Genomic DNA, 144179 nt, shown 5'->3' with positions numbered 1-144179 from the left:
CCATAGATGCAAAAAGTAATGGTGGAACTGGGGTTGTAAGCAGATTCAAACATTCTGTAGAGCACTTTGGAACTATGGCCAAAGGGCTATAAAACCATACATACTCTTTGACCTATCAATACCACTACTAGGTTGGTATCCTAAAAGAGATTAAAAAAAAAGTTGAATTCAAAATTGGGGTGATGCCCATAAATTGGGGAATGGCTGAATATATTGTGGGATGATATTAGGATGGAACACTATCCTGTAAGAAATGATGGGCAGGTGAGCTCTCGAATTCATGACGTGATTGCTCTAAAAAACATCCAAATAATGCTATAGAGGAAAATGCCCAGAGCAGCAAAACTCACAGAAGAATGTGCTGAAATCATCTTCTAACCAAGAACAGCTTGGAAGGTCAGAAGGAGGGAGCTGCTGTGCTGATACAGGAGTTGAGCCTAACCCCACAGTCACCCTGACACAGATCCAGTCCCAGGAAGGCCTCACCAGAAAAGGAGACCCCCCCCAGAGCCTCTGAATCAGCTGAAGCACCAGTGTTATCTGGAACTAAGCTCACAGTCTGGTGAGAGGGCTGATCCCTGGGAGACTACAGGGGTCTATGCTGGTGCTGAGGCAGGACTTAGATTTTTCACCCCTGCTGAGAACCAGGAGGCAGGCTTGAATAGCAGTAGCCCAGGTGGGGGAGGGGCACAGGCTCGTCGGAGCTAACAACCACAACACACAAAGATGGTTGATTAGCGAGTTGGTCTGGGGTCATCTAGGACCAGGAAACAGGCCAGGTGAGTGAAGAACCTGATCCTCCTTAAATCATACCATCTGGGACTTCTTAAGCTTGGGATACTGCAGCCTGGAAACAGTGCCCCACTTTAAGGAGCTAAAAGTCAAGTAAAAGAAAGGCAAGATGAGCCGACAGAGAAAGGTGAGAACCATAGGAAGTTTCTTCAGTAACAAGGAAGACCAAGGGGCACCCTCAGAGGAAGATGTCAACATCAGGGCCCCTATATCTAAAGCTTCCAAGAAAAATATGAATTGGTCTCAGGTCATAGAGGTGCTCAAAAAGGACTTTGAAGATAAAATTAGAGAGGTAGAGGAAAAAATGGAAAGAGAAATGAAGGTGATGCAGGAAAGACATGAGAAAAAAGTCAACAGCTTGAAAAGTCAAATTGACCAAATGGAAAAGGAGGTACAAAAGCTCTCTGATGAAAATAATTGCCTAAGAATGAGCATTGAACAAATGGAAGCCAGTGACTTTATGAGAAACCAAGACACAATAAAGCAAATCCAAATGAATAAAAAAAATAGAGGGCAACGTGAAATATCTTCTGGGAAAAACTGTTGACCTGGAAAATAGGTCCAGGAGAGAAAATTTGAAAATTATTGGTCTACCTGAAAACCATGATCAAGGAAAGAGCTTGGACATCATCTTCCAAGATATTCTCAGGGAAAATTGCCCTGAAATTCTAGAAGAAGAAGCTAAAATAGAAATTGAAAGAATCCACCGATCACTTCCAGAAAGAGATGCCAAAAGGAAAACTCCTAGGAATATTATAGCCAAATTCCAGAGCTCTCAGGTCAAGGAGAAAATATTGCAAGCTGCCAAAAAGAAAGAATTCAAAGTACTGTGGAGCACCAGACAGGATAGCACAAGATCTAGCAGCTTCTACATTAAAGGGCCGGAGGGCATGGAATATGATATTCCAAAGAGCAAAGGAAATGGGATTACAACCAAGAATCACCTACTCAGCAAAACTCAGCATAATCTTTCCGCTGAAAAAATGGGACTTTAATGAAAAAGAAGACTTTCAGATATTTGTGATGAAAAGATCTGAACTGAATGGCAAATTTAACTTTCAAATACAAGACCCTAGAGAACCATAAAAAATTGGAGCTGGAAAAAAAAAATTTGGAGCTGGGGGACATACCTGGGGTTGTACAGTGGGTGACTGTCTTGTGTCTGAGGCTGGGTTTTGGCTGGGATCCCACTGGATCCCAGGCGTGATGCTTTGTCTATTGTGTCACCTAGCTAGGTGATGACATCTTTAGGGTTAAATTGAGGGGTGAAGGGAATGCACTGGGGGAGGGGGAAAGGCAGAGATGAAATCCTACATCAAAGAAACAGGAAAAGGCTTATGGAGTGGGGGAAGAGATGGGAGAGGAGCAGGGCAGTAAATGAATTTTACACTCATCAGAAAAGGCTCAAAGACCTTAAACTCATCAGAGCTGCCTCAAAGAGGGACTAACAGACACACCCAACTGTGTGGAGTAATCTATTTAATCTGGGCAGTAAATGAGCCTAACACTCATCAGAATTGGCTCAAAGATCTCAATCTCATTAGAATTGGCTCAAGGAGGGAATAATGAACACACTCAATTGGGTGGAGTAAGTGGGTGGAGTAATCTCTCTAACCCTGCAGGAAAATAGGAGGGGAATAATATAGAGAGAAAATAGAGAGGAGGGGCAGGTAGGTGGCACAGTGGATAAAGCACCAGCCCTGAATTCAGGTGGACCTGAGTTCAAATCCAGCCTCAGACACTTGACACTTACTAGCTGTGTGACCTTGGGCAAGTCACTTAACCCCAATTGCCTCATCAAAAAAACAAAAAAAAAAAAAGAGAGAGGGGGGGAAAAAGAAGGAAGAGCAGAGTGGGGGAGGGGACAGACAGAAGCAAATCCCTTTTGAAGAGTGATAGGATGAAAGAAGATGGATAATAGAATAAATATCATGGAGAAAGGAGTAGGATGGAAGGGAAACAGTTAACAATAGTAATCATGAAAAAGAGAAAAAGGGGAAAAATTGTACAAAAAATATTTATAGCAACTCTTGGTGGAAGCTAAGAATTGAGTATCAAGGGAATGTCCATTCCCTTGTCTCTCCCTCCCTCCCTCCCTCAACCTCTCTGTGTCTCTCTTCCTTCCTTCTTCCCTCTCTCCTTCCCTCTACCTCTCTCTTTTTTTTTCTTCTCTCTCTCCCCTTCCTCCATCTCTTTGCAATGCCAGCCGAAGCTCTTGTCTGGAAAGACTAATGAACATCGATGTATAGTGAAGTGAACAGAGCTGGGAGAACATTGTGCATAGTGACAGCAGTATTATTCAATGAGCAATTGTGAAGGACTTGATGTAGGAGGCAAAAAAGGGCTAAAAGAAAATTTGTCCCCAGATTCACCTTATGATGTGTAAACCCCAAAAACACACCTCCACTGAAAAAGGTACCCACCTTGGGTGTTGGCTTAGGTCCCCCAGGAACTCCAAATTAGGATAAGCCCTCCCTTGTAACACCGCCTAGGTGGAGAATAGTATAATGAGTAGAACAGGCCCTCCCCTGTACCTCCCCAAGGTGGAGAATATTATAATGAGACTGATAATCAATTTATCCATACTATAAATATAACTGTCTTTCCTTTCCTTATTTGAGAGATACCTTTCCACACAGTTCTGGTTCTCTCCCTGTGGTCACCCACAGTATTGCCATAAAACTTGGGAAACTGAGGCACTGAGTGTTGTAATTCTTTTGGGACGACTCACAATCAATTTGACCCCAAATTCCAGCCCACATCAGACTTAACTATTCTCAGCAATGCAATGATCCAAGAAAATCCCAAGGAACTAATGAGGAACCTTACTATGCACCCCCATAGAAAGAACTGATAAAAAGAACACTTGTGGATTATACATTTATAACCTGGTTGCGATCTTGTGGAGGGGGGAGGAAAGGGACGGAGAAAAATTTGGAACTCTAAATCTTATGAAAATAAATGTTGAAAACTACCCTTACATGTAACTGAAAAAAATAAAATAAATGTTTGTTGCTAAAAAAAAAAGAAAGAAAGAAATGATGAGCAGGGGGCAGCTAGGTGGTGCAGTGGATAAAGCACTGGCCCTGGATTCAGGAGGACCTGAGTTCAAATCTGGCCTCAGACACTTAATACTAGCTTTGTGATCCTGGGCAAGTCACTTAGCCCCAATTGCCTCACCAAAAAAAAAAAAAAAGAAAAGAAAAGAAATGATGAGCAGGATGCTATCAGAAAAGCCTGGAGAAACATACATGAGTTCATGCAAAGTGAAATGTACTGTATACAAAATAACAGCAATATTGTGATATGATCTGCTGTGAATGACTTGGTTATTTTCAGCAACGCAATGATCCAAGACAGCTCTGAAGGACTTATGAAAAATGCAGTTCATCTACAGAGAAAGAACTGATAGTATCTGAATATGGATTGAAGTATAATTTTTTTGGTTAGTTCCTTTTTCTAAAGTTTTTTTTGTCTGTTTTCTTTCACAACCTGACTAATGTGAAAATGTTTTGTATGACTGAACAATGTATAACTTATATTGAATTGCTTGAGTTCTTTTTTTTTAAATTAATAAAGTATTTTATTTTTTTCCCGTTACATGTAAAGATAGTTCTCAACTTTTGTTTATATAAGCTCTCCAATTTCAGATTTTTCTCCCTCCCTCCCCTCCCCCCTCCCCTAGACAGCAGGCAATCTGATATAGGTTATATATATATATATATATATATATATTGTTAAGGGTTAAAATTCTAGCTAAACTGTCTAAAATATCTAATGAGTGGTCGCCAATAAATTATAAGCTTTAGCAAGAGTTAGACTTTTAAGCGTTTATTAAGGAGAATAAGAATTTGGTAAAGAGAGAGAGAAAGGCCTAGATTCCTATCTATTAAAGGGAGAGCACATTTCTAGCTCCCTTCTCCGCCAGCGTCCTCAGGAAAGAGACCGAGACTGAGCGCCAGTCTCTTCCTTCCTCCTCCCACTAGCCCGCGTCACTTCCTGACTCCTGGTCTTGCCCTCAAAGACCTTCCCTTCATGGGCAGAACTCCTCTACAGTAAGTATCCAGCAGGTGGCGTTATTCCAATCGTTACAGTCCCCCCTGTTGTTCCTCAAGAAACAAAATGTTTCCTTGACGGAACAGTAAAAACAATATAATAACTATTGCTAACTAATAATATGTGAACAACAATATAGAAAAGGAAGAGAGGAAAGTTTTGTCCAGAGGGGCGATTTTTTTTGTCCTCATGAACCGACGCTTTGACATTAGTCTTGCAAAGGGAGGGCCTCTGCAGAGAATACATGTTACAGATGGTGTATTTTATAACAGAAAGAGAAAAAAACAACAAAAACAACAAATCAAAACTGTTCATTTAAAGTCTCTGAAAGTCTTTTCTCAGATGTCCTCTAGGTGTAGTCGTGGAATGGAAGTCTTTTCAGGGGTTGATGTGTGGATACTGGTAATCAGCCAGGAAATTTCCTACAAAATTGAGCTTAACACAACTTTAAAATAGCTTTGTCAATAATCAAATCAAACAATGAAAGTTCTCAAAAACATGTCTAAGGGAATTCAGAATCTTAGTTGTTACACATGAAACATATAATAAAACAAAAATTGAACCATTCTTTAAAATTATAATATTACTATAGTCCCCCCTTATGGAGGGTATTTGAGAAAACAATTGCTGCGATATTAATTTTTATCTTTGTTTCATCACTTTTTGCATCATCTGCCTAATTATCCTCATGCCATTATGAGAATGGTAAATTAGGGAGTAGTGTTGCTGGATTAAGAACTGTGCAGCGTTTTAAAGTGATATTCTCATTACCTAACAGGGTTATTTCATACTTAGCCAGCCTTTGATCTGAAAAGGCTTGTGTCCTGTGACGTAGTAAGAGAGCCTCCACTTCGTGAGGGCATTGCACAGTTAGAGGGTTACCTAGGACCAAATCAGAGGCTTTTTCTACCAAAAGCGCTGTGGCCGCCACTGCTCTAAGGCAAGGTGGCACTCCAGCCGCTACAGGGTCCAGCTGAATTGAATAGTAGGCTATAGGACGCTGGTTAGGCCCCAGTGACTGAGTCAGGACTCCAGAAGCCACCCCCCTTTGTTCATGCACAAAGAGAGTAAAAGGCTTACTATAATCTGGCAGTCCTAGGGCAGGTGCTGATAACAAGGCCCGTTTTAATTCTTTTATGGCTGAGAGATGCTGGGGATCCAACTGTAAAATGTCTGGAACAGAACTTTTTGTAAGAGCTATGAGGGGTTTAGTAATTTCACCAAAAGAGGGTATCCATTGTCTACAGTACCCAGCTGCTCCCAGAATGGCTCTCAACTGCCTCTTAGTAGTGGGGGCAGAGAGTTGTTGAATGGCCTGGACTCGCTTAGAAGAGACAGAGCGAGTTCCAGCAGCCAAAATAAATCCTAAATATTCTACCTGGGGCAAACACCATTGTACCTTTGTCTTGGAAACCTAAAATTCTAGCTAAACTGTCTAAAATATCTAATGAGTGGTCGCCAATAAATTATAAGCTTTAGCAAGAGTTAGACTTTTAAGCGTTTATTAAGGAGAATAAGAATTTGGTAAAGAGAGAGAGAAAGGCCTAGATTCCTATCTATTAAAGGGAGAGCACATTTCTAGCTCCCTTCTCCGCCAGCGTCCTCAGGAAAGAGACCGAGACTGAGCGCCAGTCTCTTCCTTCCTCCTCCCACTAGCCCGCGTCACTTCCTGACTCCTGGTCTTGCCCTCAAAGACCTTCCCTTCATGGGCAGAACTCCTCTACAGTAAGTATCCAGCAGGTGGCGTTATTCCAATCGTTACAATATATATATACACACATAATAACATTAAACATATTTCTGCATTGACTAATGCATGTTAAAAGAGAAAAATCAGAGCAATAACGACAAACCTCAAAATAGATAAACATCAGCACCAAAACCAAAAGAAGTAGTATGGTTCATTCAGCATCTATACTCCACAGTTCTTTTTTTTTTCCTGGATTTGGAGATCTTCTTCCATCATGAGTCCCCTGGAACTCTTCTGTACCATTGCATTGGTGAGAGGAATCTAGTCCATCACAGTAGATCAACACACAATGTTGATGATACTGTGTACAATGTTCTTCTGGTTCTGCTCATCTCACTCATCATCAGCCCAAGCAAGACCCTCCAGGTTTCTCTGAACGGCCTCCTGCTCATCGTTTCTTACAGCACAATAGTATTCCATTGTATTCATATACCACAACTTGTCCAGCCATTCCCCAATTGATGGGCATCCCCTCAACTTCCAATTCCTTGCCACCACATAAAGAGCAGCTATAAATATTTTTGTACATGTGGGTCCCTTTCCCCTTTCCATGATTTCTTTGGGCAAAAGACCCAAAAGTGGTATTGCTGGGTCAAAGGGTATGCACAGCTTTATCGCCCTTTGGGCATAGAATTGCTTGAGTTCTTAAGGGGGGGATGGGGAGGGAGGGAAGAAGAGAATTTGGAACACAAAGTTTCAAAAATTGATGTTAAAATTTGTTTTTACATGTAACTTGGGGGAAAAAAAATCTAAATAAATGGTGGAACTGGGGTTTAAAACCAGGTCTCCTGACTCCCAGCCTAGGGTTCTTGACTCTACCCTGAGTTAAATTCTGTTATCATAAGTAGATGTTAATATATCCAAGATGAAATTTTCCTGTCTAGGCATAAGGGAAGAGGAGTCTGAGTCTGGCATCCTGAAGGAGGTCTTCAGGTTGGAGAAAAGGTTAACAATAGCATTTCTATAGTGCTCTAAGATTTGCAAAGTACTTTAGAAATATCTCATTTGAACCACATAACAACTCTGGGAGATAGGCGCTCTTATTATCCCCATTTTACACAGGAAGAAACTGAGGCAAACAGGGTTAAGTGACTGGCCCAGGGTCATACAGTTAGTAAATTTTTGAGGCTGATTTTGAACTCATGAACTTCTGACTCTGGGGCTGATGTTCTATCAGCTATTTCAGCCAGTTGGGAAGGGACCAAATCCTATTCCAAAACCAGTGCTCTGTCTATTAACAACACCCTGATTTCAGCAGGTTCAACTTCTTAATGCTCTAGTCACTTCTGACTACTTACATAGATCATGGGCAAAAATCCCCTTTGTTTCTTGCTGCGAAATGGATTTCCAAGAAACACTTGTTTACTGCTCACAGAGGGGCTGTCCTTTATTTATCTCAAATCATGGGATTGTTTTCCAAGGGGTGAATGAGTTCCTTGTCTGATTTGAAGGCAATGAGGAAGTTATCTAATGAAACTACACTCTCAACAAAGCTCGACTGTCAGTCACCGCAATGCCTGGGAAATGTATACTCAGGCTTGTAAAAAAGGCAGACACCTCAGCCTCCCACCTATCAGAGGACAGGTCTGTGGATATAGCTATCCATAAACATGATTCTATAATTAGATTCATATCTCAGGTCAGGAGCAATTTCTTATATAAGAAGATAGCCAGGCCACTTGATAGCAGCATTGAACCCTTTGGATCAGCTGGGCCTGAACCTAACCTGAGCACACAAAGTCCGAAGGAGAGAGCTGCACTGCTGAACACACCTCCACACACAGCACAAACACTCAACTGGCTCGGTAAGCTCAACTTGGGGACTGTGGGCTTGGGGGATTTGAAACCACAAGAAAGCATAGAAATTCATCTAGTCCAAGCTTCCCCCCACTCCACCCCCTCCCCAGAGCAGGAAACTGAAGCCCAGAGAGTTTAATCTGGCAGAAAAGGTTTACTCCACAGAGGAGAAGTGACTTGCTCAAAGTCACCAAATTACTAAATAGTAGTTTTGGGATTTGAACCCAGGTCTTCTGACTCAAAAAGTCTCTTTCTATTGTGCTGGCACACTGCTTCTAGTGTAGCCTGGGGTCTTCTGCGACTGGATTTTGTGGTGATGTTTGGGGTTTCCTGAAACATAGAGGCCATCCACCTCATTTTATGGATGAGAAAACTGAGGTTGAGGGTTGTTGTTCAGTTGTAACATTCATTTGTGACTTTTCGTGGTGGGTTGTACTTTCCTGTTACAGTGTTGGAGTTACTGTATACATTTGTGTGGGGTTTTTTTCCTTATTGTGCTTATATTTTGCTTCCAGTCAGTCAATTTAAGTCTTTCCATATTTTTTGGATTCATCCTATCAACCGTTTCTTACAGCCCAAGTAATATTCCATTACATTCACTGGCCATAATTTGTTTAGCCATTCCCCTCTGCTTGGTTATTTACTTTGTTTCCAGTTCCTTGTTAGCACAAAAAGAGAGGCGGTTTCTTTAGAATCTGGAAGAAGGTTCTTTATAGCCTGGCCTGGATGTATTAAAAGGCAGAGGGGGCGGCTAGCAGCCCCTGTGGCATGGTTTGTGTGGATGCCTCTCTCAAGTCCTCCCTACTCTTAGTGCTCAGTGATTATCTCCAATCATTCCTGTATAAAGCTTGTTTGTTGTTTGCATATCATCTTCTTTAGACTAAGAGGTCCTCAAGGATAGGAAATGTCTTTTGCCTATCATTGTAGCCTCAGTGCTTATTGAGCACAGTGCTTGGCTCAGAGTGGGCACTTCATAAATGCTTGCTGACTGACCCCAGAAAGTCTTCTTCACCTCTTTGTCTTTGGGCTTGAAGGGTCAACTATTAGAGCTACAATCTTTAGTCTTCAAAAATTGCCTACTAAAATGTGGCTGACTGTCTGAAAGACAGAGTCCCTGGTGGTATCGGGGTGGAGAGTGGGGGAGGAGAAGAAGCAGATGGAAAAATGGGATCTTAACCTGTATTCAGGGAGGTGTTATATCCAGGGATAGAAAGGTGACTGGCTTGACATTCTCTGCCCAGTTCAGAGTACCAGTGGAGTGGAGCCATGTTCAGGTATGACATTACATTTTAAGAGGGATGTTAACAAGATGGAGAGAGCATAGAATTATAGAGTTTGTACAGGAAATGGCAGCTAGGTGGAACAGGGCATAGAATGCCGGGCTTGGAGTCAGGAAGACTCATCTTCCTGAGCTCAATTCTGGCCTCTGACCCTTAGTAGCTGTGTGACTTTGGGCAAGTCAGTTAGCCCTGTTTGCCTCAGTTTCCTCATCAGTGAAATGAGTTGGAGAAAGTCTTTGCCAAGAAAACCCCAAATAAAGAGTCAGGGTCATAAAGGGTCATAGAGAGTCAGACACAACTGAAAAAAAAAAGACTGAACTGGAAGGGAGCTTAGAGGCTATTGAATCTGACCCCCTGATTTGATATAAGAGGAAACTGAGACTCAGGGAGACCCCAAGGTCACATAGGTAGTAGAAGGTAGTGCCATGATTCGAACTCTGGTATTTTGACTGTAAAAGGAGGGTTCTTTCTATCACAACTGCTGCCTTCCTAAGTCCAGAGGTGGGTAAACAGGAGAGTGAGTTGACTGGAAGGCTTAATGTATGAAGATGGGTGGAAGGAAATGAGGATGCTTAAGCCTGAATTCCAATTCAGTGATCCTGAATGTAGGATTTCTCTATGTGTATGGGGGTGGGGGTGATGCATAATAATGACAAGGAAGAGCTTGAAGATTTATAAAGCACTTGTTAAATGGAATGTGGAAACAGTGTTGAATATGGAGTCAGAGAACCTGGGTTTGTAGCTGACTTAAGGCACAGAAAGACATAATAGTTATACAACTTCAACAGATTTAAAGGGGCATAATGTGAAAAAAAGAATAAGACTTTTTATGTTGATGGAGAAGATAGAAATAAGGACTTTTTTATGTTGATGGAGAAGATAGAAATAAGGACAATGTGTGGGAGTCAACTTCAATATAAGGAAGAGTTTTCTGGCAATTGTCAATCAATCAACAAAGCATTTATTAAATACCTACTATGTACCAGGCACTGTGCTAAAAAAAAAAAAAAAGGGGGAAGGGGAGGAAAATCTGCTTCTGCCCTCAAGAAGTTTACATTCTAATGGGGGAGAAAATATGCATTTAAATTGGTATACACAAAAAAAACCTACCAGTATCTTTGACAAGAAAATCCCAAATAAGCTCATGAAGAGTCAGACACAACTGAAGACTTAACAACAAAACTTTTACATGAAATGTACATTTCCTAAAACATTTCCTAAGCAAGGGTTCTTAACTTGGGATCTATGAACTCGTTTTTAAAAATATGATTATTAATAATTTAATAACTGTATTTCAATAGAATTGGTTTCTTTTGCAATCTGATGCCTTTAAAAGCATTATTTTGAGAAAGAGTCCATAGGTTCCTCCTGTCTCCATTTCACATCAAGAGTTAAGAATCCTTGCTGCAAAGGCATCGGTTAAGTCAGCTGAGCATGCTCTGCAAGCATACGTGATTGTGAACCTCTGAAGCAATTTCTCCATCCCAATTTCTCCCCTCCTGCTAAGAAAATGATAGATAATAGCTTCCTAAAAATGCCCACTGACTGCTAGCATTATCTTGTTGGCTCTCTAACATCCACAAACATAGAAGTGCCTCAGGGCATTGCATTTTTAATATACATACAGTGCCAAGAGTGGATCTCCTGAGACTTTAGTAATCACCTACTTCCTCTCACTCAGTAATAGAACAGGAAGAAGCCTCCCCCAGTCCCCTATAATCTTAGTGTTTTATTCCTTATTGCTTGGTCACTTGGTCAGGTAGTGAACTCCCCATCATCTAAAGTTTCATAGGAACCATTGGGGTTTGGAATTAGAACTGGACTAATAAGTCACATGACTTCGGATGACCCCTAAAGTATACTTGTAAGGGGCTTAGCACAGAGAGTGCTACATAGTATGCACTTAATTAATATGTATTGTTGGGGCAGCTAGGTGGTACAGTGGATAAAGCACTAGCCCTGGATTCAGGAGAACCTGAGTTCAAATGAGGCCTCAGACACTTGACACTTATTAGCTGTGTGACCCCGAGCAAGTTGCTTAATCCTCCTTGCCCTTCAGGATAAAAAAATTTAATATGTATTGTCTTCCATTCCCCTTCCCTGTAAGGTAGGATTTGCACCTTTGAAGTACAGTATTTTGTTTTGATTTCTGTCGTGTACTTTATGTAGCGCCATTTATATAGCGCTCAGGTTTACAAAGCGTTTTCCTCACAATGTCTGTGTGAGTTAGGTTGTGTCTATTTTTATTTATTTGTTTGTTTTTAGTGTGCCTATTTTATGGAAGAGGAAGTTAAGGCCCAAGAAAGGTTAAGTGACTTGTCCAATGTCATACAGCTAGTAAGTATCTGAGACAAGACTTGAACCCAGATCTTCTCACTAAGTTTAGGATTGCAAAATCATTGACTTAGGAAGAGACTTTAGAGATCATGTGGTCTAACTACTTTCAGTAAACGAAGAAAATGAGGCCCAGAAAAATGTGCACAATGCCATGGTGAGGGGCAGTGGAGATTTGAACTCAGGGCTTGAAATTCTAAATCCATTGCTCTCTCTTTGTTGAAAGAAACCAAAGACTCATCTGTCAAAGATGCTAGAAAAGGGATTCTTTTGGATGGGATGGTCTCTAAGTTCTCATTCAACTCCATGACTAATTACATGAAGTACCTATGAGGAAAGTACTAGGCAAGTAAGCCCAGACACGCTTATTTTTGTCCCAATTCATGATGCAGTGTTGAAAGCTGTGGGAAGCAAACTCTACCTGTGCCTCTTTCCACTGGTACCATTCATTGCATTGGGCTTCATCTCACATCTGGTTTATAGGCTCATGGGGATGGAGAATCAGAGATCTAGAGTTAGACAGAAACTCAAAAGTCATCTAGTCCTTGTTTTAAAGGTGAGGAAACTGAGGCCCAGGGGGGTTGTGATTAAGAGTTGTAGGTGGGATTTGAACCTTGGTCCTCTTTCTCCAGGGTCAATCTTCTCTCTACAGTGGGAAGGGACTTTAGAAGTCTTCTACTTCAATTCCTTGAGCCCCAGAGAGATTGAGTGGTTTGTCCAATTTCACAAACATAGTAAGTAGCAAAGTAGAATCTTCAGATTCTAAATCCAGTCATTGTGCTCCAGGTGTTAGAGTGACAGAGACAGGAAATGTCATTTGCATGGTCATGAGCCCTACTGTGATGCTTAGGAATGATGTAGTGGACAAGGCACTGAAATTGGAGTAGAGGCCTTGGGCTCTGGTCCAGGCTCTTCAAGAACTTGAACAAGACATCATGAAGGGGTTGGACTGGCTGGTCTTTGAGGTTGTCTTCAAAGTTTGACATTCTAAGTAATGTTGACAATAATAATGATGAGCTCGAGTGGTTGGGTTTGACTATTTGAACTATAATCCTTTGGTCATTCTAGTGACCCCTCACTTCTTCATCTCTTTCTTCATCTCCTCACCTCCTTACCTCTTCATCTCCTCATCCTTTCACCTCCTTGTTGTTCAGTTGTTTCAAGCATATCTGACCTTTCATGTTCCCATTTGGTATTTTCTTGGCAGAGGTACTGGAGTGGTTTGCCATTTCCTTCTCCAGCTCATTTGACAGATGAGGAAACTGAGACAAACAGGGTTAAGTGACTTGTCCAGGGTCACACAATTAGTAAGTATCTGAGACCAGATTTAGACTCAGGAAGATGATAACTCCAGGTCTGGCACTCCATCCACTGCACTGCCTAGCTGCCCCTTCACCTCCTTACCTCCTCACTTGTTTCTAGAACCATAAAACATATAGAAGTAGAAGAGACCATCTAGACTGGAATCTTTACTTGACACATGAAGAAACTGAGGCTCAGAGAAAGGACATGATTTATACAAAGTCACAGAGAATGAGTGGCATAGCCAGATTTCTCGACTTGGTTAGTGATCCTGCACATTGATATCTCTATTTCAAGGGGAGGAGAGTGAAGCACATGAATAACAACAGAGTTTTATGGAGAACATGGGAGTTTTACAAAGAAATGTTTACTTTAAAAAGTATAATCACAAATATCCAAACATACTCCCAAAAGGTGGGAAGCATAATTGCACTCCCCCCTTTGTAGCCCTTCCATCTCTGGGGAGGGGAAAGGGATTAGGTTCACAGGGTAGCTGGGTTCTGACAGAGCACAGGCCCAGTTCCGAGTCCAGAAGCCCTCTCTGGCACCTGAAATCAGGGCTTCCCCGCCCAGCCAGCTGCACCATCCTGCCTGAGATTGTGACTCTGAGGTCATTCCTGTGGCTTGAGATCCCAGGTCCCATGGGAATTGGGACTCTCCAACCTGAAACTGAAGAGAACAAAGAACCCAGAACAGAACATGACATCTCCGGGGGTGTGTTTCTGGGATCCAGAGTAAAAGAGGGAAAGCAGGGGAAGGAAAGTCCTTCCCCTCTCACTAGTTCATGGATCCCATGTTGTGGATGAACTGTGGTCCTCACCCCCTACACAAAGAGGGTAAGAGTGACTAAAAAAAAAAAACAGAGTGGAGGAAATGAAAAAGAGAGAGGCCGGCTCGGTCTTGCCAGCTTTAAAGATACAGGAAGCCAAGCAAAGGAAGTTGCTCCTCCACAAGTGGTAAGGGATGCATAGGCCTACATGTTGGGTAATCTGGATCTGCTCCAGGATGCCTCCAGGGTAGGTGAACTGAACATGCCCAGACAAGCCCGGGCTACAAAGCATTTGTTATTTGGCCTGTGGAAACTGCTGAATTCGAAATCAGAGGACCTGGGTTTGAATCCCATCTCTCCTACTTACTATTTGTGTGGACTTGGGCAAGTCAGTTACCTTTTCTGGGCCTCAGTTTCCTAATTTGTAAAATGAAGACATTAGACTAGATGACTTCTGAGCTCCCTTCTAACCCTGAATCTGTGATCTTATGATCTGAGAAAGAGTCCAAAAATCTGCATTTGAGTCTCAGCTTTGATACTTCATTGCTGTGTGACCTTGGACGAGTCACTTTTCCTCTTTGGGTGTCAGATAGGTACACTTACATTACTGACCAGACAGAGCTATAGTATGAAAATAGGTCCATAAACTTGAAAGGGCTTTAAGGAGAGACAGTGTAGTCTAAGATGCAGAGACCAGGTCTCAGATTCAGGAAGACCTGGGTTCGAGTCTCACTTCTGCCACCTCAGTTTGTGACAACAAATAAATAAATCTCAATGCTTCTAGGCAATAATTTGTGACTGTATCTACAGAGAGATGAAATCACAGGTCCAGCTCCTTCCAAAAATTTTATTTATATCTATAGATCTATAGATACAGATATGTATATATATATATAATTGTATAAAACAAATTGTATACAAATATATACATTTATATATACATGTATACATATATACAGTACATATTTGTTATTGTTCAGTCATTTCAGTCATGTCCTATTCTTCATGACCCCATTTGTGGTTTTCTTGGCAAAGGTAGTAGAGTTGTTTGCCATTTCCTTCTCTAGCTCATCCGACAGATGAAGAAACTGAGGCAAACAGGATAAAGTGACTTGCCCAGGGTTACACAGCTATTAAGTGACTGAGGTCAGATTTGAACTTCAATCTTCTTTATTCCAGGCCCAGCATTCTAACTACCATACCACCTAGCTGCCTCTCTCTCTGTCTTTCTCTCTCTCTCCTTCCATCCTCCCTTCCTATATATATGCATGTGTGCATACATATATGTGCATATATATGCAAAAAATTATATATATATGTGCATATATATGACCATGAGCTGTTATTTAGGTTAGTGAAATAGTATAAGTGAAAAGAATAAAAATTTAAAATTATGTTATATTACTATATATTAATATTAATAATTATTTATTTATAAAGTTAATAAAAGATATATAGAGAGAACTGATGGCATTTGAATACAGATTGAAACATAATTATTTTTGTTAGTTACTTTATCAAAAACAACAACAAAAAAATGATGAGCCGGATGCTCTCAGAAAAACCTGGAAAGACCTACATGAACTGATGTAGAGTGAAATGTACTATATACAAAATAACAGCAATAGTGTAAGATGATCTGCTGTGAATGACTTGGTTATTTTCAGCAATGCAAAGATCCAAGATAACACTGAAAGACTTATGAAAATTGCAGTCTATCTACAGAGAAAGAATTGATGGCATCTGAAAACAGATTGAAGCATAATTTTTTTGTTAGGTCCTTAATCTGAAATTTTGTTTTTTTCTATTTTCTTTCACAACCCGGCAATGTTTTGCATGACTACTCATATATAACTTACATTGAATTGCTTGAGTTCTTGGGGGGTGGGGTGGGGAGGGAGTGAGGAAGAGAAGTTGGAACACAAAGTTTTTTTTTTAATTGATGTTAACATTTGTTTTTACATGTAATTTGGAAAAAATAAAATTCTAAAGAATGTGAAAAAAAAGTTAATAAAAGAAGTCAAAGAAATAGAGCAGGCTTGAAAGGAACAATCCTACCCCATAACAGATCATATCTTTGGGGGATATCCTGTTGTTGTTGGGTTTTTTGCCAATTCACTAGTGAATTTTAGGAGTCATCAGAAGTCTTGTGATCAGAGGCTCAGTTGTATTATTTATGAGTTAGTTTGAACCTTGTACCTGTTAGTCAAACCCAATAACTAGTTTACAATCAGCCACTCAGTTTCTGTGTTCAGTGGTTTCTGAGATCATCCCACACTTTGTTTGATTAGGTAAGATGGAGACTTCTTGTTGTTGTTTGTCCTTCATTTTCAAAGAGGAACAATGACTAGATAATAATGTAAAGTCCTGTATGCACAAAAATGATGTAATACATAGATGAGTTACAATTAGAAGGATGTGTGGGCTTTCGGGCATTTTTCTAATAAGGATATATTTGCATCCATCCACTTTCACTCTGTCCCCATCTGACCAAGAGTAGGATTTTCAAAACAGCTGAAAGAAATTGAGGCTGGGACATAGGACCATGGAACAACACTTTCTGTTTGATCTTGGGCCAGTTGCTTCTCCCTGGGCTTAGTTTATTCTTCCATAAAATGAAGAGGTTGAGGATAGACCAAATGATTTCTAAGGTCCCTCACAGTTCTAACATTCTAGGAATCTATGTCCTGGCTTCATCTTGGCCACCTTCCCCTCCTTAACAAATGGAAGATTTCCAAAGCTTTCCTTTACCTTTTCAACCCTGACATGGAGAAAGGATGGGCCCTGTGCTATACAGTTTTTTTCCAGCTTCATGTTCCTTGATCCAAATTTTGTCTTGCAGTGATGAGCAGGAAGGGAAAAAACCCAAAAAAACACTGCATGGGAATTCAGAATATTTGGGTTCTAAGCCTGTCTTTATCAGTAACTCACCATGGATCTTGGGCAACTCACTTAAGAGACAACCAAGGGTAGAAATAAGAATGCTGGATTTGGAAACAGAAAGCCCCACATTCAAATGCCAACTATTCCACCCAACTAGGGTGGAGAAATTTCTTCCCCTCAGTGATCTAGAATTTCCTTGCTTGTAAAATGGGGATACTAAGACCTGCCATGCCCATTGGGTTTTTTTCCCCAGTTAACAAAAATCTACCTTCTTTCTCATCAATATATTTTGTATCACAATTTTAATTAATGAGCAATTGAAAAACCAATGATGGCCCCAGAGATTAGGTAAGAAAACACACTCCCATCATGGCAGTGGAGGAGGGCTAACAGGGACAGAATATTGTAAATAGGAGGTCACTGGGTCTAATGTTTTAGCTTAATTGTTTTTCTTTGTCACAAGTCAGGGCTGGGGGGAGGGGAAGGACAGTTAAAATGACTTATGTAAATATATAAGTCATCACTAAAATGCATATTGAAAGAAAATAGCAAAAATCTTCTTCTCTGCCTTGAGAAGCAGACAGGAAATGGGAGACAGTTTCCAGCTAAGGGTGATCCTCCAGAGTTCACTTTGGCAAAATATACCATCATTTGTAGACAAACATGGTGTCTCTACTGATTCACCATCAGCAGGGAATTTGTTTTACTTGTTTCCCCAACAGGTGTGGGGATGAGGGGCAGGTAGGGTCTTGCTGGCTCTCTAGCACTTCTTTGTGGTCAGATGGATGGCTAAATAGCACAGTCTGTCATCATAGACACAATGGGGACTAAACCTATCTGAGGCAACAATTGTCATCATCATCAAAACAATAATGCAATTTACTTTTATTACAGCCCATTGGGGTTCTATTGCTATCTATAAACATTATCAAAGAAGGTACTGATACAGTGGAAAGAACTGGCTTGGAAGTCAGTGAACCAGGGGCAGCTAGGTGGTGCAGCGGATAAAGCACCAGCCCTGGATTCGGGAGGACCTAAGTTCAAATCCCACCTCAGACACTTGACACTTATTAGCTGTGTGATCCTGGGCAAGTCACTTCTACATATGAGGAAACCAAGGCTCAAAGAACTGCTTAAGATTACATAGCAGTATGGTAATAGGTTTTACACGAATGAACATACACAACCTATGTCAAATGCTTACCATCTCAAGGAGGGGAAGGAAGGGAAAAAATTTGGAACTCAACATTTAAAAAAATAAATGTTAAAAATTGCCTTTATGTGTAATCAGGAAAAAGAAAAACATTTTTTAAAAAGAAAAAAATTCTGAAACCAAAAGGATGAGACAATTCTGAAAAGAATAAATATTTAAAATTATGTTATATTACTATATATTAATATTTATGATTATTTATCTTATATTTAAATGTATTATGAATTATAAATAAATATAACCAATAAAATAATGATAAATAAAAATAATTTTAAATTCTCCTAACACAAAGTACAAAAGAAAGTGGGGGAAAAAATCATATAGCAGCTCAGGCACATTTGAAGCACTGAAATGGTGATGTGGTATACCTCATGGGACCAGGGACAGGAGATCTAGTCATAGGTTCTATTCTCAACTCTGTCACTAACTAAACATTGGGCACATCACATAGCCTTTCTGTGCCTCAGTTTCTTCTTCTGTAAAATGAGGGTAATAATATTAACATGTATTCTTTCTTCCTTAAAGGACTGAGGCAAGGATTCATTCACTTTGACTAAGCATATGGCATCTCAAGAAGTTTTTATTCACAATATTACCCTCTCATTATGGGTTTATTCATTCCTTTTTCTGACTACACTCACACCCAGGGTTCTGTTTTCCTAAAAGAGGTGTTTGTTTTTGTTGTAGCTAGAGCAGGAATGGAGAAACACCGGGCGTCATGGAAAGCAGAATCCTGCATGAGAAGAAAAGGCCATTCCCCAGACAGATTTCAGGTCGTGAAGAAAATGCCAGGAACTGGAGACTCTCAGGGTTCACATTCGCCTCGCCGGGCATTAAGTGATAAGGTCCGACCCTTGGATAGGCAAGCAAAATTGCTGGATAGTGATGCCTCTGTGACCCCAGAGCTTGAGAAAAGCAAAGGGACCCTCAGTGAGCAGGATGGCCAAAGAAGTCACCACAAGGACAAAACCCATAAGAAAGGGCAGCATGGGTTCCTAAAGGCCCTGGTGAACTTCCTGACCAAGACAGGGTCTGAGGAACAGAGGGAAAAGGGAGAAAAAAAGCCAAAGGAGAAATGTAATTCACCTCAAGACCCAAAACACCTAGAAGCATTTGTAGATCCACCAGAGCCAACCTTTGGGAAGAAAGATAAGGAAAAGGGAGACAAAACATGGAAGGAGAAATCTATCTTCCCTCAGGGTCTGGAACCCCCAGAAGTATTGGCAGAACCACTAGAGACAATCTCTAAGAAGAAAGACAAGGAAAGAGTACGCAAAAAGTCGAAAGAGAAATGTATTTCCCCTCAGAATCCAGAACCCCTAGAAACATTGGCAGAACCACCGGAGACAATCTCTAAGAAGAAAGACAAGGAAAGGGTACGCAAAAAGTCGAAGGAGAAATCTATCTTCCCTCAGGGTCCGGAACCCCCAGAGGCATTGGCAGAACCACTAGAGACAATCTCTAAGAAGAAAGACAAGGAAAGGGTACGCAAAAAGTCGAAGGAGAAATCTATCTTCCCTCAGGGTCTGGAACCCCCAGAGGCATTGGCAGAACCACTAGAAACAATCTCTAAGAAGAAAGACAAGGAAAGGGTACGCAAAAAGTCGAAGGAGAAATCTATCTTCCCTCAGGGTCCGGAACCCCCAGAAGCATTGGCAGAACCACCAAAGCCAACCTCTAAGAAGAAAGAGAAAAAGTCTAGCCTCAAGAAAGCCTTTTCTTTTAAGAAACATGGCCATGAAGAAGCCAAGAAATCATCTGGCTTGGATTCTAGAAGCCCTGAGGCACGGAGGCCGACAAAGCCTACTTTTCTTCCTTTGTGCTTCAGCCATAGACCAGCAAGTCTGACTATTCCTGGTAAGCTGGACCAATCCATGTTGCCATGGCAACTCTGCAGCTGCCTCCTCCTCCCTCCCCCAAGCGGCCAGCTTTAGGAGAGGGTTGGTAACTTTTGAAGGGCAGCAGGTCCTGTCTGTATTTATTTATTTATTCCCTCATTTGCTCTTTTGTGAGTAGGGAGAGAATTGAGGGGGCCTTGGGAAGATCATCTTGGCTGCCTTGAGGTCATTCCCCACCCCCTCTTAGAGTAGCTACTGCTGGAATGACATAGTTCATTGGCAGAATTGTCAGGTACTACCCCCTCCCCAAGGGAAGAAGAAAGGACAGTGGTGACAAGAGGACAGCAACTAAAATTTTCCTTATAATAGTCCTATGAGGAAGGTAGTATAATTATCATCATCCCCATTTTACAGATGAGGAAACTGAGACTCAGCTGGGTGAAGATCACATGGCCTGTTAGTAGCAGAGTCGGGACTAGAAGTCTCCTGACTTCTAGTTCTTATTATTCACTTCTCTTTAGGGTGCACCACAGCTGCTTGATGTGGTTTGTTTCTGCTTCCTGAGTCTCCCTTTATTGTTCTGTGGATTTAAAATACCTTTGCTGGGCAGCTAGGTGGTGCAGTGGATAAAGCACTGACCCTGGATTCAGGAGGACCTGAGTTCAAATCTGATCTCAGACACTTGACACTTAATAGCTGTGTGACCCTGGGCAAGTCACTTAACCCTCATTGCCCCAGGAGGAAAAAAAAAAGATAAAATACCTTTGTTTCTGTTTCCAGACCCAGATGAGAAGGAAGCACATGAGGCACTCTTCATGGAAGTTGGGACTCTTGATTCTACTGGACTTTCCAGCCAAGTTGGGTGGCCCCCACCAAAGGAACAGCCACCTTCTAATAGACTTTCTGAACCTGGTGAGCAGGATTTTAACCAAGGTCTTGGGTGGACTTTTGCTCTGAGATCCTGGGGTGAGGAGGAAGCATTCTCCCCCCCCCCCAACTCTTGGTCTCACAAAATATTAGAACTGGTCTTTAAGTCAATTCCCCTGGGCAGGATCTAGACAACATTGTAGGTTGTAATTATCAATAGGATTATAGAGATATAAGAGACTTTGGAAAGCAAATCCCTCATTCTAAAGATGAAGTCATTGGTATTGTTGCGAGGGAAATGAATGGTGGGGGTCCTTAGGTATTCCTCTTTGTTTTTATTTTGTGGGGCAATTGGGGTTAAGTGACTTGCTCAGGGTCACACAGCTAGTGAGTGTCAAGTACCTGCAGCCCAATTTGAACTCAAGTCCTCCTGAATCCAGGGCAGTGCTCTATCTACTGTGCCACCTAGCTGCCCCTGGTATTCCTCTTTAAAGAATTATACCCTCTCACACACAGATCCAGTTAGAATAAAATAATCTTTTATTTAAGCACTAGAGCAAGGAGACCTCAAGAGGAGTCTCGAGGGGAGATAGTTCCAAAGACAGGGTTCTCTGAGATACCTATCTCCTCAAACAGGAGAAAGGCCATAGCATTTTTCCCCCTCTTTTTTTTGTGGGGCAATGAGGGTTAAGTGACTTGCCCAGGGTCACACAGTTAGTAAGTATCAAGTGTCTGAGGCTGGCTTTGAATTCAGGTCCTCCTGAATCCAGGGCTGATGCTTTATTCACTGTGCCACCTAGATGCTCCCAGGCCATAGCTTTTACATTCTTTTTTTGGGGGGTGGGGTAGGACAGTGGGGGTTAAGTGACTTGCCCAGGGTCACACAGCTAGTAAGTTTCAAGTGTCTAAGGCCAGATTTGAACTCAGGTCCTCCTGAATCCAGGGCTGGTGCTTTATCCACTGCGCTATCTAGCTGCCCCAGGCCATAGCTTTTATAGATGGTCATGGGGTGACCAGATGGGGTCACCACCTGACAATGGAAAGTTCCCTTTGGGGGAAAGTTTGAGTAAAGTCTGGAATGAATGGACTTCTGGAGTTATCTCTGTCCCCTGGTTCAGATTAGGCAGCCTCCACACCTAATGGGTTTATGTCTCTTACTTCTCCAGGAGTGTTCACCCTTTAGCTAGTGGGCCAGTTTCCCAACCCCCATAATAGTATGGTCCAGGGAAAAGCACACTATCTCTGGAGTCAGAGGACCTGGGCTCAGATCTTGCCTCTGATGATCTCTACCTTGGTAACCTTGGGCAGATCATCTTTCCTCATCTGTAAAACGGAGGGGGTTGGACTCCACAGTCTCCAGGCTCCCTCCCAGCTTGGGATCTATGACCCTATGAAACTGAAACCCAGAGACAGAAAGCAGTTTGCCCAAGGCTGCAAGATTGGTTGGCTGGTGGCAGAGCTGGGACCAAAACCCAGTTCTGGCTCCCATTCCAGGGCCCTTTTGTTTCTGGTATGTTGTTCTTTGTCTTGTTCCTCTTACAGCCCTGGAAGCAGGAAGAGTTTTATTTGTTTCAGAAAATTATCTGGGGGAAACTGTGCTCACAAGCAGTTTTGCCAGGCTGTTTAAACATCATAACTACAACCCTGCCCTGTCCTAGTCCCATCCTCCCCTCCCCTTCCCCACCATGTCCCTCTCCCCCACCCATGTCCTGCCTGGTAGAAAGGGCTGAGTTTCCTCCTGAGATGGTTGAATTAGGTTGAAAGTCAAGAGGAGGGGTAGCTAGATGGTGCAGTGGATAGAGCACACTGGCTCTGGAGTCAGGAGGACCTGAGTTCAAAGACGGCCTCAGACACTTAACACTTACTGGCTGTGTGACCCTGGGCAAGTCACTTAACCCCAATTGCCTCACCAAAAAAAAAAAAAAAAGAAAGAAAGAAAAGAAAGTCAAGAGGAAAAGAATCTTGAGTGCTGAATCTGGTTTCTATAAAACAATATTGTCATTTAAGGAGCCTGGACATTAAAAAGTAATCCATCTCTCTCTTCTTTTCTTTTAGATGACATTATTATCCAGAAGATAGTTGCTCTTCTCAAAGAGCAAGGTGACAAGTACAATGAAAAGGTAAGAAGAATGCCCCCCCCCATACCTCGTTAGTTTCATGGACCTAAAAACTCTGCCTATTCAAAGCTTATCATTAAGTCAAAATCTCCTCATTTTAAACTGAGCTAACTGAAACAAAGATTAAATGACTTTCCCAAGGTCATACAGCTAGTAAGAATCAGTGGCAGGATTCAAACTCATGTCCTCCTGACTCCAAGTCCAGTGCACTACACATTACACCAGGATGCCTGGGTTAGTTCCCAGTCAATAGTGTTCTCTCCCATCATTAATCCTGCATGTATTCTACCATTCACCATATAAAAATAAAACCCTTCAAATTGCTATATACATGGGTGTTGTTGTTGTTGTTACATAATTAATGGTAACATGCTACTTGATTTTTCTTTTATCATTCTGTATGGAAGATAGTCCAATATGGCAGAAAGAGCAGTGGCCTGGGAATTGGAAGACTTGGGTTTTGGTCTTGGCTTTCCTCCTCATTGTATGACCATCATCACCTCCTTCGTCTGCGCCTTAGTTTCCTTTTCTGTAAAATGAGAGGACTGGACTAAATGGTCTCTAAGATCCCGTTCAGCTCTGACGGTCCAAATATCTCAGTCTTCCTTTAAGAGTAGGCTGTATCGGGGCAGCTAGGTGGCGCAGTGGATAGAGCACCGGCCCTGGAGTCAGGAGGACCTGAGTTCAAATACGGCCTCAGACACTTAACACTTACTAGCTGTGTGACCCTGGGCGAGTCACTTAATCCCAATTGCCTCACTTAAAAAAAAAAAAAAAAGAGTAGGCTGTATCTTCCCAGTTACATTTGTAAATTCCTTTGGGGCTAGCAATTAGTTTTTTCCCTTTTCTGGATTCCCCCCTCCTGCCCCCCACAGAGCAAATCAGAGCCTGCACAATCGATTGTGTGTCCCAGTTCTGGGAGGCTCGGCCCCCTCTGCGTTTACTCAATGATGGAGACTCTGAATCTTCATTGTAGTATATACAACTTGACTGAACATAGCTATGAGCCATGAAAAGCAACGCTTTGGGGGCACTAAAATGTATCCATGTAAAATATTAAATGCAAATATAATGTTCTTAATTGCACCTTGTGGGATTCACTCTCTAAGCAACTGTTTATCTTGCCTAGCTCTCATCCCAGGTCTAGGACTAGTCATAGAGTTGATCATCTGAGTATTTTGTTTGATTTGTTTTGGTTGGTTGATGGATCAAGAATGAGGAGTTTCATTTCTAAGGTCTCTTCATGCTCTATTATTTTGCCCTTTTGTGTTTATAGACATAGACATATATGTAGACATAGACATTGACATAGACACAGACATACATACACAGACATATATATACATACATATATATCACTTAACAAGTATTTATTGAATATTTACAACGTGCTAGACACTGTACTATGAGCTGGATTACAAAGAAAGGCAAAAAACAGTCTCTGCCCTCAAGGAGCTTACATTCTTTTTTTTTTTTTTAATGTATGAGGTATTTTATTTTTTCCATTACATGTAAAGATCTCAACTTTTGTTTATACAAGCTTTACAATTTCAGATTTTTCTCCCTCCCACCCCTCCCTCCCCCCTCCCCTAGACAGCAGGTAATCTGATATAGGTTATATCTATATATCTCTATACATATACATATATATATATATACACACACACACATATATACACATAATAACATTAATCCTATTTCTGCATTAATCCTGTTACAAGAGAAAGAATCAGAGCAGTGATGCAAAACCTCAAAATAGAAAGAAAAAAAAAACCCAACAGCACCCAAAACAAAAGAAATAATATGGTTCAATCAGCATCTATACTCCACAGTTCTTTCTTTCTTTTTTTTTTCTTGGATTTGGAGATCCTCTTCTATCATGAGTTCCCTGGAACTCTTCTGTACCATTGCATTGGTGAGAAGAATATAGTCCATCACAGTAGGTCAACACTCAATGTTGATGATACTGTGTACAATGTTCTTCTGGTTCTGCTCATCTCACTCATCATCAAAGGAGCTTACATTCTAATGGGGGAGACAACATGGGTACTAACAAGATGCATTCAGAGTAGATGGAAAGTAATCTTAGAAGGGAAGGCTCCAAGAGCTGAAGGGACTGGGAAAGACCTCCTGCTTTCTATGAGGGATAGAGGATGAAAGGCCTGGCCATTTGGTGAACAGAGGCAAATTCAGAGTGATCTGACTTCCTTTGGCATGCATGATTAACAAATTATTCTGCTTGCCAAATCATCCTACCTGCCCGCTTCCATGTCTTTCCTTCCGCTTCTTCTTTATATGTGCCTACCATGCATTAAAAAAACCCCAAACAAACAAAACCCTACGTTGATGATAATGACAATAACTTGGCCACCTTTTTTTGTTTGTTTGTTTTGGGTCTGGATCTATGATTTCGTTGATGTGTAGAGCTTCTGTTATGGGAACTCTTTCTACCAAAGTAGATTGACAACTTATCTGTAACATAGCCTAGAGAGAGAAAGTTGCCTGCAATTGCTGGAGAAGTTAAGTGATTCACCTATGGGAACACAGATATTATGTATTAGAGGCAAGACTTGAACTCAGGTCTTCCTAATTCCAAGGTCAGCCTTCTATCCACTATGCATAACTCTTTCTTTCTCTCTCTCTCTCTCTCTCTCTCTCTCTCTCTCTCTCTCTCTCTCTCTCTCTCTCTCTCTCTCTGTGTGTCTCTTTCCATCTGTCTCTCTGTCTCACTCACTCTCTATCTACCCATGACCTTTTCAGACAGAAACTCCTACCAGCCCAGGTTGACACACCTGCTGTACAACTTATAGTCTTAGAGCCCAGAGAAGTTAAATGACACACCTAAGTCCATAAATTTTATGTTAGAGGTGAGCTTTGAACCCAGGTCTTGCTGATTCAGAGGTCTATTCTCTCTGTCTTGCTTCCTCTCCTCTTTTTTATAGGCTTATGAATTTGCTGGTCTTGGCTTCTTTATGCAGTGCATCTCATAGCCTGTTTCTGCTTTCATTTTCTGGGTGTCACCCCTTTAAAACTCTATAAAAAAATAATGCCAGGAATATGTTGAGAAACCCAGACTCTCTCTTTAAACAGGAAAGACAGTCCAAGACAGTGAAATGGTAGGATCAAAGACAGAAATAGCCATGTGTGCTCAGGGCATGTTCAGTCAGCCAACTTGACTAGAACAGAGGGTTTGTATGAGACACTAGGATCATTGTATCTAAAAGTGAAAGAGACCTTAGAGACTAGGAGTTCTTCACCTTTTTGTGTGTCATGGACCCCCTTTGACAGTCTGGTGAAATCTATGAACTCCTCAGGGAAAAAAAGTTTTTAAATGGATAAAACAAAATACATAGAACTATAAAAGAGACCAATTATATTGAAATACAGTTATCAAAATATTTTTTAAAATAAGCTCACTGAATACGGCAGAAATAGCCCAACATCTCACACCATATACTAAAAGAAGGTCAAAATGGGGTACATGATTTATACATAAAGGGTGATACTATGAGCAAATTAAGAGAGCATGGAATAGTTTATCTGTCAGATTTATGGACAGGGGAAGAATTTAGAACCAAAGAAGATATAGAGAGCATTACAAAATATAAAATATATAATTTTATTACATAAAATTAAAAAGCTTTTGCATAAAGCAATGCAACCAAAATTGTAAAGAAAGCAGAAAACTGGGAAAGAATTTTTACAAGTATCCCTGATAAAGGCCTCATTTCTCAAATACATAGAGAACTGAATCAAGTTTATAAAAATACAAGTGGAAATCCCCCAATTGAGAAATGGTCAAAGGATATGAACAGGCAGTTTTCAGACAAAGAAATCAAAGCTATCTATAGTCATATGAAAAAAAATGTTCTAAATCACTATTAATTGGAGAAATGCAAATTAAAACAACTCTGAGGTACCACCTCTCTCCTATCAGAGTGACAAATATAACAAAAAAGGAAAATGTTGGATATTGGAGGGGATATAGGAAAACTGGGACACTAACTAGTCTACTGTTGGTGGAGTTGCGAACTGATCCAACCATTCTGGAGAGCAATTTGGAACTATGCCCAAAGGGCATAACCCTTGATCCAGCAATACCACTGTTAGGTCTATATCCCAAAGACATCCCCCAAAAGAGAAAAAGACCTATATATAAGGCAGCTCTTTTTGTAATGGCTAAGAATTGGAAATCAAAGGGATGTCCATCAATTGGGGAATGGCTAAACAATCTGTGGCGTATGATTGTAATGGGATATTATTGTGCTATAAGAAATGACAAGTGAGGCAGCTAGGTGGCACAGTGGATTAAGCACTGGCTCTGGATTCAGGAGGACCTGAGTCAGACACTTGACACTTACTAGCTGCGTGACCCTGAGTGAGTCACTTAATCATCATTGCTCTGCAAAAGAAAGAAAGAAAGAAAGAAAGAAAGAAAGAAAGAAAGAAAGAAAGAAAGAAAGAAAGAAAGAAAGAAAGAAAGAAAGAAAGAAAGATGACAGATAGGTTGATTTCAGAAAGGCCTGGAAAGACTTTTATGAACTGATGTATAGTGAAGTGAGTAGAACCAGGAAAATGTTGTGCACAGGGACAGCAATATTGTTTGATGAATAACTGTGAATGACAACTATTCTTAGCAATACAATGATCCAAGACAATCCCTAAGAACTAATCATGAAGCATACTATCCACCTCCAGAGAAAGAACTGATTTTGACGGAACACAGACTAAAGCATGCTATTTTTCCACTTTCTTTCATTTTTTTCTTTTATTTGAGTCTTTTTATACAAAATAGCCAGTATGGTAATGTTTACATAATTGCACATGTATAACCTTATCTGATTTTTTTACCACCTCAGGGAGATGGGAGGGGAGGCAGAGGAGAGATAGAATCTTGAACTCAAAACTTTAAATAAAAATGTTTATTAAAAAAATAAGTTTGGGGCAGCTAGGTGGCGCAGTGGATAAAGCAATGGCCCTGGGTTCAGGAGTACCTGAGTTCAAATCTGGCCTCAGACACTTGACACTTACTAGCTCTGTGACCCTGGGCAAGTCACTTAACCCCCATTTCCCTGCCCAAAAACAACAACAAAACAAAACAAAAAAATAAGTTCACTGACCCCTGGTTAATAACCCTTCATCTACTTCAACCCCTCTTGTATTCCAACGTCTTTATTAAAAAACAAATAAATATTTATTAACCAGCTACTATGTGCCAGGCAAATTTTATAGAGGTGGAAACTGAGACCCACACAGAAAGGAAGTGATTTTTCCAAGGTAGCAAGTAACAGCGCTAGATAGGATTTGAACTCAAGTATTTCGACTCAAAAACCTGTGCTTGCCTCCCAAACCCAGGCTGCCTCCCATGATCTTGTCCTTTGTTTCTGCATTCTAGATCAAAGAAGATTCAAGTCTTGGGGAGTCCTGGGACAGCATCTCCTTTTCCTCCATCCAAACCTTGGCAGACGCTCTCGTAAATCAGGAAGAGAACCAGAAGAAGTCAGATGGGAGTCCAGTAGACAGACACTACCATTTGACTAACAAATATGCAGGCAACACTAACCATGCTGTCCATCGAATCATGGGCTGGAGAGACCACGTTGTCACACACACATTTGGCCATATACCTTATAATAATGAGCAGGTAAGTGGGAGAGAGGAAGGGGATGACACAGGATGTCCAAGAACTTTTGTATATAGTATCAGGAGATACTCTATCCTTTTAAAGAGAGACCTGCCCCAAAAAGCAGGTCCTCCCTATTTCTGCCCTCTGCTCATCCAAATAGTACCCAACTTTCACTGCCCAGCTCGCTTTCTTAGCTCTTTCCTTTCCCTAATGACTCAGACCTGTATGAATCACTCCCTTCTCTAATTTTTCTCTCCAATTCCTATGGTGATATAACAGACCACCTTAGAATGATGGATAAAGCCTTCAAGGCAGAATTAAAAGAGTTGGATTCTAGACCTTGGGAAAATCCCTTAACTGAACCTCAGTTTCCACACCTGTAAGAGTAGAATAATCCCTTCTCTGTCTACCTCACAGAACAAATTGGACAAGATAATTTTCCCAGTTGGGCTTTACCTGTGTCTCCACCTGGCTTTGGTCCTAGAGCCTACTACTTTTATGTATCATTAGCCTGAAGGGTCTTGAAAAGTTAAGGCCTATATGTCAAGATATACATGGAAGTATTTTGTATAGTAAGAATGAATGAATATTTAGTCATTTGTCTCTGACCTGTAATCTCCTGTAACTCAATTCAGTTCAAGTGTAACACCCTGTGTTAGGCCCTGGGGGTGGGGAGAGATATAAAGATGAAATAATCTACTCTCTCTAAAGCAAAATAGGGAAGGTGCAAAGGAAAGGAAGAGATAAGGTTAGGAGAAATATGAGGAGAGAGAGATCGCTTTTGCCTAGGGGAGGTCAGGGAAGACTTATATCAAGGTGGACCCCTGAATTGGTCCATTAAAGATGGGATAGATCTCAGTAAGAAGAGGTGCAGAGAAACTGGGCAGCAGAAAATAGCAAAGGCCCAGGGACTGGAAAGGGAAGACAAAGAAAAAGAGACTCAGATAATCTAGAATGACTGTAATGTATAGTGCATGAAGGGGAATAGTATGAGAAAAATCTGAAAAAGTTGGTCAGATACAAGTGTAATCATCATTACATCCCCTACACCACCAATGGAAAAAAATATGAAAAAAAGTTTCTTTAAAAATTCTATTCGGGGGCAGCTAGATGGCTCAGTGGATAAAGCACTCAGCCCTGGATTCAGGAGTACCTGAGTTCAAATCCAGCCTCAGACACTTAACACTTACTAGCTGTGTGACCCTGGGCAAGTCACTTAACCCCAATTGCCTCACCAAAAAAAAAAAAAAATTCTAATCGACTTACTAGCTGGGCAAGTCATTTAACCCTCATTGCCCCAAAATAAATAAACAAACAAACAAATAAATAAAGTTTTTAAAAAATTCTATTTGATGGGGGCAGCTAGGTGGTGCAGTGGATAAAGCACTAGCCCTGGATTCAGGAGGACCTGAGTTCAAATCGGGCCTCAGACACTTGACCCTTACTAGCTATATGACCCTGGGCAAGTCACTTAACCCTCATTGCTCTGCAAAAAAAAAATCTATTTGCCCTGACATTTTATTAATATTATAGGCTGAAGCTACATGGTACAGTGTCTAGAGCTCTGGGTCTGGAGTCAGGAAGGTCTGAGTTCAAATCTAGCCCCAGACACTTCCTTACTAGCTGTCAAATCACTTAACCCATATTTGCCTCAGTTCCTCATTTGCAAAATGGGGACATACTGGAGAAGGAAATCGTAAGTCACTCCAGTATCTTTGCCAAGAAGGCCCCACGGACAAGATCACGAAGAGTCAGACATGACTAAACAACTGAAGAACAACAACAAATATTACTATCTCCTTTCAAGCAGGTTGGCCAACTGAGTTTCAGAGAGGTTAAATGATTTGACCAAGGTCACCTATATATTAGGCTCAGTAATTTCCATTACTCTCTGACTTTGAGGTGGTGCAGACCTACCTTTATGGGGGGTGCTTGTGACCTCAGACGTGTCCCTTCTCTCTGTGTCCATGTCTTCACCTAGAGAATTGGGAAAGGAGGACCACAGCCCTCCTGCTCTGGTAGCCTGTAAAATGATTCCAGCTGGTGAAAGAATGATGCTAAAGAAAAAAAAAGCCTCTTCTACTGGCCTAGAGTCTATCTTTTATCTCTGTTAACCACTACTTATTCACTCAGTCAGTACCTTGCATATGTCCAGCATTTAGTCATTCATCCATCCATCTAAGCATCCATCCATCCATCAATTCATTCATTCATTCAATCGAATTCTCCCAGTCTGGCTTCATCTGCCTGTCTACCTTGCCTTGGTCCTATGGCCTACTTTAATGTATTATGAAAATATTTTACTGACTGGCCCCTAATCTGACTGGGTGGCCTAATCTAACTGGAGGACTAATCTGGGGACTTTTGACTGGCTGGCTATCTGACTGCTATTAATATAATATGGGCTGGGGGCAGCTAGATGGTGCAGTGGATAGAGTACCGGCCCTGGATTCAGGAGTACCTGAGTTCAAATCCGGCCTCAGCCATTTAACACTTACTAGCTGTGTGACCCTGGGCAAGTCACTTAACCCCAATTGCCTCACTAAAAAACCAAAAAAACCCCCCCAAAACAAACAAAAAAGAATCCTCTTAATTAAATAATCAAAGCAGAATTTATTTATAAAAATCAATGTAAAAGATAAGGGTTAAGAAATGCAAATTATATAACCTGTCTGCTTTTAATATAATAAAGGCCATTGCTGCCTCTTGCCTTAGGGTATGTGCTGCCAGCTTTCTCCAACTTTCACTCTTTTTCTCCTTCACTCCAGCTTCCCTGCTCTTTCACTGCTCAGCTCCTTTCTTCTAACTCCAAGCCTCTTTCACTTTGTCGACCACCCCCCTTACCATCTAACTTTCCTCTCTGTACTGCCACACTGAAACCCCTGCATCTCTCTCTCACAGACCTGCTTCTCCTTGTGTTCTCTTAGTCCTCTGGCATCCACCTGAGTTCCCCCAGTGTAGGTTTTTCTCCACCTCCTCTGTGCTGACCACCCCCCTTTAGCGTCTCTAGTGTCTCTGTATCCTAGCCCTTCCTCACTTTCTCCATCCTCCTTGTACCCTCTCTCTTTTGTTCTCTTAATCTTCCAGCCTCCTCCTTCACTTTCTCCCCTGTATATATGTTCCTTTTGTCCCCTCAAACCTCGGGCTCCCTGCTCCCCAGAACATGCCAAATTAATCTGCCGGCAGCACTAGGGCTGCGGCTGGGCGGCTCGACCACACCCAGGGCTCCAGGGGCCCGTGTCTCCTGCTGTGCGCCTGGGGCCTGGCACAGGCTGCGTCAGAGGCCAGCCTGCACAAGCCCGGGATCTCTGGAGTAGATCCCCCCCAGGGCAGAGGGAGCTGGGGCTTTTTCCCCCAGCTGTCTGACCTGGCATCCCGTAAAGCCCACGGGGCTTTTTGGCTTAGCTGAAGCAGAGGGTGAGGGGCACCAGCCCCTCTTACACAGAAAAAACCCCTGAGGGCCTAAGGCATTTTAATCTCAGCCCAAAGGCAGGGTCCCCAAATCAAAATAAATTTCCACAGTATCACTAGCCACCCCTGAGTGGGGCCAGCCAGATCCTAAAGGGATCTATATCTCTAGGACTATATCTCAAGATGTCTATTTTCTCTTCACAGCATGGGACAAGTACTCCCTTCCTTAGTCCAGACTGAAGTCTAGGCCTCTCTGTTCCTTCGAGTTGCCATATGAGAAGCAGTTGGAGCCATTAGGAGATGGGGATATGCTTTCTTAAAGCCACAAGTTAATTCTTCATGGACCTGCTGGAAGCCAAGAGATTAAAATCGCCGAGTGCTCCCGTGCCTTTACATCTATTGATCGATTGGTCACTTCTTATTGAAATGGGGGATGCACCAATGTGGGCATCAAACCAGTTCTCTGGCAGAGTTTCCTGTTGGAAAGAAATAGTGACTGAGCTTGGCAAATCCTCGAGTTCATTTCAACAGATGCTGGTTGCGGGTGCCCTCTGCATGCCAGGCAGGGTCCTTCTGGAAGGTGCAAAGATGAGGATAGGCATACAGAGAGCCAGTGGTGGTATAGGTAGTCTGTAGCCCTGGAATCAGAAGACCTGAGGTCCTACTAGTAAGCGATGTGACTCTGGGGAAGTCATTTCCCTTCTTTGAACCTCAGTTCCCTGATCTGTCAAATGGGGAGAAAAATAGTAGTAACCTACTTCACAGGGTTGTTGTGAAGAAAGCAGCTTGTAAACCATAATGATCTATAGTCATGTAAACCATTATTATTATTATTATTATTATTATTATTATTATTATTATTATTATTATTATCCTTAGGGAGCTCAGGGTCCAGTAGGAAAGATGTGACATTCACTATAATGCATAGTGTGATAGGGTAGGTGCCATGATGAAGTCTATGGGTATCTGGTATAGTGGAGAGGGGATACAGAGGTGTAAGGGAAGGAGGGAGAGAGAATGGGAAGAGAGAGAGACAGAGACAGAGACACAGAGAGAGAGAGACACAGAGAGACAGAGAGAGAGAGAGAGAAAGAGAGAGCGAAGAGACACTTGGAGTTAGGGACACATGAGTCCCAACATCATCTCTGACACTAGCTTTGTGACTATGAATGAAGCTGTAAAATGGTAATGGGAGGGTTGAACTACATGACCTCTAAGGTTCTTTATAGCTTTAAATCCTATGATACTATGAAATTGAAGAGAACTCTACCAGAGGAGCAATCATTTCTGGCTGGGGAATCAGAAAAGGCTTCATGGAGGAAATAGCATTAAACAGCTTTGGAGAATGGGTATAGCTTCAATAAAGGGAGCTAGGGGAATGGGATAGGCATTCTAGGCCTAGGCAATACTATAGACCATGTGCAAAGGGCAGGATACCATAGGATGTTCAGGGAACAATCAGTAAATAGTCCAGTTTGCCTGGGACATGGAACACGTAAAGGGGAATAATGTGAGATAAGGGTGGAATGGTTGGAACCATTCATTCATTCAAAAAACAGTTATTAAGCACCTACATGTCTGGTAGGGTAGCTAAGTGACACAGTGGAAAGAGTGCCAGGCCTGGAATTACATTCAAATCCAGCCTTAGACACTTACTAGCTCTATGACCCCGGGCAAGTCACTTAACCCTGTTTGCCTTAGTTTCTTCATATGTAAGATAAACTGGAGAAGAAATGGCAAAATTGTGCCAGTATCTTTGCCAAGAACATCCCAAATAGGGTCGAGAAGAGTTAGACATAACCAAAACAACTGAACAAGGACACCAAAAATGAGTCAGGTACTTGGCTAGATATTGGTGATAGAGAGGCAAAAATGAAATCTTTCTTGACTTCAAAGGGCTTTTGTTCTATTGAAGGGAAACTATGCATATATATGCATATGCACACACATACACATGTGTATAAGTGTATGTCCATATACACATGCATGCATGCATACACACAAATATATTTATATATAAATTAAAACATACAAAGTAAGCGAATCAACAAGCATTTATTTATTGATTACAAGCTTAGTATGTACTAGGCACTGTGCTAAATGCTAGGGATATAAAGGCAAAAAACCTAGTCCTCTGGCCTCAAGAAATTTGCATTCTAATGTGGGAAACGACATGTAAATATTTGGTAGATTAAAGATTATATATGTGTGTATATAGAAATACATACATATATACACATATATACATACATATACATATACATGCATGCATACATGCATACATACACACATACACACATACATACATACATACATACATACATACATACATACATACATACATACATATATATATATATATATATATATATACAGAGAGAGAGAGAGAGAGAGAGAGAGAGAGAGAGAGAGAGAGAGAGAGAGAGAGAGAGAGAGAGAGGGAAAGTAATCTGAGAAATCACTAGCAGCTGAGGGGCCGAAAAGGGCCTCCTGAGGTGGGACTCTCCCCTCCTATAGGTGAACTTCAGCAGAGTCTTGAGGGAAGTCAAAGAAGATCAGAGGTAGTAGTAAGGGGACAGAGGATTCCAGGCATGGGGGACACCCATTGCAAAGGCACAGAGACAGGAGAGATGGAGTATTGTCTTTGAGGAAGTGCAAATAGGTCCTTGTGGCTGTCACAGAGTACAGTAGGGAAGTGAAAAGTGAAGATTGGAAAAGGAGGAAGGAACCAGGTCATGAAGAGTTCCAAATGCCAAGGGAGGACTTGATATCGGATCCCAGAGGTTCTGGAGATCTTGTTAATCAGGGAAATGATTAGGAAAAATGTTTTAGCTGTTGATACTGTAATGATTGGAATGACGCCACCTACTGGAGACTTGCTGTGGGAAAGCTCCGCCATGAGGAAAATGCCTCAGAGGCATTGTGGCTTTTCCTTGGCGTCAGGAAATGACGTTTGCTCATGGGTGCTGTCTATCAAGGCTACCAACCAATCAACTTGAGGAGCCTCCTATTTTCTGGGAGGAGACAGGAAGGAGGAAAGGGAGCCTGCGTGGAGAGCTCTTAGGCTTTTGGGGTTCCTGACTGGATGGTGGTGGCGGCAGAGGACTTCACAGGAAATTTGAGGAAAGATAGGAATGCCAGGCTGTTGGAATTCTGTTCTCAATCTTTTTCTTTCTATTTTCCAATAAACCCTTAAAAACCTAAACTCGTTTTATCAGTGATTTTAGTCAGTTTCCCCCAAAACTGGGGGAACAGATTAGAATCCACATTTAGAATCTTAAATTACACAGTACAGTAAGGAGACCAATTTGAAGGCTATTCGAATAAGTCTAGTCCAGAGATGATGAGGGCCTAAACTAGTATGGTGCCTGTGTAAGCGTAAAGAAGGGGACATACTATAAATGTTGTGAAGGTAGAAAGAGGCCGCTAGGTGGCTCAGTGGATAGAGTGCTGGTGGGCTTAGAGTCAGGAAGACCTGAATTCAAATATAGCCTCAGATACTTACCAGTTGTGAGACCCTGGGCAAGTCATTTAACCTCTGTTTGCCTTAATCTACCACAGAAGGAAATAGCAAACCACTCTAGTACCTATTTTTTGTAATCAGAGAGCTTTTGTACCTCCTTTTCCATTTGACTTTTCAAGCTGTTGACTTTTTTCTCATGTCTTTCCTGCATCACCCTCATTTCTCTTTCCATTTTTTCCTCTACCTCTCTAATTTTATCTTCAAAGTCCTTTTTGAGCACCTCTATGGCCTGAGACCAATTCATATTTTTCTTGGAAGCTTTAGATATAGGGGCCCTGATGTTGACATCTTCCTCTGAGGGTGCCCCTTGGTCTTCCTTGTTACTGAAGAAACTTCCTATGGTTCTCACCTTTCTCTGTCGGCTCATCTTGCCTTTCTTTTACTTGACTTTTAGCTCCTTAAAGTGGGGCACTGTTTCCAGGCTGCAGTATCCCAAGCTTAAGAAGTCCCAGATGGTATGATTTAAGGAGGATCAGGTTCTTCACTCACCTGGCCTGTTTCCTGGTCCTAGATGACCCAGACCAACTCGCTAATCAACCATCTTTGTGTGTTGTGGTTGTTAGCTCCGACGAGCCTGTGTCCCTCCCCAACCTGGGCCACTGCTATTCAAGCCTGCCTCCTGGTTCTCAGCAGGGGTAAAAAATCTAAGTCCTGCCTTAGCACCAGCATAGACCCCTGTGGTCTCTCCCCTGCCCAGGGCTCAGCCCACTCACCAGACTGTGAGCTTAGTTCCAGCCGACACTGGTGCTTCAGCTGATTCAGAGGCTCTGGGGGTCTCCTTCTCTGGTGAGGACTTCCTGAGACTGGATCTGTGTCAGGGTGACTGTGGGGTTGGGCTAGACTCCTGTATCAGCACAGCAGCTCCCTCCTTCTGACCTTTCCAAGCTGTTCTTGGTTAGAAGATGATTTCAGCACATTCTTCTGTGAGTTTTGCTGCTCCGGGCATTTTCCTATGACCTTATTTGGATGTTTTTTGGAGTCAGTACCCTTTTTTTGATAAAGTATCAGATGAGGTCTTCAGCTGAGAGGATGGAGGAAGGGAGATGACATAAGAGCTTTGGAACAGGAGACTGGACTACCATATGTAAATTATGGAGCAATAGAAAGTTGCTGTGGAGGTCCAGTTAATATTAGGTAACAAATTTTTAACGGATCCCATCAGCACAGTTTTGCATGCATACGCACAAATACATTTATATATAAATTAAAACATACAAAGTAAGCGAATCAACAAGCATTTATTCCTCTAGCTCTGTTCAACAGCATGTGAATGGGAGTGGAGGAAGTGGTGAGAGTAATATTGAAAGTAATCTAGCAGGGAGGGATCAGGAAAGGTCTGATACAAGAGGTATCTGTCAAGCTGAGCTCTGAAGAAATTCAAGCGACAGAGCCGAAGAGGGAGTGTGCTCTAGGCATGGGTGTATAAGCTATGCAAAGGCATGACAACAGGAGATGGAGTGTCATGTATAGTATGTCAGTTTGTTTGCAACATAAAGTTTGTGAAGGAGAGTAATATGTAACAAGACTGGAAAGGCGGCTAGGAGCCACATTAAGAAGGGCCTTAAAAGTTCAACAGAGGAGTTTATTTTTCATCCTAGGGGCCATAGGAGTTTCTTTAGTGAATGAGCAAAATGATCAGACCTGTGCTTTATTAATATCAATTCGGCAGAAAGATGAACTAGACAGAAGAGAACTTGGAGTCAGGGAGATCAATGAGGAGGCTGTCAAAATAGTCTAGGCCTAGGTGATGTTGGCCTAAATTAGGTTGGTGGTAGTGTGAATGCCTGGTGAGAGTATGAATAGCCTTGAATGCCAGGCTAGGCCATTCTCCAAGAATTGCCTTTTAATGCCAGGGTGTGGAGCTAGGTGGTGCCATGAATGGAATGCTGGACCTGGAATCAGGAAGACCTGAATTCAAATCCTGCTTCAGACACTTAGTAGCTGTATGACCCTGGGCAAGTTACTTAAGATCTTTTTTGCCTCAGTTTCCTCATCTATAAAATGGGGGAAATTATCTCATAGATTTCTGATGAGCGTCAAGTGAGATATAGATGTAAAGCATTAAAAGGCAGCTAGGTGTCTCAGTGGATATAGGACTTGGAGTCTGGAGATTTGAATTCAAATCTAGTCTCAGTCACTTAATAACTGTGTGACTATAGGTAAGTCACTCAACCTCAGTTTCTTCAACTGTAAAATGGGAATAATTATAGCACCTACCTCACAGAGTTGTTGTGAGGATCAAATATAATTATTTGATAACAATTGAAATATATTTAATAATCATTAATAATAATTGAAAAACATTAGCACAGTGCCTGCCACATAGTAGGTGCCTAATACATGCTTGTTTCTTTCCTCTGACACACAGCTCATCCACTGTTCTGCAACTTATAGTCTTGGAAAGTTGCTTGGAGAACTGGGAGAGGGTCAGTGACAGGGTAACACTGCCAGTAAGTGTCCAAAGAAGGACTTGAACACAGGTCCTCCTGACTCAGAGGTCAGCTCTCGATCTATGATGTCACCACACTATTGTTTCCATGCCATAGTGTGATGAGAAGAGCAGGTGACCAGGAAACTTGGGTTCTAATCCTAAATCTTCCATAAATTTGATGTGAGGGGGGTGGGGGAATAGATAATCAGAGGGTTTTTTCCCTTAGAAACTCGCCTACCAGTTACTTTCCGTGTAACACTGGGCAAGTCACCAAGCCTCTCTTGTCCCCCGTTTCTTCAGCTATAAAACAGGAATCCTAGAATCATGGGATTTAAAGTCAGAAGAACATCAGGATTGTTGATAATAACAAGTTTCCTGCCCATTTCATTTCTGAGAGCCACGGGGGGATGAGCGGTTGGGAGAGAAGGCTTGCAGATCTGATTGTCAACCTGTTTCGTCTAGGTCTGAGTGGAGAGTGTGAAGATTGTGGAGGGGAAAGGGGAAATGGCTTTTGGGAAAGTCAGAGGAATTTCAGTTCTGAGGTCTTGTTCCATTGAACCTGAGCATCCCCATCACAGGAACAGCGTGACCTTGCGCAAACTGACCAAGAGTTTTAGTTTGAGTATGTTTCGTTTGAGTAGTCTGGTGTTGCCAGCAGAACCTTAAAGCTGGGGGAGGGGGGAGGGGAAAGCGGGGAGGGGAGAGAATGAAGCCGAACAAGGGGCAGTTGTCCCAGGACACTGGGGTGGGAGGGTCTCCAAAGCTACAAGGTGGAGTAAGAATTGCTTCATAAAGAATGACACTACATGGGGGGGGGGGGTAGGGAGAATCAGGGAGGAGGAATGGGGATTTGTCTTGTCCTAGGGCCCCACTTATTCTTTTCTGGACAATGCCATTGTGTATTATAAAATGAATAAAAACGATTTCCTTACGCAAAGGTCTGGACTGGCTTATTTCTTGGAGAGGGGAAGAGGGGGAGGGTAGAGGATAAACATCTTGGACAGTGTGTGAGGATGGGCTCATTTCTTGACCCATGACTGATGAATTCTAGTTGTAAGAGAGCTTGGGTGGGTGGCATGAGTTGAAAGGTACAGATGCCTTTCTTCTCCATCATCCAGTGTATCATCCTTGGTCATCAACGATCATCTTGACTTTTGTCTCCCCACTGTACTTCCATGACTCAGGAGGAGAGAGGGAGCCTGACAACTTTATACAGCTCTGCCTCACTTAAATCCAACTCACATGCAAGTCAAGACATCCCTAGTGACATCACTAGTCCTCTTGGAAAAGGAAGGACAAATAACAATAACAACAATCATTCTCCCCCTTCCCCCTTGTCTCCACTTCAGGGGTCCAGGGCCCTTTTGTTTGAACTGTTTTCACTCGTGCGGGCACGCACCACTTGGACACACACACACACACACTTTATTAAAACATATGCTTAGGAGAGGATCTGGCAGAAAGGAGGAAGGAAGGAAGGAAGGAAGGAAGGAAGGAAGGAAGGAAGGAAGGAAGGAAGGAAGGAAGGAAGGAAGGAAGGAAGGAAGGAAGGAAGGAAGGAAGGAAGGAAGGAAGGAAGGAAGGAAGGAAGGAAGGAAGGAAGATTTATTGAGTACTTACTATGTGCCAGGCACTGTGCTAAGCAGTGGGGATACAAATATAAGCCAAAAGAAAGATAGTACTTGCCCTCAAAGAGCTTACATTCTAATGGGAGGACACAACACACAAAATGGAACTGAATAGGGGAGGGCAGGCAGTAAAGACTGAGGTACCTGGTTTTGAAGTCTGGAGACCAAGAACAGGACCAGGAGGGAAATGAAATCTGGATTGGTTCCCTCCACAAAATGAAGGCCCCAGGAAGAATTCACCAGTGGGAAAATGGTTGGCAGCAAGGACACTGGGTGGGGAGAGGTGGGGTGGGGAATTGGGGTTTTGGTCTCATGAGGCAAGAGCAGGGCAGAAGGCACTGAAAAGAAAGTGTCACCCAAGACAAACTGTGTCACCCTTTTAGAAGTATGAGAAGCTTCATTCATCATGCAGCAGTGTAAGGTTGTGTCCCACAGTCTGCTGATGCTGGTGACCATTTCTCTGTCATCACCTTTATGGCTGTTCATACAAGAGCAATGAAAGCCATTGTCCTCTTGTTATTTTAAACTTGGGACACTGAAACATTGGACTTCTCCTTGCCAACAATTAGCCTTCTGTCTAGGCCTGGACCCACTTAAAGGCCAAGGCAGTAGCTACTGGTAGGGGGTGATACCAGAGCCAAAAAATGACCTACTTTAACCAACATCTCTCCTACCATCCTGTCTGAGATTTCCACTATTACCAACACCTCTTAACAAAGGTTTGAGGGGCAGCTAGGTGGCGCAGTGGATAGAACACCGGCCCTGGAGTCAGGAGGACCTGAGTTCAAATCCAACCTCAGACACTTAACACTTACTAGCTGTGTGACCCTGGACAAGTCATTTAACCCCCATTGCCCTGAAAAAATAAAGAGCGGGGGGGTCTATCTGTGGAATAGATTAGTTCTACAGCATACAGAAACTCATATCATCAGTTAGTCAATAAACATTTATTAAGTGCCTATTATGTGCCAGATACTGTTCTAATCACTGGGGATAAAAATATGAAAAAAGAGAGTTCTTGCCCTCAGGGAGCTTATAATCTAATGGAGGAAAATAACACACAAAAGGAATCTATAAAGGATAAGGACAGGGAGAAGGTATGGGAGGTATGGGACCATGTTGAGGAACAAAGTTGTATACCCAGCTGAAAAATAAAGAGCCATCTGTCAGGGGACCCTCCTTAAATAGAGATTTGGGGAATATAGGGAGAAGAAGTAGCATTTCTATAGCATCTACAATGTGCCAGGAACTGTGCTAAACACTTTTTTTAAAAAACAAATACTATGTCATGGGGGCAGCTAGGTGGCACAGTGGATAGAACACTGGCCCTGGATTCAGGAGGACCTGAGTTCAAATCTGACCTTAGACACTTGACACTTACTAGCTGTGTGACCCTAGGCAAGTCACTTAACCCTCATTGCCCCCACAAAAATAAATGAATGAATGAATGAAATTTTAAAAACGTGTATCTGAACATGTGACTCCTCCTATTCCACAAACTTCAGTGGCTCCCTCAGGAAGACCTGAATTCAAATTCCATCTTAGATATTTCCTAGTTATGTGACCCTGGGGAAGTCACTTAATCTCTACCTATCTCAGTTTCCTCATCTGTAAAATGGGGACAATAGCAGTACTTATCTGCCAGAGTTGTTGTGAGGATCAAATGAGATCATAGTTGTAAAGCTCTTAGCACAGTGTCTCATACATAGAAAATGCTATATAAATGTTAGCTGTGATGATGGTGATATATAGACTCTTGTCCTTCACAACCTATTTTTCCACCATTATATTTTACTCCCCTTCCTGCAGTCTGTGATCCAGCCAGACTGGCCTTTCCTCTGTTCCCGATGCTCAGCACTCCAGCTCCCATCACCTCACATTTGTACTAACCATCCCCCATACCCAGAATACATTTCCTTTTCACCTGGGTCTCACAGAATCCCTCTCTTCCTTTGAGCCACAAGAATCACCCACTACCCGAAACTTTTCTTTTCAGAAGACAAACGTGCTGATTTACATTTACATGCATTTATATGATCTTTCCCTCCCACTACCCTGACAACCGAGAGCTTTGGGCTTATCATTTTCCATGTGAATGCACTCCTTTACACTGAGGAACCTCGTTATTCTGCAAGAACGCATCAGCCCCAGAACTCATACCTCTACCACCTTCTAGCCCTGGGGTCCCTCTGAATGGAGGCTGGATCCAAGAGCTCTTCCCAGAAGGAGGTAGCCAGATGGTATAGTGGAGAGATTTCTGGGTCTGGAGTCTAGAAAAGCTGAATTCAAATTCAGCTCCAGACACTTACCAGGTCTATGATTCTGGGCAAGTCACTTAACTTCTATCTGCCTTGGTTTCCTCTACTGTAAAATGGGAATAATCATAGCACCTTTGTTGTGAGAATTGAATGACATAATATTTGTGTGTGTGTGGGGGGGGGGGGGGTTAAGTGACTTGCCCAGGGTCACACAGCTACTAAGCGTCAAGTATCTGAGAACAGATTTGAACTCAGGTCCTCCTGAATCCAGGGCTGGTGCTTTATCCACTGTGCCACCTAGCTGCCCCTGTCAGATGTATGTTTAAGAAAAATCACTTTAGCAATTGTGTGAAGGATGGATTGAAATGGGAAGAGACTTCGGGCAAGGAGATCACTTAGGAGGCCATTGGAATAGTCTAGGTAAGAGGTGGTGATGGCTTGAGCTAAGGTAATGGCTGTGTGAATAGTAATAAGGGGATGGATGCAAGAGATGTTGTAGAGGTAGAAAAGACAAGATTGGCAACAGGTTGGATTTCTGAGGGGTTGAGAATAATGCCATGATTATGAACCTGAATGAAAGGAACAACTGTTGTGATCTTTTTAGAAATATGGAAGTGCAGTAGAATGCAGTAGCATGAATTCTCTGTTGCACACCATGAGTTTGAGATGGGACATTCAAGTCTGAAATGTTCAATAGGTGGGTTTAACAAAGAACAAAGAGAAGAGACAGAGAGACAGAGAGAGAGACAGAAAGACAGAGAGAGAGACAGAGAGACAGAGACAGAGAAACAGCAGCAGCAGCAGCAAAACTAACCAATATATCATTGGAGCCTGAACATATTTGCATATTCCTCCACCACCTTCTCATCTCTTGGGCAGGGCCAAGCTGGGTCATTATAATGACCCAGAAATCAGTTTCATTCTTGTTCATTCTTGTTCTTTCCTTTGACATTGTGGTCATCATTGCATGTGTTGTTTTCCTGGTTCTGTTTAACTGTATTCTGCATCACCCCATGTAAGATTTCCCATTAGACTTATGATTTGTTCTCATCCTAGCCATGGTGAAAATTGAACACGTGCCTACCGTAATCTACTGAAATTCTGGACTTTGACCCCTTCTTTCCTTCCATTACCAGAGCTTGTAGCTATCTTTTGGAGAAGGGAGGATGAGAGAAAGAACAGGAGGGAGTCCAGAGCTATGATTTCACCAAGTGGGAAATTCTCAATGTGGAAATTCCCACCATCAACAATGGGGAAACTCCTTCTACTAATTCAAATATGTAACATCTCAATTTATTCTAGTCATAAGGAATTTCTGGGACCATTGCTGAGGCACATAGGTGCTACAGTGTGTATAAAACTGGGCCAGGAGTCAGGAAGACCTGAACTGAAATCCAGTCTCAGACACTTATTAGCTGAATAGTCATTTAATTTCTGTCTGCCTCAGTTTCCTCAACTGCAAAATGGGGATGATAATCACATCTATCTCCCAGGATTTTTGTGAGATCAGATGAGATAATTTTTGTAAAGTGATTATTAGCACAGTGTCTGGCACATAGGAGACACTTAATAAATGCTTATTCCCTTCTCCACTAAGAAGTTGTGTCTTGTCCAAGCTAATGTTGCTAGTAGATATCAATAATAGACCTTAGAACCCAAGTCCTTCTGACTCTGAAGCCATACTCTCCTGCCTCTTATGCAGTGTATAATGGGTGTAGTAGTTGTCCTTTGTGCTTGAAGAGGACCAAAATAACATCACTACATTGGGGTCAAGGTACAACGAATTTGACTGTGGCTGATCAGACCAATATGAGCTTGGAAGGTTCTACCATGAATCAGGCACAAATAGTGCATATGAACATTTAGGGTGGAGATGTCTCTAAATTTGTGCATCTCGTGTTTCTTTTGAGCTACTACAATTCTGCTTCACTCATAGAGCACAGGTACCTTCTTTGATGTGAGGTGTGCAGTCCTGTGCCAGTGTCTCCCATGTCTCACAATTGATTCCAAATTTCTTCAGAGAGACCTTGAGAGTGTCCTTGTATCACTTCTTCTGACCTCCATGTGAGAACTTGCTTTGTATGGGTTCTCCATAAAATAGTCTTTTAAGCAAATGTCCATTTGGCATTTGAACAATGTGGCCAGACCATTGGAGTTGTACTCTCTGCAATAGAGGTAGTTTAGCTCAAGAGAGGACCTCAGTGTCCAGCACCTTATCTTTCCAGGTGATCTTCAGAATCTTCCTAAGACAATTCAAATGGAGGTAATTCACTTTCCTGGCAGGATGCTGGTAGACTGCTCAGGTTTCATGGATGTACAACAACTCTGCAGACTGTCAGTTTGGTAGGCAATCTAATACCTTTTCTCTCACTTTCTTTTTCTTTCTTTCTTTCTTTTTTTTAGTGAGGCAATTGGGGTTAAGTGACTTGCCCAGGGTCACACAGCTAGTAAATGTTAAGTGTCTGAGGCCGGATTTGAACTCAGGTCCTCCTGACTCCAGGGCTGGTGCTCTATCCACTGTGCCACCTGGCTGCCCCATAATCATGTCCCTGATTTTGTTGTTGTTGTTGTTGTTAATGAGGCAATTGGGATTAAGTGACTTGCCCAGGGTCACACAGCTAGTAAATGTTAAGTGTCTGAGGCCGGATTTGAACTCAGGTCCTCCTGACTCCAGGGCCAGTGCTCTATCCACTGAGCCACCTAGCTGCCCCCTGCCCATTATTTTTCTGCTCCACTTTTGCCAACTATATGTTGGCTCAGTTTTCTCTCCAAGTTCGCAACAAACTCTTCTTCTTCTTCTTCTTCTTCTTCTTCTTCTTCTTCTTCTTCTTCTTTTAAGTGAGGCAATTGGGGTTAAGTGACTTGCCCAGGGTCACACAGCCAGTAAGTGTTAAGTGTCTGAGGCTGGATTTGAACTCAGGTCCTCCTGAATCCAGGGCCAGTGCTCTATCCACTGTGCCACCTAGCTGCCCAAACTGTTCTTCTTAAAGAAGGGTTCTAATCTATTGACATTAAGTCTTCTGGTAATTGTCTTGCCTTAACACTACCACTTTTGTTGAAGAGGATAAGTATATGATTGGTCCAGCACTTTGTGCCACACATTGCCTTTGTCAATATCACATATTGTCCATCTCTTCTCCTTACAATCATGTAGTCTATTAAATGGCAATGTTTGCTGCAATGGTGTATCCACAAAGTTTTATTGTGCTTAGGTGAATGGAAGACAGTGTTGGTGATGAGGTGGTCATGGGATGCACAAGTTTTCAGTAGTAAGTCACTGTTGCTGTTACTGTTTCTGACTCTATTACTCCCAAGGAGTCCCTGCCATGTCTACTAGTCTGTGCCAACTCTGGCATTAAAGCCACCAATAATTTAAAGCTTGTCCTCTTTTGGCACATTTTGCTGGCAGAAATTTTCACATGTTTGGGGTAGACACCCACCTAATTCACTGTCAGGTTTGAGATCCCTCTGTTACCCTCAACCTGGCTTAGCCTGTCTGCCAAAACAGTTTACTGGCCTGTGGCCACTACCCATGCTCCAGCTTCTTGGAGTCACAGGTGAGAGTTTGGTGGCAGGTGGACACCAAAGGTGGATGAGCAGCCTTGAAAAGGACTCAGCAAACCCTCATACCAGTGGTACTAGTCTTCCCTGAACACCCATATGTCCCTGCAGTGTCTATATCATAGGATTCAGAGCTGAAAGGAACTTTTAGCCACCTGGTTCAGACCCTACATTTTATAAATGAGGGGACTTAAGCCTAGGGAGGTTAGGGGATTTGCCCAGCGTCACACATATTGTAAGTAACAGAGCCAGGCTTCATAGGCTCATGGATTTAGTTGGTAAGCCATCATCTAGTCCAGTTCCCTTGTTTTGTAAATGAATAAACCAGAAAGGTGCTTTGCCTAAAGTCACACAGAAGAAGGATTTGAACCTAGGTTTTCTGACTCCAAATCATTTGCTCTTTCTGCTATTCTATGGTGCTTCTTAAGTCCACTGAGCCAAAGGGATCTTACATAAGTTTGTGATTATACCTTCCAGTGATAAGTGATACAAAGTACAGTTCACACCTTGAAAGTTAGAGGGAAGGTTAAGTAACAGATTATTCACACTCTGTTATGGAAAAGTTAGAAAATCAAGGATATTCCCCTGGAGAAAGTGGCAAGGGGAAGATAATCAATGGAGTCTGCCATGGATCCCATCAATCTGATGAACTTGGCTCCCACCCCTATATGGACCTGTCCATTGGCACCTTGTTGGGAGGACAAAGAAATCCCAAGATCGGGGCAGCTAGGTGGTGCAGTGGATAGAGCACCGGCCCTGGAGTCAGGAGTACCTGAGTTCAAATCTGGCCTCAGACACTTAACACTTACTAGCTGTGTGACCCTGGGCAAGTCATTTAACCCTGATTGCCTCACAACCCCCCCCCCAAAAAAAAAACCCAAACAAACAACAACAAAAAAACAAACAAGAAATCCCAAGATTGAATCAAAATGACTGGGAGCTATCCCAAGATAAACCAGGTACTTTTACACTTTTTGTTTACTCATTTCAATGGTATCTGACCCCATTTGGAGTTTTTTTATTGGCAGAGTTACTGAAGTGACTTGCCATTTCCTTCTCTAGTTCATTTTCTAGATGAGGAAATTGAGGTAAACAGGGTTAACTGACTTGCCCAAGATCACACAGCTAGTAAGTGTCTGAGGCTAGATGAGTTTTCCTGACTCCAGGCCCCATACACTATCCACTATGTCACTTAGCTACCCTTTTTACATTTGAGGCAACCACTAGCAGCAAGAGTTTCTACAGGGGCAAACAGCTCAAAGTCTTCTTTCCTTCATTCAGAGGGAATTGAGGGGAAGGGGAGATAGAGAACTTGGAACAATGATGGGAGGTGGCTTCTGGGAAGCCACTACACAGATCCTTCTAAAATCCAACTTTTGGTAGCTTCTTATTTTAGCTAATTATTCTGGATTCTTACATGCTAAATTCGGAGGGTGGTGTTAGAGAGAGAAGGGTTGGCTACCAAAAAAAAAGGCCTGTAATGATTGCCAGCATCTTCTAAATTGGGTGCCTTGAGGGCAAATCTCTGTTCAGTTATGCCATAGCCAGACCTTCCCCCACCCCCACCCCCACCCCAGTAACACAGCTGGAACAAGTACAACCAATCAAAGTGTTCCAGGCACTGAGGATACAAGATGTAGTTGAAGCAACCAAGGACTTTGCATTCGAATGCGGAAAGAACCTGTACATTTACAGGCATTCCTTTTAAGCCTGAAGGTTGTTACAGTACATTTTGTAGTTGGTTTCCTCTCCTTTGAATTCCGACTTCTCTTTTTTTTTTTTTTTTCGCGGGGCAATGGGGGTGAAGTGACTTGCCCAGGGTCACACAGCTAGTAAGTGTCAAGTGTCTGAGGCCACATTTGAACTCAGGTACTCCTGAATCCAGGGCCAACGTTTTAACCACTGCGCCATCTAGCTGCCCCCCGACTTCTCTTTATCTCTTAGCAGTAGTTATAATTTCTCACACTGTCCATTTCCCTTGTCCAAGACACCCCAGATAAGGCCGAGCCTATCCTTGGAAAGATGTTCCATCCTCTCCCAGGCATGGGAGGCTCTTACAAGCCTCTCTTCTGCTGCTGGGTGCTCTGTCACACGTGAAACCCTTGGACCTACACCAGTTTATGCCCAAGTCAAATTTAAGCCCTTGGCCATTGTAACAATAAGACCATAGGATCAAGAGCTAGAAGGAATTTTAGTCCAGTCCCTTCATTTTTCAGATGAAGAGACTAAGACCAGAGAGGGAAAGTGATTTACTCAATATCACACAGCTATTAAGTACCAAAACCTAGATGCAAAGATAGCTTCTGCTCTTCCTTTGACTTCAAATGCAGGGTACTTTCCATTTCCCTAATGTGGAATTTTTCCTTTTTGTCTGTCTCCTCTATCTCTTTCTTGTCTCTGTCTCTCCCCCTGCCCCTGCTTCCCAGCTTCATATTTGTATCCTTCAAGAACCATCGTAAGTGCTACCTCCTCCAGGGAGGCTTCCCTGTTTTTTTCAGTTCTCATGTATCTCTTCCTTCTCTGGGCTCAGAGATGTGCTGTAACTGAACCCTCTTGCTGTGCCTCAGTCTCCAGGTGACCATTCCTAGCACTTACAGACCCTTTCTTCAACTCATCCTGTTCCTGATCCAGACCACAAGAGTCTACCTTCTAGAGTATGTTGGGGAGAGGGGAAAGAATGTAGAAACTCAGAAATAATAGACCAGGGGAAGTTCAGAGTCACACCTACCTGTAATCTAATTATAGGGTTTATTGTTAGCATTGAAATCACTGGGTAAACATTAACTCACACACATACACAGAGTACACAAGGGGATGTATATCTATCTATCTGCCTTGCTGCCACCCTGATTTGGGGAGATGACAGTTCATTCTATTCAGAACAATGGATCAGCAATTCAGAGTGTCCTAAAGCAAGTAACAAATAAGAACAAAAACAATGACATCAACAATAATAATAATTATCATTTGTATAGCACTTTAAGGTTGACAAAGCACATCACATATAGTATCTTATTTGATCCTGTAAGGTACTCACTTTATCAGATGATGAAAGTGAGGCTAAGAAGTTCAGAGATTTGCCAAGAGTCACACAGCTAATAAGCTTATGAGTCAGGATTTGAACCTGAGCCTTCCTGATTCTAAATTCACCAGGATATAGAAAGGGGTCTCCTCTGTAGGAAAAAAAATCTAAAGGGCTTTCTACTAAACAGACAATAGAGGCTCAGGAAAGCTGTATGGTTAGCCCAGGGTCATGTAAAGAGTGACAGAGGCAGGTTTTCCAAACCCAGCCATTCAAAGGGAGTTGTTGTTATTGTTCAGTCATGTCCAAATCTTCATGACCACATTTGAAGTGTTTTGGGCAGATACTGGAGTGGTTTACCATTTCCTTCTACAAGTCATTTTATAGATAAGGAAAATGAGGTAAACAGGATTAAGTGACTTGCCACGGGCCACATAGCCATTAAGTGTCCAAGGCCAGATTTGAATTTAGGGGGATAATCTTCCTGACTCCAGGCCCAGTACTCTACATACTTCATCCACCTAGCTGCCCTAAACCTAGGTTCAGTCTCAGCCAATCAGGAACCCTCCTGATGACATGGCTGCCTTATGGGACTCCACCCATCCTAAAATGTAATCCTTTAAAGAGCTAAGTATATCATTTTCTTCAGGGACAAACACACAAACAGGAAAGACCAGTTCATATCACTTCCAAATAAAATAATTCAATTTTACACCATAGACTTAGAGCTGGAAGGGACCTTAGAGGTACAATCCCTTCATTTCACAATCAAAGAAACTGAGGCTGACAGAGGTTAAAGACTCATCCAGGGTCACACAGTTAGAAAGTGCCTGAGGCCAAATTTCAACTCAGGTCTCCTTGACTCTGGGGCTACTGCAGCATCCAGCTGTCAAATAACAATAAATCCTAGGGTGTTGACAGGCTTTTACCTTTGACATGTAACTTGTGAATGTGTCCAGCAACAGAAATTTCAGGCCAAGTACAAAAGTATAATAGTCATGATATGCTGCCATAGCGGATGCTTTTGGGTGGGCATATATCACAATGAATACCATAAATGGTTCCTTATTCTGCCTACTTAAATGATAATGATTACAAAAATACCTTTTGAACTTTCCAAAGCCTTTCATATCCCCACTCCAGCTTCTCCTCCACTTAGCTGGCAAAGTGATTTTCTTTTTTTTTTTTTTTCAGGGCAATGAAGGTTAAGTGACTTGCCCAGGGTCACACAACTAGTTATGTGTCAGGTGTCTGAGGCCAGATTTGAACTCAGGGAGTCCTGAATCCAGGGCTGTTGCTTTATCCACTGTGCCACCTAGCTGCCCCCCAAAGTGATTTTCTTAAACCTCAATACTGACAACGCCAATCCTCTGCTCAGTAAATTTCTGTGGCTCCCTATTATCTATGGGATCAAATATAAAGTTGAAAGCTCTGTTTAGTGCTTACTTCGGAAGCTCACTATACTAAAATTGGAACAATACAGAGAAGATTACCATGGCCCCTGTGAAAGAATGACATACAAATTCATGAATTATTCCATATTTTATTTTTTAAAAAAATATATGACCCAGGGGTTGCTAGGTGGTGCAGTGGATAAAGCACTACCTTGGATTCAGGAGGACCTGAGTTCAAATACAGCCTCAGACACTTGACACTTACTAGCTATGTGACCCTGGGCAAGTCACTTAAGCCTCATTGCCCCACAAAACAAAAACAAAACAAAACAAAACAAAATATGACCCAAGCCCTTCAAGGTCTAAATAATATGGCAGGTGTGTGCTAGGGAGAAAACAAGCATTTCTTAAGTACCTACTATGTACCAGGCATTTTGCTAAGCACTTTTCAAAGCATTTGATCCTCACAGCAACCCTGGGAGATAGGTGCTATTAGTATCCTCATTTTTCAGTTGAGGAAACTGAGGCAGACAGAGGTTAAGAGACATGCCCAGGGGGCAGCTAGGTGGCGCAATGGATAAAGCACTGATCCTGTATTCAGGAAGACCTGAGTTCAAATCCAGCCTCAGACCCTTGACACTTACTAGCTGTGTGACCCTGGGCAAGTCACTTAACCCTCATTGCCCTGAAAAAAAAAAAAAGAGACATGCCCAGGTTCCCATAGCTAGTAAGTATGTGAGTCTTGATTTGAACTCAGGTCTTCTTGATTCCAAGGCCAGGGTGCTATCTGCTGTGCCACCTCGCTACCTTTCGATATCTCTAGAGAAACAAGCGCTTGATATGGAGGCAGAAGACTTGGGTTCAAATCTCAGCTCTGCTACTAATAACTTGTGTGACCTCGGACAAATAGTTTAACATCTGGTCCTTAGTTTCTTCATCTGTAAAAGTAGGGAAGTTGAACTAGATGGGTTCTTAGGTCCTGCCAACTCTAAATACTTGACCTCCATGCCAGTAGGCATGAGTAAATAAATGGCTAGCCTTGAATACAAATCAGGTGAAAATGGAAGAAAAGAGAGAGAACAGCTAAAAAGAGAGAAAATAACAGAAATTAAAATGAGAAGAGCAGGAATTCAATAGGGAAAACTGATGAAAAACTGTCAAGTCCCAGAGATTTTATTGTTGTTGAGCTGTGTCCAACTCTTCATGACCCATTTTGGGGTTTTCTTTACAAAATACTGGAGTGCTTTGCCATTTCCTTCTCTAGCAAATTTTACAGATGAGGAAACTGAGGCAAACAGGGTTAAGTAACTTACCCAGGGTCACAAAGCTAGCGAGTGTCTGATGCTGGCTTTGAACCCATAAAGATGACTCTTCCTGATTTCAAGCCCAGTGTTCTATCCACTGTGACATTTACCAAACGTAACTTAAAACTCAAATACTCTGACTTGACTTGTCTTGGGTTCATTCATTGATTCAAAAAGTATTAAGTGCCTGTTTTGTGACAGGTCACTGTCTTAGAAGCTGGTGATGCAAAACCAAAAATGAAAAGGACCATTATGAAGTTTACATTCTGGGGGGATAGGTGGGAATATGATATGTACATAAACAGTTATATGCATGTAATAGGAGAATGGTCATGAAGACCAGATCTTACAAGCATGTGCAAAGTATCCCTCATTTCATGCCTCATGTGGAAGAGGCTGGGGTTCTGCCTCCAGGAGAGTCTTGATCACATGTGAAGCCTCGGTGGGGGGCAGCTAAGTGGCACAGTGGATAAAGCACCAGCCCTGGATTCAGAAGGACCTGAGTTCAATGGTCCAATATAACCCTGAAGGACTATGAAAATGGCAACCCATCTATAGAGAAAGAAGTGATAGTATCTGAAATAGATGGAAACACATTTTTTTTCTTTTCTTTTTTTTTTTTTCTTTTTTGGTGAGGCAATTGGGGGTGGGTGGCTTGCCCGGGATCATGTGGCTGGTGGGTGTTGGGTGTGTGGGGCCGGATTTGGGCTCGGTGCTCCTGTTTCCAGAGCCGGTGCTCTGTCTGCTGCACCACCTAGCTGCCCCTGGAAACACATTTTTTTAAAAAAATGTTTTTTCTCTTTGACAATTCCTTAGTCTGAAGTTTTGGGAGTTTTTTGACTGTTTTTTTCTCACAACCTAGCTAATGTGGGAATGTTTTCCATGACTACTCATGTATAATTTATTTTGAAATGCTTGAGTTCTAGTGGGTGGGGGAGGGAATAGAGGAGGAAGAGAAGTTGGAACAATTTTTTTTTTAATTGATGTTAAAATAAATCTGTTTTTACATATAAAAAAAAAAAGAAGGACCTGAGTTCAAATCCGGCCTCAGACACTTGGCACTTACTAGCTGTGTGACCCTGGGCAAGTCACTTAACCCCCATCACCCTGCCAAAAAAAGAGAGAGAGACGTGAACCCTTGGTTCTGTAAACAAGTGAACAGGAGTTTCCATGTGGTTGGAACTGGTGGAGCATTCAAAGAGTACTGATCAGCCTCATCCTTTCTTAGAAAAGGCTGCCCTTTTCTTGGATTGACGTAGTCCCTTTGGTTGACTCTTCCTACTGATGGCTTTCCAATTAGAGAAAAGAACCAACACTGGATGAGGAGAGACCTTGGGCCAGGGGTGTGCAGGGGCCAGCACAAACTGGCTCATGGGATAATAATAATACCTAACAATTATCTGGCTTTTGCTATGGGCCAGGCACTGTGCTGAACACTTTACAATTATTATCTCATTTGATCTCATGACAACTGGGAGTTGGGTGCTATTGTTACCCCCATTTTACAGAAGAAATTGAGGAAAACAGAAGTTAAGTGACTTTGCCCAGGGTTACTGAGCTTAGTAAATGTTTGAAGTTAAATTTGAACTCAGGTGTTTTTGATTCCAGGACCTGTGCCTAATCCACTACTGCCACCTAGTGGCTCATGAGAGTCAATTATTACATTTTATTTGTTTGTTTTTTTAGTGAGGCAATTGGGGTTAAGTGACTTGCCCAGGGTCACACAGCTAGTAAGTGTTAAGTATCTGAGGCCGGATTTGAACTCAGGTACTCCTGACTCCAAGGCCAGTGCTCTATCCACTGCGCCATCTAGCTGCCCCAATTATTACATTTTAAAATATATGGTATTATATTATTATTAAAATATACATTCAGTATACAATTAAATATACTGAAAATAATAAATAATACATTTACTATAAAAATTATTATAAATAAATGTTTAATATGCATCATAAATAGTTTTTCCTATAATAATTATAAATACTAATTTAATAATAACCATAAATCATTATTTAATATAATTATTATAAACAAGTATTTAATATAACAAAGTTTCCATATAAACATTTAAACCTTGGAAACTGGCAAATGCTTCAAATCAGAATCTGATTTTTTTTGTTGATTGTCTAGACTTAAGAAAGTGATGAAGAAAATGTTGATAATCTAGATTAAGGTCAGTGTTCATTCCAGGATTGCCAATGCAAAGGTGCAGAGATGCAGACTGGAGGGTCTTGTGTGAAGAGTACCAAGCAGGCCAGTTTGACTGGACCTTAGAGTGTAGGAAGAGAAATAACATATAATAAAGTTAGGTTGGGGCCAGATTTGGCTTTAAAAGCCCAAGAATGAATCTATATTTATTTGATCCTAGAGGTAATAGGGAGTCACTGGAGTTTATTGAGTAAGGAAATGAAATAGTCAGGGTGCTAAGCAGATCAGTATTTCAAAAGGTCAGTCAGCTCCAAATGGGGGAAAATATTATAAACAAAGGCAAAACAAAGTTAAAGGGAGGGAGAGTTTCCTGATCTTAGGGTGAGGTTTGGTTAGGCTCTATTAACATTTTCTTGTTTGTAAAAGACATCAATGGGGTAGATATTAAACAGTTGTGTTGTTGTTGTTTGTCCTTAATTCTCGAAGAGGACCACAACATTAGGGTAATGACATAACTTGCACTGAATTGGATTTAAGTGAGGGAGGACTGTGCAAAGTCACCAGCTTCACTCTCCTCCAAAGCCATCTGGGTCCAGTGGCAAGCTGTACATCAGGAAATGGCCTCAGATGCAGTGAGAGACCCTGGCCTTTTTAAGCTAAGGTCTTTCCTCAGTCAAACTGAGACAATGCCCATTCAACGATTAAAGCTAGGTAAGAAAACAGTCTATAAGTTGGATGAAGGATGGAGGGAGTTGTTAAGAAGCCGGGGACCTGGGGGTGGCTAGGTGGCGCAGTGGATAAAGCACCAGCCCTGGATTCAGGAGTACCTGAGTTCAAATCCAGCCTCAGACACTTGACACTTACTAGCTGTGTGACCCTGGGCAAGTCACTTAACCCCCATGGCCCTGCAAAAAAAAAAAGAGAGAGAGAGAGAGAATCAAAGAATCAGGATTGAATCCAGGAATCAGGGTCCAGGCTTTGTCTCTAGGATTTAGTAAAAGAGAGTGAATCCTAGTTCCCATCTTGTTCAGGGGGATTGGAATAATGCAGAAGGTGACTGAGGGACAGTCTGGGACTTGATGGGTGGAGAGGGGAAAGGACAGGGTGTGCACTAACCCATCACCTAGTGCTAAAAGTGATGGGAGCATGGGTAACATTTCCCCTCCCCCCACTAACTAAAGCAAAGTGGATGGAACTGAAAGTGCTGCCAGGCAACAAAATAATATAATTACTCTCTCCTCTCCCACTCCCAACCCCCTGGTACCAAGACAACATGGGTGTGCCAAGGGCTGGCTGCCTAATACACACCCACTCAGGCTCCCTGTCTCCCTGCTGTGGCATCACTTCCCTTATCCCTACTTCCTCTGCTCTTCAAGCCTGCCTTGGAAAATCATTCCACTTGGCATGATTCTCTCCTGGCTTTATACCACCTTAAGAATGACCAAAGCGGGGCAGCTAGGTGGCGTAGTGGATAGAGCACCAGCCCTGAATTCAGGAGCACCTGAGTTCAAATCCGGCCTCAGACACTTAACACTTAAAGGCTGTGTGACCCTGGGCAAGTCACTTAACCCCAATTGCCCTGAAAAAAGAAAAAAAAAAAGAATGACCAAAGGGGGTCAGAATTAGGTACCGGGTGAGAAACCTACTTCCTTAGTGGTCAGGGAAAGCTCAGCTTGCACCCCTGGAGGCAGTAGCAGTATAGAAGTATAAGTGGAACAGAAGGGGGGACCTTAAATGTATCTGTAGATGTATTATAGTTTAACTCCTTCATTTTATAGAAAACAAAATACAGGTCCAGAGGTTTTGGGGCAGCTAGATGGAGTAGTAGATAGAGTGCAGGACCTGGAGTCAGGAAGACTCATCTTCCTGAGTTCAAATCTAGCCTCAGACCCATACTCACTGTGTGATTCTGGACAAATCACTTAATCCTGTTTGCCTTGGTTTCCTCATCTGTAAAATGAATAAGAGGGGCAGCTAGGTGGCGCAGTGGATAGAGCACCGGCCTTGGATTCAGGAGGACCTGAGTTCAAATCTGACCTCAGATACTTGACACTTACTGGCTGTGTGACCCTGGACAAGTCACTTAACCCTCATTGCCCTGCCCCCCCCCAAAATGAATAAGATAAAGAAATGGCAAACCATTCCAGTGTCTTTGCCAAGAAAACCCCAAATAAGGTCACAACTGACACAATTTAACAACAAGGTCCAGAGGTTGAGTGACTTGTCTAGGGTAACATGGGTTGCTAAATCATAATTTGAACTCAGGTCCTGTGACTACAAACCTGGCATGCTTTCCGTTGTACCATTCTGCTTTCATATTCCCATAGGAGTTAGAACTAAGGCTATTTCATCTAGTACAATCTCATTTCATAAAAGAGGAAACTGAGGTCCAGAGTTTATAATTGTACATGGCCAGAAAAGTAGTCAGGATTAGAATCCAGATCTGACTCCGAATCCAGTGTTCTTTCCACTACACCAACTCCCTCGGGGATCCAGGGAGAAGGAGCTAGATAAATGGACAAGTCAGATGGGGCAACCAGAACGTGAGTCAGTAAGGAAGACTTCTAATCTAGACAAGGCTGGACACCTACTCTGCTCTCTGAGTTTATAGAGTCTGCTGTCTGATCAGTTCTCAGGGCAATGATGGTAGTAAAGGTGTCATCTTCTCCATGGAGGCAAGGCTAATTTTCCCCTAAAAGGCAGTGAAACCTTCTTTGTGACTTTATTGGGGAATTAAGGGTTAAAAATTATAATGATGACTAAGACTTATACAGTGCTTGGTACATGCCAGGCACTGTGTTAAGCACTTCACAATTATTATCTCATTTGTTCTTCACAACAACCCTGCAAGGTAGGAGCTAGTATTAGGCTCATTTTACAAATGTCAGGCACTCCTCAGTCCTGACCCCCTGATGACCAAAGTGTGCCACTGTGGCAAATGCCAAGTCTAGGAGGGAGGCTTCACCCACCTGGTTCTTTAGAGGCAGCTAGTGGCACAGTGGAGAGAGTGCTAGGCCTGGAGTCAAATGTGTCTTCGCACATTTATTGGTTGTGTGACCTGAGGCAAGTCACTTTACTTCTGTCTGTCTCAGGCTCCTCATCTGTAAAACGAGAGTAATGATCGCACCTATCTCCCAAGGCTTTCTTGAGGGTTAAATGAGATCAGAATAATAAAACATTTTGCAAATTTTTTTTTCCCCAGGGCAATGACGGTTAAGTGACTTGCCCAGGGTCACACAGCTAGTAAGTGTCAAGTGTCTAAGGCTAGATTTGAACTCAGGTCCTCCTGAATCCAGGGCCGGTGCTTTATCCATTGCGCCACCTAGCTTCCTCCTACACTTTGCAAATCTTAAAACAAGTGCATAAATGTTAGCTATCATTATTAACCAATGATGTATCCTTGCTGAGTATCCTTTCCATGTTATTGTTATGTAAAAAATACTTTTGTTGAAGTTTGGTAGACATTAGATAGAGTGCTGGGCCTGGAATCAGGAAGACTCATCTTTTGGAGTTCAAATCTGGCCTCAGACACTTACTTGTTGTGTGACCCTTGGTAAATCCCTTCACTCTGTTTGTGTCAGTTTCTTCTTCTATAAAATGAGCTGGAAAAGGAAATGGCAAACTGCTCCAGTATCTGCCAAGAAAACCCCAAATGTGGACACAAAGAGTCAGACATGATTGAAATGACTGAACAATAACAAAGATAAGCATTACAAGTGAGTCATTTTATTCAAATCAGAAGTCTGAACCCCCAGATAGTGCTGAGTTAGGCTTAGCCGAGAACATTTTGCAGCCAGCAGTATTGGACTTCGATGATCTTGTGGCTTGCTTCATGACTGAAGTGGGGACATTTAGAGGAAGGGGCTTCCCCAAGGTTTGTCCTGCCCCATCTTCTCTTTGGTGTCCTCATCATGGTTCCCCATGGAATGAGGTATCAGCTCTATGCAGATGACTTCTAAGTCTACATATCCAGCTCCAGTCTCTCTTTTAAGCTTGCATCACCAATGGCCTATTTGATATTTCTTTTTTTGTTTGTTTTTTTGTTTTTGGTGAAGCAATTGGGGTTAAGTGACTTGCCCAGGGTCACAAAACTAGTAAGTGTTAAGTGTCTAATTCCGGATTTGAACTCAGGTCCTCCTGAACCCAGGGCCAGTGCTCTATCCACTGCACCACCTAGCTGCCCCCTATTTGATATTTCAAACTAGATGACCCAAAGTCATCACCATCTCAAACTGTCCAAAATGGTTTATTTTTCTATCTATTTCTATTTATTCTCTATTTTTCCTCCCAAACCTACTATTTTTCTAAACTTTCCTGCTTCAATAAAGGAGGCCACCATCCTTCCCATCACCCATGTCAACAACCTCAATGTCACCTTCAGCCCCTTCCTTTCCCTTACCTCATATATTCAATTGTTGCCATATTTTGTTTTTTCTTCTCCACAATCTCTTTTCCATATGATCCCTTCTTTCCACTTGACTAGCTACTACCTTTTATCAAGCCTTCATCACCTTTGCTTGTACTATTGCAATAGCCTCTTAGTTGGTCTTCTTGCCTTGTGTCTAGGTTTCTTCAAGTGTGGGTCAAAAGTTCTCTAACTCACACGTCAACACTCAATGACCAATACTAGTATCAGGTTTGGAACTGCCTTCATTTTAACCATCACAAAAAATAAAGAATGCAAAGGACTCACATGTGCCCATGAACAAAAGTAGAAACATAAAACAACCCAAATTGCCCATTTGTTGTTTGCTGAATTGTTTCAGTTGTGTCTGACTCTTTGTGACCCCTTTTGGAGTTTTCTTTACAAAGACACTAGAGTGGTTTGCCATTTCCTTCTTAAGTTTACAGAGGAGAGTCTACAGTTTACAGAGGAGTAAACTGAAGCAAACAGGGTAAAGTGACTTGCCCAGGGTCACACAGCTAGTAAATGTCTCAGGCAGAATTTGAACTCATAAAGATGAGTCTTCCTGGGGCAGCTAGATGGTGCAGTGGATAGAGCATTGGCCCTGGATTCAGGAGGACCTGAGTTAAAATTCAGCTTCAGACACTTGACACTTAACTAGCTGTGTGACCTTGGGCAAGTCACTTAACCCCAATTGCCTCACAAAAAAAAAAAAAAAAGAAAAGAAAAAAAAAGATGAGTCTTCCTGACTCAAGGCTTGGCGCCCTACCCACTATGCCACCTAGCTGCCCTAAATTGCCCATTAGATTCTCCCTGAAATATAAACACTTTAGAACATGTATTTCCTTTTCTTTATCAGCAACTCATGAAAATATGAGGTTGAACAAGGTGCAGATCTCTCCTCTTCTCCCTTCATGGTATGACTTTAGTCCTTCAGGGATGGGGCAGTAGTTCTCTTCCTCCCCAAAGGAGCATGGTGCTAAAGAAACTTTCTTCCTAGGAGGATGGCACTTGACTTCTGAACTCAATCACTCTTGAACACATGATTATCCACAAGGTAATTTCCAAGGCACAGAAATATCCATTCTTGGAAACTCTAGTCTCTGACTTTTGCTCAAAAAAGGAAAGAAGAAAGGCAGATGTCCAGGAACTCAAGATCCATCAATAGGTCACTGGGCAAGTACAGGCAACTTGCCATATGCATCTCCTGCCAATTTATATTCTATCCTCCTGGGGATGAGGGGGAAGAAATACCCTCCCCACCTCTACCCTCTTTGATGAACTTTGGTCTGGAAGTCCAAGGGAAAGAAAGGTCATGAAAAGAAATGGAATGAGCTATTTCACAACTAGATCACAGGGCAAGGCAACTATTTCCCCCAAGAGCCAATCCCCACTAACTCTCTGTCAATGATTATACTCATTAAAAACTAATCAAGGTGGGGCAGCTAGGTGGTGCAGTGGATAAAGCACCGGCCCTGGATTCAGGAAGACCTGAGTCCAAATCCGGCCTCAGACACTTGACACTTACTAGCTGTGTGACCCTGGGCAAGTCACTTAACCCCAATTGCCTCACACACACACACACACACACACACACACACACACACAAACTAATCAAGGGGCAGCTAGGTGGTGCAGCGGATAAAGCACCAGACCTGGATTCAGGAGGACCTGAGTTCAAATCCGGCCTCAGACACTTAACACTTACTAGCTGTGTGACCCTGGGCAAGTCACTTAACCCCAATTGCCTCACTAAAAAAACCAAACAAATAAACAAACAAATAAATAAAACTCACAGGGACCTTAGATATCATTTAATTCCTTTATTTAAATTATGGGTGACTCAAATGACAAGGGGGTAGCTATGGGGTACAGTTGGTTGGTTGTTGTCCTTCATTCTTTTTTTTTTTTTTTAGTGAGGCAATTGGGGTTAAGTGACTTGCCCAGGGCCACACAGCTAGTAAGTGTTAAGTGTCTGAGGCCGGATTTGAACTCAGGTACTCCTGACTCCAGGGCCGGTGCTCTATCCACTGCGCCACCTAGCTGTCCCCGTTGTCCTTCATTCTTGAAGAGGACCAACATGGCATCACTATGTTGGGGTCAAAGTGCAGTGTGTCCAGATGTGACTGATCAAACCAATACAAGCTCAGAAGGTTCTACCACAGGTTCGGCACAAATAGTTCACATGAACATTTGAAGTAGAGATGTCTTTAAATTTGCACATCTCATGTTTCTTTTGAGCTATGCAATTCTGCTTCACTCATAGAATACAGGCACCTTCTTTGATGTGGGCCAGCCATGCTAGGCAGTCCTTTGCCAGTGTCTCCCATGACATGCAATCAATTCCATAGTTCTTCAGAGAGACCTTGAGAGTGTCCTTGTATCACTTCTTCTGACTTCCATGTGAGTGCTAGCCTCATGTGAGTTCTCCATAAAATAGTCTTTTAGGCAATTGTACATTTGGCATTCAAACTACATGGCCAGCCCATCAGAATTACAGTCTGCAGAAGAGTTTGAATGTTGGCAGTTCAACGTGAGAAAAGACCTCACTGTTTGGTACCTTATCCTGCCAGGTAGTCTCCAGAATCTTCCTAAGACATCAAATTGAAGCAATTCACTTTCCTGGCAGGGCACTGATATACTGTCTCAGTTTCACAGGCATACAACAATGAGGTCAGTACAAAGGCTCTGTAAATCTTCAGTTTGGTAGTCAGTCTAATATCTCTTCTTTGTCACACTTTCCTTTGGAGCCTCCCAAACACTGAGCTTGGTCTGGCAATGTGTGTGTCAACCTCATCATCTATGTGGACATGCCTGGAAAGTATACTGGCAGAGTAAGTGAACTTTTCCACAACATTCAATATTTTTCCATTTGCTGTAACTGAGGGTTCCACATGTAGATGGTGTGGTGCTGTTTGGTGAAGAACCTTTGGGTTTTTTTCTTTTTTTCTTTTTTTTGGTGAGGCAATTGGGGTTAAGTGACTTGCCCAGGGTCACACAGCTAGTAAGTGTTCAGTGTCTGAGGCTGGATTTGAACTCAGGTACTCCTGACTCCAGGGCCAATGCTCTCTCCACTGTGCCATCTAGCTGCCCCTTGTTTTTTTATTGTTAATTGTTAGGCCAAAATTAGCACAAGCAGCAGAGAATTGATTCTTACTGTGTTGCATCTCAGCCTCAGAGGCTGCACTGAGTGAAGTATTATTATCACTGATGACTTTTGAGTTGCGCATAAAGATTATCATCAAGGAGATGTAGAATCAGAAAAGGAAGTTGTCAGAACACCTCAATACTTCCTGCAGTAGAGGGCAGCTAGGTGGCGCAGTAGATAAAGCACTGACCCTGGATTCAGGAGGACCTGAGTTCAAATCTGGCCTCAGACACTTGACGCTTACTAGCTGTGTGACCCTGGGCAAGTCACTTAACCCCCATTGCCCCGCCAAAATAAATAAATAAACAAATAAACAAAAAAAAAACTTCCTGCAGTATCCCCTCCTTGCCCTCTTTCTCTGACCATTTGTTCTGTAGAGAACTGGAAACTAGGAGTACACTCCTTGCTCCAAGAAGCTCTGGTAGGTGAGCCTTTGTCTCATCTAGCCAAGAACTTGGCCACTTCCTACAATCTCTGCTGTTCTCTAGCATGGGTACCTTCCCATCCTACTCCCTAGCACCCCTTTATGTATCATTTTCCTTCTTAAAATGTAAGTGCCTTGAGGGCAGGAATCATCTTGTTGGTTTCTATATGTATACCTAGTGCTTAGCATAGCGCCCACCCAAAGTACATACTTAACAAATGCCCTAGTAATTTATTTATCTAATTTATTTAATATGTAATTATCTATCTACCATCATCTAATTATCTATTTATCCTTCACCTGTCCATCATCTAATTATCCATCATTTATCTATCATCTATCTATCCATCATCTCTTTAAGACTCTGCTCAACTATTATCACCTCCTGGAGTCCTTTTCCCATCTCAGGAGATGCTAGTAACATCCTTTAAAGCTACCTTCCATGTATTCACTAGTTATTTTGCATGTCTCTATTTATGTATATGTTGTCTCCCCTATTAGAATGTAAGCTCCTTGGGGGCAGCTAGGTGGCATGGTGGATAAAGTATTGGCCCTGGATTCAAGAGGACCTGAGTTCAAATCTGGCCTCAAACACTTGACACTTGCTAGCTGTGTGACCTTGGGCAAGTCACTTAACCCTCATTGCCCCACAAAAAAAAAAAAAAGAAAAAAGAAAAAATGGGGGTTGAGAATGTAAGCTCCTTGAAGGCAGAACTTTTTCTTTGTATCTCCAGTGCTTGGTATAGTGCTTAGACCACTAGCCTGGACTCCAATCTATCTTTCTGTTTTTGAGAAATAACTAGGTGGTGCAATAGATAAAGGGCTGTGCCTCGATATAGGAAGTTCCTTGAGTTCAGATCTGGACTTAGACTCGGACAGCTGTGTGACCTTGGGCAAGTTACTTAACCTCTGTCTGCTTCAGTTTCTTCAACTATAAAATGGGGATGATGCTGTGAGAATCAAATGAGACGATATTTGTAAGACAATTTTTGTAATATTATTTATTCTTAATTGTTAGGTCAAAATTAGCACAAGAAACAGAGAATTGATCCATACTTTGCTGCATCTCAGCCTACTCAGCTGCTGCTTAGCACAGTGCCTCCCAGTACATAATAGGAGCTTTAAAATGTTTGTTTCCGGGGCAGCTAGGTGGCACAGTGGATAAAGCACTGGCCCTGGATTCAAGAGTTCCGGAGTTCAAATCCAGCCTCGGACACTTGACACTTACTAGCTGTGTGACCTTGGGCAAGTCACTTAACCCTCATTGCCCCATCCCCCAAAAAAGAAAGAAAATGTTTGTTTCCTTCCTTTCTTATAATAGGTGCAGTACTGTATCTGATTCTTTTTAACCTATCACAATAATATATTTCCTATGTCACTTCCATCTGTCTTTATCCAATGATCAAAGCATTTTAATGTTGTTGTTTTTTTTAATTTTTGTGGGGCAATAAGGGTTAAGTGACTTGCCCAGGGTCACACAGCTACTAAGTGTCAAGTGTCTGAGGCTGGATTTGAACTCAGGTCCTCCTGAATCCAAGGCCAGTGCTTTATCCACTGAGCCACCTAGATGCCCTGATTAAAGCATTTTAAATTAAATTTAAAATTAAATTATTTTGAAAACTTGTTCACACCCAATTTACACTTTTGATTGAATTATTCAATCAGCTGTCTAAACCTTCTGGGATTACATTTATTGGAGTAGGTATAAAACTCCATGCTTATACTACCATTATATATACACACATGTACATATACACCTAGATATGCATATACACTAAATCCTCCTTATCCTCAAATTCCACATTTGCAAATTTGCCTATTCACCACAATTTATTTGTGACCCCAAAATCAATTCTTGAATATTCATAAAGGCAAAAATTTGAGCTGTCCAATGTGAACATTCCCAGCTGAGGCTGAATAAAGGTTTCAGTTCTTAAACTGCAAGTGTCCTTTTCATAATCTATTTAGTGACATGGGGGGGGTTTTACATATTTTTTGCTTTTTGGGGTAATTTTGCTGTTTAAAATGGCCCTCAAATGTAGAGTTGTCTAATGTTGCTAAGTACAAGAAAGCCGTGAGGTGTCTCATGGAGAAAATATTTGTGTTAAGATAAGCTTTGTTCAGGTACCAGTCAATACTGTTCAGTGATTACGAGGTCAATGATAATGAATCAGCAACATGGTACACCAGAAAAAGGAAGAGGAAATTTGCTGATCTAGACATGACACCACTCTGGAAAGTGCTAAAGTAAATGTTGCAACCAGAGGCTCACAGGAACCTAACCCTATATGTCTCTGAGGAGGGTTAGGGTGAGGGTTTTTTCAGTATATGCTAATTCAGTGTTCATGGTGACTCTATAGAGCATAAGTAGCATGAATGATGAAAAATGACTCTATATGTGTATGGATCTATTCCCACTGTAAACTAAGATATTGATAAATACAACTTAGTGTATAAATATATATACACACATTTAACATATATGCACATATATACATACACAGATACATATATGTGTGTGTGTTTATTGCTCCTCAACTCTTTTTGACCCTACTTGACATTTTCTTAGCAAAGATATACTGGAGTGGTTTGCCATTTCCTTCTCTAGCTCATTTTACAGATGAGGAAACTGAGGCAAATAAAGTGAAGTGAATTGTCCAGGATCACACAGCCAGTAAGTGTCTGAGGCCAAATTTGAACTCAGGAAGATGAGTCTTCCTGAGACCAGGTCCAGCACTCTATCCACTGCTCCATATATAAAGAGTGTTTGTGTGTGAGTGTGTGTGTGTGTATGTATGTATGTCTGTGTGCATATTCTAAAGATATAAAAGGCAAACAATTTTGATTAGGCAAAAAAATGAAAGTTTTCTGAAGATATTAATAAGGACACAACTGAACTAATATATGTGTTAGTAAATTACATATTTGTTTATATAGTGTATAAATATATGATTATATATTGTATATTATGTTATCTATACTATACATTTTGTATATTAGTTCACAGTTTTATCCTTATTCATATCTTCAGAAAACTTTCATTTTTTGCCTAATCAAAATTGTTTGCCTTTTGTGTCTTCAGAATTTCATTTTTGAGAGTTTTCTATCTCTCTTGGACTGACTTTCCTTGGCTATCCATGGTATCTACCTTTCCATCCTCTGAACCATTTGAAATATGCTATCCTAATATCTAGGGTACATTTCTGACTATTCCCATTTTTTCTCTCCTTTTCTATCATAAGTGGAAGTGATCACTTTGCCCCAAAGATTTCCATTCCTTCCACCTTAGCAATAAGGCCAAATCTCTTGGTGAGAATGAAATCCAAATGAAACCATCAATAAAATGCTATAAACTTTTTTTGTTAGTGAAAGCACTCCAGCTATGCTGGATTATTGAAATCTGCTAGCGATATTATATCAAGCTTGAAATCTGTTCCTATCTCTTTCCTTTATCTGTACAAGTGATTTATAGCATAATCTGGGAACAAACCCACTTCTGTTTCCACCTTCATTAATCTTTGCCCAAATACTCTTTATCATATTTCCCAACGGAATGTTGGATTTCCTCATGAGTACATTTCCTTAATATACAAAGCTACTCTAACCTCTTTTACCTATTCTGGTGTTTTTTTTTAAATAACGTAAACACATCCAGAGTCATATTGCAGTCATAGGTCTCAGTATTACTCATGATGTCAAATTTGCCTCTTCATATTAACACCTCTAATTCATCTTGTTTGTTGCCTAAACTTTGTGCATTTATGTGTGGTTATCTGAAGCTAGGAGTCTTACTATTGGCTCCTTTTTATATTTTGTCTCCTGTGATCTTCTGGTTACGTCAAAAGCTTTTCTTCTATATACTTCTATATACTATATACTATGTAGTGACTTTGTATTATATTATATTTGGTTTAAAGTCTTCGATTAGATTGGCAAACTGCCAGGCAAATATATTCTTATCAGCCTTTCTTAGGTGTACTCTATTCCTGATTAGGAGTCTGTTATTCTTACGTTTTAAGACATGGTTCAAAAATCCACATCTTCGCAACCTACTATTCATCTCCCAAATACCAGGGGAAGAGTTAAAGTTATCAACTGGGTCGGTCACATGTCATGGAATTTTATATGGGTTACCTGTCCTGGGGCAGAGAGATTTGGGGAAATCTATCAACCTGGTCTATCAACCAGGAGACTCCGGAGTAAGAGTAATCACCTACTGAGAGAGAAACTATGACTTGTATATACAAAAAATATTTATAGCAATTCTTTTTGTGATGACAAAGAATTGGAAACTGAAGTGGTGACCATCAACCAGGGAATGGCTGAACAAGTTACGGTACATTATTGTAATGGATACTATTGTGTTATAAGATAAGATCAAGAGGGATGGTTTCAGAGTAATCTGGGAACACTTGTATGAATCAATGCAGAGTGAACCAGGAAAGCAATTTAGCAATAACAACAATATTGTAAAAACAAATATCTTTTTTTTGGGGGGGGGGAGGGCAATGAGGGTTAAGTGACTTGCCCAGGGTCACACAGCTAGTACGTGTCAAGTGTCTGAGGCTGGATTTGAACTCAGGTCATCCTGAATCCAGGGCCAGTGCTTTATCCATTGTGCCACCTAGTTTCCCCAAGACCTTTGAAAGACTTAAGAACTCTGCTCAACAAAAAGACCATCCAGAATTCCATAGGAATCATGATGAAACTTGCTACCTACCTCATGACAGAGAGTGATAGACTCAAAGTGCAGATTGAGACATAATTTTTTTTTTGGACAAGGACAGTGTGGGAATTTTTTATTTGCTCAACTATATATATATGTTTGTAATAGGAGTTTTGTTTTTCTCAGGGAGGGAGGAGCAGAGGGAGAAAATGCAAATCTTCATGAACATAAAATCAATTAAAAAAATTTTTTTAAAGAGACATAAGCTGTGAGGGAGCCAATAAGAAGATCTGAATGGACCCTCTTCTGTTAACCCATTGAAGCTGGAGTAGGAGTAGTGGGAATCCAAAGCTTTGAGGTGGTGAGAGTTAGCCCAGAGAACGCAACTGATCTGGGCATCTCATGCTTCCCAGCAAAGCCATACTTCCCTTTTCCAGGTACCTGAGTATGTTAGCTTCTCTAGTCTCTATCGTTTGCTTTCGTTTAGGTCTCACTTACCTCATACACGACCCTCTTAGTCTGCAGAAACGCCAAGCTGCTCATGTGTTTTATTTAAAGTATAAAAATAAGGAAGGGAAAGAAGCAATCCTTATTCTAGGGAGATAGAAATTTTGGTCAGTGGGAGCTAATCTGGGGGCCTAGAGCAATTAGAATAACATGGCAGAACAGCACTAGGCTCTCCAAGCATAATATATGAAATTTAGGATCTGAATCCTGAGGTGGTGAGAATGACCAGCAGCTACCAGGGGGCTCCCTGTCACTTTCAAACTGGCAGCCACCATTCTAGGTGGACTGTATTCAGAAAGAAAGGCCCCTCCCCTGAAAGAGGAGAGAGCTGAAAGAAAGCCATCCCTACCTTGTCCCCAGCTACCCACAGCTCAGCCCACTTTGCTGGGGAGCACTACCTGCTGCCTTTAGACTATTTTGTTTGTTGGGTTTTTTTGTTTTGTTTTGTTTTGTCTCAGACTATTTTTAACCTATGCATAAGAGATAGCTTTTTGAAGGAAACATTTTGGTTTCTCAATCTAATTTTTTTCTACCAAAATAGAAGATTTTCTTCTTTAAAAAAAATCAACAAAAAATACATACTGTACGATCTTACATATTTTGCAGCTCCAAATCACCTCAGTAACTATGAAAATATGATATACAGGGGGGCAGTTAGGTGGCACAGTGGATAAAGCACCAGCCCTGGATTCAGGAGGACCTGAGTTCAAATCTGGCATCAGACACTTGACACTTACCCACTTACCAGCTGTGTGACCCTGGACAAGTCACTTAACTCTCATTGCCCTGCAAAAGGAAGGAAGGAAGGAAGGAAGGAAGGAAGGAAGGAAGGAAGGAAGGAAAGAAAGAAAGAAAGAAAGAAAGAAAGAAAGAAAGAAAGAAAGAAAGAAAGAAAGAAAGAAAGAAAGAAAGAAAGAAAGAAAGAAAGAAAGAAAATCCTCTATAGAAACCTGGAAGGACTTACATGAACTCTTATTGATGGCTACTATGTCACTATCATCTCAGAAATGGAAGTACTAGGAAGCACCCCTAGGCTGAATTTGAGAGTCAGGAAAACTAGAGTTCAAGTCCCATCTTAGACATTTGCTAGCTGTGTGATCCAGGACAGGTCCCTTAACCTCTGTCTACATCGGTTTCCTCATCTGTAAAGTGGAGTAATAATAGCAGCTATCTCCAAGGGTTGTTTTGAGGATCAAATGAGGTAAATTATACATAACACCTTACAAAAATATCATTTAGGGGCAGCTAGATGGCACAGTGGATAGAGCAGCGGCCCTGGAGTCAGGAGTAACTGAGTTCAAATCCGGTCTCAGACACTTAACACTTACTAGCTGTGTGACCCTGGGCAAGTCACTTAACCCCAATTGCCTCACTAAAAAAAAAAAACAAACAACAACAACAACAACAACAACAAGTATCATTTAAATGCTAGTAATTTTTATTATTACTATCCTTTGTATCTGTTTTTTGGGTCAATATGGTAAAAAAAAAAAAACACGCAAAACACAAAACAAAACAAAATTATCACCTAGTGGCCAAACTTCCAGTGATAAGCTTCTCTATATTTGAGTAGTATCATCCTCAGACAGCAAAGTCTGTCACTGGGATCATATCTGGAGACTTTAGAGCTTAGCACACATTTAGCAGGTATATTATTTTGGAGAACTATATTCCCTAGGGAAGTGTGGAGACTTCTTCATCTTGGAAGAAGTAAGTCAATAAGCTAAGCACTTATTATGTGCTGCACACACACTATGTTGGGCACTGGGGAGACAAAGGAAGGCAAAAACATTCCCTGCCTTCAAGAAACTTACATTCTAAAGGAGACATCACAGGCAATTGGGCCAATGCAGAAGGAAGGCTTGGAAATGCTGAGGAAGAACTTACCCAAGAAGGAGAGGTAGACTAGAGAGAGAGAGAAAAAAAGGAGAAAACGGGAACTGCCTCTACAGTGAAAAGTTTACTGGCTGACATAGTTGCCATAAAAATATAAATGATAAGAAAATAAATGGAAGAGGAAAAAAGACATTTTCCTCAAATGAGGCTAGAGGCAATTTAAAAAGTAGGGGGAGATGCACAAGCAGTTGATACTGAATCTTTTGGAAATCTTTATTGATGCTCATTGCATAATCAGTGCTAAAACATCTCAGTTACATATGGCAGTATATACAGGCATAGTGTTAGAACAATAATTATTATTGAGCTCTATTTCCCCACCTCCTGCACCAGGGAGTGTACATTCCCAGGTCATGAAGGAAACAAAATCCTCCTATTCTCTTCCAAGAGTCTCTGCTCTGGGGCAGCTAGGTGGTACAGTGGATAAAGCATCAACCCTGGATTCAGGAGGACCTGAGTTTAAATTCGACCTCAAACACTTGACACTTACTAGCTGTGTGACCCTGAGCAAGTCACTTAACCCTCATTGCCCTGAAAAAAGGAGTCTCTGCTCACATAGGCCTTGAGGAAGAATGGGCAGTAGTCAATTCTCTTTGCTCTCTAGACAATGTAGATAGATGTACAGAGTTATGTAATCCCTTCCTTCTTCCATAAACCCAGGGAGGGATTTTCCTCCCTCTGTTGATACCAGAAACAGAAGAAAGAAGAGACCAACAAAGGAGTTTCCCATCAGACATCTTGAAACTAAATCTTCCTCAAGGGAATGATTCCCACACCCAACCTCCTCTTACTCCCACCATGTCCTTTGTTCCCACTTTTGGACTCATATTGGCCCATGGAAATGAATGTACTTTGTTATTCTTCCTGGAAGGCTCATCAATTGGGAACACTCCTTGTTTTCTGACTTCACTATAGGCTGCATCGATTTTGTATCGCAAGTTTTGTTAAACAAACTGTCTTTGCCACATCTATTTGTTTTGCAGATGGTATCAGCCTGCTGGTTTTCTGAGCCTTCTTGTGAGCACTAAAAATGGACCTTTATAAAGAGACTGAAAGAAGTGAGGAAGGACATGCAGAGTACTCTTAGAACTATTCTACAGCAGCCTGGGGAGGATACAGGGTATGAAGACTGATTTGAATTCCCAGGGATCAAACTGGCCTGGGGACCCCCTGAGACAAAATACCTGCTGCCCCTTGACTCAGAACTACAGGAACCCAGAAGCAAATCCTACTGGCTGAAAGTTGAGCACAGAACAGGAGATGGGGGTATAAGAAAAAGAAAATAAATTAGTCCTTAAAAAAAAACCCTCTCCCCCCCACCCCCATCCCCACTCCAGAATACTGGATCCATATAGCACCAAATGGAGAGGGCAGTAAAGTGAATATGCCGGCACTAGAAACAGGAAGGACTGCTGACCGCTGAGGCATAATGGGCCCCATGGGTTTCCTATCCAGGGGTTGGTTCTCCGGGACACTGTTGATTCACTGAGAATAACTGCCCACTTGGGTGGCTTTCTTTCCCTCAGCGTAAGAGGGATCTGTCTTGGCAGAGGTGCTCAGATGCTCAGGGACACTGAAAGGGTATCCTGACACAGAGGTTCCCAACCAAATGAAAGCCAGATTTTTCCATAACCAGCAGCACAGTCATGGGAGAGGAGTGAGTTGTGGTCAATCCAGAACACCACAGGGGGCAGAAGAAAGCTCCTCACAAACTCACAAAAAAAGGCTACTTTTGGTCCATCTTGAGGTGTGTCGATACCTAGGGAGAGAAACACTTTTACACTGTGTTGAAGAGTTGAGGGAATGTATCTACTTCCCTTCTTTGCAGAAGTGGGAGCCTAGGTGTGTAATATTGTATATACTGTTAGACACAATCATTGTGCTGGTTTTACCAAACTCTGTCTTTCTCTCTGTCTCTCTGTCTCTCTGTGTCTCTCCCCCCTCCCTCCCTTGTTCCTTCTCTCCCTCTCTTCTTCCCCCTTCTCTCTGTCTCTTTCTCTCCCTCTCTTTCACCCTCTCTTCCTTTCTCCCTCTCCCCTCCCTCCCTCCCTCTCTCTCTCTCCCTCTCCCTCACGTTCTCTCCCTCTCCCTCCCTTTCTCTCTTTCTCCCCTTCCCCTTCTCTCTTCCCCTCCCTCTCCCCCCTTCTTAATAAGAGATGGCTCATTGGGTAGGAGAGGGGAAGGGGAAATTCAGAAATTAAGGTGACATCAAAACAAAGCTATTGATGGCAATTTAAGAATAAAACTTTTGAAAAGAAAAGGTTTTCTGTAGACTTCCTGACAAGATTGACTAGGAGGACCACCCCTCTCCCCCCACACATACACCTTGTTGCCATGGCAACAACATCCTTCACCTCCTCAGCAAAGTACTGTGTTTTTTTATACTCCTGGCTAAGCTTCCTTCTAAACAAGCCTTACACAGGGAAGAAGATTTACAATGAGGCTAAATTAAAGGATGACTGTTTGCTCTACAGGATTCTTCACTTTATAAAAGGATTCACTGCAGGGCTCCATTAACCAGGGAGCCCCATAAGTGTTTTTGAAATATGATTCAATTTACAAAAATCTGATTGATATTCAAGTTTTGGGGCTGTATCTACTAGGGCAGCCAACAGGCCTACTTTCCTTTATGAAATCAATAAGTTCCAGAGAGCCAAAGTATGGGGTGAAAGGACACTAAATACCCCCTCCCACTTTAGAAATATTCAGAAATCACACTTTTTTCAGTGTCTGAAGCCTTTGGATTATATGAGTGAAATAAACCTTGTCAGTACAAAAATGCCAAGGAGATGTTGTCCTAGCCTGGAATCCAAAGGCCTAACTGATTTCTAAAGGGAAATGAAGTCAGAGTTCAGGGAAGAACTCTGTTCTCCCTGAAAATAGAACCAGAATGATGTTTGGACAAGGGCAGAAACTGCTGTGACTAATCCAGCTAAGAGTAGTTTTTCTTTCCCTACCCTTGACCAGACTGAAAGAGTTAGGAAAATAACTCTCCATGGTGTCCCAACATTTTGAGTCACCACTGTTCTGCTGGAGACTGTCAAAGACTGTCACCCAAACTCTGCACTCTGGCTTAGTCTTGACTATGGAATTTTGCCTTTGTTTTTGAATGCTATAAAATGAATGACACCCGTGCCCAGAATCATGAATAGCAAGGGGAATTCGATCATTTAAATCTCCCTCCAAGTAGCAGTGCTTGTAAATATCAATATATACATGACATATATATATATGAATATTATATGCTATGTCTGACAAAATTGAAATGTAAACCACAAAGTACTAATTTTCTTCTCCCACAATGGAAAGTGAGAACTCCCATAAACCTAGTAGAAGGCAGTAGAAGGAAAGAGGACTGGGTCACTGGGCCAAAGTGTCACCAAGATCAAGGATGCCCCGCTCAATGGCAGGCAAGGGCTCAGAACTGACCAGGGAAAGAAAGAAATGGGAGGGGGATAGAAGTATATAAAAGACTAGTTGCCAAACCTGAGGGTTGTCATATGTCTGACATGTGCTGATGGGATGAGGCCGGTAGGACACCCAAACTGTACCAGAAGTGGGAAGTAGAGATGAGCTGACTAGGCAGGTGGAAGACCTAGATCAGGTGAAGTTAAGGCAATTTCAGAACTCTGTTTTAGAAACCAGAAATCCTAGGATCTAGTCTCAGCTTTGTTGCTAACTCATCATGTGACCTTAGGAAGTCACTTTGTTTCTCTAGGCTCCAGGATCCTTGTGGTAAAATGGGGAGAGGACCACTTGCCCCACCTAGCACAGGAATATTGCTGGGAGTATCAAGTGAGATAATGGATATGAAAGCATCTCATAATGGGGATGGTAAAACCTCCTTCAGATAGGTTGTTGTGAAGCTCAGATGAGATAATGTGTTTAAAGAGCTTGGAACGTTTTAAAGCACTATATAAATGTCAGTTATTTGATTGGTATACTGGAGAGAGAACTGGATTGGGTGACCTCGATACCAGGCCTGACTCCTAGATCAGAACATTCAGCCCCACAGACAAATCTAACACCTGTCTGGAAAGTGTTCAGTTTTACCTTCATAGTCATCTGTCACATATGCCCCTTCCCTCCTTTGACACTGCCACCACCCTGGTGCCGGTCCTCATCACTCCATACCTAGGCTATTGCAAGGATCGGTCTCCCTGCCACAAATCTCTTCCTACTCTGCTCCACTTATCTATCAAAGTGATTTTCCTAAAGCTTAGCTCTGAGAGTGTCACTACCCGACTCAATAAACTCCAATAACTCCCTATCACCTCCAGGATCAAAAATAAAATTCTCTCTTTAGCATTTGTTTTGTTTTTGTTTTTTTGCGGGGCAGTGAGGGTTAAGTGACTTGCCCAGGGTCACACAGCTAGTAAGTGTCAAGTGTCTGAGGCCGAATTTGAACTCAGTTCCTCCTGAATCCAAGGCTGGTGCTTTATCCACTGTACCACCTAGCTGCCCCTCTCTTTAGCATTTGAAGCCCTTTCCTACCTTTCCAGATTTCAGTAACACTGGCCTCTCTGTTGTTCCTCACACCTGACATTCCATCTTCCCACTCTGGGCATCTTCCCTGGCTGTCTCCCCAGGCCTGGAATACTCTTCTTACACCTCTCTGCCTCCTGACTTCCCTGACTTCTTTCAAATCCCTTCCACCTTCCACAGGAAGCCTTTCCCCATCCCTCTTCATTCTAGTGTCTTTCCTCTGTTGATTATTCCCTATTTATCTTGTATGTAGCCTGTTTGTATATAATTCTTGGCATATTTTCTATCCCATTAGATTGTGAGCTCCTCAAGGGCAGGGACTACTTAGTCTTTTTTTTCCTTTCTTTGAATCCTTAGCTCTCAGTACAGTGTGGCACATAGTAGGTGGTTAATAAATATTTATGGACTGACTTTCAGTCCATATTTTTGGGGTTTTTTTGTTGTTTTTTCCCCCAGGGCAATAAGGGTTAAGTGACTTGCCCAAGGTCACACAGCTAGTAAGTGTCAAGTGTCTGAGGTCAGATTTGAACTCAGGTTCTCCTGAATCCAGGGCCGGTACTTTATCCACTGTGCCACCTAGCTGCCCCTCAGTCCATATTTTTATTCCAGAAAAAAACAACAACTCATTCCTTTTGGTTTGCAAATAATTAACATTTGGGTTTCGTTTCAGGTTTAGTAAATTGACAGAGTAACCTGGACTCTTCCCAGAATCCTTCAGCTTCTCCCTGCCCACTGCATTATCACCCTGAGAAACTCAGAGCCCTCCTTTCCTCACTGATGAATCCCTCCCTGGGCACCATCATTTTAGGAAGGGCCCCAGTCAAGCTTCATTTCCTTCTATTCTGTATGTATCTGATTTAGACCTAGTTATTTATAACCATAGTATGCCAATATTTTGTGGTTTTACCCTTCTCTGTGCCCTTAGTATTTAGCACAGGGCCTGGTACTTAAGAGGCTGCTCAAAAAAAGCCTTGTTGCTTGTTTGATTAATTGGCCTTTCTCCCCTTCAGAGGCTGCTGGTAGCAGCATACTCAGGCAGGAGGGCCACAGCCCTTAGAATGAGTGATCTGGCTGCCCAGCCAAGTATAAATCTCCAGGTGCTGGAAAACTGGAGAACAAGCAAATCAGATAATATTCATCTTTTAAGGTATGAGGCCTAGTACTCTTGATTTCCTCCTATGATTGTTATTTTTTTTTTATTTTTTATTTTTTAGTGAGGCAATTGGGGTCAAGTGACTTGCCCAGGGTCACACAGCTAGTGTTAAGTGTCTGAGGCCGGATTTGAACTCAGGTACTCCTGACTCCAGGGCCGGTGCTTTATCCACTGCGCCACCTAGCTGCCCCACTATGATTGTTATTTGGTGCTGTGACTGTCCTTAGAGAAAACTTGGGTACCAGGCTATGTTGCAAGTCGCCTGAAGTCTGGACCCTGAAGGCAATGATGCTGTTGTTCCTGGGTCAACAGCAGCTATGTTTTTCCTTGACTGCACTTTCTGGTGTCCTCTCTCTTGGGCTTTCTTTTTTTTCAGAGTTCACAGGACCCTGAAAGCAAGGAGGGAGGAGCAGAGTTGGAAGAGCTGGCCTTATGTGGGAATTTTGGGGCAGCTAGGTGGCGCAGTGGATAAAGCACTGGCCCTGGATTCAGGAGAACCTGAGTTCAAATTTGACCTCAAACACTTGACACTTACTAGCTGTGTGACCCCGGGCAAGTCACTTAACCCCAATTGCCTCACCAAAAAAAAGAAAGAAAGAAAGAAAGAAAGAAAGAAAGAAAGAAAGAAAGAAAGAAAGAAAGAAAGAAAGAAAGAAAGAAAGAAAGAAAGAAAGAAAGAAAGAAGGAAAGGAAGAAAGAAAGAAAGGAAGAAAGAAAAAGAAAGAAAGAAAGAAAAGAAAAGCAAAGAAAAGAAGTGAACATTTCACAATCTTTTCTAAAATGTTTGGTGCCTCCTCTCATCCTTTGTCTTTGTCCGTTAGAGTGGGGACTCATTAGACATACTTACTCCTCTGTCTTCCTTGCTCGCCTTGATTTTCGGTGTCTTGAGAAGTCTCTCCTGCTGCCATTTGGGTCATGGCTGGTCCTTCCAAACAACTTATTCACCCAATTTGTGTCATCCACAGAGTGGTCCCTAGGCACAATTATATAAGAGGTGAAGTTTATCTTTGGCCTCTCTCTCATCAAAATGTATCCATCCAGGGCAGCTAGGTGGTGCAGTGGATAAAGCACCGGCCCTGGATTCAGGAGGACCTGAGTTCAAATCCGGCCTCAGACACTTAACACTTACTAGCTGTATGACCCTGGGCAAGTCACTTAACCCCAACTGCCCTGCAAAAAAAAAAAAAAGTATCCATCCTATGCCCTATCTCCTTAGGAGCTTCCCTTTTCTCAGCAGAAGGACCTAAGATAATCAATTCCTCTTTATAGACTAATGATTTTAATAGAAGCATATGAAGAAGTCCCCCAATGTGAGTGGACCCCTCATGGCTACTGACAAGAGTCTCATGGGATAATAAGGTGTGGATAGGCTGTAGTCTGCATCATTAAAAGGAAAATCCATGAATTACATTATTTGGGTCAAGTAGATTCAGGAGAACCTCTACTTAAAAAGGTTTATTAATTAATGGGTGTGTTTATTGTGAGTATCTGAAGGCAACAAACTGCATTTCTTTTCATAAAAAAAGAGAATTGCATCATAGATCGTCTCACAAGTAACACATGTGTATTTCAACTAGGATTTTGGGGAGATGACGCATCCACTCAAAGCTGTGATTCAGTGGGCAGAGATTTCAGACCCTATGATAGGCCAGGGAGAAGATGACTTGAGCAGTGGACCTGTTACCGAGCCAGCCTCCTAAGTCAGGTTAGGCTCCTGACTGCTTCTCATACAAATATCAGACAAAGGCTGTCCAGGTTGTTGCTACAAGCTAGATTGTGGCTTCTGTCCTTAAATAAGGAATCAGCTGAGAATCAAGTATGAGAAGAGGATAGGACAGGGAGGTAGGTATAGGTGGGCAGAGGGAGAAGCAGGCAAAGAAGGTGTAGAATAAATCAGTTGGAATTCATGATGATATTAACATGAATATTATGATTGTAAAGCTGCCCGGGAATAAGATGCTGTCATTTCTGGAGGGGAAGCAGGCATTGGGCAATAGCCCAATAAGAACTGGCCTCCAAGAATTAAAGTAGATTACATCAGACAAGGGAGACATTACAAGGGTGGAGTTTAATTACCTGACCTGGGAACATGGCCCAGGCTCTCCACTGACAGCCAAAATGGTTGAGTCAGTCCCTGGATCACCATGAGCCCTGCTCTTACCTCTTACATAAAGAAAGGCCCACTCCCATCCACCTCCAAGAAACACATACTTCACAAAGGGCTTGGAGACTGCTTCCTTCATATTGACCAGAAATACAGTGATTTTCTGATTTGAAGTCTTGGGTAAAGCTTGGGGGAAATATGAAGAAAAGAGAGATTAGTCCTGACATAACAAATGGTAAACCTGCTACCTGTATGTAGTAAAAGGTGGAGAAAACATTTCTTTTTTTTAATGACATCAAATATTTTTTTTCACTTTACCAAAAATATATTTCCTCCCCTTCCCCCGTAGAATGAATAACATTTCTAAACCTAGCCAGTGACTTTCTCAGTAAGTCAACAAGCATTTATTAAGCACTTACTATGTACCTGGCACCATGTTAAGCACTGGGGACACAAATACAAACAAAAAAGAAAGCCATCCCCTTGCCCTCAAGGAGCTTATATTCTGAAGCGGGGAGACAATGCTCAAAAGGGAAGCTGAAAATTAAAACAACTCTGAGGTACCACCACACACCAATCAGATTAGCTCATATGACAGAAAAGGAAAATGACAAATATTGGAGGGGATGTGGGAAAATTGGAACATGAATGCATTGTTGGTGGAGTTGTGAACTGATCTAACCATTCTAGAGAACAATTTGTAAATATGCCCAAAGGTCGGGGCAGCTGTGGATAAAGCACTGGCCCTGAATTCAGGAGGACCTGAGTTTAAATCCGGCCTCAGACACTTGACACTTACTAGCTGTGTGACCCTGGGCAAGTCACTTAACCCTTATTGCCCCACAAAACAAAACAAACTATGCCCAAAGGTCTATAAAATTGTGTGTACCCTCTGAGCAAGCATTACACTACAGGCTCGATATCCCAAAGAAATAAAAAGCCAAAAAGGAAAAGAACCAACATGTATAAAAATATTTATAGAAGCTCATTTCTGATGGCAAAGAATTGGAGATTGAGGGGATGACCAGTAATTGGGGAATGGCTGAACAAACTGTGGTATATGATTGTGATGGAATACTATTGTGCTGTAAGAAATGATGAATAGGGGCAGCTAGATGGTGCAGTGGATAGAGCACCAGCCCTGGATTCAGGAGGGCCTGAGTTCAAATCCAGCCTCAGACACTTAACACTTACTAGCTGTGTGACCCTGGGCAAGTCACTTAACCCCAATTGCCTCACTAAAAATAAAACAAAAAAACCCAACAACAACAAAAAAGAAATGATGAATAGGATGATTTCAGAAAAACCTGGAAAGACTTACATGAACTGATGCTGAGTGAAGCGAGCAGAACCAAGAGAACATTGTACACAGTAACAGCAATATTGTACAACAATCAACTGTGAAGTACTTGACTATCATCAGCAATACAAAGATCAAAGATAATTTTGAGGGACTTATCAAGAAAAAAGAATAATCTGCCTCCTAATATTTAGTATTAATAATATCTGCTTTCAAAGGAAGATATCTTTATTTAGATCTAGAAGGGACCATAGAGATCATCCAGTCTAAACCCTTCATTTTATAGATGAGAGAACCAAGGCCCAGAGAAGTTGAATGATTAACCCAGGTGTTTAGCAGCAGAGCTGAGATTCAAATTCACTTCCTGTCAGACTTCGTTAAGATGTCACTTGGTTTGGCTGAACAACCCCCCCCCCCATTCTCTTTTTTATTCTTTGCTACAGAAATGACAGTGATATGAAAACAAAAGATAATAATTATAACTACAAGGAAGAACTATGGGAACTGAAACTTAGATTGATCACGAGAATTTGTTGTGACCTTTGTTGTTGGACCAGTTTGAGATTTAGATCAACCAAACTATGCGTGTTTCATTTTTGTTTAGAGAACTTCTTGCTATTCAGTTGAGACAGATGGTGGTACAGTGGATAGAGCGAGGCGCCTGGAGTCAGGAAGACCTAAGTTCAAATCTGACCTCAAATTCTTATTAGTTATAACTGTGGACAAGTCACTTAACCTCTGCCTCAGCTTCTCCAACTGTAAAAAAGGTTAATAAAAGCACCTACCTCCCAGGGTTGTTGTGTGGATCAAATGAGATAATATTTGTAACCAGCAAAGTGCCTGACACACAGTAGGTACTTAATAAATGCTTCTTTCCTCTTAAAAGAAAATCATAGGATAGAGCACCGGCCCTGGAGTCAGGAGGACCTGAGTTCAAATCCGGCCTCAGACACTTAACACTTACTAGCTGTGTGACCCTGGGCAAGTCACTTAACCCCAATTGCCTCACTAAAAAAAAAAAAAAGAAAATCATAGAGGCCAGTTTAAATTGCTAGACTGTTAAGGGTTTTTGTTTGTTTTTTTTTTAATATAATACTTCACTTTATTAATTCAGAGCTAGAAGGAATCTAAGAGATCATATAGCCTAACCCTCTTATTTAAGACAGTTAAGTGGTACAGTAGATAGAGTACCAAGCTTTGAATCAGGAAGACTCATCTTCCTGAGTTCAAATCTGGCCTCAGACTCTTACTAGCTGTATGACCCCGGGCAAGTCACTTAACCTTGTTTGTCTCACTTTCGTCATCTATCAAATGAGCTGGAGAAGAAAATGGCAAACCACTCCAGTACCTTTGCCAAGAAAACCCTAAAATGAGGTTACAAAGAATCAGACACGACTAAACAACAACTTATTTTTACAGATGAGGAAATTGAGGGCCAGAAAAAGGAAATTACTATGGTCACATAGGCAATTGTGAAAAAAAATAATTATTAATAATCTAATCTAATTTGAAAAAATATATATAATTGGACTTATGAAAAATTATAAGTATATGAAAAATGATAAGTTTAGAAAAATTATAATTGGGCTGTAAGTCCCATCTGGGTCACCATTCAAATGTAAAATATTTTTGATGACTAGGGCTAATGTGGGGACTAATCTGACTGGAGGACTAATCTGGATACTTTTGACTAACTGGCTATCTGACTGCTATTAACTTAGTATGGGCCATTTAAAAGGTTCCACCACACTGCTCCACTCCCAAAATTGATAAGCTAAAGATTAAGAAGCCTCTTAACTAAATAATCAAAGTAGAGTTCATTTATGAGATACAATTTAAAATTATGAATACAGGGAAATAAAATGTACAACCTGACTGTGTTGGGGCTTCTCTTTCCACCTGCTGGGCCTGGAACTTTTTTAATACAATAAGGGCCATTGCCGCCTCTTGCCTTAGGGTATGTTCCACTTTCACTGCTCAGCTACTTTCTAACTCCGAGCCCCTTTCACTTTGTCTCTCCCCCTGCCTCTAACTTTCCTCTCCATACTGCCACGGCTGAACCCCTCTGTTTCTCTCTCACCGACCTCTCCTTCCGTTCTCCTAGTGCTCCAGTGTCATTCTGTTCTCTTAATCTTCGCTTTCTCCAACCTGTGCCCTGTGCTGACCGCTTCTGTGTTCTCTGCTGCCTCCTGTTCTGTCCGTCTATCTGTCTGCTCCGTCAGTCTGCTCCGTCAGTCTGCCACCTTTGCCACCCCTCTAATCTTATCAGCCCCCCTCCTTAATCTAACTCCCAGGTCTATATATATCTTTCTTTTCTTCACCCAAATCTCAGGACTTTTTGCACCCCCACAGACCCCAAGCTAATCCGCCAGCCAGGGCTGCAGCTGGGGGGACGGGGAAGTTCAAGTGTCTCATGCATACCATACCCAGGGCTCCAGGGGCCTGTGCCCCCTGCTGCATGCCCAGGGACCTCTGTATTAGGCTGGCCTGGATGAGCCCAGGATCTCTGGGATAGATCCACTCAGGGCGGAGGGAGCTGGGGCTCCCTCCCCCAGCTGTCTGACCTGGTGTCTTGTACAGCCCGCGGGGCTTTTTGGCTCAGTTGAAGCAGAGGGGGAGGGGCACCAGTACCTCCCACACAGAGGAGACCCTGAGGGCCTAAGGCTTTCTAATCTCAGCCCAAAGGTAGGGTCCCCAAATCAAAATAAATTTCCACACAATTAATAGAAGGACTTCTTAGCACTGTGGTTAAAATAGCACCTGGCACATAGTAGGTGCATAATACATGTCTATTGATTGACTGACTGGAGTTTAAGAACATCTTGAAGGCCCAAACTGCATCAAGTGACATAGTGGCACATATCAGAGGGAATAGGATGAACATTTAACTTTCAAAGGAAGATAATAATATCTGCTTTTAATTATTTGTCTTTAAGAAACATTTACAGGGGGGGCAGCTAGATGGCGCAGTGGTTAAAGCGCTGACCCTGGATTCAGTGAATGAGTTCAAATCCAGCCTCAGACACTTAACACTTACTAGCTGTGTGACCCTGGGCAAGTCACGTAACCCCCGTTGCCCCGCAAAAAAAAAAAAAAAGAAACATTTACAGGGATGAGTGAGATGAGCAGAACCAGAAGACCATTATACACAGTATCATCAACATTATGTGTTGAGCAACTGTGATAGACTGGATTCTTCTCACCAGTACAATGGTACAAGAAAGTTCCAGGGGACTCATGATGGAAAAGGCTCTCCAAATTCATAGGAAAAAAAAAAAGAACTGTGGAATATGGATGCTGATTGAACCATACTATTTCTTTTGTTTTTGGTGCTGTTGTTTTTCTATTTTGATGTTTTTCCTTATTGCTTTGATTCTTCTCTTATAGCATGACTGATGCAGAAATATGTTTAATATATATGTATATGTATACATACATACATATATATATCCATATATATATAAAACCTATATTGGATTGTCTGCTGTCTGGCAGAGGGGGGGACGGAGGGGAGGGAGGGAGAAAAATTTGAAATTGGAAATCTTATGTAAACAAATGCTGAAAGCTATCTTTACATATAACTGGAAAATAATAAAATACTTTTATTTTAAAAAAACAACACATTTACAGGGGCAGCTAGGTGGCGCAGTGTCACTGGCCTTGGATTCAGGAGGACCTGAGTTCAAATCCAGCCTCAGACACTTGACACTAGCTAGGGCAAGTCACTTAATCCTCATTGCCCTGAAAAAACAATTAAAAATTAAAAAAAAACATTTACAGAGCTAGGAAAGTGATAATAAAATCACCAAAAAAATTAAAATTATTTTAAAATTTGTGTCAATTCAAATAACTAATGAGTTGACTCCCAGTTTCAGTGGTAGCAGAAGAATCCAAACCTAGATGCTCTGAATCCAAAATTTGGCCTTTGGTCCACTGCACCATCCTGTCTCCATGGTTTGGAGACAAGCAAAATAACATTTCACTCCTGTCTGGGGATCATAACTGTCTTTGGTTCAAGGCTCTAAATGAGCTATGCATGGGTTTGCCAAAATTAGGTTCCTAGCCTCTAAGGATAATTTGTACATTCCCTGCTTCATTTTTTAGTTCAGAGGGTTCTTTTCTTGACCATAGGACCTTGAAAGGCAAATGGAATATATTATTAGACGATACATTATCAAGGAGACCCCTCAGGAAAGAGAGGCAGCTGTGTTTAATAATAATTGTCAGTTATTATTCACAATTTAAAGTGCTACATAATTGTCACTTATTATTCATTCATTTGAGCATAAGAGAGGAACATAATTCTTAGATATTCGAGTTGTGAGGATCAAATGAGGTAATTTTGGGGGGAAGAGCAATGAGAGTTATATGAGGGTGACTTGCCCAGGGTCACACAGCTAGTAAGTGTCAAGTGTGAGGCCAGATTTGAACTCGGGTCCTGAGATAATATTAATAAAGTACTTAGCACACAGTGCCTGACTCTTTATAACCCTATTTGGGGTTTTCTTGGCAAAGATACAGGAATGGTTTGCCATTTCCTTCTTGGGCTCATTTTCCAAATAAGGAAACTGAAGGAAACAGGGTTAAGTGATCGGCCCACAGTTACATAGCTAGTAAGTGTCTGAGGCTGGATTTGAACCCAGGTCTTCCTGACTCGGGGCCCAGTGCTGTAACCATTGTGCCACCTAACTGCCCTAAAGTACTAGAAAAATGTCAACTATTATTAGATAACCTTTGAAGTCCCTTCTGGCTCTGAAGTTCTAAGATTCGAATATGTGAATCCTCTAACAACAGCAATAATGACAGTAATAATAGCAACTAGCATTTATATAATGCCTACTAGGCACCAGGCACTGTGTTAAGTGCTTTAATTAATATTATCTCATCTGATCTTCACAACTTGAAAATTTAAGAATTATGTTCTTCTCCAATGCTCAAACAAATGAATAATAACTGACAATCATGGGGCATGTTAAAGCTTACAAAGTACCTTTATCTCATTTGAACCTCCCAAGAACCCTAGGAGGTAGGTAGTGCTTCATTGTTATTATCCCTGTTTTATAGATGACAAAACTAAGGTCCTTAGAAGTCAAGTGATAATCAATTGGGCACCTAGCTGGTCAGTGCAGCAGGGATGATCCCACAGTGGGAGTTAAAGGTGGTATATGTGTCAAAAGCCCTCGTGTGAGTCCTTGATCAATGCTTGAAAGAAATATGGAAATATTCTTACCAGCGCTCATCCACATTTTTAGAGGAAGAGTGTTGGTGGGGCTGGAAAGCAAGCAATTCTACTTCAAACCATTTCCCTCAAATACACTTAGGCTCTGTGGATTCCCTGAGGCTCCAGATCACTGATTTCATTTAAATTGTACATGGTGTAACACCTCTGGACTTTCTTCCTTCAATGCCCAGCAATGCCCAGAGTGTCCCAGACACTCTCAGCTCCATTCCCTCCCAGACACACCTTCTCATCACAGATAAGAACTCCAGAAGTGTTTTTTTGTGCTCAGGATGTGACCAAGCACACGAACAGACATGTCGTTAACAAGGCCAGTACAGGGCCAGCCAGTCGCCGGAGGCACTTGGTTACAAGGAAGCCTTTGTTCTTGAATTGGCCATGGTCCTGCCCTGATGGAGCTAAGTGAATGCAGAATTGGGCCCAGAGGGTAGAATGAATCAATCATTCACATTGAATAAATGAGCCAGGTAACTTTAATGAGTTCAGGTGCAACAGTGGATAAAGCTCTAGGCTTTGAGTCAAAAAAAGATTTGAGTTCATATTTTACTTCAGACTAGCTCTGTGACCCTGGACAAGTCACTTAACCTCCATCTGCCTCAGTTTCCTGAACTGTAAAGTGGGGACAATAATAGTTCCTACTTCCTAGGGTTGTTGTGAGGATTGAGTGAGATAATATTTGTAAAGTGCTTAGCACAGTGCCTGACACATTTTTGTTGTTGAATCATTTCAGTTGTTTCAGACTCTCTGTGACCCCTTTTCTTAACAAGGATACTAGAGTGGTTTGCCATTTCCTTCTCTAGCTCATTTTACAGATGAGAAATTGAGGCATACAGAGTTAATTGACTTGCCCAGGGTCATACTTCTAGTGTCTGGGGCCAGATTTGAACCCATGTTTTCCTGACTCCAGGCCTGGTGCTTTACCCACTCCTGGGTGCTTAATAAATCCATCCATCCATCCATCCATCCATTCATCCTTCCTTCCTTCCTTCCTTCCTTCCTTCCTTCTTTCCTACTAGGGGCTAGAGATTCTCCAGCCATACCTTAAAAAAGTGAGCCAACCCAGATTCCACCATGACCTGCCCTTCCCAACAGTACAACCTAAGGATCCCTGAACTTTGCCATCCATCCTAAGGAACAACTGAACTTTCCTATATGTATTGTCACACTCCAATTAGAAAGTGAGCTCCCCAAGATCAAAGATCAATTGGCTTTCTCTTTGAATTCCTAGTACTTAACATAATACTTGGAACAGAGGGAGCATTTAATAAATGTTTTTCCATTTTCCATTTGTAATCCAAATCATCCCTTGAATGTGTATGGCTCATTTGTATGATTCTGTTCATCAAGAGAGAGTGGCCAGGATTAGAGTCAAGAGACACGGATGGGTGGGGCAGCTAGGTGGCACAGTGGATAGAGCACCGGCCCTGGAGTCAGGAATATTTGAGTTCAAATCTGGCCTCAGACACTTAGCACTTACTAGCTGTGTGACCCTGGGCAAGTCACTTAACCCCAATTGCCTCACTAAAAAAAGAGAGAGAGAGAGAGAGAGAGAGAGAGGGATAGGTACAAATCCCATCTCCAGCACTGGGTTCGAATCTCACTTCTGATGTTTTCTGTGTGACTTTGGGCAAATCCTTTCATTTCCCTGAATCCCAGTTTTTTATGAAATTGAACAAGATGGCCTCTGTAGTCCCTTCTGTCTCTAAGCTTATGATTTTATGATTTCCAGAAACATAGGATTTAGTGTTTCGTATTTGCCGAAGTGGAAACTGAATCTTGAGAAGTTAAGAGACTTGCTTCAGGACACACTGAATAAGTGGAATGGCCAGAGCACTGGACTTGGAGTGAGGGAGACCTAGGTTCCAATTTGTCCTTAGATGCTAGCTGTGTGACCCTGGGCAAGTCACTTAGCTTCTCAGCCTCAATTCCCTCATCTCTAAAATGGGGATAAAAACCAGGGTTGTTGTGAGGAGCAAATAAGGTAATGTGTCTAAAGAATTAAAGGATTAGATGAATCTATTATCATTAGTTAGCAGAGCCAGGACAAGAATTCAGGCCCAAGGACATTTCCACTTTCCAATGCTTCCTCTCAACTGTATGACCTCAGGCAAATAATTTCACCTCTCTAGGACTCGGTTTCCACATCTGTAAAATTGACAGAAGATACAGTAGTATTGCAAGGATCATATGAGACAATTTCTTATTGTCCTTTGTTTTTTGTTTTTTTAATTAAAAAAAAAATTTGCAGGGCAATGAGGCTTAAGTGATTTGCCCAGGGTCACACAGCCAGTAAATGTCAAGTATCTGAGGACAGATTTGAACTCAGGTCCTCCTGAATCCAGGGCCAGTTCTTTATCCACTGCACCACCTAGCTGCCCCCTCTTGTTGTCCTTTGTAACAATAAGTCAATATGTAAACGTGAAATCTTACATTTATTATCATCATCCAATGGCTTTGAAAGCCATTATCCTATCTGAGCCTCACAGCTACCCTATGAAGACAGCTGGACAGGGATCATTCTTCCCCATTTTAGAGATGAGGAAACTGATAGAGTTGCTTTGCCCATGATCACACAGTAAATAAAGAGCTGAGATGAGAACTCAAATCTCCTGGTTCACAGGCCAGGGGGTGCTGAGATGGGAGGAGAAGAGGGATGATCATTCTCCCTCAGGTCTGAATCTCCCAGCTTTGTCAGAGGGTGATCATAGCACAGCTCATGCTAAAGGTGAGACATTAGCTGAGGGGGCTCTGTTGACTTTTTTCTTTTTCTTTTTCTCTTTTTTTGGTGAGGCAATTGGGGTTAAGTGACTTTCCCAGAGTCACACAGCTAGTAAGTGTCAAGTGTCTGGAGCTGGATTTAAATTCAGGTCCTCCTGAATCCAGGGCCAGTGCTTTATCCACCGCACCACCTAGCTGCCCCTCTGTTGACTTTTGTCAACCCTGAAGACATATATAAAGAGAATCCTACAAAACAAACTGGACCTTTAGAACTATGACGATTTTAAACTGAACTTTTTTTTTTTACAGTTATGGAATAATTCCCAGATGGGAAATCCCATAAGAAATCCCACAGGAGGAGGGTGGTACCTTGGGGCTGGGGTGTGGCGTTGTCCTCCATGGATGATGCCTGAGCAGGAAATGCTAAGGGTGAATGCAGGGGTGCCGATGGAGGATATAACACAGCTGGAGACGTGGGGGATGATGTGGGGGATGGCACTATGAGTGAAGGAAGTGACCTCCCAGACACTGATACTGGTGACTGTACTGGGGGTGAGATGGGCAACTGCACAAAAGATGATTGAGGTGACTGCGTGAGTAGAGCTGAGAAAGGAAAATCTATAGGTGAGGAGGGGGGCTGCACAGGGGAGAGATACATGGATGACTGTATGAGTGATGGAAGTGACTGTGCCATGGACTGAACAACTGGTGATATGGGTGACTGTTCAGGTGGTGATGACACAGGACAGTCAACAAACAAGCCATGTGGGGATGAGCCAGGAAGCCCCACAGGTGTTACAGGTGACTGCACAGGTGATTTTATGGGTGATGGAATTGACACTGGAGATGACTGGATGGGTGGTGATAAAAGGAGCTGGGTAGGTTCGAATTCAGGTGCCTGCACCACATTGAAGTGAGGTGGGCCAGCATGGTCCTTCACGGTCCCTTTGGTGGCCTCCTGCAGAGTGTGGCTCGAGAGTTCTGACCAGCTGGCTTGTGTGGTCTCTGGCTGCTGCTCATCAGTCACTTCCCCTTCTCCGTATTGGGTCAGATTTCCAAAACAGAACACTTCCACCCGTGGGAATATTAAATTCTTGGTCGGGGATGAGAGGTAGACAGCATCTAGCAAAGACAAGAGAATGAGCATCATCACGGCAACCTTAACACTGGCAAAGGACTTGAAAACAAAACTTCTTCAAAGCACCCATGATGACATTAGTTCATTTTTATCTTTAAATTCTATTAAGTGGGGAAGGCAAGCATCCCTTGCTCAGAAGGGCAATTCTATTCCTGCCATTTACTAAATGGGCCGCTAGGTGGCGCCATAGTGAGTGGAGTGCTGGGCCTGAAGTCAAAAAGATTCATCTTTCTGAGTTCCAATCTGGCCTCAGGCACTTACTAGCTGTGTGACCTTGGGAAAGTCACTTAACCCTGTTTGCCTACATTTCCTCATTTGTAAAATGAGCCAGAGAAGGAAATGGCAAACTGTTCCTGTATTTCTGCTAAGAAAACCCCAAACGGGGTCATGAAGAGTCAGGCACAACTGAAGCGTCTAAGCAGCACTATGTGACCTCAACATGGTCACTATGTAAACACAATACGTGACATCCAGAAAGGCCCCCATCTCCTTACCTAAAATTAATTAGATGGCTTCTAAGGTCCCTTCTAGCTCTAAAAGCATGATGTTGTGATCCTATAAATTCTTAGTATTTATCCTACTCTATATTCTGCTATAGTTGGGTTTTGTTTTTTTGGGGGGGGTATGCATCTTATCTCCCCTACTAGACTGTAAGCTCCCTGAAGGCAGGAACTGAATCTCAATCCTCTTTGGGCTTACCCTGCTCCCAACCCCCATTCCAACACAATACTTTGCTTGTTTTTGTTGTTGGTATAAAGTCGTTTTTCAGTTGTATCTGACTTTTTATGACCCGATTTGGGGTATTCTTGACAGATACTAAAGTGGTTTTCCATTATCTTCTCCAGCTCATTTTACAGATGGGGAAATTGAGGCAAACTGGGTGAAGTGACTTACCCAGGGTCACATAGCTAGTAAGTGTCAAGTGTCTGAGGCAGGATTTGAACTCAGGTACTTCTGAATTCAGGGCTGATGCTCTATCCACTGCGCCATCTAGCTGCCCCCCAGGCATAGACTTTTTTTTTCTTTTTTAGTGAGGCAATTGGGGTTAAGTGACTCGCCCAGGGTCACACAGCTAGTAAGTGTTAAGTGTCTGAGGCCGGATTTGAACTCAGGTACTCCTGACTCCAGGGCCGGTGCTCTATCCACTGTGCCACCTAGCTGCCCCCACTGAGCATCATTCTTACATTTTTTAATGCAATGTCTGTATCCACTTTCCTTCCTGGCTTAAATGGAGGACCTTGGCAAAAACTGTAGTCTGCTAAACTTATATTTCAGGTTTCTGATCTATCCTTTCTGCACGTTCCCTATTCCTCATCTACCCAACCTCCCAAATCCAGTAGGCCCCTTCACCATCAAAGGCTAGCCTCAGTATTGTGTAAGTGACCATGTTCCCTCTTCCAAGGGCCTTTGTGATTTAAATCTCAAACCCAAACTGGAAACCAGAAGTCTTTGTCCCTCTGAATAAATTATAAGCATCAGGGAACCAGTGGGAAGTATCTGGAGAAGGACAAAAGGAGATATTTTTCTGGTGAAATTTCACTGGAAACTGGGGGTTGTGGTAGGGTGAGGGGCTATTTCATCTGAAGTAAGAGTATTCATTACATTTTAATCAATATTAATTATTTATTAACATATTAACATATGATAAATAATAAAATAACAAATGAGGATTCTATTATTAACTAGTAATGGGATCATTAATATTTAATTTTTGATAGGATAATTTATTAATTATAAAAATGACCTAGGGGGATGACCCAGGTGACTACATAGGAGCCTATATTTTCTAGACTCCACGTATAGTTCCTATTGGTGTCTCATCAAAAGCAATGACATCCATGTTAATGGAACATCAGTGAGAGCAGTGAAGCAGAATGAGTCCAAGGTCAGGAGAGCCCTTCCCATCACCTAGTCTTCCCCCAAAGAAAGGAATTTTATCTTTTTTTTTTTTTGCAGGCAATGGGGGTTAAGTGACTTGCCCAGGGTCACACAGCTAGTAAGTGTCAAGTGTCTGAGGCTGGATTTGAACTCAGGTATTCCTGAATCCAGGGCTGGTGCTCTATCCACTGCACCATCTAGCTGCCCCCTGATATATATCTTGTCACTGGACCCAGATGGCTCTGGAGGACAGAGTGAGGTTGGTGACCTTGCACAGCCCTCCCTCACTTAAATCCAATTCACCACAAGTCATGACATCACCCCGATGTCATAGTCCTCTTCAAATGAAGACCAAATAACAATTGGAGGACGATTATAGGTTTGGAGAGAACTGTTGCTTTTCCACCACTAGAGGGAGATGTGTCCACCAACAACAGGAGAATCTGTGAACAGCAAGGCACATTGTACCAAGGCAAGGGAACAAAACCACAGGCTTTTGGAACTGATTTTACATTCAGTCAACTCAAAGAGGCTACTATTGAGCCTGTTCTTTAAATTCTCCAGGGAAGGAGTCTGATACCTTATGGCTTTGCTCCAGATAGAGCAGTCTCCTGAGTGTTTGAATTGCAGGGAACAGAAAAGGGTTGAGGCTTGCCTTTCTAGTTGTGTAACCCTGGGAAGGTCACTTAACATCTTTGGGACTCAGTTTCCTCATTTGTAAAATGGAGAAGGGGGAGGAGGGTATGCTGGACTCAGTGACCCTGAATGTCCCTTCTAGCTCTAGATCTATAATCCTGTGACTAGAAAATTATCCAAATAACTTGAGATATCTATGGGATGGTGTAGTGGACAGACCATGAAGTTAAAGCTATGTCCAGTGCTAATGTTATGGACAGGAAAGAACGTCTCTCTATATAGACATAGACATAGACAAAGACACAAACATATACACATGCATACACACACACATACACACACACACACACACACACACACACACACACACATATATTCAGGAATGTCAGGATACAGGATCCTCCCTGTGACAAAGAGATCTCACTGATGGAGACTCAGGGTGGAGAAGGTAGATAAATTGACAACAGGAAGAAATACCAGTCCAAGGTCACCTTATAAGGGAGGAGCAGGGTAAAGGAGAAAAATACTATCCTTCTAAACTTCTAAATATAGGGTCAGACTGAAGCGTTGATGATGCTTCTTTGGGGCAGGGCCATTTCCAGTGCCTGACTTCAGTCACACCAGCTCTCAGACATGAATTATCTGTGGGTGTGAGGCTTTGGGTTGTACCATTCCCATTCTTTTGGTCTGAGGCAGGACTGCATCTAGGGTGCATTCTATGGACACCAATGGAAATTTATCCTCTCTCTATCAGTAGCAAACTAGTTCTTGGTCAAAGTGGCTAGAACCTGAGAAATCCAGACCCACCATGATGACCCTCGCCCCAGCTGTGGGAGGCTAGAAGGAACCAGGCGTAGCCTGCTCAGAAAAGTGTAGAATGGCACAGTTGAAGGGGCCTCAGAGATTTAACCTACAGGGCTCACCCAAACAACACAGAGGCCAGTATGGTCTAGTGTGTTTAGTCGTTTCAGTCGTGTTTCAGTCATGACTCTTTGTGACCCCATTTAGAGTTTTCTTGGCAAAGATACTGGAGTGGTTTGCCATTTCCTTCTCCATCTCATTTCACAGAGGAACTGAGGCAAATAGAGTTAAGTGATTTCCCCAGGGACACATAGCTAGTAACTGTCTGAGGCTGGATTTGAACTCAGGTCTTCCTGAGCTTTGGCCCAACACTCTATCCACTACATCACCTAGTTGCCCATGGTCTAGGGTAGTGTTTCTCAAACCTTTTGGCCTCAGGACCCCTTTACACTCTTTCTTTCTTTCGTTTTTTTTGGTGAGGCAATTGGGGTTGACTTGCCCAGGGTCACACAGCTAGTAAGTGTTAAGTGTCTGAGGCCGGATTTGAACTCAGGTTCTCCTGATTCCAGGGCTGGTGCTCTATCCACTGCGCCACCTAGCTGCCCCTCCCTTTACACTCTTAAAAATTATTGACGGGGCAGCTAGGTGGCGCAGTGGATAGAGCACCAGCCCTGGAATCAGGAGAACCTGAGTTCAAATCCGGCCTCAGACACTTAACACACACTTACTAGCTGTGTGACCCTGGGCAAGTCACTTAACCCCAATTGCCTCACTAAAAAACAAACAAACAAACAAAAATTATTGAGAACTCCTCCCCACCACCAAAGAGCTTTTGCTTATATGAATTATCTCTATCAACATTTACCATATTAAAAATTAAAATATCTTAGTATTTTTATAAAAATAGTTTTGTTTTCATGGACTCCCAGGGGTCCCCAGACCAAGCTTTGAAAACTTCAGCTTTAGCAGAAAGAATGATGGATTTGGAGTCAGAGAATCTGGTTTCAAATCTGTCTATACCACTGACTGCTTAAGCAACCCTGAGTAAGTTGCCTAACCAATCTGCACTTCAGTTCCTCAACTATAAAATGAGGGGGTTGGATTAGATGCTCTAAGATCCATCCTTTGATGAGATGTCATTCTTGTCCTGCCTTCTATGTAAAGATCTTAAGTAATGGGGAACTTTCCACCTCCCAAGGCAGCCTGCTCTAGTCTGGGATAACTCTGTTAGAAAGTTGTTCCATAGGGGCAGCTAGATGGCGCTGGGCCTGGAGTCAAGAGGACCTGAGTTCAAATTCAACCTCAGAAACTTACTAGCTGTGTGACCCTGGACAAATCACTTAACCTGATTGCCTCAAAAAAGAAAAAGAAAATTCTTCTTTACATGGAATCACAATGAGTCTCTCAGCACCTCCCAATCATTCCTTCCAGTTCTGCCCTCTTGGGTCAAGCATAACAAATCTAACCCTCTTCCTCATGATAGTTCTTACATGATTGTGCATATATGGTGGGGGTGGGAGGGATAGAATTTGGAACTCAAAACTTTTTTTAAAATGTTGAAAGATTATTTTAACATGTAATTGGGTGGGGGGGAATAAGATATATTTTTTTTAAAAGAGAAAATGAAAATGAAGCCGGAACTGAAGTCTGGAAAAGGAAAATCACTTGCTCAGGGTTACTGAAGAATAAAAATGTCAGGAGCCTAATTTGTAACTCAAACATTGTACTGGAAACACTGACTTCTCCTTAGGGTCACAAGAAGAAAATCCCTTATGGGGTTTTGGTAAAAGGACTGGAGTCTATCATTTTGTGCTGAGAAAACCTCAAGTCAGAATGAGTCAGAATGAGAAGAAAAAAAATATCTAGCCAGCAGGACCAGCCTTTGATGCAGCATTTGCTATATGAGTGATTTCAAGCACACTGTGAGGGCACCACCAGCACCAAATCCCTCCCCCACCCAACTCAGAGTTGATTCTTTCAATTCTTCCTTTCCAAGACCTGGGCTTTATTTACACTTCACTGATCGAAGAAGAGTGGAAAGGATAAGAGAGTGCACATCATGAAGAGTTGTGTTTGAGTTCTGACTCTGTTCTTTACTCCTGGTGTGACTTGAAGAAAGTTCCTCCCCCCTCCCAATAAACTTCAAGTATCTTCATCTGTAAAATGGGATAGCATTGGACTAGGTGTCTCAAAGGTCCCCACAAGCATCCCTCCTGTGCCTCTGTGAATTGTCTTCAGCCAAAAGCAGGCAATGTTGTGAACAGGATGTGAAGAACAAGAGGGGTGATGGGTCCCCTACAAAAATATCCCAGCCTCCAGAGAGTGGCAAGAAAGGCAGGCCTGATACAAATGCAATAAACTGCCTTTTGTATAAGGGGGAGGGGGAAGATGGCGTTAATAACCAGAATTAAGTGTTATGCTAAATCATTTTTTCTGATCATACTACTCCCCTGTTCAAATAGTTTAATGGCTCCCTACTGCTCACCTTCAAGATTTCCGAGCCTTCTCCCAAATGGGGACACAAAGAGTTGGACAAGACTGAAAATGATTGAAAAAATTGATAAGTGCTGGGGATACAGAAAGAGGCAAAAGATAGTCCCTGTCCTCAAGGAGCTTACAATCTAATGGAGGAGAGGTTTGGGGGGAGAGATAATGAGTTCTGTTTTGGCCATATTGAGTTTAAGATACTTATTGGACATCCAGATCCAGATGTCAGTGGGCATTTGAAAGTCATTTAGAGATGTGAGATTGGAGGTCATCAGAGGGACTGGGGCAGAAAAAAGCAAATTTGAGAATCATTGGCACAGATATCAGAAGAAACATTTGGACCCAGGTCCACCGACTTCAGAATTAATGTTCTTTTTTGGGGTTCACCATAGTAACTGTCAGTTAACAGGAATGCTTTGTTAACTAGAATACCGTGATCCCCAGCCATTCCAATGAAACATGAATTTAAATGTCCTTGGGCTTTTTGAGATGAGTCTCTTTTTTCAACCCCTCTACATAACTGTTTTTCAGAGACCCCTTGGGGTAATGGATCCCCAATCACTGAGGTGTTGTGGAAATTCATTTTGGTCCCCAAATCAAAATAAATTTCCACAGTGTTCAAGCAGAAGTTAGCTGGCCAATGCAAAGAGGTCTCTAGGTGGCATGGCACTTAGAGTGTTGGACCTGAAATCGGAGAGACCTCACTTCAAATCCAGCCTCAGACACTAACTGGGTGACCCTAGATAATCCATTTAACCTCTACCTCAGTTTCCTCATCTGTAAAATGGGTATAATTGCAACTACCTCCCAAGATTGTTATGAGGATAAAATGAAATAATATCATAAAACACTTTGCAAACCTTAAAGTGACACATAAATGCTAGCTATTATTATTATTATTATTATCATCCTTATTATTATTATCCCTTCGCTACCCAGAGTACTTACTTAGCCTCTTCAAGTATAAAACCGTGTCCTGATATCCCCGGTAGTAGTATTCGTGCAAGGCCTGGGGAGAAAAACACCATGAAAAGCCATTATTTCTCCTACTGCTGAAATACTGGTGGGGGTTACAGGAAGAATCTGGGCTTGCTTCCCTCCCTCAGAACTATGAAAGGGTTAAAAATTTGTTGTCAACTAAATCAGCAGAAAGTAAGCTCCCTGAGAGCAAGGAGTGCTTCATTGGTCTTTTTAACCCCAGTGCCTAGCACACGACATTCAGTAGGCACATAATAAATAATCATTGAACTCAATTGAGCCATTACAGCCTTTTTTCTTCCTGGATTGACATCCTATCACATTCTCCATAGATGCCAAGTCCCTTCTCTCTTCTCAAACCTCCTACACCACCATCTGCTCCCCCACCAGCAGCCAAGGACCTCACTTCCAACTTTACAAGAAAACAAAGGACAAACACTTCCAAACTCCTGATTTTATCATCCTCCATTCTCTTCTCCTTTGCCCTAGTCTCTGAAGAAGTAGCTTTCCTCCTAGCTAAGGTTAACCCCTTTAACACTCCCTCCCATCTGTCTCAGGAGCCCTCTCTCTCATCTTTCTCTCCTTATCCACTGGCTCCTTCTTTGCCACAAGCTCTATCTTGCGTGCTCCCCTCTTCTCTCAACACTCTACCTCGGTGATCTCATCAGCTCACATTGGTTCAGCTGTCATCTCTATGCAGCTGTCTCTCAAATTTCTCTAGATCCAGTCCTAATCTCTCTCCTGAGCTCCAGTCCCATATGACCCTATGTTGTTTTTGTTTGTTTGTTTTTGTTTTTTTGGTGGGGCAATGAGGGTTAAGTGACTTGCCCAGGGTCACACAGCTAGTAAGTATCAAGTGTCTGAGGTCAAATTTGAACTCAGGTCCTCCTGAATCCAAGGCCAGTGCTTTATCCACTGCGCCACCTAGCTGCCCCAACAGTCCCATATGACCAAAGGCTTAGCTGGACCTTGACATCTGATGTCAAACATCTCAGACTCAAGCATCTCAAACTCAAGATGTCTAAAATGGAACTAATTTTGCAGCTAAGTGGCACAGTGGTTAGAATTCTGGGCCTGGAGTTAGGAAGACCTGAGTTCAAATCCAGCCTCAGAAACTTACTGTTTGATCTTGGGCTCGTTATTTAACCTCTGTTTGCCTTAGTTTCTGCAACTGTAAAATGGGGATACCAATAGCACCTCCCTCTCATGGTTGTTATGAGGAATAAATGATTTAATATTTGTAAACCACTTAGCACAGTGCCTGGCATATTTTTGTTGTTAAGTCATTTCAGTCATGTCTGACTCTTTAGGACTCCATTTGGAGTTTTCTTTTCAAAAATTTTTTTCTTTTTTTTTTTTCATTTCGAGTTTTCTTGACAGAGATACTAGAATGGTTTGCTATTTCCTTCTCCCACTTATTTTACAGCTGAGGAAACTGAGGCAAACAGGATTAAGTGACTTGCCCAGGGTCACACAGCTATAAGTGTTTGAGGACAGATTTGAACTCATTCCTCATTCCAGGTACACACCCTGCACCACCTAACTGCCCCCTGGTACATAGTAGGCACTTAATAAATACTTGTTTCCCTCCTTCCTTTCCTTATACTCTACCCCCCCTTCCAAGCATCCCTGTTTCTTGAGGTTCCAGTATTGTGCCAACCTTGAAGTTCTCCTCGACTTTTTCCTTGTTCTCACCCAATTATCCAGTTTCCAATTCTTGTTGGGTCTACCTGTCTAACATCTCTTACATCTGCCCTTGCCATCTTTCATTTAAACCCCTGCACTAGTCAGATTGCTATCCTTGCTTCCCGTCTCTCCTCTCTCCAATTCATCCGCCATACAGCTACCTAATCGGTATTACTAAAAACAATCGGGGGTCAGCTAGGTGGTGCATTGGATGGAGCACCAGCCCTGGAGTCAGGAGTACCTGAGTTCAGATCCGGCCTCAGACACTTAACACTTACTAGCTGTGTGACCCTGGGCAAGTCACTTAACCCCAATTGCCTTACCCCTCCCCCCCCAAAAAAAAACAATCGGGCCGTGTCTCTCACCTACTCAGAAATCTTCCACAACTTTGTATTGCCTCTAGGATGAAGAGCAAACTTCTCTGCTTGGCATGAAATTGTTCCCATCTACCTTTCCAGTCTTGTCCTTCACCTCTACATACTCATCATTCTGGGCAAACAGGCCTGCCTTCTGTTCCCTATGTGGGGCATCCCATCTCCTATCCCCAGGCCTCTGACAAGGCTGTCCTTCCTGCCTGGAACACACTCCCTTCCCACCTCACAGCTCAGCTTCCATAGCTTACGGCCCTTTCCTAATCCGCTTGGTTATTAGCGATCTCTCCCTCTTGAAATTATTTCATATAGATTTTATGCTTTCTTGTTGTCTTCCTCATTAGAATATAAGTTCTCTGAGGGCAGGAACTGTTTCCTTTTCGTTCTTGTATCATCCAGCACCTAACACTGTACCCCGCACATAGGAAGTACTTAACAAATGCTTGTTGAGGATAGAACACCGGCCCTGGATTCAGGAGGACCTGAGTTCAAATCCGACCTCAGACACTTAACACTTACTAGCTGTGTGACCCTGGGCAAGTTACTTAACCCCAATTGCCTCACCAAAAAAGGAAAAACAAAAACAAATGCTTGTTGAACTAAATTGCTTACTGGGCTTATGTGTAAGGCCAGGTCTGTGCACTGTCTTCCCCACAAAGTATTTTCTAGACCTGTTGCCTGGAAATTTTAACAGGACCCTGCTGGGAATTCATGAAGAAAGAAATAAACACAAGACTTTAATCATTATTTGCATGACAACTTTATCAAGCCTTCAAATTCCCCAAGTTCCACATTTGTTTCATAGGTCACAAAATTTGGTGCCACAAAGAACCTCAGAGAATATCTAGTTTTCCTTTTACAGGAGAGCAAACTGAAGTCTATGGAAGTTAAGTCATTTACCCAATAGCTCACTGGTAGTAAACAGCATAACTAGATCCAACTTAAGTCTTTTGACCACAAATCCAATGCCCCCAACTCCAGAGAGAGCCATTGTGATAGAAAGCATATTAGATGGATCTGGGTTCAAATCCCTTGCCTTACTATTTTGGGTAAGTCATTTGTACTCTTGGGCCTTCAGTTTGCACATCTCTAAGATGGTGGGAGGATAGACTAGATAAGGTTTCTACTAGATCTCTCTCTATAATCCTGAGCAGCTCTATTTCCTCTTCAAAAGGTGACTACAGAACTTCTTACCACTTACCATCAGGTCTGGGGGAAAGAGTGCATGGGTCATCCGGGCAATATTCTCCAAGGAGAATTGGAAGGTACAGTTGAATAACTGGAAGTCATGGAAGATAGCTGGGCAGTCTCTGGGGCAAATGTCTTGCTGGCCACTGAAAGCTGAGATGGTAATTGAGTCTGTCCAGTAGGAACATGGCTGCATTCCAGTGAAACCTCCATCAATATACCTCTGTTTTTGGAAGTAGGAGGAAGAAGGGAACAAGAATGTTTGGGGCAATTGGGGTTACTGATTTTTTTTTTTTTTTGGTTATTGATAATTCAAAGGAGAGTCTTTGGAAATATACCTGTATTAATGCGCCAGAAAGTTTTTCATTTAAGGATATTAGAATTTTATGATGTTAGAGTTACATAGGGCCTTAGGGACCATCTACATCAAAGTTTCCTACCCCCCTCAAAACTGAGAAAGGTCCTTAATTCTTTGAATCTATTACTTAGAAAATTAACTCTTCCTTCTCCTCCTTTGTCCCACCTACATCATACTCCTTCCTTCCAGTCCCAGCTCCCTCCCTCTCATTAGCCTCCCTGTTTGGCAATTAGTTAGAGTCCTTCATGATCTGGCTCCAACTTTCTTTCCAGGCTGATTGCACATTAACCCTCTGTACTCTCTCAATCTCCAAACAAAAATGGCCTCTCTGTTTCCCATACATGACACATATCATCTCTTCCCTATTCCTAGTATGCCCTCCCTCCTCACTTTCTGCTTTTTGGAACCCCTAGCTTCTTTCCAAGTTCAGCTCAAGTATTGTCTCTTGCCTTCCTGCAAGAGGCCTTTCCTCACCCCTCCCCCAGTTGTTAGCACTGAACCCCCAAATCACTTTCAATTTATTTTGTATGTGTCCCAGATTTACTTCTCTAGGAACATATGCTATCTTCCAGGAGAAAGTATGTTCTACTTTGTATGTACAGGAATATAGTAGATGTTATTAAGCTATTAATTAAACTATTACTGTAGGTGCTGAACACATCCCAAGAGAATCTATCATTGTCATAGGTTTAACGTTGAAAGGGACCTTAAAAAAATAGAGACCTTAGAGGTCATCTAGTCCCATTCCCTTATTTTACAAATGGGTAAACTGAGGCTCAGATGAGGAGGATGATTTGCCAAAGTTCCCTAGTTTAGTTAGTAAGAGTCAGGACCAGAATTCAAGTCACCTGATTGCTAATCCACTGATCTTTTCAGTGGGGCTTGGGTACCAATGAATGAAAAGAACAATGGATTAGGAGTCAGGTGACTTGAATGTGTGTGTGTGTGTGTGTGTGTGTGTGTGAGAGAGAGAGAGAGAGACAGAGAGACAGAGAGACAGACAGAGACAGAGACAGAGACAGAGACAGAGAGACAGACAGAGAGACGGAGAGTGTGTCAGCCAGACCATGGGGTGTTGCCTGGGGAGGAGGGGTAGAAGATTCTGGAGCCAGCTCTAACTGGCTCCCTTGAACTAATGATTAAAATTTCAGTGTGGGGCAGCTAGGTGGCGCAGTGGATAGAGCACCGGCCCTGGAGTCAGGAGTACCTGAGTTCAAATCCGGCCTCAGACACTTAACACTTACTAGCTGTGTGACCCTGGGCAAGTCACTTAACCCCAATTGCTCACTAAAGAAAAAAAAAATTTCAGTGTGAGCACTTACACCTCAGAAATGAGTAAGTGATACAAATCAGGGCTTGATTTATTGTTTTGTTGATTATCTTGACTTAAAGTGATGGAGAAAATGTTAATAAAACAGACTAAATTAAAAAGTAGATTAGGTGTATACATTTTGGGGGGGAGGGGAGGATGGAGATAGTGGTTAAACTCTTACTGACATACTTCCAGGTATTATAGGACTAGTACTAAAACACACACCTGAATATCTCCCAGAAAATTGTACATTGTTTCCAGAAGGCCCTTGCAAAAATGGGAGGGGGAGGGGGCAGCTAGGTGGTGCAGTGGATAAAGCACCGGCCCTGGATTCAGGAGTACCTGAGTTCAAATCCAGCCTCAGACACTTGACACTTACTAGCTGTGTGACCCTGGGCAAGTCACTTAACCCCAATTGCCTCACTAAAAAAAAAAAAATGGGAGGGGGAAACCAGTGAAGTCACTGTCATCTGTTAACATGCTAACTTGCATTATGTTTATGACCTGATGAGGGGTGGGCATTTTAAGCCCATAGAGAGCATTCTCCAATTTCAGTAAAGACTTTATCTAATTTGAGTTGTCTCTAAGAGCCCTCCACTGTTCTCTTCATTACAAAAGGGTTCTTGACCCTTACATCTGAAGAAGACTGAGGCTTTTGTTTTTAGGTGGGGCAGGAGTATATTATGCGGAATCAGGATTCTACACCCATCTTAACTCTTTGGCTTTCAGACAGCTTGAGATTGTTGCAATGGGCAGCCGGGAGTCTCTCTCTTGCTACCCTAAAGGACAGGTGGGAAATTTTTCTGTCTCTGGGCAGGACAATAGCAAGTACCTACCTAGTGTGAACTGTTTGTTATTGATTTTCCTGGCACTATGTTGCTTGTTGCCAGAATATTCTCTTCTGCCCCTATTTGTCCCTCAATTCTATACCACCCACAATTTTACCTTTGTCGTCTCCATCCAAAGGTTAAGTGTATAAATTGAGCTACATTTTCTTACCTGGGGAAGAACCTATTAGCAGGTCAATTGACTGGAACTTCACTTGGAGTAAAAAAACCAAAACCCTCAATGGCTGAGCTAAGCAAAAGAATAATTATTATGATTATAATAATGCATATCAAATCGATTCTTCAACACTTGGAAATCCTAAGGTTCTCTTAGCATAGTATAGTGGACAGAATACTAGACTAGGAGTCAGGAGAACTCTGAACCATCAGAATGACCTTGACAAGTCACTTTGTCCCTGTAGCCTCAGTTTCTTCATCTGTAAAATAGAGTTCATGTGGTCTACTTTTCCTGTCTCATAGGAGTATATATAGGAAGATCACATGAGATAATATGTCAAGCTCTTTAAACCTTAAAGCACTATGTAAATGCTAGCTATTATTATTGATATTAATAATATAGTTAAAAGTTAAATACAATCATGTAGTGGCCTCCTCCCTATCTCCCTTCCAACCCATCCTTCGTACATATACCATTGTTTTATGCATAGATCAGGTCATTTCACTCCTCGGGCTCTCTATTGCTTCCAAATTCTTTAACCTGGCATTCAAAGCCTTTCACAATCTAAAGCCATACTACCCTAGCAGACTTATACTACTCCCCTTTATGCTCCCACCAGAATGAACTACTCTGTCTCACATAAATACCTCACATTTTTCCATCTCATGAAGCTTCTTATACATGAAATATCCTCCTGCCATCCTCAATCAATTAAATTCTTACCCAGCTTCTAAAACCATACTCAAATGCTCCTTCCTCCATGAATCCCTTCTTGATCTAAGCCAATTTATTGTGAGCTTTCCCCCTTCAGACCTCACATGGTACTTTATGTGAACCTCTCTTGTGCACTTATCATTGTATTATTTTGTATTATGGTTATTTGAAAAGAAAGAAGTATCTATATGTATCTACTATATGCCAGATACTTTACAACTATCATCTAATTTAATTATCACAACAATCCTGGCAAGTAGGTGCTATTATTATCTCCATTTTACAGCTGAGGAAACAGGCAAGCAGAGGTTAAATGACTTGCTCAGGATCACACAGTTAATAAGTGTCTGAGGCTAGATTTGAACTTAGGTCTTCCTGTCTCTAAGTCCAACACTCTATCCACTGAGCCACCAGCTGCTTCTTTGTGTCTATGTCATATCCCCCTACTAGAATGTAATGTTTCATGAATGCAAGAAACTGTATATTTCATGGTTTGTAGCTAGAGTACTGATCTGGATCCAGAAAGACCTGGGTTCAAATCCAATCTCTTATGTTTACTATGTGTACCATGGGTGAGTCCCTTGCCATCTCTCGGTCTTAGCTTGTTTGTCTAGAAAAGGAGCAGGTTAAATAATCTCTTATACCCCTTTCAAACCCTAAGCCAATGCTCTTATGATGTTCCCCAGAGCCTAGCATGGTACTCTGAAAACAGTAGGTACATGATAAATGATTATTGAAAACATTGACTTCCCCTCTCTCCAATCTCTCCCCCTTTGCTAAGGCTTGAATACTCACCACACCCCGGTAAGTTGGTGGAATGAGGCCACAGTATACGGGAATAAAACAACTGCAGTAGAGTGCCTGTGGAGAGGGCCCAAGGGGCAATGGAAAGACTCATGGTTGGTGTAAGCAGGCTGATGCATATTTCCAATGATAATGTGCATTCAAATAATGCCATCAGAGATAGAATTCAGAGCTGAAAGAGACCTTAGAGATCAGCCAGTCCATCCCTCATATTTCACAGGTTAACTAAACATCAGAAAGAAAGATGGGCAGGTCATCGAGTAAAGGAAAAGGATAACAGATGGGTGACATGAGTCCTGCACTGGGCTCTGTAAAATATGAAAATAACCAGAGGGGCAAAGAATTGGAAATCAAAGGTATTACCATCAACTGGGGAATGACTGAACAAGCTGTGGTATGATTTTGATGGAATATTATTGTGCAATACTATTGAAATGATGAGCAGGATGCTTTCAGAAAAACCTGGGAAGATTTACATGAACTGATACAGAGTGAAGTGAGCAGAACCAGGAAAACACTGTACACAGCAACATTGTACAATGATCAACTGTGAATGACTTAGCTATTCTCAGCAATAAAATGATCCAAGACAACACTGAGGGACTTGTGATGAAAAATGCTATCCGCCTCCAGAGAAAGAACAGATGGTGTATGAATGCAGATTGAAGCATACTTTTTAAAAAAACTTTATTATTCTTGGGTTTTTTTGGTCTGTGTTTTCTTTTACAACACAGCTAATATGGAAATGTTTTGCATGACTACACATGTATAATCTATACCAAATTGCTTGCCTTCTCAAGGAGCGGGGAGTGGATGGGAGGAAGGAGAATGGGAGAGAATTTGGAATTTAAAATTTTTTAAGATGTAAAAAAACATATTTACATGTAATTGAAAAAAGGATAAAAAAAGAAAATTAAATGAAAAAAGGGGAAATAACCAGAGGAAACTTTCTAATAGATTGGGTGGAGTTGCTATGGGGGATTTAAAGGAAAGGCATGGACAAGAATCACAAGAGAGAAGGCATACACGAGCAGTGGGAGCACCCACATCATTGAGAACATGACTCCCTTCAAGTCACTGGAGTATCCAAGTATTCTAGAGGGAAGGAGATAGAAAAGGGACCCATCAGTAATCCAGAGGCCCATCTGCCCCACTCCAACCCTTCCCACCACCAACTGCTGAATTTTCCTTTGATCATGTCACCCGCCTACCCACAAAACTTCCTATAGGATGAAGTCCAAACTCCTCAACCTGGCATACAGAATCCTCTGAGTAATCTTCACAGCAGCCAAGGGTTCAGTAAATACTTGTTGACTGGTACTCAAAAAACCCCATCATTGGGGCAGCTAGGCAGCACAGAGGATAGAGCACTGGCCCTCAATTCAGGAGGACCTGAGTTCAAATCTGGCCTCATACACTTGACACTTACTAGCTGTGTGACCCTGGGCAAGTCACTTAACCCCAATTGCCCAGCAAAAAAACCCAACAAACAAAAAACCCCATCATTTTGTTCTCCTATTCTGTTTTATGGCAAAAGGGGAGGAGAACAGGGGAAGGCTAATGATGGCCATCTCACACTCATCCCTTCCCCCATAATTCCTGCTTGAGTCCTTTCTCTGGTTTTATATGTAGGGTGGATGGTGTCTGGATAGTGTAGTCATGCCAATGAAGGGGGCAGGGTAAATAGTGGGAGGGGAGAAGCCATTTTCTTTCATTAAAAAAACCCAAACCAACTGTAGCACTGGATCGACTCATCAGACCACCCAGCTGCCAGCTAACCTCACCGAGTTATTATGAGGCTCAAATGAGAATGTAACTGTAGATGATTGGTCCAGTTTGTTATCCCTTTGCATATTTGCAATACTTGTTTCACTTCAGCCTAAGTGAGAACTTAGCACAGGGACAATTTGGCAGGGCTCCAGGTTTGTGATTTCATTGATGTAGGGAGCTTAAGTTGTAGAAACTGCCTCTACTTACACAGAAGGGCAACTCACCTGTACATTCTTTTTTTAAAATTTAATAAATATTTTTATTTAAAGTTTTTGAGTTCCAAATTCTATCCCTCCTCCTCTTCTTCCCCTCCCCTGTCCCATAGGTGGTAAGCAATCAGATATAGGTTATACATGTACAATTATGTAAAACATTACCATATTATTCATTCTGACCTGTAATATATTCTTGAGAGAGTTGCCTAGGGCACCAAGAGGTAAAAAGACTTAGCCAAGGTCTCACAGCCAATGTCAGAGGCAGAAACTCAACTCAGGTCTTTCTGATGCCAAAGCCTATCCTCTACCCACTACTGCATTCTGTCTTTTGCAAAGTGCAACCTTTTGCAGCAATAATTTAGTCTCATTAGCAAATGTCACTGGGTGAGAAAGGCAGGACCTTATTTTCTCTGGCTGTTTCCTCAGGGGAGCTGCATTGTAGTCACAGTCAAGAGAAATAGAGGTACCAGAGAGCCCTCTCCAGGACTGAGGGTCTTATGAAAACAAAAAGAAAGTTTCTGGAAATTGGCTATGATTCAATAATATGGGACATATGAGGGGACGAAATCTAGCTGCCCAGACGAATAGAAATTCCTTACCCAAAAGTGATCAAAGAAAGACAGAAAGGATCTATATGTACAAAAATATTTATAGCAACTTTTCTTGTAGTGGCAAAAAACTAGAAATTAAAGGGGTACCCATCAGTTGGGGGGAATGACTGAATAAATTAGCATATGTGAATATCATGGAATACTACCATGCCATGAGGAATGATGAAAGGGATGGTTTAAGAGAAACCTGCGCCAGCTAGATGGCGCAGTGGATAAAGCACTGGCCCTGGATTCAGGAGTACCTGAGTTCAAATCCGGCCTCAGACACTTGACATTTACTAGCTATATGACCTTGGGCAAGTCACTTAACCCCAATTGCCTCACCCAAAAACCGAGATTGAGAGAGAGAGAGAGAGAGAGAGAGAGAGAGAGAGAGAGAGAGAGAGAGAGAGAGAAACCTGGGAAGATTTCTATAAACTGATGCACAGTGAAGGGAGCAAAACCAGAACAATTTATTTAATAATAACAATGTTTAAAAAAAACCAAACAACCCAATTGTGAAAGACTTAAAGGAGCTCTGAGAAATGCAAGGACCAACCATGATTTCAGAGGACTGATGATGAATTATGCTACCAAACTTCTGAGAGAGAAAGAGAGAGAGAGAGAGATGATAGGTTCAAGACAGAAAATGAAACATACATGTTTAGAGATGGACAGTTTGGGAATTTGTTTTACTTGACTGCAAATTTGTTACAGGGGTTTTGCTTTTCTTTTCTTTTTCCATTTGGGGGTGGTATGGAGAAAAATAACTTTTAAAATTTGAAATGTAAATTAAATGAAACTTTTTAAAAAGGATGGTTTTGGGGCAGCTAGGTGGTGCAGTGGATAGAGCACTGGCCCTGGATTCAGGAGGACCTTAGTTCAAATCCAGCTTCAGACACTTGACACTTAACTAGCTATGTGACCCTGGGCAAGTCACTTAACCCCAATTGCCTCATCCAAAAAAAAAAAAAAGAAAAAAAAAAGAATGGTTTCTTTGATTCTTTAGGTGACTTTTGTTTTTTTATGTATTTAAAGACTATGTGTATTTGTTTGAAGGGTTTTCTTTTTCATTGTTTTTCCAGTGGAGGGAGCTGTGATGGAGAGAAAATAAATGCTTCTTAAAAGGAAAGAAAAATCCTCTGTTTCTTTCCTGAGATAGGTCTGATGAGAATCCACCTCCCAGCCCCCCTGAAGGGATATAGCACCTTTACCTCAATGAGCTCTTCCTTGGAAGTAAATTCAGACACCACCACATTCTCACCGTCTGCCACCCGGGTAAGGGCCACATGAAGCCTTCCTGTCGCCAACTTGTAGGAATCCTCAGGCAGGACTCGGTACAGAAACTGTTTCATCATCTGGACCATCTTGCAGGAAGGGGAAAATGGTCCCAGGAAGGATTTCCTGACCTCATACACACCAGTATTTAAGACTTTGAGATATTCATCTAAGGGAGAAACAGAGGAAGGGCCATCAGCATCAAAGTCCCCCAAGATGGAGAGTGTGCTGAAGATATTTCTGAGTCATCCTGGCCTATGATACACTGTGTGGGCATTACTGCTGAACTGTCATCCAGTGCCAAGAAGAGGTTAACAAGGGTTAAGGAGGAGAAAAAAATTCTAAAGTCCTCTCCATGGCTTTCAAGGTCAATCAATTAATCAACAAGCAGTTATTAGAAGATCATGGCTCTCTATGATCTGGCCCCATCACACCTGCACAAACCTGTCTCACCTTCCTCAAGATAACATCTCTTCGTTCCCTTTTACTAAATAGTGAGCATTGCTTAGTGGCTAAAGAGTCAACCTAGACGCCAAGTAGATCTGGGTTTAAGTCCCTCCTCTTATGCAACCCTGGCCAAATCACTTAATCTCTTGTTGCTCTAGACAACTCTCTGAGACTATAAATTGCAGAGAAGGTGCCAACCTGAATTGGTAGAGAGAGTGAATGCCAATGAAATCACATCTCCAGAATCTGTCCCTTATCCAAGCTACACTCATCTCTACATCTTCCCCTTTGCTCACATCATTCTCTCTATCACCTGTTCCTTCCTTCTCCTATCCAAAACCATTTCATCCTTCAAGACTCAATTTAAGTCCCAGCTCCTCCATGAAGCCTTCAGTGATTACAGAGAATGTCTACAGAGAGATAGCTCTCCCTCTCTCCTTCCTGACATTATATCACATTGTAGGTCGTGTTTATATTCGATTTAGCTTCAATGTTTTATAAATCTTGTTATGTAAAATTAAATAAGTACTATATAAATTGATGTGGCTAGGCAGTACAATGGATAGACTGCTGGACTCAGTGTCAGGAAGACCTGAGTTCAAATTCAGTTTCAGAAACTTCCTAGCTGTGTGACCTTGGGCAAGTCACTTAACCTCTGTTTGCCATAACATACCAGAGAAGGAAATGGCAAATCATTCCAATATCTGTGCCAAGAAAATGAAGAGTCAGATATGACTGAACAACAGCATACAAATTGAGTTATTGCTATTACTGTGGGTTATCTGTTATTATGGGTATCCATATGAAGCTGGTCATGTGTCTAGAGCAGGGGCTCTTTGTGACACAGACTCCTTTGATAGTCTAGTGAAGCCTCTTGGTCCCTTCTCAAAATGTTTTGTGTGTGTGTGTGTGTGTGTGTGTGTGAGGCAATTGGTGTTGTGACTTGCCCAGGGTCACACCGCTAGTAAGTGTCTGAGGCCAGATTTGAACTCAAGTTCTCCTGACCCCAGGGCTGGTTCTCTATCCATTGTGCCACTCAGAATATTTTAGTGCATAAAATAAAATACATAGAACTACAAAGGAACCAATTCTTTTAAAATACAGTTATCAAAATATTGTTTTAAAAAACAAGTCATGACTATGCCCAAAAAAACTATTCAACTGTGCATTCCCTTTGACCCAGAAATACCACTATTAGGTCTATACTCCAAAGAGATCAAAGAAAGAGGAAAATGACTCATATGTATAAAAATATGAATTGAAGCAGAATGAAGTGAGCAGAATCAGGGAAAAATATATGCAATGATCATGACAATGTAATGGGGGGAGGGGGCAGAGGGAGTGAGATGAAATGCTATGTAATTATATTAATCAAGCTTGGTCCCAGAGAAGAGATAAGAAAAGACAGTTCCTTCTGTATTTTGCAGAGATGGGGGATAATGAGTATGAAATCCTGCACACACTGTCAGATCTGTTTGCTATGTTGGTTGGGTTTGCTGAACTGCTCTTTTTCTTGATTTTTATTCTTTTTCTTTTCTTTTTTTTTTTTAACAATTTTTGTTGTTGTTCAGTCATTTCAGTTGTGTCTGAATCTTCATGATCCCATTTGGGCTATTCTTGGCAAAGATACTGCAGTGGTTTGCCATTTCCTTCTCTATCTCCTTCTACAGATGTGGAAACAGAGGCAAACAGGGTTAAGTGACTTGACCAGGGTCACACAGCTAGTGTCTGAGGCTGGATTTTAAATCAGATGAGTCTTCTTGACTCCAGGTCTGCCATTCTATCCATTTGCCCTAGCTGCCCCCCTCTTTTTTTTAAACAATGGCTAACATTTATATAGCCCCAACTACATGCCAGGCACTGTGCTAAGTGCTTTACAGATATTGTCTCATCTGATCCTGGTACAAAGGTGCTATTATATCTCTATTTTACAGATGAGGAAACTGAGGCAAGAGAGTTTAAATGACTTGACCAGGGTCACACAGCTAGTAAGTGTCTAAGGCTGGATTTGAACTCAGATCTTCCTGACTCTAGGCCCAGTGCCCTATTCACTGTGCCTACAAATCAACCAGGGATGGTTCTCTAAGTAGATGAGTGGGAAGAGATGGAATAATGGCAAGAGTACCAAAGTTGGGTCAGAAGATCTAGTTTAAACCCTGTCTCAGATACATACCAACTGTGTGACCTTTGGCAAGTCACTTAACCATGTGTGCCTCAGTTTCCTCAACTGTAAAATGACCTGGAGAAGCAAATGGCCAACCACTCCATATCTTTGCCAGTAAAACCCCAAATGGGGTACTACTATGTGTCCTTCCTATTTCCTAGGGCTGTGGAGAGGGAAGTACTTTGCAAACCTTTGCCATAGAAATTACCAAAAATAATGATGATCTTTGAGGTAGTGGGTTGGTTGAAAGGACACAGATCTGAGAGTAAGGATATCTGGGTTCCTAGCCCCAGCTCCTCTATAGAGTCAAACTGTCATCTCAGACAAGTTATTTCCATTCTCTGGGACTCAGTTTTCCCAATCTGTAAAGTGAGGGATTTAGACAAGTCCATCTTTAAGGTTTCCCTAAAGCTCTAACATTCTAGGAATCTCTGATTCCATGTTACCTGCCCACCTTTTCTCCTACTTAGGGATAATGTGAGGCTCAAATGAGAATTAATATTGCTATCTTGTGGGAAAAGCCTTAAATCATCACATAAGCAGAACTAACAATTGCTATTCAGTCATTTCAGTCGCATCTGACTCTTTGTGACTCCCTTGGATAAGTCCATGCGGTTTTCTTGACAATGATACTGGAATGGTTTTCCATTTTCTTCTTCAGCTCATTTTACAGATGTCTTCCTGATTCCAAGCCCAGTGTTTTATGCACTATGGTGCCACCTAGCTGCCCCCAACTAACAATTAGAACTCTCCAAAAACACTTTATGAAATGACGGCAGTAACAATAATAACGCTTATACAGCCGTTTAAGGTATACGAAGCACTCTACAAATATTATGGCATTGTATTCTCACAACAACCCTGCAACGTGAGTACAGTTATTATCTCCACTTTATAGTTGAGGAAACTGACAGAGGTTAAGTGACTTACACACATCCAGTAAATGACTAAGTCGGGATTTGAACTCAGGTCTTCCTGAATCCAGATCTAGCTCTAGATTCACTCATTGGGCCACCCACCTGCCAGCTAACCTTACTGGGTTATTATGAGACTCAAATGAGAATGTAAACTTTCAAGAACTGTACAAATGCCAATTATAACAATTCTGACTGTCTTTTACCAAAGAAGTGGACTTCCTGTCGTGGAAGGGTTCAAATGGAGAGTGGATATCCACCTGTCCATGATGCTATAGAGAAGATTTCCAGAACTGGGTGGGAGGGTCACACTAAATGACCTGTAAGATAACTTCTGACTCACTATTCCTATGATGCTCAGTTCTTGTGATTCCTATACAAGACAACATTATAATATATTAACTCCTGTTGTCCTTACAAACATGAAGTGGGGCACTAGTGATTCTAGAGAGATAAAACAAAAAACAGAGAGGTTAAGCATTTGTCCAGTGTCACACAGCAAATGAGTAACAGAACCAAGACTAAGAATCATTCCTTGCATTCAAATAATGCATTATCGTTTTAAAACTACTTTCATACCCATTATCTCATTTGACCCAGATAAGCAACCCTGTAAGACAGGCAGGGCAGAGATTGCTCCCAAATTACAGGTGGAGAAACTAATCATTGAAGAAGTGATGTGATTTACCAAAGGGTCACACAGTGAGTCAGTAGCAAATTCAAGACTAAAAAACAATCCAGTGCTTCTTTTACTATTCCACATGTTTATCCCAGGAAAGGTATTCAGGGCAGTGTGGAGCTAAAATTATAGTCAAAGGTCCTGAGTTCAAATCTTGAGTCCTCTGTCTCTTACTTCCTATGTAAGGAAAGTCGCTTCCTTCTCCAGGCCTGTTTCTCACCAGCAAAGTGAAGTGATTGAATTAGATGGTGTCTGTGGTCCCTTCCGACTCTGGGTGTCCAAGAGTCTAAAGCTCTTCAAAGTGAGAGTGCTTTATTTGGTTTCCCTCCTGAGAAGTGTGAATAGCAATCCTTACTTGAGCTAACTATGCAGTGCTGTGGAAAGAGCCCTGAGTTTGGAGGAAAGTCCTGGGTTTGACCTCCAGTCCTGTTCCTTAAATTCCTATAGGACTTAAGCAGGTCACCTCTTTTCCTTCAACCTCACCTTCCCCATCTCTCAAACAAAGAAACTCAATTAAATAATTGCTAAGGTCCCTTCCAGCTTGAAATCTTACTGCCCAAAGCATCTTGGAAATGTGGGTGGTTAAGACAGTACAGGAAAATACTGAGTTTTAAAAGCAAGAAGACGGGAGGTCAATGAATTTGTTGTTTACAAGTATGACTACAAATAAGCAATTTTCCCCTCCAGGCCCTGAGGGGAAGGCAGGCAGCAATGTTGAATGTCATTAAACAACCTGAGAGTTCAGATACCAAGGTGTGTGCTCACATCAGGGACCCACCTGAGAGAACAGACAAGTCCCATAAAAGCTGCCTGCCCACACTCAGGGTGCGGTCACCCCCCTTTTTTGGATTCTTAATTAGTAGCTCTCAACAAACCCCCAAAAGGCCAATGACCTTTCCCGACACTCCTTCAGAATCCTGAAAACTTGGATTCAATTGGAAGCTAAGTGGGAGGCTCTTGCAGCTTAGGGTTTATTTTTTCCTCCCTTTTGACAGGGATTGTGAAAAAGAAGGGAACCCTTCCTTGAACTCTGCTTTACTAAGAGACATCTTGCAGCTGATGACAACAGCCATTGTTGGTGGAGAAAGTTCCCTGTACCTGTGGGTAGCTTCTCTGAAGCTCAGTTTCTTCCTCTGGAAAATAAGGGGTGGGGGAGGGGGGGTAACTAGGTGGTTTCTAAGATGCCTTCTAACTACATGCATTCATTCAATAAGCATTTATTAAGTGCCTACTATGTGCCAGATGTTGGGGAATACAAAGACCAAAAGAATAAAGCCATAGTCTCTACCCTCAAGAGCCTTACATTCTATTTGAGGAAAACAACATGAATGGAGATAAGTAAATACTAGATAGATAGATAGATAGACAGACAGACAGACAGACAGACAGACAGACAGACAGACAGACAGACAGATAGATAGATAGATAGATAGATAGATAGATAGATAGATAGATAGATAGATAGATAGATAGATGGATGGATAACTAGATGGATAATATAGGTATGTATACATATGTATATATGTGTATCTATGTCTATCTATATGTGTATTTATTTATACATATATACCTCTATATTTATTTTATATGTATGAAAATTACAGACTTGCATCAGCATTTTTTTCCACCAGTTTGGAGAGTCTCACATAAAATGTCCCATATTTGGCTGGAAACCCTGGCTCCACTCCCAAAGTGGTTCTGTGAGTTCTGTCAGGAGACCAGGGCCCTGGTCTCAGCTCTGCCATTTATTAGCTGCATGACTTCATCTCTTGGAGTCTGTTTTCCTCACCTGTAAAAGGGGGAGAATAAGACTACCACTAGTGCCCCAATTGTGAAGCCTCGAGTTATTAGAACACACAACAGTTGCTTTGGGGAACAATCCCAGACTGCATGAGTATATGTGGTTCTGGGAAGGAGAAAGAAGATGGAAGACAGAGACAGAGACAGAGACAGAGAGACAGAGGGAGAGAGAAAGAGAAAGGGAGAGAGAGAGGGAGAGAGAGACACACAGAGACAGAAAGAGACAGACAGACTGACACAGGAAGAGATTTGAATTCAAATGATGGATGGACTTTCATCTTGAAAGGAGATATGTGGGGGTCATTCCCACAAATGTCTGCCTCCCCAATACCTTCATCCAGAGGGACTAGGAAAACCAATGATTAAAGAAACACTGCTGGTGTTGTGGATTAGGTATCATGAACAGCCATTCACAGTTATTTTCAGGGCAGTTAGGTGGCATAGTGGATAGAGGGATGGAAGACCTGAGTTCAAATCCAGCCTCAGACACTTACTAACTGTGTGACCCTGGGCAAGTCACTTAACCCCTATTTGCCTCAGTTTCCTCATCTGTAAAATGAGGTGGAGAAGGAAATGGCAAACCACTCCAACTTCAGATGGGGTTGTAAAGAATCAGACACTACTGAACAAGGAAAGGTACTGAGTGTCTGCACTTTCAGGATTCCAGCAGGAAATCGCCCTCTGGTCTCTGCCATCAGAAAGCTGTGGCTCTTGGGTTTTAATGTCTGATCAGTGTACTTTCCCCACCTCTGGGTGATTGATTGTTCTTGCTCCAGCTCTTTAACTACAAATATAAAATTGGTTTGTCTCGGAAAATATCTTCTTAGGTGCTTATTGTTCAAAGCCTCCAAAGTAGAGTGCCAGAAATAAACAGAATAGCTTCACCCAGTGTCTGGTTCTGAAGACAATTCCTGGGGCTAAGCAGTGAGTGGTAAGAACAATGAGCCCTCCTGGGAACCTGGCCCAGACCCTGGACCAGGGTCCCCTGCTGTGTTCTGAGCTGGCCCAAGGTGGGAGCAGGGAGGCAAAGATCAATGAAGGCCAGCAAGAGGGTTTATAAATAGAACTGGAATTCACCTCTAGCAAAAAGATGAGTCCAGGACCCAGACCAAAGATAAGGACATAGGAAGGGTAGGTTTAGTAAGATAATTTTTGTAGTGTGGAGCCCTTTGGCAATCCAGTGACACCTATGGATCCCTTCTCAGAAATAGGTCTTTAAAGGCACAGGGTTACAAAAGAAGCCGATCATATTGAAATAGATTTTTAAAAAATGAGTTCATGGAGGCAGCTAGATGGTGCAGTGGATAGAGCACTGGCCCCAATATCTTTCCCAAGAAAACCCCAAAATGGGGTCACAGAGAGTCAGACATGACTCTCACAACTGAACAATGGCAGAACCACTAAAGCCTGGTTTTTCTACAATACAAGATGTTGTGAGGAGCAAACTAGATAATATATTTACAGAATTATGTCCACATAAACTTAACTTTTGCCATGGGACTCCATGTCCCTCCAGGCCCCTTCTAGCACCTATGAATTAGATCGATTACTCATGAGGAAGGAGAGCATGCCAAGAGAATGCAATGGAGAAGTCTAAATATTTGACTTTGGATTATGTTCTTGGTACTTGACATTTAGTTTTGAGGACCCTGAAATGATGGGAATTGGCAATAACATATCCCAACCATGTCAGCAATTACTGAGGTGCTGAGAAACTCATTTGCCCCTAGTTTAGGGCTTAGTGAGATAATTTTTGTAGTGTGGAGCCTTTTGGCAATCCAGTGACAACTATGGATCCCTTCTCAGAAACAGGTCTTTAAAGGCACAGGGTTACAAAAGAAGCCAATCATATTGAAATAGATTTTTTAAAAATGAGTTCATGGGGGCAGCTAGATGGCGCAGTGGATAGAGCACCGGCCCTGGAGTCAGGAGGACCTGAGTTCAAATCTGGCCTCAGACACTTGACACTTACTAGCTGTGTGACCCTGGGCAAGTCACTTAACCCCAATTGCCTCACCAAAGAAAGAAAGAAAGAAAGAAAGAAAGAAAGAAAGAAAGAAAGAAAGAAAGAAAGAAAGAAAGAAAGAAAGAAAGAAAGAAAGAAAGAGAAAAATGAGTTCATAATGCCTGTGCTGAGGTGTCTCCCAGCTAAGATATTTTTTCTTCGGGGTCAGCTAGGTGGTACAGTGGATAAAGCACTGGCCCTAGATTCAGGAGGACCTGAGTTCAGATCCGGCCTCGGACACTTGATGCTTACTATGTGACCCTGGGCAAGTCACTTAACCCTCATTGCCCCATTTAAAAAAATATATATTATTTTCTTCTTCCTTACTCTGTCCAAGCCAAGGCAGAAAGATCTCTCTTTAACCTTCCCAGTTAGTGGGAAGGTAATTAAGTATTTTGGCTTACAAGGCTTCCAGTTGGGGTGACTCTTCTCATCTAGAAAATATAAAAACATTTAAAATCTATATATCCTATGCTCATAGATTTAGAGCTCTTTGTTGCTGTTGTTGAGTTGTTTCTGACTCTTCCGACCCCATTTGGGGTTTTCTTGTGTTAAGGCTAAAATTCTAGCTAGTCTGTCTAAAATATCTAATGAGTGGTCGCCAATAAATTATAAGCTTTATCAAGAGTTAGACTTTTAAGCATTTATTAAGGAGAATAAGAATTTGGTAAAGAGAGAAAGGCCTACATTCATCTATCTATAAAGGGAGAGCACATTTCTAGCTCCGCTCTCTGCCAGAGTCCACAGGAAAAAAGAGCGAGCCAGAGCACCAGGCTCCCCCCTTCTTCCTCCCACAAGCAAACGTCACTTCCTGACGCCAAAGAAAAGATGCATTGTCTTGCCCTCAAAGACCTTCACCTCATGGCGGAGTTTTTCTACAGTAAGTCTCCAGCAGGTGGCATCATTCCAATCATTGCACTTTGCAAAGATAATGGAGCAGTTTGACTTTCCTTCTCAAGCTCATTTTATATTTGAGAAACTGAGGCAAACAGGGTTAGGTGACATGCTGAAGGTGACACAGCTAGTAAAGTTGAGTTTTCCTGACTTCAGGTCCAACACTCTAACCACTGTACCACCTGATTGCCCAGTTCCTTATCTTTAAAATGGGGACACACTAGAGAAGGAAATGGCAAACCACTCCAGTATCTCTGCCAAGAAAACCCCAAAATGGGGTCATAGAATCAAATATGACCAAAAAATGCTGTAACTATATCTAACAGACTATCTAGCTGCTAGACTCTCAGTTCATTGAAGAACAGTAAGAAAATCACTGACTGAACTGAGAGCCAGAAGAGACAGGGCTATTTCCCTGATGTGTGACCTCAAGCAAAGAAGTCACTTTTGACCTCTCTGAGCCATTTCTTCCTCTGTAGAGTGAAGGTATCACTCCCCTGTGAAACCCTTTGGCAGTGAGGCATTGCTGGGGAGGATGGTCAGGAAGGCACACACTTGAATCCTGTGTGTTAACTGTGGCTCCACTTCCACATCAGTAAAATGGGTGTAAGTGTATCTACCTCACAGAGGCATTGTAGCAAACCCTAGAGTCTCATGCAAAGAGGAGCTGCTATCGATTTAGAGCTAGAAAAGACCTTAAAGGTCATGGAGTCCAAGCCATCTTGTTCCCTCCCCTTTCCTCACTTTAGAAGCAATGTGTTCTTTTTTTTTTTTTTTTTTTGCGGGGCCATGGGGTTTAAGTGACTTGCCCAGGGTCACACAGCTAGTGTCAAGTGTCTGAGGCCAGGTTTGAACTCAGGTACTCCTGAATCCAGGGCCGGTGCTTTATCCACTGCACCACCTAGCTGCCCCAAAGCAATGTGTTCTAATGGATAGAGAGCCTGCCTCAGAGTCAGGAAGACCTGGGTTCAAATTCTGACTCTGATACATATTGGTCATGTGACCCTGAGCACTTGCATTTAACCTCTCAGTCACTGCTCTAAGAACACTAAGACTTTAATTTGTAGAAGTCTTTCTTGTTTACTGTGTGGAAGAGGATCGATGACATTACAGGATGATGTCTTGACTGGAGTATGAATTGGACTTAAGGAAGAGTTACACAAAGTCACCAGACTCACTATCTCTTCCAGAGTCATCAAAGTCCAGTGTCAAGACAAAAATCAGGATAACTGATGATGGCCCAGGATGACCCTGGTGTCTTCAACATCTGACCAAGCTCTAAGCGCTCCACAGAACCCGCTTCAGCCGCCTTCATGGCCTTTGGAAAAAATTGTTCTCATCCACCCATTCCATTGGGGTGAAGACAGCTCTGTAACTCACCGAGGGGCTTGTGGTCCATTGGTTACCCTCAACCTGGTTTAGCCCATCTATCAGAACGATTTACTAGGTTCTGGTGGCTGAGCATGCTACAGCTTTTTGGAGGCACAAGTGAGAAAGAGTTGGGTGAAAGGTAGACCGCCAAAGGTGAATTTGCAGCCCTGCAAAGGGCTTAGCAAGCCCTTGCACCAGAGGTGCTGGGCAGAGGAGGTTGGGGGACCCACACTGGTAGAGTTCTTCTTGGAACTGTAGTTCTAAGTTGGAAGTAGGTGGAATTGAGTTGGCTCCTCTTTTGGGGGTTCCCTATACCAATAAAACCACAGATCTGGTCCTTATCTCCTATCTCTCATTCTGTAATCTTTTTTTTTTTTTTGAAAGGCAATGGGAGTTAAGTGACTTACCCAGGGTCACACAGCTAGTAAGTATTAAGTGCCTGAGGCTGGCTTTGAACTCAGGTCCTCCTGAATCCAAGGCCAGTGCTTTATCCACTGCACCACCTAGCTGCTCCTTCCTATCTCTCATTTTACAAAAAGGAAAACTGAGGTTCTACCAAAGGTTTAAGCAACTTGGCCACAGAGGCAGGATGCAAAGCTAGCTTCTATGACTCCTGATCCACTCTTCCATAATGTATGAACCACAGGAACTGATGTAGGAGGCAAAAAAGGGTTAACAGAAAAACCTAAGACCAGAGCTCTAATTTAGATCTGAGCTCTAAGAGGGATTCAGACCCCAGTTAATTGATAACTTAAGACTTGAGTCTTCATTAATACAAGTGAGGGCGTAGGCTCTCATCACCCACATTAATCACCACTCATAACAAGAACATAAAGAGGCAGGTCATAGAGACCTTAACTATAACAATGATACACAGACAGGGTATAGAAATTCTAACTGATAAATGAAAATATTTTGAAACCAGTCATGGGAAGGAAAAGGTGACATGCGCAGAAAAGGTCAAATTTGTCCCCAGATTCACCTTATGACGGGTAAACCCCCAAAACACACCTCCATGGAAAAAGGTACCCACCTCGGGGGTTGGCTTAGGACCCCAGAAACTCCAAATGAGGACAGGCCCTCCCCTTCACCTCCCTAAGGAAAAGATTATTATAATGAGACTGATAATCAATTTATCCATACTATAAATATAACTGTCTTTTCTTTCCCTATTTTGAGACACCTCCATGGTGTCCTCCCTGTGATCACCCACAGTATTGCAATAAAACTTGGGAAACTGAGTCACTGAATCTTGTAATTCTTTTGGGACGACTCACGATCAGTTTGACCCTAAATCCATCCCACATCAGGAACCAGATATGAACCAAGCAGAACCAAGGAAAAGAGCAAAGGCACATGCCCTAGGAAGACTTTGCCTGCTATCTCTGGCTCATTGCAGGAAGAAATGAGGACTGTGAGGAAGATCCCCTACATAGGCTATATGGTGCCTCAATATTCAAACCTCTGAAAAATGGGGTTTATGGTATAGTTGATAGAACAGTGTCCTTGGAGTCAGAAGAGCTGGAAGGGACCTCAGAGGTCATTTAGTCCAACCTCTCATCTTACACAGAGCATCGAAGTAGTGCCATAGTGCACAGAGCACTGGGCCTGAGGCAGGAAGACTTCTTGAGTTCAAATCTGGCCTCAGACACTTACTAGCTGTGTGACCCTGGGCAAGTCACTTAGCCCAGTTGTCTAAGTTTCCACAAATGTAAAATGAGAAGGAAATGGCAAACCACTTTAGTATCTTTACCAAGAAAGTCCCAAATGGGGTCATGAAGAGTCAGATGTGACCGAACAACAACTCATTTTACAAGGGAAGAAACTGAAGCCCAGAGAATTTGAACCCAAAATCATAGCAGGAGGAAGCATCCTAGACCCTCTGCTTCGCAGTCAGAGATCTTCAGCTGTTACCACTGTTACCTAGCTTTGAGTCTCTTCCCTTTCCTGACTGTATGACCTTAGGTAAGTCACTTCTCTCTTGGACTCAGTTTCCTCAGCTGTCAAATGCAAATGTTGGACAAGATCATCACTAAGGCCCCTTTCAGCTTCGATATTTGTTTTCCCTTTACTAGTTCAAACCAGCTCAGAATAAGGTCTCTTGCAGAGGATGGGTTATTAGGGATTTTGTTAAACTGTCAGCCCTAGACCTAGTTGCTAAGCAACCTGTCTCAAGTTCAGCCATTTATCTATAAAGGGTTTTCTCTGTGTTTTCCAGGTCTTGACATATGCCAACTTCCCCCACTGTGGTGTGAGCTAGGGGGCAGAGGGGGGGGGTGGGGGAGACAGAGAGACAGAGATAGAGAGATGGAGAGAGAGACAGAGACAGAAACAGAGAAAAAGACACAGAGACAGAGAAAGAGAGAGACACAAAGAGAGAAACAGAAGAGACAGACACAGAAACAGAGAAGGAGAGAGACAGAGAGAGAAAGAAAGAGAAGGAGGAAGGAAGGGAAGAACGGAGGAAAAGGACAGAGAGAGCGAAGGAGGGAGAGAGAATGATAGGGAGGGAGAGAAAGAGAGAGGGGGGGGAGGAGGGAGAGAATCATCCCTGAACCAATGTTCCAAAGATACTGGTAATTCCCAAGAAAGTGGACAAAGCCACAGAGAGTCCCCAGGGGAGCCTACTGAGGCAGCTGCTCTCCCCACACAGCGACCTCATCAGTTTAGTAAAAGCTACCAGCCAGTGAGGTGAGTGTACTTGTTGTTTGACAGGCCAACTCAGACCAAACAGTTGATGCTTCATCCTGGGGGTGCATCCACCTGATGAAGCAGGTGAAGTTTTTCTTACACTTCTCCTCCTCTACTCCATCCCACCCAATGTCCTTCCTGCTCCCTTTAGACATGATAAACTCATTTACCCTCTTCTAATAATAACAACTCATTCAGTTATGACTCTTTACAGGGACAAAGGATTTGGCTCCATTATCTTCTTTGATCTTCACAACACATCCTTATGAGATAAATACAGCAATTATTACTGCTCCCATTTTAGAGATGAGGAAATTAAAGTACCCAGGGTCACCTGGATAATTAGTACTGATGTTACAGAAGCATCTAGGTAACACAGTGGATAAAGTGCCAAGTCTGGAGTCAGAAAGACATGAGTTGAAATCCTGCCTTGGTGTGACCCTGGGTTTAACCTCTGTCTGCCTCAGCTTCCTTATCTGTAAGATGTAGATGATAACAATAACAGCTTCTATCTCCCATGGTTGTTATAAAGATCAAATGAGAGGGGCAGCTAGGTGGCACAGTGGATAAGACACCGACCCTGAATTCAGGAGGACCTGAGTTCAAATCCACCCTCAGACACTTGACATTTACTAGCTGTGTGACCCTGGACAAGTCACTTAACCCGCATTGCCCCGCAAAAAAAAAAAAGGAGATAATAATTGTAAAATGCTTAGCATAGTACCTGGCACATAGTAAGTGCTATATAAATGTTATCTATTATTATTATTATTATTATAGTTGTTGTTGTTGTTGTTATTATTATCATAGACCAGAAGCCAAGTATTCTGACTCCAAAGACTCCTATGTTTCCCATCACACCAGGTCTAGATATCTACTAACAAGATGTTAGAATTGTAAGACATTAGACTTCAGATTAATGTAACAACCAATCTTGATTCCCCAAAGTCCAGTGAAACAAAGGATTAGGATTCTTAAACCAGGATCTATGAACTTTAAAAAAAAAAATTTGAAAACTATTTCAATCTAGATGGTTTCCTTCATAATCCTTTGCATTTTATTTCATGCATTTAAAATCAGTATTCTGAGGAGTCCTTAGACTTCCCCAGGCTGCCAAAGGGGTCCAGGACATTTAAAAAAAATTAATAACTGATTTAGAAGTACTAGGAACCTCAAAGATCAATCAGAATCCCCCTAATTTCTTTAGAGAGTAGAATGTGGAATGCTATATCTTCTATTAAGACAGAGTTGGAAATTGAGGGGCTGCCCATCAATTGGGGAATGGCTGAACAGGTTTTGGTATATGAATGTAATGGAATTCTATTGTGCTGTAAGAAACAATGAGCAGGAGGAGTTCAGAGAAACCTGGAAGGACTTGCATGAACTGATGATGAGTGAGATGAGCAGAACCAGAAGAACATTGTACACAGTATCATCAACATTATGTGTTGATCAACTGTGATAGACTAGATTCTTCTCACCAATACAATGGTACAAGAAAGTTCCAAAGGACTCATGATGGAAAAGGCTCTCCAAATCCAGAAAAAAAAAAAAAGGAACTGTAGAATATGGATGCTGATTGGATGATACTATTTCTTTTGTTCTTGGTGCTGTTTATCTTTTTTGAGGTTTTTCCTTTTTGCTCTGATTCTTCTTCTATAACATGACTAATGCAGAAATGTGTTTGATGTTATTGTGTGTGTGTGTGTATATATATATATATATATATATATATATATATATATATATATATATATATATAACCTATATCAGATTACCTGCTGTCTAGAGGAGGGAGAAAAGGAGGGGAGGGAGAAAAAGTTGAAATTGAAAATCTTATAAAAACAAATGTTGAAAACTATCTCTACATGTAACTGGAAAATAATAAAATACTTTTATTTTTAAAAAAGACAGAGTAGGGGGCGGGGGGGGGGAATCAGCTAGGTGGTACAGTAGATAAAGCACCAACCCTAGATTTAGGGGGACCTGAGCTCAAATCCAGCCTCAGACACTTGACACTAGCTGTGTGACCCTGGGCAAGTCACTTAACCCTCATTTCCCCAAAATAAATAAATAAAAAGACATAGTTGGTGTGGTTTGTTTTGTGTCAGGAATCTTCCCTTCTGGCCTTCAAATCTTAGAAAGATGTGATTTAGGTGAGTTAAAGGCAGGTAGATAGAGTGCTGAGCCTGGGGTCAGGAAGCCTAAGTTCAAATTTAGCTTCAGACACTTACTAGCTGTCTCTTATTAGCTGTGGGTCCCTGGGCAAATCACACTGTCTGTTTCCTCAACTGTAAGATGGGGATAATAATAACACCTACCTCCTAGGGTTGTTGTGAGGATCCAATGAGAAGATATTTGTGAAGCACTTTGCAAAGTGTCTGGCACACAGTAGGTATTTAATAAATGCTTTTCTTTTCCCCTCTTCCTCTTTCTACCCTTCAACCCAGCAATAAGGACTGCCACCCTCCTGAACCACAACAGACATGGGGCTAGGTTTAGCCCTTCTGATACAGATGGGATAGCAGGAACCCTGATCTCTGGAACAATTTACAAGCACAATGGAAGGGATTGAAGTCAGAGCTGGAAGGGACATCCCCCATGAAGCCTTCCCTGACCAATCCAGCCGCCGCTCATCTCTCCCTCATCTGAATTTTATAGCATTTAATGTCACAGGAGGCAATGGGACGGATAGACAGTCTTGCTGTGGTGGCCCTTCCCTCCTCTGCTCCCCCAACCACCACCACCAACAAGGGCCTATGGGTTTGAGTCCCAACCTGTGGTGATTTAATCTCTGTTTTACTTTTCAGGCATGATTATGATAGAAAGAAGTCCAGGATTTCAGCTGCATAACTTGTGTGACCTTGGACAAGTCACTTGGCCACTTTTGTCTTCTGTAAAATGAAGGAATTGGCCAGGGTGACTTCTTTTTTTTCTTTCTTTCTCTTTTTTTTGTGGGGCAATCAGGATTGTGACCTGTCCAGAGTCACACAGCTAGTAAGTGTCAAGTATATGAGGTCAGATTTGAACTTAGGTCTTCCTGAATCCAGAACTGGTGCTTTATCAACTGTACCACCTCGCTGCACCCCCCCCCAGTGACTTCTAAGGTCCCCTCCAGCTCTGAACCTTTGATCCAGTGAATTGGAAGAACTGGCTTTGAATCTAAGCCCTCCCACTTTTGTCTGAGTGACCTTGGGTAAACACTTCACCTCTAGGGGCTTCAGTTTCCTCAGGTATATAACAAGACCAGGGCATTACTTAGAGCTGGGAGGGACTTCCGAGACTAATTTAATCCTTTCATTTTACAGATAAGAAAACCGAGTCCCACAAGAGTTAAGATGAGAGAAATAATACTCTGCTGCCCACTCACGGGGTCACTGTGTCTATCAAATGGGATAATGGATGTAAAGTCTTTAGTAAACCTTAAAGTGCTATATAAATGCCATCTATTCTTACTGGAGTTTATACCATCGAAATTAGATAAGGATAAAAAGAATAGGTAACATTTATAAAGGACCTACTATGTGCCAGTCACTGTGCTAAGTGCTTTCCAATTATTATTTCACTTGATCCTCATAGCAACCCTAGGAGGTAGGTGCTATAATTATCTCCATTTTACAGATGAGGAAACGGAAGCAAATAGAGACCAAGTAACTTACTCAGGGTCACGCAACCAGTAAGTGTCTGAATTTGAATCCAGGTCTTCCTGATTCTGGCCTCATCGATCTATTCACTGTTCCACCTAGGTACCTCCTGCAGCTGATAGAAGGGAATCAGAGCAATGGCTTGAATAGTGGAGGTGATTGGAGTGGGGAGAGGCATGGAAGGAGACGGCAGTTACTTTGGGATAAATAGGGAATCAAGAAAAATAAGATCAGGACAAAAATCTGTTTGGATGCCAGAGGGAGAGCCTGAGACAAAGAGCCTGGAGATTAAAAGAAGTTTCCCTGCAGCACATGGCCCTCACCTTTTCTGTCCTGTGCAATGGACCTCTTTGGCAGTCTGGTGAAGCCTCTGGTCTCCTCAGAATAACATTTTTTTTTTAATTGAAGGACCCAGGGGCAGCTAGGTGTCTCAGTGGATAGAGCAATGGCCCTGGATTCAGGAGGACCTGAGTTCAAATCCAGCCTCAGACACTTAACACTTACTAGCTGTGTGACCCTGGGCAAGTCACTTAACCTCAATTGCCTCACAAAAAAAGAAAAAAAAATATCTCATTTGGTCCTCACAACAACCCTGGGAGGTAGGTACTATTATTTAAAAAAAAAAAATGAAGGACCCGTTAAATTTCAGTTTGAGGTTAGTGAAAATAGAGAATTCTTTTTTCCTGTCCAAGTTCATGGACCTCCTTAAATCTATCCACAGTTAAGAACCCTTGCCCCAGAGAATGTGACTATGACCTCTGGCTAGTTCTATCATGCTGGAAAGGCTTCGAGTGACGTCCATGGTCCCGGGGGTACAGTATGTCTACTTCCCAAATTCCCAACTGACTCAATCCAGGAGAGACTCATCACCCAACCAGAAGCCCAACCCTTCAGCCAGGCCACCCATAAAACAAAAATGCCCAATAATCCTTAAGTACAAACAGTAATTACACTCAATTACACAATTTCAGAGTTGGGAGGCACATCATAAACCACATACTCCAATTTATTCCCCCAACTTTCACTTAAAGACCTCCAACGATCTGCTTCGATAGTGACAGTTGCAGTGTCAGAAAGGGGGATAGAAGGCACTAAGACACTGTAAATCATCATCATCATCATCATCATTATTATTATACTTTAATTTTTTTTAAAAGAACTTTATCTCATCTGAGCCTCACAACAACCCTGAGAGGTAGGTGCTATTATTATCCTTATTTTACAGATGAGGAAACTGAGGCAAATGGGAACGAGGTGACTTGCCCAGGGTCACACAGCTTTTAAGTGTCTAAAGCATGATTTGAACTTAGGTCTTCTTGACTCCAGGCCCAGTGCTATTCTTTCAGGACCTAGAATTTCACTGGTACCCATCAAAGCAGATTGCAAACTATGAAAGGAAGGAAGGGAAGGAGGGAGGGACAGAGGGGTGGAGGGAGGGACAAAGGAAGGGAGGGAAGGAGGGAGGGACAGAGGAAGGGAGGGAAGTCTTCAACTGCTTTAACCCTCTTCCAATTTAGCAAGGCTGGTCCTGGGCAATCAATACATGTACCCTTGCTAGATCCATACTCAAAGCTTTCCTACTTGGGATATACCTGGTATACCTTGTATGCCCCTGGAACGGTGTTAGAAAACCCAAGGTCACTTCCAAGCCATGATAAATTGAAGATTTGAGGAAAGGAGTTACTTTGAAGAACAAAGTGTTTGTTTAGCAAAAATGGAGGAATGAAGAGTCTTTATGGTTGCTTCATGTGATTATTCCTTTATTCCCTATTTACTGGGGCAGCTAGATGGCTCAGTGAATAGAGCACTGGCCCTGGAGTCAGGAGTACCTGAGTTCAAATCTGGCCTCAGACACTTAACACTTACTAGCTGTGTGACCCTGGGCAAGTCACTTAACCCCAATTGCCTCACTTAAAAAAAAAAAAGTTAGCTATTCCCTATTTACTTAGAATAGGAGCCAGAGACCCTAAAAGCCATTTAATCTTTACCTCTCCTTTTATATAAGGAAACTGAGACCCAGAGAAGTTCTCAGGATTATAGAACTCATCAGTGTCTGAGGTAGGATTTTAACCAGGTCTTCAGGTAGATGGTGCAGTGGCTGGAGCACTGGGAAACTCATCTTCCTGAGTTCAAATCAGGCCTCAGATACTTAGTAGTTGTGTGACCCTGGACAAGTCATTTCACCCTGTTTGCCTCATCCATAAAATGGCTGGAGAAGAAAATGGCAAACCACTCTAGTATCTTTGCCAAGAAAACCCAAATGGGGTCAGGAAGAGACAGACACAACTGAAATGACCGGACAACAACTTCCTTCTAGTTCAGTGCCCTAACCATTTCTTTGCCAGTCTGCCATAGCAGGGGATGAAACCTTTCTATTATAGGAATTAGGCACTCAGCCCTAACAGCCCTTCCAGAAAGTGCCTGATCAAATTAATACATGGTTCTTTGCTGGAATAACATATTATGAATCCATTAGTACCCAGGAACACATGAGTACAGAGTTAATTGTTATTATTACTCACATTTATATAGCTTAATGGTTTCCAAACACTAAACAATTTATAGTCATGATCTCATTTGATTCTTACAACAACACAGAGGGAAGGTGGTACCAGTACTAATAAGAAAAGATTTCATTGTGCTTAGAGTGGTGGGTCTTGGGCTTGTGACTGACTTGGGTTCAAAGTAGCTATGTGAACCTGCTAAGTCCTTAAACTTCTCTGGGTCTCACTTTCTTCATCTTTAAAATGGGGATAATTGTAGTCCCCACTTCGCAGGGTAGTGGTGAGGGTCAAATAAGATAATATATTGAAAATGCTTTGAAAATCTTAAAATACTGTCTAAATGTTAGCTATTGTATAGATGAGGAAATCAATCAATAAATCAATGAGCATTTATTATTTATTAAGTGCTATGTGCCAGGCACTGTGCTAGTGGAGTGGGATACCAAAAGAAAACCTTAAATCTACTATCCAATGTTAGTTGTTGTTTATCTTCCCCATTTTTAGATGAGGAAATCAAGCAACATTTATTAAGCACCTACTATGTGCCCTCAGGCACTGCGTTATTGGCTGGGGGTACAAAAAGAGGTAAAAGACAGTCTCTCAGTGGATAAAGCACTGGTCCTGGATTCAGGAGTTCCTGAGTTCAAATCCAGCCTCAGACACTTGACACTTACTAGCTGTGTGACCCTGGGCAAGTCACTTAACCCCCATTGCCCTGCAAAAAAAAAAAAAAGACAGTCTCTGCCCTCAAGGAATTCACAGTCTAATGGGATAGACAACAAATGAACACACACACGCATATATAAATGTGTGTATATTTATATATATATACACACACAAGCCATATATACAGGACAAATTGGAAGTAATTATTTGTGTTATTATTTCTATGTTTATATAATACTTTAAAGTTTACAAAGCATTTTCCATATTATCTTATCCTTCCAACAACCCTGTGAGGTAGGTGCTATTATCACCCATTTTACACATGGGGAAACAGATATACAGAAAGGTTAAGTGCTTTGCCCAATGTCACACAGTTAGTTAGTATCAGAGACAGAATTCAAATTCGAGCCTTCCTGACTCCAAGTCCCAAGCTCCGTCCACTGTGCCACCTAGCTGCCTCATTTTTCTTTCAAGGGATCTTATGTAACTCCTTCCCATATCATTTTGGAAACCAGACCCCTGGCAAAGATACTTGTATGCAGTTTGTGTAATTTAAGATTCTAAATGTGGATTCTAATCTGTTCCCCCAGTTTTGGGGGAAACTGACTAAAATCACTGATAAAACAAGTTTAGGTTTTTATGGGTTTATTGAAAAATAGAAAGAAAAAGATTGAGAACAGAATTGCAACAGCCTGGCATTCCTATCTTTCCTCAAATTTCCTGTGAAGTCCTCTGCCACCACCACCCAAAAGGAACCCAAAAGAGCGAGAGCTCTCCGCAGCAGGCTCTCTTTCCTCCTTCCTGTCTCCTCCCAGAAAATAGGAGGCTCCTCAAGTTGATTGGCTGGTAGCCTTGATAGACAGCACCCATGAGCAAATGTCACTTCCTGACGCCAAGGAAAAGCCACATGGCCTTGCCCTTTGAGGCATTTTCCTCATGGCAGAACTTTCCCACAGCGAGTCTCCAGTAGGTGGCATCATTCCAATCATTACAAGTTCATTTTACAGATGAGAAAACTGAAGCAAATAGGGTTAAATGACTTGCCCAGAGTCACATAGCTAGTCTGAGGCAAGATTTGAAATCAGAAAAATAAGTCTTCCTGACTCCAGTCTGGTCATTTTATCCACTGCACCACCTAGCTGCCCTGGGACCAAGCTTCTAATTCCTGCTTTTGCACTAATAATTTGAGACAGTGGGCAAGTCACTTAGCCTGTCAGTGACTCCATTGTCCCCTATGCAAGATGAGAGGATTAGACTGGATGATTTCTAAATCCTACTGAGCCCTAAAAGCCTGTGAAGACTCTCTCCCTTGGAAGAAGTGTCTCAGGAGAAGGCTGATGACCATGCAGAGAGGGTTGAGAAGAAGCCACCACATGGGGGAGGAAAGCCAACAGAAAGAAACATCAGGAAAACATCTGGAGGAGAAAAGAATGAGCAATAGCATCAAATGGTGCAGAGCAGGTAAGAAGAGTGAGTAGTAAGATGTTGTCATCATGATTACTCTTTGAGAAGCAGTTTTAGGGACTGCTGGGATTTGAAGCCAGATTACTCGGGCTGAGAAATGTGGGGTAAGAAATTGAATGAAATTTAGTATACATGGTTTTTTCTAGGAGTTAGACTATGAAATGGAGAAGATATCATTTTAGGGGATGGTAGGGTGAAGTCAGAGGCAACTAACTATATAGCTCAGTGGTGAGACCACTGGGTCTGGAGTCAGGAAGACCTGAGTTCAAATCTGACCTCAGATACTTGTGTGACTCTGGGCAAGTTCCTTAACCCATATTTGCCTCAATTCTTCATCTGTAAAATGGGGACACACTGGAGAAGGAAATGTCAAACTACTCCAATATCTTTGCCAAGAAAACCCCAAATGGGGTCACAAAGAGTCGGGCATGACTGAACAACAGCAAGGGTCTTTTTTGAATGTCTTTTTTGTTTGCTTTTTAAGGGGAAAAATGGCGCATGTTTCAAGGATGAAGAGGAGCTAGTACATAGTAAATATTAGTATAAAGATTAGAGTGTTGAAAGTATTAGCTCCTGGAGGAGATGGTTCACAGGATCATATATCTGAAGCTAAAAGGGATCCCAGAGGCTATCTGGGCCACCACCACCCCATTTTACAGATAAGGAAACCAAGGCACAAATATGTTAAGTGATTTGCCCATGGTTACACAGTAAGTGTCTGAGGTAAGATTTGAACCCATGACTTCCTGACTCCAAGCCCCACCACCATTATCTATTATGCTATGCAGTCCCTAAGGCCACATCACCTCATTTGCCAAACATCCCCTCTGGTTTACACTTGAGGAGTGATAGCTGGGCCTCAACGATTAGGCAAAATTTAGATAGGTAAGGAAGAGAAAAAGAAGGCATTCTAGGGAAAATATCCACTTTGTGGGTATTGTTTTGTGCATTTTGTTAAATACAGGGATGGTCTCTTGATGTCCATTTCCAGTCAGAGGAGGTGATTTTACTTTGATTTTATAGCTGCATGAACTCCATATTAAGGATACGTATGAAAAAAGAGAAGGCTGAATTGATCTTGACAGGTGTTTTGCATGGGTTTACACTTCATTAGGGTCAGAAGGAACCTTCTAGTCTAATTCTAATCTAATTTCCTTGCTTTGTAAAGGAGAAAAATGAGGCCCCCAGAGGGAAAGTGATTTATCTGAGAAACAGTGGAGTTGGGGCTAAAACCCAAGTCTCCTTCCTGACTTGGCAAAGAAACAAAGTTCTTTCCAACTGACCACACTGCCTTGTTCTCTAAACCAGGGCCAAGTGTCTCAAAAATAGATGAGGAATTAAGAACTTTGGTTGACCTAATTTGCTTCTGAACATCGCCCACATAATGACATAGGTGCTCTCGGGTCCCAGATGTGCAGCTGCTCCATGAAAAGCAACCTCAGCCCCAGGATGACCAGCTTATCCATCTGGCCTAATGCTTTGTTGGTGGGTGGTAAATCTATAGAGGAAATGAGGGGATTGTTCAGCTACTTAAGGGTGAAGGGCTTTAACAAGGAACATCTGTATTTAACCAAAGAAACACTTTGGGGAGCTGTGATTTCATCTCTGTGGGCACACCCTGAGATTGTCAATAGGAATGTACCCAGAAGAGACAAACAGAGAGGAACAAAAGGAAAAATCGCAGAATTTTCAACTGCAAGAGGCACCTCAGCCATCACAGAGTCCGACCCATATTCCAAACAGAATTCCCATAACAGCACACCCAAAAAGTGGTCATCGACTTAAAGCCTTTAGATGGATGGGAACCCACAATCTCCAGAGGAATCTCCTTCCACTTCTGGATGGCTCTCGTTTCTTTTCTAAGTAAGTTTTCCAAAAATAAATAGATAGATAGATAAATGATAGATAGATGGATAGATGAATAAATGAATGAATGAATGAATGAATGAGTTTTTCCTTACAGCAGGTCTAAATTGGACTCTGTGAGGCCAATCACTTTACTTGTGCCTTTGGATCTCATCTCCTGTCTTCTTCCTCCAGACCCTTAAGACTTTGATCAGACCCCTCTTTCTCTGGCTCCAACTGGTTTCTTCCCTGCTACCTATAAATGGTGGCCAGGTCTCCCCATCACTTTAAAACCAAACCACCAGCCAATCCAACAACCCTTCACTTGGCCTTACCATCTCCTCAAGCTATCTTCTCTGTCTACCATGTCTTTCTTATTCACCTCCCAGGGTTGTTGTGAGGGTAAAATGAGATCATATGAGTAAAGCACTTTGCAAATTTTATTTATTTATTTTGCGGGGCAATGAGGGTTAAGTGACTTGCCCAGAGTCACACAGCTAGTAAGTGTCAAGTGTCTGAGGCCGGATTTGAACTCAGGTCATCCTGAATCCAGGGCTGGTGCTTTATCCACTGTGCCACCTAGCACTTTGCAAACTTTAAAACACCATGTATGGGCAGCTAGGTGGCACAGTGGATAAAGCACCGGCCCTGGATTCAGGAGTACGTGAGTTCAAATCCAGCCTCAGACATTTGACACTTACTAGCTGTGTGACCCTGGGCAAGTCACTTAACCCCCATTGCCCCGCAAAAAAAAAAACCCCAAAAACCAAAAAACCACCATGTAAATGCTAGCTATTAGTATGGCTATTGTTACTGTTGTGAAGGAAGGAAGGAAGGAAGGAAGAAAGAAAGAGAGAAAGGGAAGGAAGGAAGGAAGGAAGATCCTGTCTTCATTCCTTACCTCTACTTCTATCCTCCCACTACTCATTTCTTTTTTTTTTTTGTCTTTTTTTTTTTTTTTTAGGCAACGGGGATTAAGTGACTTGCCCACGGTCACACAGCTAGTAAATGTCAAGTGTCTGAGGCCGGATTTGAACTCAGGTACTCCTGAGTCCAGGGCCGGTGCTTTAACCACTGTGCCATCTAGCTGCCCCCCCCCCCCCCCGCCACTACTCATTTCTAACCCTTTGGTCCAACCCTACAATTGACTGAAACTGCTGTCTCTAAGTTTACAGTGATCTCTTCATTGCTAAACCTTAGTCCTAATCCTTCTTGACAACTTGACAACTCCATTCTCCTGAGTACCCTTCTTCTCCCTGTGTTTGTTACACTTCATTCTCATAGATTGCCTCCCTCCTAACTACCCCTTCTCAGTCTCCTTTGTTGCATTATCCTCCGTATCACTCCCCTAACTGTAAGTGATTCTCAAGGTTCTGTCCTGGGCCATTTTCTCTCTCTCAAGTTCATCTCTGCTCCCATGGGTTCAATGATCATCTCTATGCAAATAATTTCCAGAGCTATATATATTCAGCCCTAGTCTTCCTCCTCAACTCCAGTCCCACATCACCAATTCAATTCAATAAACATTTATTAAACCAGGCAGTGTGCTAAGCACTGGGGATTCAAAAAGAGGCAAAAGTCAGTTCCTGCCCTCAAGGAGCTTACGGTCTAATGGGAGAAACAACATGCAAACAAATTATACAAAGCCAGATATACAAAGCCTGGATAAATAGGAAATAAATAACAAAGGGAAGGCAAAAGAATTAAGAGGTGTTAGGGAAGGCTTCCTATAGAAGGGAGGGTTTTAATTGGGGCTTAAAGGAAGTGAGGGAGGTCAGTCATCAGAGTCTAGACATTTCAAACTCAAATCCAAAACAGAACTCATTTCCCCTTTCCCCTCCCCTAATCTGTTCCTTTCTCCAAATCGCCCTATTTCTGTAGAAGGCACCACATTCTTCTAAACACTCAAGTTTGCCACCTCAGTCATCCTTGACTTTTCGCTCTTCCTCATCCCCCATATCTATCAGCTGTCACGTCTTGTTGATTCTTATTTCCACCTCCTTTTCTGACAACCCCTACTAGAGTTCAGGGCCCTCATCCCACGGACTATTACAATGGCTTCCTTATTGTTCTCACTACTTCCAGTCCCTCCCAAATATCCTCCACACAGCTACCAACATCATCATCCTAAAGCACAAGTCCAGTCACGTTCCTCCACTGCTCAAGAATCTTCCAGTGGCTCCCTATGACCTCTGGGCAAAGCTAATACCATTTTTACATCACATCTATGTAAAGCTTGTTGTTATTAAGTAGTTTTTAGCTGTGTTTGGCTCTTTGTGACCCCATTTGGGGTTTTCTTGGTAAAGATATTCAAATGGTTTGCCATTTCCTTCTCCAGGATCATTTTATAGATGAGAAAACTGAGGCAAACAGGGTGAAGTGACCTGCTCAAGGTTACACAACTAATAAGTATCTGAGGCTGGATTTGAATTCATGAAGATGAGTCCTCCTGATTCCAAGCCCAGGGCTCTATCCAATGAGCCAACTAGTTGCCCATGTAAAGTTTAAAGGTTTGCAAAGCATTTTACACCCACTCTATCTCTCCTCAGCTGAACATTCAGTCCTTCAAAAAGCCCTCCCATCTGCCCATAAAGGTTTGTTTCAGATTATTCACCTTCACAGATGCTAGGTTCCAGCACATAGACCTCTTTGCTGTTCCTTGAACTTAGCATTCCATTTTTGGCCTCCACAACTTTTGCACAGGCAAATATTCATCCCCATCACAGGCAATACTCCATCCATCACTGCCTCTTAGAATTCCTAGCTTCTTCCAAGGCTCAGCTCAAACACAATCTATAGGGAATCTTTGCTAATTCCCTCAAGATGTTAGAGCTCTCTCCTTGCTCATTTAATCATATCTACATCTGCTTATTGGGATCTCCATGCCAAGACCTTTCTTTTCACTCCTCTTTTTACTATTTGAAGATACCCTTTTTCCAGAAGTAAGACCCAAAAAGCAAGCTGTGCCCTGAGTTTGACATAACAACAATCCTTTGCACTCACTCTCTGGATGAACTCTGCTGCAGCTAAATCACAGAATTGGCTCAAACCAACCCCAGGTGGCCCCTGAGCTCAGACAAGCACCTGCAGGAACCACATTCTGATCATGAAGCCCTGTTATGAGTAGGCTTTTTTGTCACAAGGCAAACTTGCCAGTGTTGCTGTTGCCCCTAATTGCTATGGCTACATCTCACTGCCCAGCACCTTATCCAACCAAGACTATATCTTCTTCATGCACAGCATGACTAATGCAGAAATATGTTTAATGTGATTGTATATATATAACCTATATCAGATTACTCGCTGTCTTGGTAAGGGGGGCAGGGAGGGGAGGGAGGGAGAAAATTTTGAAACTAGAAATCTTATAAAAACAAATGTTGCAAACTATCTCTACATGTAACTGGAAAATAATAAAATACGGGGGCAGCTAGGTGGCGCAGTGGATAAAGCACCGGCCCTGGATTCAGGAGTACCTGAGTTCAAATTCGGCCTCAGACACTTGACACTTACTAGCTGTGTGACCCTGGGCAAGTCACTTAACCCCCATTGTCCCACAAAAAAAAAAGAAAATAATAAAATACTTTTAAGGAAAAAAAGACTACATCTATCAAAGCTTAGCCTCACTTCCTTGGTTCTGCTCAGTCCTAGAGCAGACCCTGAGTATGCATGTCTAGTTTCCCTTCTCCAATGGAATAAAGAATGTCTTGTTGCTTATAACCACTGTTAGCTCTTTGGTTTTATTTTATTTTATTTCTCAAAGTTTAATAGTTGGTATAACCTCTATGATATAACATCTTTGGTATTCTCAGAATTAACAGCTATTCCATAAGTTCTGTGGCTCTTTGGCCATTAATTTTCAAAGTTTGACATACTTATTTATTTACTTGTTATGTTCCCCTCTCCCCCACCCATTGAATCTCAGTCCCTTGAGGACAGCTGTCTTTTTTTTTCATCTTGTTATCCTCAGAACCTTGCACATAGTAGGCACTTAATCACTACCTTTTAGCTGCATTAGGTTGGACCTCTAGTCTGAGCTGCATCTCTATCTTGCTCCCCACGGCTCCAAACTTTCTCTTCTAACCTCAAACTCCCTATGCCACTCCATTCCCTTCTCAGCCAAAGCCACCCAAGGACTCCCATATCTTCCCTATTCTCTAGCTCAAAATTCCTCAACATCTTTACAAGCCCTTTACTCTATCATCTGAGGAAGAGGTGGTTCTTCTTTCCAAGGTTAACCCTACCTTGTCCTCACGGTGGACTGCTGGCAAATGTTTAACAAAAGGCTCTTCCAAAAAATGTGCCCAGGGCATCCTTTTAAGCCCCCATACCATGCCCTGCTAGCTCCATCAAGAGTTTGTCCTATTATAGTACCTAGGTGATTGGGAGAATTATGCTAACCTTAACAATAATAGAGAAGTTCAGAAGAGGTGAGGGTTTTTTGAGAAATATTAATTCAGGTCTCAATTGAATGGCATCATTTTTTTCAGTGAAATATGAGGCAAGGTTTTCACTTTGGTTTGGACAAAGGCAACCATGGGAAGTTTGAGGAATTTGATGGGGGAGGGGAGGAAAGAAAAATTTTGGATAAACTGCTATAAGTAGGGTAGTGAATCAATAAAGGAGGTATAAAAGCATTGTCTTCCCATGGTGAGAGCCCATTTGAGATTAAGTAGCATAAACTTATAGCTGACCCAGGAAGTGTGGTTTCATTATGTTCTCCAGCTTTTTTAGCATCACATGAGTGGATAGAGTTGCTAGGATTTTAGTTTTGAATCAATATTCATTAAATGGTATTGTTCTATAGCAGAGGGCAGCAAATTGTCACAGTGAACCAAATCTGACTTGCTGCTCTTTTTTATACTCCTTAAATAAAAGAATGGTGCTCATAGTAACAAATAAATCTTTATTGTATTTTTTTTAAAAGAGTTTGTCCTATTAACCATTCCCTCATTATCACATTTTTAAATCTTTCTCCACTGTCTACAAGAAAGTCTAGGTCTTATCCACCTTTAAAAAACCTTCCCTTGACTCTGCCATTCTCTTAAGTGATCTTCCTATATCTACCTCAGTTTCCTCACCACCCATACAATCATACTGTAGCAAAGGGGCATTAAACTTGGAGATAAAAGAACTTAGTTGTACGAGGAATTGAGAATGAGCTAAGTCAACCTGCAAGGGCTATATAAATGTCAGTTATTTAGGCCCTTCCTTTTGGTGACACTTAATTCATCCCTTGGTTATTCGCTATTTCCATTTGTTCTCCATTTCCTTCTATATCAGCTCTATCTACAGAGGTCAGATCTGTGAGGGCTGAGGATGGCCTTTCTTGGACCACATGCATGTGCATACACAGCCTAGTTAGGGACATAGTAAACATTTGTCGGAATAGATTGCATTGGGGGCTTAGGGCACAGCCTAATAAAAATCATAGCTGATATGTTTTTGCATAAGCTTTCCATCATTTCCTATTTATCCTTTATATAGCTTGTTTTATACAGATCTGTTTTTCATGTTGTTTCCCTCATTAGATTGTGAGCTCCTTGAGGGCAGGGACTGTCTTTTTTTTTTTTTTAATCACCAGAACTTAGTACAGTGCCTGGCACATAGTAGGTGCTTAATAAATGTTAATTGATTGAATGTCTCATTTGGTCCTGGAAACAGTCCAGCGAGCAGCTCCTGCTGTTATCATTATTCCTATTTTACAAAGGAAAAAACTGAGTGACTTGTGAAGTGACTTGCCTAAGGTCTTACAGGGAACAAGAGTCTGAGGTAGAACTCAAACCCAGCTCTTCCTTATTCCAAATACAGCATTCTATCCACGATGTCATGCTGACAAAACTCTAACAATTCCCAACACCCCTTCCCATGTACTAGATGATAACATATAATTCATATGTATTATCTTTTTTGTTTTTGTTGTGGTTTTTTTGTTTTGTTTTGGTTTTGGGGTTTTTTGGTGAGGCAGTTGGGGTTAAGTGACTTGCCCAGAGTCACACAGCTAGTAAGTGTTAAGTGTCTGAGATCAAATTTGAACTCAGGTCCTCCTGACTCCAGGGCCGGTGCTCTATCCACTGCACCACCTAGCAGCCCCTCATATGTATTATCTTTTTTTTTTTTTTTAGGCAATGGGGGTTAAGTGACTTGCCCAGGGTCACACAGCTAGTAAGTATCAAGTGTCTGAGGCTGGATTTGAACTCAGGTACTCCTGAATCCAGGGCTGGTGCTTTAACCACTGCGCCATCTAGCTTCCCCATATGTATTATCTTAATGAATCTTCAAACTCTGGGAGGTATGTGTTCTTAGTATCCCCACTTTACAGATGAAGAAACTGAGGCCGAGAACATTTAAGTGACTTTGCACGGCTAGTAAATCTCTGAGGCAGGATTATAGGATGATAGATTTGGAGCTGGAAGAGACTTTGAAGGTTAAGTCCAACCCTCTAATTTTAAAAATAAGGAAACAGGCACAGAGAGTTTAAGTGACATGCCCAGGGTCATTAAGCTAACAAGCATCTGAGACAGAATTTGAACTCACATCTTTCTCACTCCAAATGTAACACTCTATCCACTATGCCAACTTAGAAACTATCAGAACCCTTATTATTTCTGTGTATTGTCCTTTCCTTTCTATGAGCTTGTGGTCTAAGCCTGGGGTAGGCAGAAGCAGGCAAGAGCCTTCATTCCATGTTCTCTGCCTCTGGAATGATTCCTGGCACATAGTTGGTGCTTAATAAGTGCATGTTCCTTCTCTCCCTTCCTACAGGCTGAATAGCTAACCATCCTTTAAAAGGCTCACCTCCAGGAAGCCTTCTCTGATGCCCAAGGTCAGTAATGACCTTCCTTCTGGGAGCCCGGACAGTACTTTCTTTGATACCTACTTCCCATATTTATCTGGGGGTAGTACATATTATGGGCAGCTAGGTGTCCAAATGAATAGATTGCTGGACCTGGAGTTAGGAAGACCTGACTCCACACACTTGCTAGCTGTTTGACCCTGAGCAAGTCACTTAACCCTGTTTGCCCCAGTTTCCTTACCTGTAAAGTGATCTAGAGAAGGAAATGGTGAACCAGATTTTCCCCAAAGAGCTAGAAGAGTCTGAGGTGACTGAAAACAACTAAGCCACAAATGTGTATTCCAGCTGGGTTGGTGTTTTGTCTCCCTGATAAGCCGCTTGTGGGGCCTATCCCCTGTCTTATCAAAACTTTATAACTTCCCTACCTGTTTGTACATTTTGTGGCATATAATGCATACCTATAATAAATGTTTGTAAGAACAATGAGGGAGTGGTGCCTAGATAATGTGGCAATGTACAAGGAGGGATTGGTATTTGTGCCACCTGTCTTTAGCCCAGGGAGTCAAGCAGGGACCAGTGTCCAGAGAAGGTGACCCCAGCAGCAAGGCCTGAGTCACAGAACAGACTGTCTGATAGCTCCAAATAGGACTTTAAATCCCACCTCATTCCAGGCTGTGGACCACTAGTAAAGGGCTTGGGTAATAATAACAGCAACAACAGTCAACATTTACATTGAGCTTTAACGTTTGCAAAGGGCTTTATATCATTTTATTCTCATAAGATAAAATAAAGAAGAGGCAGTGGTATGTGATGGCTAGAGAATTAGCCTGAGTTCAGCCATATGTGATAAACTTAATCTCTCCGAAGCTATAATTTGCAGAGAAAAGGGCAGACTTGAATTGGTGATGAGAGCTTCCTATTCAGGAGTGCCCTGAATCAGTAAAATCAGTCCAGTCTTCATTCTCATCCTCACATCAACCCTGTGAGGTAGGTGCTAATATTATACTTATTTTGCAGAGGGGGAAACTGAGGCAAACAGAAGTTAAGTGACTTGCCCAGGATCGATCAGCTAGCAAGTGTCTGAGGAAGGATTTGAACTCAAGCCTTCCTGACTGAAAATAAGAGCTAGGCACTCGTGGGAGAGCAGAAGCAGCTCCTGGCCAGGGAGTCAGAAGAAATGGATTCCAGTCCTATTTCTTATCAGTCCTACACTTACTGGCTGTGTGTCCTTGGCAAAGTCACTTCACCTCTATGAACTTCAGTTTCTTCATCTACAAATGCGGATGTCGGTTCCTTCCCTGTCCACCTCACTAAACTACTGTGAGATCATAAAGTGATTTGTAATAATGCTGAGCTATAGAAATGTGAACTGAGAGGGATTATTTTTTCTTTTCCTTTGGGATTTCCTCCACGGCTTGTTCATTTTCTTTTTGTGAGATTGGGTTGTTTAAATTTTGTCTCCTCAGATCTAGCCACCACAAGCCCTCATCATTACTCTAGGAAAGAGTATACTTTTCATTATACAGAACTGTAAGAATGGTTTCCTCTTTGTCAAAGACATGACTAGAGAAATGACATGGGGCAATTAGGTGGGGCAGTGGATAAAGCATTGGCCATAGATTCAGTAGGACCTGAGTTCAAATCTCACCCCAGACACTTGACACTTACTAGCTGTGTGACCCTGGCCAAGTCACTTAACCCTCATTGCCTTGCCCCCCCTCCCCCCAAAAAGAGAACTGACTGATAGGGAAATAAAATGGCAATATTGGAATATATGAAATTACATAGAAATTGTGACATAGGGATCCTGTTCTATATCCAATCTCTGAAATAATGAATCATACATACATATGTGTGTGCCTTTGATTAAAATCCATTTAATAAACATTTTAAAAAACTCTTTGTCTCTTGTGTTAATCTGGGGTTACTGGGGTTCAAAGAACCGTTCTTTTTCAATTCTTGCTAAACTGTACACAGAAAGGTAGTTTGACAAGGTGGGCAGAGAGGATCCACATTGGAGGCAGGAAGGCGGAAGGCAAGCCCCTAGGCCTCTCAATGCCCCCCAGTCTGCTCCCCACTCTCATCCCTACTTCTTCAATGAGAACCCTCCCAAAATCTCTCTAAAATCTAAAGAGTAAACAAGGCTGATCCCCCAAAAGACTGGAAGTTAAATTTGTCTTTGGCATTCACTAAATGCTCCCCCTTCTCTTCTTGTCAACACCTCCTGTCTCATCACCACAGCATCTTAAATCCTCTGTATTCTGGCTCCAACCTTTCCAGGCTTCCCCTCCACACATTCTAAATTCCAGTCAAAGTAGACTGAACTCAGCATCCCCGTCTCTCTCTGTGTGCCTGGATTGCAAAAACTCCTCCCCTCTAACTTTTTTTTTTGGTGGGGGCAATGAGGGTTAAGTGACTTGCCCAGGGTCACACAGCTAGTAAGTGTCAAGTGTCTGAGGCCAGATTTGAACTCAGGTCCTCCTGAATCCAGGGTCAGTGTTTTATTCACTGCGCCACCTAGCTGTCCTGTCCCTTCTCACTCTTAACGATTCTTAGCATTCTCCCATTCTCCAGCCAGGGGCCCCCTCCTACCAGAAGCCTTCTAAATTGTCCATGATCACATGCACACAGCTGGGAAATATCAGCACTAGAACTGGAGGCTACATCTTTTGATTCCCAAGCCAGAGATCTTTCCACCACACCTCATTGCCCAGCTTTTATTTTTTAGCAGTTACATTAGTTCGAGTTTGTCACCTCATGCTACTGGCCACATACTCATGTAATGTGGAAAATGGATTTTTGAGAGATCTCTCTGTTCTTGGCAGCCTAAGGCATTCCACTTTGAGCCTTCCGGGATCCCTTCTCTGCAGTTAACTTTGTATTTACTGATCTGTGTTCTATCTCCCTAGTGAAAGGTAAACTCCTTATGGGCAGAAACCCCTTGTTTGTTGGTAGCCTTTAAGATCCCAGTCAACACCTCACACAGTGATTTGTTCATAGCAAGAAATTAATTTCTTAAATCAATTAAGATCGCAGGAGCTAGAGCTAGAAGAATCTATTAAGGGGCAACCAGGTAGCATTGTGGATAAAGCACTGGCCCTGGATTCAGAAGGACCTGAGTTCAAATGTGGCCTCAGACACTTGACGCTTACTAACTGTGTCTATGGCCATATTACCCTGAACCCGCCCGATCTCGTCTGATCATGGAAGCTAAGCAGGGTTAGGTCTCCTTAGTACTTGGATGGGAGACCCAGGGCACTTAAACCTCATTGCCCCACAAAAAAAAAAAATCTATTAAATGTAACCCATTCATTTTATAGACCAAGAAACTGAAACCTAGAGAGGAAAAAAGACGTGCCCAAAATAACACAGTAAATTGCAAACCCAGGATTAAGACTTAGATCATAGTAGAGAGAGAGATCTATATAGATCTATAGAGCTATATGTATAAATATGCATACACATATACATACATGTATCATACACACACATATGTGTATAGGTGTATATACACATATGTATAAACATGCATGCATATATATATATATTATATGTGTTTTAAAGCTGTTAAGGCTTTAAGTTACACTGAGATTTTTGGAACACCCTGTATTTAGAATTAAAAGGGAACTTCACAGCCATATAGTCCAAGCCCCCTATTTTTCAGATGAGGAAACTGAGTCTCAGAGACATTAAGTGCCTCGGCCAAAGTGCCACAGGTAGTAAGTAGTAAAAGTGAGATTTGAACCCCAGTTCTCTTACTGCAAATCTAGTGTTCTTGCCACTCTACATGCCACCCTACAGCTCTACCAAGTGCCCAGTGATTTCAGCTTCTATCTCTTCTATCATAAGCTGTTCTGATAAAGCAAATTGAGAACATCTAGATGGCACAACGGATAGATTGTCAAGCATGGAGTCAGAAAGACCTAAATTCAAATTTGACCTCAGGAATTTATTAGCTGTGTGACCCTGCGTAAAACAATGAGGATAATAATAGCACCTATCTCCCAGGGTTATGGTGAAGATTAAATGAGATTATAATTGTAAGGTACCTAGCACTTAGTGAGAACTATATAAATGTTATATTATTATTATTATTTCCCATTCAAGTGTTGCCCCTCCCAAGGGTCCTTGTGTTTTTGGTTTTGGTTTTTTTGGGTTTTTTTAGTGAGGCAATTGGGGTTAAGTGACTTGCCCAGGGTCACACAGCTAGTAAGTGTTAAGTGTCTGAGGCCAGATTTGAACTCAGGTCCTCCTGAATCCAGGGTCAGTGCTCTATCCACTGCACCACCTAGCTGCCCCGGGGTCCTTGTGTTTTAATAGAGGCCAAGCAGAATCCTAATCTAGAAAAATGTTTCTCCAGTGGTAGAATTTCAGTGGGATTAGGACGACATTCCCAGTTCCCCTCAAATCCTAACACAGAGAGGACTATATAGTGTAACTCAATGGGAAGATTCCTACACCGGAAGAGAGGAGACATATATTCCAATCCTTACCCTACTGTTACTAAGCTATATGATCTTGACCAAGTCATTTCCCATGTTATCACTGAGCTCAAAGAATCACAGCATTCTGAGAGTTGGGAAAGACCTCCGAAGCCACCTATACCCTGGACAAATCACTTCACCCTGCTTGCCTCAGTTTCCTCCTCTGTACAATGAGGGGAAAAGAAAATGGCAAACCACTCCAGTATCTCTGCCAAGAAAACCCCAAATGGGGTCTTGAAGAGTCAGACATGACTGAAACAACTAAACAATGTGAAATAAGGGACTTAGGGTAAATCAACATTTCTCAAATTCTTTCCACAGAACTTTAAGATGCCACACGATTTCAACAGGGGTCCCATGAAACAATTCCTACAACAGTGATATAGTGACATTTTCTCTTTAAAATAATAAATTTGAAATTATGCATACATCAAAATATGAAGTATAGTAATCTCCAGCATGAAACGATAGGTATAAGCCCGTAATGCAATTGATGCAAAGGACTCCCAAATGACATGGCTCCCTCTACCAATGTGGGTCAGCAGCCTCTCTGCAACTCTGCCAAGTTTTAAAGACAGGCAGCTAGGTGGTGCAGTCAATAGAGTGAAGAGTGGCGGGCCTAGAGTCAGGAAGCCATGAGTTCAAATTCCACCTAGCTTTGTGATCTTGAGCAAGTTGCTTAACCTCTGTTTGCCTCAATTTCCTCAACTGTAAAATGGATATCATAATAGCATCTTCCTCCCAGGCTTGTGAGGTTCAATGGAGATAATACTTTCTAAAATGCCTAGCACAGTGTAGGTGCTAGCTATTATTATTATTTTTTTTTTGGTGAGGCAATTGGGGTTAAGTGACTTGCCCAAGGTCACACAGCTAGTAATTGTTAAGTGTTTGAGGCCGGATTTGAACTCAGGTCCTCCTGAATCCAGGGCTGGTGCTCTATCCACTGCACCACCTAGCTGCCCCTTTTGCTAGCTATTATTATTATTATTATTATTGCTTAGAGCACTGAGAGGTTAAGAAATCTGCCCCACTCACACAGAAAATATGTGTCAGGGGGAGTATTTGAATAATGATCTCTTCTGGTCCAAGACCAGCTCTCTAGCCACTTTGACACACTGTTTCTTAGCAAGTGAAAAGGCCTGATTTCCTCAATTTTATACCACCATGACCTTCCTTTACCCCAAGGTTGTTCCATCTTCCCTTCCTCCTCTTCCCTTCCCCTAACCCTGAAGAGCTTGTATGGGTGCTATCAATATACACAGTTTGAGTCACAGGCTCTCACAATTAGAAGGGACCACAGAGTCCAACTCATCTCACTTATACGTGTGTAAGAATCTCCTTCAACATGCCCAGCCAGTGGGTCATCCAGATTCAGAAGATCACCACAAATAGGGAAGGTACCATCTCCTGAAAAAGCCAAGCAGGTCTGACACACTTCTAATTTGGAATAACTTTAATGACTCCATCAAGATTAAATCTACCTCTTTCCCAATTCCACCCATTGTTCCTAGTTCTGCCCTCTGGAACCCAGCAAAACAAGTTGAGTCTCTTGAAATACCTAAAGACAGCTTTCATGTCCCCCTTCAGTTTTTTCTTTAGGCTAGCCGTACCTAGTTCTTCCAACCAACTCTCTGATTTTGTACATTTCAGCCCCCTCACAATCTAAGATACCTTCCTCTGAAGATACTCCAGGTTGTCAATGTTTTGCCTAAGACAAAGCAACCAGGACTACACTAAGTACCCTTAGATATGGTCTGACTGGGGCAGAGCAGGATGGGTCTTACATTCCTTTTTCCAGGCATTATGCATCTATTAATACAGTCTGAGATTACATTTGCTTTCTCAGCTAATGGCACACTATTGACTGATAGCAAGTTTCAAGAACACAGACACACACACACACACACACAGGTTACCTTCCCCTACTTGTGCAATGGATTTTTTTGACCCAATTAAAATTACTTTATAGTAATCCCTATTGAGTTTGAACTTTTTCAATTATTTCCATTGTTTGAACCAAGTATGTTTTTTTATTCTAAATCGATCATCCAATATGTTAGCTATCCCTCCCACCTTCACATCATTCATAAATATAATGGGTATTCTCTCCATGCAGTCATCCAAGTCACTGATAAAAAGGTTAGCCAGCCCTGAGCTCTAAAGAAGAATCTCTGGGGACATCCTTTTGGTCTATCTCCTTCTATCACTCTTATTTGTCGGGGGGAGGGGGGCAATGAGGGTTAAGTGACTTGCCCAGGGTCACACAGCTAATAAGTGTCAACTGTCTGAGTCTGAATTTGAACTCAGGTCCTCCTGACTCCAGGGCTGGTGCTTTATCTACTGAGCCACCTAGCTGCCCCCTCTTATTTTTTTTTCTTAATCTAGCCTTTCAACCAGTTCCAAATCCACTGGGCTATACTCTCATTTAGTCCACATCTCTTCAATTTATCCCCAAGGATATAGGGGGAAAGTGAACAAGAATTTAAGTGCCAGGCCCTGTGCGGAGTACTTTACAAATAAATAGCACCTCGTCTGTCTTCACAACAACCCTATGAGGTAGATGCTCTTATGATTCTCATTTTACAGTTGAGAAAACTGAGGCAGACAGTAATTAAATCGATTTGCCCAAAGTCACACAGTAAATGTTTGAACTGAATTTGAACTGTCTTCCTGACTCTAAGCTCAGGGCTCTATCCGCTGCATCAGGTGGCTGTCTCTATAGGAATATATCAAATGCCGTTCTGAAATCAGGAAATATTATGTCTAAATCCTCCCCCCTCAGGTCTACCTAGTAACCCTGTTCAGAAAAAGGAAATAAGGAAATACTGGGGAGTTGGACTTTTGTTGTTGTTCAGTCATATCTGACTATATTCTTGACCCTATTTGGGGTTTTCTTGGCACAGATACTGGAGTGGTTTGCCATTTCCTTCTCCAGCTCATTTTGCAGATGAGGAAACTGAGGCAAACAGGGTAAAGTGATTCCCCCATTGGGGCAGCTAGATGGCGCAGTGGATAGAGCACCGGCCCTGGAGTCAGGAGGACCTGAGTTCAAATCCGGCCTCAGACACTTAACACTTACTAGCTGTGTGACCCTGGGCAAGTCACTTAACCCCAATTGCCTCACTAAAAAAAAAAAAGTGATTCCCCCAGGCTCACATAGCTAGTAAGTGCCTGAGGCCACATTTCAGTTCAGGTCCTCTGACTGCAGGCCTGGTGTTCTATCCACTCTGACACCTTGCTGCCCCAAGATGGTATGCCTAGCCAATATCTATGGTCTATTTCATCTTTCAATCAAATGATCATAGAAATATGACAAGCTCTGAGGTGTTCCAAGGTTCTCTGGTTGAGGGAAACCCTAGATTAGCTAATCCCTGAAATCCTTTCCTACTCTCAGTAAAATTCAGTGAAAAGAATGCTGGAGGGGGGCAGCTAGGTGGCAGCAGATAAAGCACTGGCCCTGCATTCAGGAGGACCTGATTTCAAATCCAGCCTCAGACACTTAACACTTACTAGCTGTGTGACCCTGGGCAAGTCACTTAACCCTCATTGCCCTGCCAAAAAGAAAAGAAAAGAAAAAACTGCTGGATTTGGAATCAGAAGACCTGCGTTCAAATCCCATCTCTGTCACTCATTTTATAGATTTAGAACTGGAAGGGAACTTGGTCCAAGCAACTAATTTTACAGATGAGGAAACTAAGAGGGCAAATGACTTGCCCTGGATCATAAAACTAGTTGGTGAAAGAGCAGGGACTTGAGCCCATTCTTTTTTTTTTTTTTTTTTTTTTTTGCGGGGCAATGGGGGTTAAGTGACTTGCCCAGGGTCACACAGCTAGTAAGTGTCAAGTGTCTGAGGCCGGATTTGAACTCAGGTACTCCTGAACCCAGGGCCGGTGCTTTATCCACTGCGCCACCTAGCCGCCCCCCCCATTCTTTTTACAGATAAGGAAATTGAGACCAAGAGGTCTAGTGACATGCCTAAAGTCACACATATCCTTCAGCTCCAAACTCTTGTCCATGATACCATCAACTTTAGGCAAAGTCACTTTTTAATCCCTGGGGGCCTCAGTTTCCTGATCTGTAAGAGGAGAAGGTGGGAGTAGATAACCTCTTCTGTCCCTTCCGGTCCTAAAGCTGTGCTACTGTTGCCCTCATTTATAAGGTCTCTCCTGGAAGCCAGCATGTGTTATCTCCATTATGTATGGGAAAGCCAGAGGCAGAAGGAGTCATTTGCCCAAACTAATAGACAGAGGCAGGAGCCCCTTCCGGCCCAGTCCCCTACTGGAATGTGCTCAGAACCCCTCTTCTAATCGCCAATTCCCCAATGCCTACTCTGGAGTGCTTTGCTGGCAGCCAGAGCCAGGCTTGTGCCAGGCTGCCTGCCAGGGGATTCACCAGGGGTGTAGGGAAAGCAGAATAAACTCCTTACTCATGCCAATGCCGCACACGGTCAGGGCAGCCACCACGGAGCCGGCTGACGTCCCGACCACGCGATGGGCAGTATCCAGCATGCGGGGCGCCAGGTCTCGTAAAGCATCCACGGCCCCCACCTGATAGTAGCAGAGGAACCCGCTGCCCGAGAAGGAAATGGAGTGCGGGGTATCGGGGTCCCCCTTAAACACCTGTTCCATCATCTTCGCAGCTGGCGGTGGGCCTCCCTCGAGGGGGAGGAATCAGACTCCAGCGCTCGCCTTCCTAGACTTCCCCTCCTGCCTGCTTCGTCCTGTCGGGACAAGCTGGGGCCTTCCTGGAGCCGACGGGGCTCCGGATCTGGGCCCGACGGCCGGCTCGGCACCACCCGGGCCTGCTCGGCTTCAGTTAATTTCGGTCTGAAAGCAGCAGCCACAACGACGGTGACTTCTGGCTGGGGAAGAAGGAATCCCTGTTGAGCCAGTGCAGGCGGCGTCCCAGTTGCACGATCCCAGCGCCTGATTTAATTGCACTCTCAGCTCTCTCCCGAGCCCATTTTCTCAGGGGTTTGAGCCCTGGCCCAAGTGGTGAGGATGGAAGTGAGAGAGCACTGGCTGGAGGTCCCTTGGGATCCCCACTAGCGGAGCAGCTCAGGGCACCCCAAGTTAACCATCCTCAGACGACCTGCCACTAATGCCTCTGCCAGCTAAGATCTTCAGCCTGTTGCAAAAGCAGGCGATGGTTATCTGCGGATGGGTGTCTCCCTTCTCAGCGGTACTGCTGCGATGGGGAGTGAGGGAGTGAGTTAAAGGGTTGGCATTTCTCCTGAGGGAAGGTGGCCCGATG

At 42.2% G+C, this 144179-nt stretch overlaps 2 protein-coding genes and 1 non-coding gene across 3 annotated transcripts; 2 read left to right on the top strand and 1 right to left on the bottom strand.

The window, feature by feature from the left end:
* The first annotated feature begins 8288 nt into the window (after positions 1-8288).
* Positions 8289-32275, top strand: BNIP5 (BCL2 interacting protein 5). Its single transcript, XM_044000298.1, has 7 exons — positions 8289-8403; positions 18864-19393; positions 19610-20033; positions 20795-20926; positions 22937-23001; positions 28394-28642; positions 32240-32275. The coding sequence occupies exons 2-7, from the start codon at positions 18875-18877 to the stop codon at positions 32273-32275; spliced, it is 1425 nt and encodes a 474-aa protein (XP_043856233.1). The 5' UTR covers positions 8289-8403; positions 18864-18874.
* Positions 32276-49897: 17622 nt separating this feature from the next.
* Positions 49898-50004, top strand: LOC122726969. The gene has a single exon (XR_006352959.1). It is a non-coding gene; the product is annotated as a U6 spliceosomal RNA (small nuclear RNA).
* A 19700-nt stretch (positions 50005-69704) lies between these two features.
* Positions 69705-143645, bottom strand: PNPLA1 (patatin like phospholipase domain containing 1). The gene is made up of 9 exons (XM_043962466.1): positions 143353-143645; positions 104498-104730; positions 96529-96738; positions 93241-93301; positions 85722-86474; positions 76203-76281; positions 74839-74964; positions 71840-71948; positions 69705-70112 (listed from the first exon to the last, which is right to left on the bottom strand). The coding sequence occupies exons 1-9, from the start codon at positions 143555-143557 to the stop codon at positions 70080-70082; spliced, it is 1809 nt and encodes a 602-aa protein (XP_043818401.1). The 5' UTR covers positions 143558-143645; the 3' UTR covers positions 69705-70079.
* Between the last annotated feature and the right edge of the window lie 534 nt (positions 143646-144179).

The sequence above is a fragment of the Dromiciops gliroides genome, chromosome 4 (assembly GCF_019393635.1).
Source record: "Dromiciops gliroides isolate mDroGli1 chromosome 4, mDroGli1.pri, whole genome shotgun sequence".
Lineage (NCBI taxonomy): Eukaryota > Metazoa > Chordata > Mammalia > Microbiotheria > Microbiotheriidae > Dromiciops > Dromiciops gliroides.
This window is presented reverse-complemented; position numbering and strand designations above follow the sequence as displayed.

Bases quoted from the DNA above. Each gene is read 5' to 3' on its own strand.
- PNPLA1 (XM_043962466.1), bottom strand. From the start codon at position 143,557: ATGATGGAACAGGTGTTTAAGGGGGACCCCGATACCCCGCACTCCATT. The intron at 104,731-143,352 runs GTAAGGAGTTTA...TTTCTCCCTTAG, and splicing joins CGTGTGCGGCATTGGCATGA to ATGAATATCTCAAAGTCTTA. The intron at 93,302-96,528 runs GTAAGTGGTAAG...TTTTCTCCCCAG, and splicing joins TCTTTCCCCCAGACCTGATG to GCCTTGCACGAATACTACTA.
- BNIP5 (XM_044000298.1), top strand. From the start codon at position 18,875: ATGGAGAAACACCGGGCGTCATGGAAAGCAGAATCCTGCATGAGAAGA. The intron at 23,002-28,393 runs GTAAGAAGAATG...TCTGCATTCTAG, and splicing joins GTGACAAGTACAATGAAAAG to ATCAAAGAAGATTCAAGTCT. The intron at 28,643-32,239 runs GTAAGTGGGAGA...TTCTCTTCACAG, and splicing joins TACCTTATAATAATGAGCAG to CATGGGACAAGTACTCCCTT.